At 40.6% G+C, this 144,179-nt stretch overlaps 7 protein-coding genes across 9 annotated transcripts; 4 read left to right on the top strand and 3 right to left on the bottom strand.

The window, feature by feature from the left end:
- Nucleotides 1–17,643: 17,643 nt before the first annotated feature.
- Nucleotides 17,644–23,384, top strand: LOC307266284 (visual system homeobox 2-like; the record flags this gene model as incomplete). Its single annotated transcript, XM_080048261.1, has 5 exons — nt 17,644–18,076; nt 18,602–18,692; nt 19,274–19,397; nt 21,229–21,409; nt 23,041–23,384. 5 exons carry the CDS (start codon nt 17,644–17,646, stop codon nt 23,382–23,384), a joined length of 1,173 nt encoding a protein of 390 aa, XP_079904387.1.
- Nucleotides 23,385–24,647: 1,263 nt separating this feature from the next.
- acss1 (acyl-CoA synthetase short chain family member 1) lies at nt 24,648–44,922 on the top strand. Its single transcript, XM_080047883.1, has 14 exons — nt 24,648–25,053; nt 26,320–26,416; nt 26,577–26,776; nt 27,549–27,724; nt 28,190–28,342; nt 28,623–28,770; nt 29,766–29,903; nt 31,031–31,123; nt 40,862–40,974; nt 41,600–41,726; nt 41,844–41,971; nt 42,455–42,518; nt 42,678–42,799; nt 42,893–44,922. The coding sequence occupies exons 1-14, from the start codon at nt 24,750–24,752 to the stop codon at nt 43,052–43,054; spliced, it is 2,025 nt and encodes a 674-aa protein (XP_079904009.1). The 5' UTR covers nt 24,648–24,749; the 3' UTR covers nt 43,055–44,922.
- Nucleotides 43,184–54,647, bottom strand: abcd4 (ATP-binding cassette, sub-family D (ALD), member 4). The gene is made up of 19 exons (XM_080047885.1): nt 54,332–54,647; nt 53,436–53,554; nt 52,991–53,118; nt 50,974–51,113; nt 50,740–50,856; nt 50,438–50,563; nt 50,013–50,063; nt 49,630–49,724; nt 49,405–49,526; nt 48,629–48,720; nt 48,423–48,512; nt 47,883–48,088; nt 46,774–46,865; nt 46,561–46,597; nt 46,176–46,225; nt 45,992–46,044; nt 45,772–45,848; nt 45,496–45,611; nt 43,184–45,043 (listed from the first exon to the last, which is right to left on the bottom strand). The coding sequence occupies exons 1-19, from the start codon at nt 54,370–54,372 to the stop codon at nt 44,939–44,941; spliced, it is 1,857 nt and encodes a 618-aa protein (XP_079904011.1). The 5' UTR covers nt 54,373–54,647; the 3' UTR covers nt 43,184–44,938.
- Nucleotides 54,648–56,052: 1,405 nt separating this feature from the next.
- LOC307265608 (sphingosine-1-phosphate phosphatase 1-like) lies at nt 56,053–64,069 on the bottom strand. Its single transcript, XM_080047380.1, has 3 exons — nt 63,114–64,069; nt 58,551–58,640; nt 56,053–58,015 (listed from the first exon to the last, which is right to left on the bottom strand). Exons 1-3 carry the CDS (start codon nt 63,768–63,770, stop codon nt 57,464–57,466), a joined length of 1,299 nt encoding a protein of 432 aa, XP_079903506.1. The 5' UTR covers nt 63,771–64,069; the 3' UTR covers nt 56,053–57,463.
- A 2,703-nt stretch (nt 64,070–66,772) lies between these two features.
- LOC307266283 (voltage-gated delayed rectifier potassium channel KCNH5-like) lies at nt 66,773–88,688 on the top strand (the record flags this gene model as incomplete). Its single annotated transcript, XM_080048260.1, has 11 exons — nt 66,773–66,845; nt 69,099–69,222; nt 69,886–69,992; nt 70,121–70,249; nt 70,940–71,058; nt 71,216–71,608; nt 72,653–73,082; nt 78,871–79,070; nt 79,737–79,989; nt 81,020–81,216; nt 87,537–88,688. The coding sequence occupies 11 exons, from the start codon at nt 66,773–66,775 to the stop codon at nt 88,686–88,688; spliced, it is 3,177 nt and encodes a 1,058-aa protein (XP_079904386.1).
- A 1,938-nt stretch (nt 88,689–90,626) lies between these two features.
- On the top strand, nt 90,627–94,250 carry l3hypdh (trans-L-3-hydroxyproline dehydratase). Its single transcript, XM_080047709.1, has 6 exons — nt 90,627–90,766; nt 91,781–92,265; nt 92,778–92,947; nt 93,435–93,557; nt 93,781–93,918; nt 94,051–94,250. Exons 2-6 carry the CDS (start codon nt 91,788–91,790, stop codon nt 94,174–94,176), a joined length of 1,035 nt encoding a protein of 344 aa, XP_079903835.1. The 5' UTR covers nt 90,627–90,766; nt 91,781–91,787; the 3' UTR covers nt 94,177–94,250.
- Nucleotides 94,251–95,122: 872 nt separating this feature from the next.
- On the bottom strand, nt 95,123–143,145 carry daam1b (dishevelled associated activator of morphogenesis 1b). 3 transcript variants are annotated; one of them, XM_080047871.1, is made up of 26 exons: nt 143,009–143,145; nt 118,669–118,979; nt 116,247–116,336; nt 111,652–111,723; nt 111,012–111,106; nt 109,521–109,854; nt 108,871–108,981; nt 108,615–108,718; nt 108,185–108,251; nt 107,935–108,052; nt 106,584–106,722; nt 106,300–106,358; nt 105,987–106,174; nt 104,748–105,056; nt 104,547–104,654; nt 103,652–103,681; nt 103,207–103,304; nt 103,028–103,112; nt 101,696–101,802; nt 100,948–101,036; nt 100,512–100,680; nt 100,182–100,289; nt 100,025–100,085; nt 99,398–99,532; nt 97,672–97,842; nt 95,123–97,187 (listed from the first exon to the last, which is right to left on the bottom strand). In XM_080047871.1, exons 2-26 carry the CDS (start codon nt 118,861–118,863, stop codon nt 96,975–96,977), a joined length of 3,255 nt encoding a protein of 1,084 aa, XP_079903997.1. In that variant the 5' UTR covers nt 118,864–118,979; nt 143,009–143,145; the 3' UTR covers nt 95,123–96,974. The 3 variants fall into 3 exon arrangements, with proteins under 3 accessions (XP_079903997.1, XP_079903998.1, XP_079903999.1); XM_080047872.1 differs by lacking the exon at nt 143,009–143,145 and adding an exon at nt 130,172–130,553; XM_080047873.1 differs by lacking the exon at nt 103,652–103,681.
- Nucleotides 143,146–144,179: the final 1,034 nt, after the last annotated feature.

Here is a 144,179-nt window from a genome sequence, read left to right as displayed (position 1 = left end):
TATTACAGGTGCTTGGAAGAGGGCCGGTATCAAAAGTTTAATGGGGCCCTTGGGGAAGACACCGCTTTTCAGAAAATATGTTGGTATTATGCATTAATCAGAGAAGAATGATCAAAACAAGCTCATTCTATGTAAACCTACAACTAGAATCATGTTTGGTTCCTCTTAGATCAAAGATTGTCCGTCTAAGCACATTTGTGAAGAAACCACAAGCCATTCATTTTCCATTCAATTACATTTCAAATGTGCTTTAAACTACCGAGGATAATCAAGCCAATGCTGCTCTTGTTGTCTCCTTAAAATAGAAAAAAAAATATATTTAGTGCACAGAAAACAGAAGCTTAATAAAAGAAGTCCTCCAAGGCATGATGAACCACTCAACACTAGCTGTTTCATTCACGAGGAGATTTCACACACAGCCAGATATATAGTACACACAAGAACAAAATACTTCCAACATGTCATGTCATTAGTCACTGTTATACCCGGCTCCTCAGTACTTCTCAGTCAGTCACATGAGTCACACTTGCCCCCCTTCCTTTTAATCACCCAATAAACAGCAAATAGTGTCTGTCTCAGCATATAAAGCCTATATTGTACCTGCCCACAAACACTAGTTTAACTCCTGGATTATCAGTGTAGTTTCATGTCTTTGTGTGCTTCTGCCTGCTTGCCTCATTCCTTTTGGGCCTTTTGCCATCACCAAGTGCCTTAATGTATGTACGTGTGTCATTTCGATGTGACAGAAAGACACATTGATGTCAGTGTCTTTGGCTCATCAGCATCCCCATCGCATTCAGTGGCAGCTTCATCTCATGTGTGGGTGTGTCTGTGCGAGGTCTCACTTGTCATTTTTCGACTCGTCCCTGTGCGTATGGAGGAGGAGGAGGGAGAGGATAAATCTGATTCTCCTTTTTTCATCACGCTGACTTCATTCTTCACGGCCCTTTGATGAGACAGGGGAGCAAACCTGGGTGGAGTCTGGAGATTTACGGTCCGACCCAAGTGTGCAGGCCATTAAAAAACCCAGCGCCCCGCTAATGAACAGTGGGTGCAATCACACAGGGAGAAGTACAGTATAGGCCTATGTGTAGAGCCCATCGATCCAGTGTCATCCTTAGGGACGTGTAAGCTGTACTCTGACCCTGTCGCATCAACGGACAACAAGATTCATCTTTATTTTCTAATCAGCAACTCGTGTTGGATTAGGCTACGCACACAGTGATGTATATCTGACCCTCAGACAACATGTAATGTGTTGTGGTTCGAGTTTAATAGGCAGTCAGTCGCAGTATTAACCAAATTCATTGTTAAAAGACTTCTGAGTAGCAATTTGGGGCCTGCCTGCAAACTATAGCAACAAAAAGTATTCCTGATTGGTGTGAATGAATGCATAGTGCTACCACCTCCCCCCAATATTTACACACACACACACACACACACACACACACACACACACACACACACACACACACACACACACACACACAGCATCATTATTCCTTTCATGCTCTCTTCCCAGCCATATATTGATGTGCAGCCGGCAGCCCCAGCTGTTGCCCGCTGATGCAGAGCTGCAGACAGTGTTGTCATCAGAGTCGGTGGCGTCTCATGGGAGAGCAGAGATGAGTGCTGTAATTAGCGGGGAACGAGGCCAGCGGCAAGCCAAGGGGTTTCCCGCGGGGCCCTTGGAGGCCTCGGGGGACCTGAAGACGCGTGGCTAACCTGTGGGGCACTACCTGTGGCGTTGCATAGCCTATATTGAGTGCTGATGACTTTATCCACCTAAAGCATAAAATCGCATGTTTTTATCCTACACACAGGGAAGAGGTGAATGTGGATTTGCTCTTGAATTCTCTAAGCCACACTCAGTATCAGAGCAGGGGGAGGTAACATTTATAAACGATGTTGGAACTTATAAACAGAAATGACTTAGTCATAACTTATGTCAAGCTCTTATATTGAGTAAGGTTGAACACATGGTATGAAAATGCCCTTATGTGAGCAAAGAAGAACAAACTATGAAGTACAAAATGCATTTCCTGCAGAAAATGCATGTGACTGTTGAAAGCTGAAATAAATGGCAAAGCATCCAACACTGAATTCAAGACAGCATTACTTTGTTTGCTTTGGGGCAGCTTTTAGGACGGAGAATACAATCAAATGACAGTGAAAGCGAAATTTTCCAAATTGAAAAGTTGGTACAATGAAATTATCTTTTACACTTCAAATACCACCTTAGACAAATGAGGTCTTTTTATGGCAGTTAAAATTGAAAAATAAGTCGATTTATCATATTTATTTCACTTAAAGCAAATGTCTTTTGGGTTTTGTACTATCCAAAAAAATGAAAGAAACATATGATGAATCAACAGTTAAAGACCCCTGTTTGATATGCTTCTCTTTTCTTGGGGATATAAATTTTTATATTTTTCATTATCCTGAATCCTGAAGATTTTTTGACTATCAGATAAAGCTCACTAAATATGTTGTCTTGTCTTGAACTGTTAGCATGTGCCATAATAAAGGTTTTGTGTTTGTGTGTGTGTGTGTGTGTGTGTGTGTGTGTGTGTGTGTGTGTGTGTGTGTGTGTGTGTGTGTGTGTGTGTGTGTGTGTGTGTGTGCGCGTGTGTGTGTGTGTCTGCGTACACTGGTGTGTGCAGGTGTATGACGGCTGCTTATGCTCCATCTGCGTCTGCTGCTGATGAGTAAAGCCATGAAATAGATCCAGCTGGAGATGTGCTGGGGAGACTGAGGCCTCCTGGGAAATCATCCACACCTCCACCACCACCAGCCCCGTGTCAACTTCTCTAGCGCCCCCAGAGAGCTATCAATAAGTAGGTAATTGAATTTTGAGCACAAACACTGCCATCAAATGAGCGTCGAGTCGACGTGTGTGTGTGTGTGTGTGTGTGTGTGTGTGTGTGTGTGTGTGTGTGTGTGTGTGTGTGTGTGTGTGTGTGTGTGTGTGTGTGTGTGTGTGTGTGTGTGTGTGTGTGTGTGTGAGATGGGGGATGTTTAGCTGTTTGAACATGGTGGTGCTGTCATCCAGCCCTCTGGGAGTTTGCACAGGAAGGATGAATGTTTAATCCATTAAATAACAATTACAGCCTGTAATGGTCCAGAGTGGCTGCTGGAGAGAGGCGACATGGCTGAACTGCCCACGTGCCTGGAAATGAGTTTGCTTCTTTAGGACACAAAGCATCCCAAGATCACAGCATTGAAAAGGGTAACACTTTACAAGGTACACAAAATTGTAGTACCTACTACATAGTTATGCATTACCTACTACATAGGTTTTTTTTTGTTTCTAGTTTTTTTTAGTTACTGCTACATCGACATATTTTTCGTTTTAGTGACTGCTACATAGTTATGCATTACCTACTACATAATTTTAAATTTTATATTTTTAGTGACTACTACATAGTTATGCATTACCTACTACATATTTTTTTTTTGTTTTTTACTAAATACAACATGTTTTTTGTTGTGTTTTTAAAGTAGCTACTTTAAAAAAAAAAAAAAAAAAATGCATAACTATGTAGTTGTTACTAAAACATTTTTTTTAAACCTATGCAGTGGTTACTAATTTTTTTTTAAACATATGTAGGGGAGAGTGGCCTAAGTTGTGCCACTTTTTACTCAAAGTGATTTTAAAGTGAGGCCTTGACAGTTATGTCTCCAACTCAAATATTTCAGGCTGTTGTGCATCCCTGGCAATAAAAACTTTGGATCTGAAATAAACTGTTGAAGAAATATAGCTTTTGGAAAAAGACTTGTCTTGTGGCACAACTTGCCCCCGGTGTGGTGTAATTTGTGCCGTTGGAGAGAATACCATGAGGTAAATTGTGCCATTGATATATATCTCATAGACTGTAATGCAAGACAAATCCATTGGACAATCACTTATTTAAGGTTTATTTAAAGTAAATAAAGTAAATATTTTACAACGATTGAAGGACAATTTTCTTAAACAAGGCCCAGCAGATCTAATGGTTTTACCTGCAAAGCTCACAATGACAAAGTCACCATCATCATCTTTCTGGCCATCTATCAGTGGTGTCGTTAAGTGGAATGGAGATGTCACTTCTTTCTTAGCTACTGTAGACAATCACTTTCTTTTGGTGACCAGCGTATACGGCCATGCCAATGGCACAACTCTCAGAAATGTACTTTGCACTAGCTGCTCCGCCCTTGTAGAACCAACTGCCACCTGGCATATACGATTCCCCCTCCATTTCTGCCTTTAAATCAAGGTTCAAAACCCATTTGTACACCCTGGTTTTTCCTCCCCATTAACTATCTTCTGCACTACTATCTTTGTTTGTATGTGGATGTCTGGGCTTTATGTCTTTTATCTGGGTTATTGTTATTTTACCTTCATTTTTTACCTACTGAATGCACTTTCAGCACTTTGGACAGTGCAAATTGTTATAAATGTGCTTTTATAAATACATTTTACTTACTTACTTACATATAACTCACCCCAGACCCTCTGGCGCAAATCACCCCAACCCCAGAATTTTGGATAATAAGCATGTTGGAGCCATTATGCTGATGCAGCAGTTTAGGGCTGACATCATGCTAACTACATAGACACAAAGTGTAGAATACTAAAGCTCTAAAACATGTGTCAAATGTTTTCTAACGTGTCTATAATTGTTCATATATAATTGACACAATAATCAAAAACCCTTGATCATGGAAATTTTACTTTGAAAGGCAAAACACAGTTTTTTGAGCTTAATTGTGCTTATATCTTATTCCATGTTTCTCCATTCTTTACAGGATGAGTTAAATGGATGGCTCTTCTTAGATATGTGGTCACATTTCCAATTTCTTCCATGGTTTTCTAGAAACAAGGTGTGGCACAACTTCCCCACTGGCACAATTTAGGCCACTCTCCCCTAGTAGGTAATGCATAACTGTTGTAGTTACTAAAAATATATATATATATATATATATAGGGGAGAGTGGCCTAAGTTGTGCAACTTTTCACTCAAAGTGACTTTAAAGTAAGGCCTTGACAGTAAAGTCTCCAACTCAAATATGTACATATATTTCAGGGTGTTGTGCATCCCTGGCAATAAAAACTTTGGATCTGGAATAAACTGTAGAAGAAATATAGCTTTCGGAAAAAAAGTTGTTTTGTTGCACAACTTGCCCCCGGTGTGGTGTAAGTTGTGCGGTTGGAGAGAATACCATGGGGTGAATTGTGCCATTGATATATATCTCATAAACTGTAATGCAAGACAAATCCATTAGACAATCACTTATTTAAAGGGGTAGTTCAGGATTTTAGACATAGGGCCTTATTCCCAAGTTAGCCTTGGTGTTCTTTATCAGTGGAGACAGTTTTCAACACATTTAATTCAGTCCTTCTAGTTGCAGAGTGCGCTCGTGCTAAGCTATCGCACGGCATTGGGGGGATACTAACCTGCTACTAAAACAGTCTTACCCACTCCACAGTACACCTGAGGTTAATCAATTATAACGCCAGACCATCGATGTAAATGTCTGTGTTGATAGAATAATTTTAGAAATAAAACCAACCAATATATATATATATATATATATATATGCAGTAGGCAATGCATAACTATGTAGTAGTTTCTAAAACAAAAAGATGTATGTAGTAATGGATAACTGTAGTTACTAAAACATTTAAAAAAAACCTATGTAGTAGATAATACATAACTATGTATAGTTACTCAAATAAAATAAAATAAACCCATATAGTAGGTGATGCATAAATATGAAGTAGTTACTAAAATATATATATATATATGTAGGTAATGCATAACTATGTAGTAGTTACTCAAAGAAAATTCCTGAGGACCCCCTCAAAAACGAGATGCTGCATCTCAAGGGGCTTATCCTCCAATACAATTATAAAATTAAAATGGACCCATTGTTCTGTTTAAAATAAGGAGTTAAAACAATTAACCAGCTTCGTGGTTGTAGCTTTATGGTAGTAAACAATGGGCGATGCTTTATTTCTTGGGGCCTGTAATTTGATCATCATTTCCTTGGAAGTTCCCTGGAAATAATTATGCAATCCTCTATTTAAAGGAAAAGTGAAGAACAGTTCATTGGGGTGAATTTATTGAGCAGTTGAAAGTTGAGAAAAGTCCTTACCATAATACATTCAATTAACAAAATATGAATATTTGGATTAGATTTATGACATCAGAATTAAGACAATCCTGGCTATGGCTCAGCAGCCATTTACTGTATAGATAAAGACATGATAGATTTTACTTTTAATTTTTTTATATTAATTGATTCATAACTGTTCTGGTTTTGAAGTGCTTTATTAGTCGTGATGCAACCTACTATGTGTGAGGTATGCTTATGATGACCTGACTTAAATCAGAAGTGGTACCAATACTTTACTCAGTCATCTGAAAAAAACGGGGGAAATAACACTTAAGCTCATCAGAGGTATAAAAAAAAGATTAAAAAAGGCTTTCATCTTGAGAATCAAAAGTGAACAGATGTTTGGAGAGATTACATTTTCACTCTGACTGTAAATTAAGTATGTGGTCTACATTGCAAAATCCTTTGCAGGAGTAGTAGGAGGAGGAAAGACAGGAACACAAAGGGTATTAATTCCAGAGAAATTATGAATTAAAAAATAATAACATAAGGAAAAATGAATAAAAAATACCAGTCAAGGTCATTTTTTAAGGTCACAGCAAATTGCAAACGTTTTGTCGATTCAGCAAATGACAATTGAAAGCTTACATGAAAAATCCACAGAGCGCCTATCTGATTCAGAGATGAACCTAAGAGATATTTGTGGGATTAGAAGATTAGCAACATTTAAAAGCATAAATGGATAGCTAAGTGCTCGTGTCAGAGCGTGTTCTTATCACTGTGCACGTGCGTCTTTGCAAATGCGACACTGGGCTAAAAATAGCAATAGAGAAAGTGACATTATGCATGTTTACTTGTTTTGCACGTACTGTAAAAGCTATTATGGTGCTCTAGATTCAGGAAAATAAATTTGCACTGCCCGATCACTGTAGCATAATGTATGCTACTTCACCCTCCCTCACACCCTACGAACACACACACACACGGCTCCCTGAACATTGTGTGTCAGTGCAATCGTTAAATTGCACTCGTGATCCAAAACGAGTTTGCTAGCCATGGTTTTCTCATGGTGCTCACACAATGGTCCGTATACGGGAGCTGCCCTGTGGCATTGCTTAATTAGGCGAAGAGTTGATTCATTTGCACTAATTGACAGCTAATTAAAGGAGTGAGGGCACATCGAAGTGACGTTCCTCCGAGCAGAGAGGCCTTCACTGCAGGGGATGTTAGAGAGAGCAGATTATGACATATTGAGTCTTCTGGGTCCCACCTGCCAGTAGAAGTGGCCTCAAACATATGGACCAGTCTGTGTGTGTTTGTGGTGGGTGTGTGAGTGTGTGTGTGTGTGTGTGTGTGTGTGTGTGTGTGTGTGTGTGTGTGTGTGTGTGTGTGTGTGTGTGTGTGTGTGTGTGTGTGTGTTTGTGTGTGTGTGTGTGTGTGTGTGTTTGGTTAAACTGTGTTGAAATGCAGCCTGTTGAGTCCAGCTGCTTTTTGTTCAAAGTTTTCTTAAGCTCCAAGAAAAAAAAGAAAGTGAATATGATGATGACATTTTAAACATTTTTCAGAAACTGATCACTGACCCAGACACTATAACTTCAGATGTTTTTTAATCGAAGAGCTACACTGGATGAATTATTAAGTCCTTTCAATTATTGATAAGCTTCGTTTATACATTCTATAGAAAATAAATGTGGAAAAAGATTAAGAAAAGTACTGGATTACTTAATTCCATAAAATTAGATAGTTTTTTCACATGTTTAAATATATTGGTTTCAATGTTTTTAAAGAGAAAAAACTCAATGTAATTTGCAAACTAGCTGATCAGTGGTAGCAGTTTTCTTCAGTTAAAATTATTTTAAATAATAAAAATATCCCTCCATTTCAACAAAAACATGCAAACAATCCCATTGCAGCCTAGGATAACAAGTACATTATTATCTTTGAAAATTTGCTTTCAGTTTTTCAGCAATATAAAGTTCATTACATATACAAAAAGAAAGACTGACAGGGTAAATCTTTCAAGGTTACATTCAATTTTATTTTCTGGCATCCATCAAACCCTAAGCTGTGGCTGGCGCACAAAAAAAAAGTGTCTGCCTGCCTGCGTCTTTTTCCCCCACAAGCTGGCAGCGCTCCAGCTTTGGGACGCTGCTGTCACAGGATGTTAAAAACAAGTTGTCTGTGAGTTTGGGGACCAAACAGTGAAGGTCAACTCCAATTTCTTTCTTTCTACAAGACGAGGACAGCCCTCTCTGCAGGAGACCAAGAATACACAGTCTTCATGTCTGCTGTTGCTGCCTATGTGAATAAAAAAGGGACAATTAGGGGCTTATTAGTGGCTTGGGGAGCCCACTTCACTACTCTGCCCCAGCTCTGAGCCGCTGCCATAGCTCAAAACAGTCAGGGGCATTGTCTCACCTAATTACGCTGAAACCAGAGGCCCCTGTTCGTGTTGCCACCGCCATGCCTGTCCGATTCCCTTCGCTTGCCTAACTGTTAGTCCCTGTCCACTGTGGAAGTGTGCTAATTAGACAAGAAATTGGTGCAAGTAATTATGTCAATTCTTGTTACAATGAGGTGTATTATATTGTCAAGAAAGTTTAGGTGTTGGGGAGGTGGGGCGGAGGGGGGAGGGTGGGGGGAGTCTCTCTCCCACGTTTCCCAAAGTATTTTCCTCATTACGCCAACAACACATCTGCACACGGAACAGGGGAATGTGGCACACTCGGCAAGTCAGAGTCCACAAGGAACTTCAGAGCACAAACAGATGCACTCATACAGAAATGGAGACTATAGAACGGCAATGGCATGAAGTTATTGCCCTAATTAATGCTTTGTGCCCACAGAGCAAACTGTTGAATCACCAGTGGCACATTGTTAGGATTGTGAGAGCCTTTTGTCTCCTCACCGTAATAGGATGTTTTGATCAACGGCTGTTTGGTGACCAAGCTATGGGAAACGGCAATTAGCTAGATTAGAAGAGCCATTTCTGGAGCCTTTGAACAAAGTGAAAGATGGCTCAGACAGACGGAGCCAGTTGAGAAACTGATCACTGACCCAGACACTATAACTTCAGATGTTTTTTAATCGAAGAGCTACACTGGATGAATTATTAAGTCCTTTCAATTATTGATAAGCTTCGTTTATACATTCTATAGAAAATAAATGTGGAAAAAGATTAAGAAAAGTACTGGATTACTTAATTCCATAAAATTAGATAGTTTTTTCACATGTTTAAATATATTGGTTTCAATGTTTTTAAAGAGAAAAAACTCAATGTATGTAGTTCATTATTTCCTCATTCTTTTTCAGAGTTGTTAATATAAGCCTTTAAGCATTTAAAGCTATGGTGCATAACTTCTTTTGCCCCCATGAGTAAATACAACAACAATTTCAGGAAGGCCACGCCAGTTTGTCAACTACTGAAATAAATAGAGAGTTTTGTGGAACTGGTAGGCTTAACCAACTTTGTGTCATTACACTCCCACATGGTCCATAATCATGGCTATTGGGGTGTGGTTGCTTGTTTAAAAGATAATTAAACAGGTTTCTCCGATAAGCACAAAAGCTGCAGGTCTCTGGCTGCAATACCAAAATCAAGAGTGCATGACAAATAGTCACTTATTTATTTTATTTTATTACCTGAAATAACATACTCATAAACCACAAAGAAAAAAGTATCTCAACTGTTTAACTTATATTACTTAGTAGACATAAGAGCTTTACACAGCAACAAACAACATCTAACTGAACTTGGCAGTGCAGAGAAAAGCAGATTAAAATGATTTTGGATCAGTACAATTATAATATATACAGTAGCCGTAACTGTAGGTTTCAATAGCACTCTGGACAGAAATATTTGTTTATTTTCAGAATTCACTTCCTGGTAGACTTTAAAAAAATTAGAACACAATATTTTCAGAGTTCTAATTTATTCGCCCAGGTTTCCTTGTGACATCACATAGTTCTAAACTGCAGAGACAACAGCTAGCAGACACACACTGATCTGGTTAAGTGAAAGTATTCAGTTTTTCTTTTTTGTTTGTGAAACTTAGTGAAAACTTTAGTTAAACTCATGGATTCAAATATCTTCCGTCGATTGTTGGGGAGAGCGAAGAGATCTGATCATGAAGATAATGTAAGTGCAGCAAACTGTTGTGTTCTCTACACTTTTTTTTAGATGCATACAGAATATCAACAGCTCTGAAACCTTCACTGGAATAAATACTAAAATAATATAATATTGATTCTAAACAACAATAACGAAGTTTCATCATAATTAATACACAATAAAAAACTTCACTTTCCATATAACTGTAACTATAGATCATGTAGAACATTATTTGTTAATTTTGCAGTCTTTATATCTGCTAACAAGCATTTGAACTTGGGGCTTTTGTAATATGAGGTGGATGTGTTCTATGAAATGTGAAGCTAATTCAGTGTTTAGCACTTTCAGTTTAACAACTCAATAAGTTCACTTTTTAAAAATTAAATTTTTGGATCACAGACTACTCCTGGTGCCACCAGCAGCCAGTCCAGGATCCTGGACTTACAGAGGGTCGAGACGGAGGCTCTGCTTCAACAAACAGAGAGGCTATTGGCTGCATACAAAGCTTCCACTGATGCTGTTCTGGATAGACTGGGAATCCCCGTCCAACAGCCGTCCCGTCCTTCACCTCAACCCCCAACGCCAACTGGTCCCAGACGAGGGACAGAATCTTCTGTCCCAGGACAAAGGATCAGACAAGTTTCAGGTTTACCTCCTTTGAATGTGGAGGTGGTCAACAACGGCTGGACATCCAGGACAACTCCTCAGACACCCATTACTCAACCTCTGTCAGCTCCACGACCCAGGAGAAGAGTGTCTCGCATCCCAATATTGCCAATGGACTTCATTGGAACAGGTCAGATCTTCTATAGACAAACTGATGAGTCGTAATGAAAAAATTACTCTTCTCTCAAACTTAATTTTTCCTCATAAGTCCTGACCAGGTCAAAGTTCTGATATGTTAAAAGGTGAGGATGTGAACAGTAAACTGGTAGACATATGACTGATGAATACATGGATTTTAATCTGAACAGTCAAACAAGAAGCCGATGGATACGGTCTTCTGACGGCAAGAGGTAAGGTGGATGCAATCCGGGAAACAGTGGGGAGATGTTACCCAAACTCCATTTTCCTTCTACCTCAACCCCCGGTGGCACCTAAAAGAATGCCCATGGTCCATCTACATCAACCTCTGGTGGCACCCAGAAGAATGGTTCATCTTCCTCAACCTCCAACGGCACCTATAAGAAAGCCTCTGACTGTGACACCTGTCACTCCAGTGCCTCCTCCACAACCTGCCCCACCTCAGAAGAGAGAGAGTCGTCGGGGGACGACCCTGCGCCCGGCAGCCACTGTCAGCAGAGGCAAGAAGACAGCAGGCACACGCAAAGTCCGGACAGCTGGCAACAAGAAGCATGAGGAGCTGGAGCCGATGTCTAACCCAGTGGAGGGTCTGTCTCTCTCCTTCAAGCTGATCAGCTCAGAAGATTGGTAAGAACCCAACACCAAACAACAACTTTCAGTTTGCACAATCATGAAACCTTTTAGTTAAGATAAGCAAAAACTTAGTTTAACAGTAGTTTAATGTTGTTTAAACGGTACAACTTTAGCAGCCACAGTTTATCTGAATGTCTATCAGGAACCTGTACAGTACAATCCAATAATTGTGTAACCTCAATACAGGGATAAGAAGATCAAAGGACTGCAAACTCTCCGAGCTCTGGTACAGCACCATCCAGACGCACTGATGGACAAACTTCATGACGTGTGTCAGGCTGTGATTGAAGAGGTACTAGAGACTAACACATCCATCTTTTTCAATCTGTGACAGGAGTATATGTATATGACCACTGACTTTTGATTTTTCGTTCTTACAATCTAGGTTAAAAACCTGCGCTCCTCAGTGGCCTGTGCAGCCATGGACACTGTCACGTGTCTCTACGTCCACCTGAAGAAAGACATGGACTCACAGGCAGAGAAGACAGGCCGTGCTCTGCTGATGAAGATCGCACAGGCAAATGCAAACGCCTTTGTTCAGCAGGAGGCCAACCAGGCCTTGGAGGCTCTGGTGCAGAACTGCAGCCCAGGTCGAGTCCTGAATGCTCTGCTGAATACAGGGCAGAGGTAAGACCACAGTGGAGGATCAGAATCTATCATGAGTAGTAGATGCTGAATTAAGAAAAAATGTGATGAAACAAGTTGAATGAATTTGTTTGTTCATGTCATTCCTCAGCCACATGTGCGTTGCAGTGAGGGCCAGCACAGCTAAGCAGCTCCGCCTGCTGGCTGACAGACTGGGAGCGGACGAAATCCTGACAGCAGGGGAGACCTTCACCAAGCGCTTCCTTATTGCCGTCAGCAAATTGTCTGCAGACGCTGCGGCCGAAGTCAGGTAAGTTATCAAGCTGTGCATTTAGTTTACAAGGTTCAGAACTGTATAATCCGATGGCTTCTGGTTTGTGTCTCCACAGAGAAATTCTCTTTGTTTAATTGTGAATTTACACTCCGAGTTGCTACATAAGATGTGTATCTCTCCCCAGGCTACATGGACAAGCCATCCTTCAGGAACTGGCCATCCACAAGAGTTTCATGAAGCTGTGGCAGAAGATTGTGGCAGAGAAAGATCGACTTCCCCTGGAGAAGATCCTGAAGAACGTGAAAGCGGCGTAGAAGAGGATTAAATCCAAGGTGTACAGGGCGGCACAGTGGTGCTGTGGTTGGCACTGTGGCCTCATAGGAAGTGATCCTGTTTGGAGTTTGCATGTTCTCCCAGTGTCTGAATGGTATCCTCCCAGTGCTCCGGTTACCTCCAACACTCCAAGGAAATTCTGCTTAGGTTAATTAGGGTCCGAGCAGCAAGGCTACAAGACCCTATTGTCTAAATTATTATTCCTCTCTTTATTCTTCCCATGTGTGAAAACTCACCAAATTTTGCACAAGTCCAGTCCTGTGCCAGACCTAATCAGTCTGATTTGTATGCCAATATTCCTGATGGTGGCGATGCAGCTGATACCATCCGAAATTCTAAACTTTCCTAACAAACCTTTGCAAAGTGCGTAAAACTGTAGCCCCAATAAAGCTGAAACTTCTCCCCGCTTTGATCTGGCAGCAATTTTGAATTCCATAATTTGCAGTATTTGTATACAAACAAACACTGCAAATACTTGCAAACTAAATATCTGATGGCCATGGAAAATGTCATATCATATTGAGGTCAAAGTGGATATAGTGTGAAAATGTCAGAATTTATCTCAAAAAGTGAATTTAAATGTTTGTTTGTTTTTTATTGTATCTTCATCTCAGCAATAGCATCCATTGGAAAGCAGAGTATCTTTATGTATCAGTTTTTCAAATATGGAGCAATCAATCTTTGTGAAAATAAATAAAGGTGGACAAAGTACAGAATTTCTAGCGATTTTTTTGTTGGGAATTTTCAAATTCTGCATTTTGATGCAGTCCTGTCCATTGTCAACATGATGAGCATGAAAGTCTCTGGCATCTCTGCTGACAGATTATTTGTAATTTTATTTTGCTCCTTTCACTCTTCTTCATCTTCTGCTTCTTCCTTTTCCTCCTCAAAATGCTCGGCCTTGACTATTACTGCATAGGAGCATTAATTGTAGACTTGAAATTGGCTGACAGTAAATTTTACTCTCTCCATTATCTTTAGCAGGAAATACTGGTATAGATAATGGAAGGATGAATTTGCAATACAGTTGATTTATTCTTAATCAAGATTCAAAATTGGATATTTATATATTTTAGCTGACAGGAGTATGCTTTAGAAACCTCACATTATACAAAATAGAAACATCACATAAAGACACTGGTACACACACACTCAGAGACGTAAAACGAGTGGCATAAAATGCCATACAGTTGAAATAAACATATTTAAATAATCTCCATGCATACATAGATAATATTAGTGATTGAGTCACAATTTTCATTGTCAGAGACAATCAATATTACTGCGAATCTTATACACCATTTTAAATTTGACTAAACATTCAAATGAGATTTTGTATTTGAAATATTGTATCATACATATCAATAGTTTTTTTTTATCAATAAGATTTTTTTTTAAATGTAGGAAAATAAAAAAGTTTGTGTGTTAAATGTAACAATCCTTCAACAGGTCTGTACCACTCACAATTACATTAATCTATAGTTTATATTAGGTCATCTTCAAAGAATGTAAAAATTAAGTAATTAATCTGCATCTAAAAAAGAGATCAATATAATAGCTGACATTAAGTGATCTACATTTCCTTGACACTTAAAGGTGAAGTAAGCGGTTTAGTTATGTTAATATAAGTGTTAAATCACTCTTTATTCATACAGTGTTCACTTTCATAATGTGCGTATTTCATAAAACCGATTTCTCAGTCAGCTGCTCTGCATGTAATCGGCTAATAAACTTTTCCCGGGATCCCGAAATTAATATCCAATCACGAGAGAGAAACCCACAAATCGACACCCATCTCACTCATGGTCTCACTGCCGGTGCACGCCAGAGCTATGGATGAATGTTTATGCGCCTACAATGGCGGAGCAGGTAAAAATCCTTCCCAATGTCTGTTTGGATGTTTTTTATCATGTTTTTATCACACTTATGGATCTGAGATGATGCTAGATAACTCGCTGCTTGAAGACCGCAGTGCATTAATGTGGTGACGAGCGAGGTGACTGCTAACTGCAGTAACTGACAGGAAGTTAGCTAAAAGAACCATTCCGCTTACAGCACCTTCAATTCCTTGACACCTATTCTTAATTTAAAATTTTCTTTATAGAAATTATAACTTGCTCTATGTCACATTGTTGCAGCATGGTCAAACATGAAACTAATTTAAACAGTGTAAAAAAAGATTGATACCAGAGGTTTAAAATGGCTTGAATAACTAAATGTTACATCTATAAAGTGCAGATTATCAACTTAACAGTTGTTAAAAGTATGTATTGTTTTAACACATTTTATAGCTCTAAAATGTAGGGATAAGAAGATATAAAAAAAAATGTTTTGCGAAATGTGAGGATTTTGCATTTTTCTGGACACTGTTGATGGGCAATGAGAGATGATCTGAGGTGGTTTGTAATGCAAAAACGTGTCTCTTGCATCCTGATAAGTAGAAGGATGTGATTCGTGTGTGTGTGTGTGTGTGTGTGTGTGTGTGTGTGTGTGTGTGTGTGTGTGTGTGTGTGTGTGTGTGTGTGTGTGTGTGTGTGTGTGTGTGTGTGTGTGTGTGTGTGTGTGTGTGTGTGTGTGTGTGTGTGTGTGTGTAATGCAGGCCTAGACACCTCATTAGCGTAGCCATTGGTATGGTATTGATCTCTACATTCACCTCTAATGAAAGAGCTTCTCATGAGATGCTGAAGGTATTCTTCACTCTTCCTTCCGGTCCATCACAATGCATCAAATAATTTACTTTTATTATGTGAATTTCCATAACGGTGAAGATCTGATTTTAATCAAGCATTGGGCAAATTAAGGCTAAGTCATGGGTCTATACTCTATTTCCCGTGGTAGAAAGTAGGTGGTTAAAATTGTAGGCGCGCGGTAGTGTCAAAGCTACAGGGAGCCCTTTAATTGACCTGACCGGGATGAAGCCTCAGATTACCGGCTCCAATAAATCTGATGTGGGTTTGACCGCCGCTCGCTGACAGGCTGACGCGCGTCTGCCACACAGCGCTGTATTTATTTATTTATTCATCACCACATGTCCCATTGATGAAGACCTTATCTCCCCTCTCCATCGTGCGCGTCCACTCATCTCCATAAAAGTCTCCTCCGAGTAATTATCAGCCCAGATGTCCGAAAGTGTGCCGCAAATTATCTCCGAGTGTTTGAAACGCCGCAATAATTGAATAATAGCTGATTAGAAAGGATTAGGTTTTGAAGGAGAAAGAAACGAGAGTAGATTTCTCACTCCATTTCACAATCGGGTGCGGTTTTGAATTGGAGCTGCTGAGGTTTTTACACCGTGATGCATGAGCGCGAGGAGACGCTGCAGATGATTTCCCCTGACATCAACCCTGAATGTCTCCGCTCTTACTTTGCAACAAAAAAAAAAAAAGAAAAAAAAAGAAAACGGATTTATGTGCTGATACATTGACTTTTCACAGCCTTTTGTGGTTAAAATCAGACCTCAAACAACAACAGCAACAACAAAAAGAAAGATGCTTGAGGATGTAAATAAATCTCTTGGTGTATTGTGCACTCGCATTTGTTGCTCTGTTTGTCTGCTATTTAATTGCCACCCCGTTGTGCCCTAAATACCCTGAACTGGGATATTGTGTTCTTTATCATGTGACCCCTCAAAGAATAAAACACGCTTAATAACCAATCAACAGATGCACAGTCTGCCACCAGAGACAAAACGTTTAGTGAGCAAACCTAATTAGAATATGCAAATCACATGGTGGGTTTTATGGGACGTTAGAGGCTCGAGCATGCTAACGGATCAATCAGTTTGCTGTGCTCCTAATTACAAGATGAAATTATTAATTAACTGATAGAGCAATTGGTCAATGTGTGTTTATTAATGCATCTTTTAATTTGATCCCTTTTTTCTTGCTCGTGTTTTATGTTTTGTTTTTTATGAATGAATTCATGATTAGGTTTTTATTGACCTATTTATTGCAAAATACTAAATAGGCTATGGAAAGCAGGGTGAAGAAAAAAATGTGGATTTTACAGTTACTGAGCTGCAATGAGGTTTAATCAGATTATTCATATTTTCAATAGCATATGCACTTTGTCTTGTTTATTTTTAAATTAACGATTGAGCTCAAATAATAGCCTAATAATGACGCCTTTAAGGATACCTATTCATATTACAAATACAACCTAAACACAAATACAGTCAGCAACTTTTTTGGTTTTAAGTATTTCTGGCGTGGATTTTTTTTTTAAAGATGTTACTCGACTTGGGGGATTCATCTGGATTCATTTGATCTGTGAAGAACCGGATCAGATGATAAGCAACAGAAACATGAAGAGTAACTGTGAAAGTATGAGTTTCAACAAAACACTCTCTCTCCTCCTTTCTCATAGTGCAGCGACAAAACAGACCATTTTAAATTTGGTTCTTTTGTGCGCTGAACTGACATAAATAAGGCGATGATCCAATTATGTAGGAATTATTAGTGGCCTATCGCCACCACCTATGATTCCATGATTTATTGGCTAAATTTCGTAGCCTACAGACATCCACATCTTCAACAATTTCCTGGCAAAAAAGAAAATATTCCAGTTATACTGTCACATTGAATTACCAGAAAGTCTGCTTTAATGAAGCTTCACGGAGCTGATGCAAACTTCAGTGTGGGGCCTCTCCCCTCCTGTGATTGGCTGCCGCCTGTTGCCTGTTGGATAAAAAGCGCAGCAGAGAGTCGGCCGGGGAGATAAAGACGCTGCATCACAGCGCTGATTGCATCAGGGACATTGTTTTTTTTGTGGAGGGAGTAGAAACAAAAAGTGGACCCTCGTCGACATGACAGGGAAGGAGGGAGTTGTGCTTTCAGACACTGAGAATACACAGAAATCAGCCTCACACACCAGCGTTAACCACGGGGGGTCCCAGCAGCAGCCGCCTCCGGTGTGGAAGATGGCCCCCACGGTGCACCGGCGCACCGGCTTCGGGATCCAGGAGCTGCTCGGCCTCAACAAGGAGCCGCCGGCGGCACCGAGGCGGCCGCTGGAGGCTCTACCGCACAGGGCGCACGTCCTGGCCGCCAGGTCGGCCCTCGGACACGGGGGTTTCGGGGTCGGAATGGGTTTCCTTGGACCGGAGGGAATACACTCGTTTTACAGCAAGCCGGCCTTTCTGGAGGTGCTGCAAGAGGCGCATAATGTGCACCTGCAGCCGCTGCACAGGCCGACGCACATGGACACGCAGATGGATACACAGCACTCCGCCAGCTCCGGTGAGTGTTTCACACCAACCACTGCAGGGCCGTGAGACACAGGGAGAGGAGAAGAATAGTTTTATGTTTCATGTGTCGAAGCCGTCGCGGCCTGTAGCTGAAGAAGAGTCAAATTCACATTAGAATTAAAAGGATGTCGGAATGTTTTTTTTATATATATTTCAAAATGCATCTTTATAAAAGATCTGGTGTAAAGAGTTTAAAGTGCTGAGGTCTTTATTTATTTACACTAAATTCAGTGTATTTTATTAGTAGGCCTAAGCTGTTTTAGAATTTTCTACCGAATACTGAATGAGAATCCTTTACATTTAAAATACCAGGATTATTCTTTTCTACCAATGTGTGTATATTATCCAATTATTATTATTATTATTATTATTATTATTATTATTATTATTATTATTATTATTATTATTATTATTATTATTATTATTATTATTATTATTATTATTATTATTATTATTATTATTATTATTATTATTATTATTATTATTATTAATGTATCACTGATGTGTCTCCTCACAGATTCGGATGACATGAGTCTCTCCTCCGGTGAACAAAAGTTCTCAAAATCCTCAATGAGTCAGAGCAAGAAAAGAAAGAAAAGACGACACAGGTAAAAACTCAACAAATAGAAGGACTATCGAACGATGTTTGTTTTTTTGTTATTTGTATGTGAAGTGCCGGTTGATATAGACAGATGGCCTTATTAGGCCTTTTTTGCAGTGAAATCAATGTGTGCTATTTTCGTTTGGTGTCATCGATGATAAAACCACAACCAAAAAGGAAAATAATTATTCATTTTCAGTAATACAACTTGTTTTGTGCGTGTGATATGGTTTTATATTTAATACACTATTGACCTTAAATTCATCAGAACTATTCTACATAAAATCATCACTCTCTGTGCTGCCTTTTAAAGGCACACGGTTGATCAATTTTTCGTTGGAACATTAATGAATAGCCTGTGTGAGGAATTTTTTGTTGTTGTATTAATTGGGTTTTTATTTATTTTATCTACATTTCTCCTAAATGTTCGTTTGGACGTTTGGTTTGAATGTATTTCAGTTGTAGACACATTCTTTAAATTACACTAAACTGAACAAATCTAAAAGTATTAAATTAGTGTATGAAAAAAAGAATCCAAATTATAAATGGGTATTAATTTTCACACGTTCTCTTTTGTTTTATTTGCAGAACCATTTTCACTTCTAACCAGCTGGAGGAGCTGGAGAAAGCTTTTAATGAAGCTCACTATCCAGACGTGTATGCCCGAGAAATGCTCTCCATGAAGACTGAGCTGCCAGAAGACAGAATACAGGTGTGTACTGTTATAATCTGTGGAGGATGCAGAAATGACCTGTTATGATATTAAATATATAGATGCCTTCATTTTGTTATTGCTTCGACAGGGGGAATAAGAATTTTTTCACATTTAGATTTATTTCAAATGAGTGTATTCAGTCAAATAGTTCAGATATTTCCTGCAATGGAAAGTTCTTTAACTTAAACAGAAGACACAATTGACTTGCAATCACAGTACCAGAAATGTTGGCTATATGGTGAAGCAGGTGGATATTTAAACAAAGAAATAGATATATTCATACAGGTAGAGCCAGCTGCTACATCATCATTTTGGATGACAATGGATTATGCTTTCACATTAGCAGCCAATTCACCCTCTCAGTGTAATTAGTTAATTGAGGGGAACTTTGCACCTCTTTCCCCTGCGAGAGGGACGGGCCGCAGCCCTGAAATGAAACGATAACTACATAGAAATTAATTAGCGCAGGTCAGCGGCTGAGTGAGAGGCTCTGCCTGGCTGCTGTGAGCATTTTAATTTCCCGTGATATTTGAAGGCCTGTCTCCCTTCGATCGGGCCTGGAAATTAACTTATTTTTCAATCAGCCTCTCCGCCCCCAGGGTCACCTCTCTCAGGAAGCACTCACACACACACACACACACACACACACACACACACACACACACACACACACACACACACACACACACACACACACACACACACACACACACACACACACTCACCGTCGGCGTCAAAAAGCATGATTGCTCATCCGAGGCCCATCTTTTTATGAGATGGAGGTTATCATCAGATCTACCTGAATAGATTTCCAGTCTCGGCTTTCGTTTTTTAATTCCAGGCCGGCGAAGCGCGCGTGCGCGCACACGCGCACACACACACACACACACACACACACACACACGATCTCATCCTGCCTCTTCTGCCATGTTAGAAGGCTCATTTCTTCACTGTTTTCCTCATCCATATTCACAAGCTCGCTGAGGTCTGGCTAGGTGGAAATCAATTTAGGCACTTGAGAAGCCAGAAGGAGAATAATGCACGGGCTCTCTCTCTCTCTCTCTCTCACACACACACACACACACACACACACACACACACACACACACACACACACACACACACACACACACTAAGGACAGAGGATAACATATTGTATAAAGGGAGAAATGGGAGAATTTAAAAAATAATAATTTAACAATGAATTGTTTGTACAGGTGGTACAAAATCAATTTAATGCCACACAATTACATTCTGACTCCATAATGAACCTCTATAGGTATGTGCATAAACAAACACTCAAGACCAGTAGAAATGTGCTCCTGGAATCAATCTTGATCATAAAGGGTTTTTTTTTTTTTTTGGTCCTCCAGCAGATGTTATCGTTCCACTTAAAATTGTAATTATTACCCACAAAATAAAAAAGGTTCTTGCTTTGATACAGCACAAAGAGACAAAGGAAGAGTCAACAAAGCTAGCAGTCCTCCTGGGTGGTTTTAAAATGTGTTAAAAATGTCCTTCAGAATTGTTTTTATGAAAATACTCTGCTTTGACATTATACAGTAATATTTTTTTCCACTCTTCTCAGCAGAAGAGAATGAAAAACGGCCTTCTGGTGTCAAACTCCTGCATAATTTGACACAGTGAACTCAAACATTCCAGTAAAGTTGCAATAAGCAAAACAGATATTTAACTAAGAAGGGGACCTAAAAATAATTTGGCTTAGGTTCAGTCAAAATTATAAATAATAAATCATCATTATTGACAATAGTGACATGATTTTCTGTAATGCAAAGTGAACCTATAACTCAGACCTTCATCTCTCCAGGTGTGGTTCCAGAACCGCAGGGCCAAGTGGAGGAAGAGGGAGAAGTGTTGGGGTCGCAGCAGCGTGATGGCTGAGTACGGCCTGTATGGAGCCATGGTCCGTCACTCCATCCCACTGCCAGAGTCCATCCTCAAGTCAGCCAAGGAGGGCGTCACAGACTCTTATGCTCCCTGGTTACTAGGTAAGGAGTATGTTTGTGACATTGGGGAAAGCATGGCTTTTTTTCACACATGACATTTTTGACAGGTCAAAGTATAGGAAAAACACAGGTGTATACACCTTAACTAATGATGGCTGAATGCTTTTTAGCCGCTTGAGTTCAGGGTCCTATTCATCAACTTTTATTATTAGACTCAAGGTCCATTTAAAAAACATACAATACAAGAAATAGACAACACACACATAAATAAAAATAAAAACATACTTGTCGCATACTGTCAAAAGTGTCACACTGCTTTGACTTACAGCAAAGCTTTAATGGAACAGAGCCATCATAAATGTTTTTAGTCAACATGCAACATGTCTGCTGTGAAAAAGGCCTGGATTTCCACAAATGTTTGACCTTTTACCTGGATCTCTCTGAGCAAAATCCCAGATTGAGCTGGCATCCCCCTCAGCCAACTCTGCAAAAACTTTGTATTATACGTTAGCCTGCAAGTGAAACGTCACAACCTGATAATTGTTTGGGGCAGAAGTGCTGTAAGAACTGCTCCTAACGGTTCTGTTACAAGTAACCCTTTTACTAATACATCAATGTATTCTTAAAGTACCAAAAGCAAGAGCATTCATTATGCATTATGGCTCATTTGAGAATAATGTGTATTCAATTATAATTATTTATGCATATTTTATTTGCTGGGTAGTTTGTGAATTACCCGCATGTGGATTAATTAAGGTTAATTTCAACCTACTATAACAAATCCTTTGTTGATTATATTTTGTATTATTAACCCAAATCTGCAAAGACACTCATAACTAAAGTAAAGAGTAAAAGGAGTAAAAAGTATAATATTTGACAGTGAAATGTAAGAGGCAGTAGGTAGGATATGATAATGCAGAAAATGGAAATACTTCAGTATCACCTCTTGATTTTACAGTATAATGAGCTTAGTGTTTAACTAAAACAACACACTAATTGATATTTATACAGATACAATATCGTCAGTTTGGCTGACAGGGTTGGGCACTTAATCAAAAGCTGCCTCATCCAGACAGTCTTCTGTCTGACACAGATAAAGTGGGTTCAGTCACCGTTAGCCCATATTTTAGTTGCAAACTGAGAGCTTGCTCTGTATCTCCAAATAAAACCTTGCTTGTTATGCACATTTTTCTAAATGACTTGTGTCATTGTGTTTGGAAAGGCCGCTGAGATGTATGTTGACAACAGGAAGTTGGGAGCTAACCCTGACTCATGTCAGGAGCCAATAAAAGTGTCAGCGTGTCAATAAAAGGCAGCAGTCGATACGGTGATAATCCCACTTAATCAGGACAGATTAGGCCGAACTCCTCTCTCGCATCGTGTCAATTGATTTGTTTAAATCAAATAGGTGACTCTTGAATAAGAGGTCCTCTCTATCAATCTATTTTTCCCCTTCGCTTTGTATTCACTTTCACACTTTATTTCAATGTCAAACACCTCAGTACATACCAAATGTCACACTCAATGAGCAGGGAATCGGTGCTCTTTCTAAGTGAGAAATTGGCTCAATACATCAAACCTCACCAGTAAACACTCAAGACAAGACACTGGCACAGAAAAAGATATACTTAAACAGTATCTTATAATAATGTCCTGTTGTTCCTCCCCTTCAGGTATGCACAAGAAGTCTGTGGAAACCCCGCACACATCTCCTGGTAAACCCAGCAGCCTCTCACCTCCTCCACCACCACCAGCGGTACCAGCACCACAGGAGAACCCAGAGGACACAGTCATGGAGGAAGAGAAGGAGAAACGGATGAAAGACACTAGCTCACTCATTTCCAAAGAGGAACTGAGGGAGAACAGTATCGCTGCGCTGCGAGCCAAGGCGCAGGAGCACAGTGCCAAGATGCTCGGGACAGTTCCAGACAGAGCAAACGGAAACGAAACGCACAAAGAGAAGGCCGAGGACAAGGTGACGGAGCAGGAGGCAGCAAAGATGGAGAAGAGCGACTGAAAAGAGCTGTAGGATATATATGGACTGCTGGCGGAAAGCAGAGTGGAGTTTGTGAGATGGAGCTTGTGAGATGTTTCACAGAGGCAGAAGTCTCCTCTCATTGGTTGAGTTGAACCTCTGTGCATGTGGAGCCACCAACAGGTTTTGTTAGACAAACGTGCAGATCAAATATTAGAATCATGAAGGTAAATACATGAGGAATGATTTTACCTTTCTGGTAACTTCTGGTCCTTTGGCTCCCAACGATTGAGAATTTGTTTTGTTCCTCGCCGCTTTTAGAAAAATATCTGTACAGCTATCTCCCATCTGAACACCATGTACCTTTTCATGTGACCTCCTGTAGAAAAAGACTCAAAGGAGGCTTATAAGCCCTGAAATGTTTCCCCTCACATTCACTGCAGATGTTTTGATACAAAGCTGCATTAAAAATATATATATATATTTATTTTCTTCATAATAGATTGTTAACATGGCAGCTACGTTATGTGTGTGGATAGAGATGGTTTGGGAGGCGAGCTTCCTTCCTTCCTTTTTTTTTAAATATGAAACCTCTTAAACAAGACATGATGGACCTCGCCCCATCTACTACAGAAGAGATGACTGGGGATTTACCTCAGGTTACAAGCCTGTATCTTTTTTTTTTCAACTGTTGCAACATTTGTGATGTACATAGTGAAAATAATGTCCAATAGCTAACACTGAACCATTATGTACAGCTAACCTTCATTATCTGTGTTTGTCTCTGTATAAATGTGACCGTAGACTAATTAAAAAATAATATTTAAGGAAAAGGAGTTTTATTGGTTGTTACTTCTCATGGAAATGTGAGCTGCTTCACTGTGCAAAATTCACTGTTTCAGACCAGTAGTAGGCCATATAGGCCTACTTGAGAGCATGATTTAGTATCAAAACCATTTTTTTAGACGATCCTGTGCACAGAACTTTAAGTTTTTTAAATGTTGTATAGCCTATTCATTAATTGTGGATCTTTTGAGGTACCAGGAGTAGCTCTAGTTTAATTGAAAACAAATATATGTTAAGGTCTGAAAATATGCATTTAAACAAGAAGATGCTGCCTGTTGCTCAAAGAGAAGCATTCCTTTTCTTTTGCAACTCGTTGTTGAAATCCAGCCTGTCCTTGAATGTCCTTATAGCCTTCTTTCTCAAGAGTCGGCTCATAGTGCTACCGCCCTTTAACGCACCACTCCTCCAGCAGCCCTTCCTCGAGGGAAGTTTACAAGTTTTTTTCCCTGCACTCAACTTGAACTGCGTAACTCCCAACATTGCTTAAACGCTGGATTTCCTGAGACGGAAATGATTTGCAAACTTGGTTTCGCTTAGAGCAGAAAAACTTTCACTGTCACGATGTGGCTTCCTGGCGGGTGCACGGCCAAGTGCTTCGTTTCTTTCTTCAACCGTCGACTTTTGAGATCTTCCTCTTACCGCGGGAGATGCGACATAGCGGCGTTCATGCCGGAGGCTGCGGGCTTTGAAGCGGTGAAGGACCGCGCAGCACTGCAGGAATTCTCCGTATCAAACAGCGAGAGCTTCTGGGCCGCTGTGGCGCGCCAGAGGCTGAGCTGGATCAGACCCTTCCACACTGTCCAGGACTGTGACCTGAGCCAGGGCAAGATTAAGTGGTTTGAGGGAGGAAAGCTGAATGTGTCTGGTGAGATTATGTTCGCTTTTAATTAGAAAACGAGCAGTAGGCCTAATTGGATTTATGGAAATAGATCTGGTGTTTACTGATTCATTCAGTCAAGTGATCGGGAGCAGTAGTCTTGTCTGTGGATTTGTTTTGTTCCTTGACAGCAGAGCCGGCCCAAGCCTTCAGGGGGCCCTAAGAGAAATATGATTAGGGGGCCTCTCTCCAATGTTAGCGCTGCTGAAACTATAGATCTTTGTTCAATATCATTCACACACCCAGTGTTTTCCGCTAGTGCCTCACTGTGCGGCTGTGCGAAAATATTAGACAGCCAAGATTCAGACCCTCCTAGGGGGGTCCGGGGGTATGCCCCCCGGGAGATTTGTTTAACCTTTTTAAAGTGAAATGCATGAATCTGGTGCACTTTGAGAGGAAAATTAAGAGGCTAAATCTGAGAAATTTTGTGTGAACAAATAATTTGGAGACACTGGGTCAGATGAATTAGAAGCTATTGAAGAAGGACACATGGATTTTCCATAAAAATATTAATATAAAATAAAATATTATGGGTTGGGCTTGGAGCTCTTTTTCTTTTACGGGACATATTTCTCTGTAATATAGTGAATGCATTTAAATGCAGTGTGAGGAACGAAGCAGAAGAACTCTGTTGTCCAGCTACTGTATCTTTTTTTCCACAGACAAGGCTGACATAGGCTATAGACTATACACAGTGCATGGGCAACTGAGGGCAGCCCCATTTCCAATTGTTTTTAAATAAACTCAATACACACTGTGCATGGATGTGAACGTGACATGATCAGATAATTTCGGATTTCCTCCCAGATGAACTGATTACATTTTTAGGCTATTAATTATCTAGACCAAAACATTTTATTAATTTTTTTTGTATGATAACTCACATTTGCATAGTATGATGTTAATATCAAACACACAAACTAAAAAAAAAAATATATATTTTTTTTAGGGGGCCCCCCAGGCAGTCGGGGGCCCTAAGCGGCCGCTTAGTTCGCTTATGCCTCGGGCCGGCTCTGCTTGACAGTCATGTTTTTCATGATGCCTTTCGAGGATCACTTCTAAAACAAAACACCTCCAAAGACAGCGAAGGCATCATCATCATTACGCCAAATGGCCCATTTCAACATGTAGAATACCTTGAACGCACCATGCAAATGCAGTGATGATTAATGCAGACCATGTGATTTAAAAATAAAAATAAAATGTTTTATCTGTGTGTGTTTTTGTTGTTGTTGCCTATTCTGGCCTATGCAGTAAACTGCCTGGACCGCCATGTACACACTTGTCCAGAGAGGGTGGCCCTGATCTGGGAGAGAGACGAACCGGGGTCAGAGGTCAAGGTCACCTACAGGTTAGCATCGTTGGCTTAAGAGTTTTTGTGTGTGTGTGTGTGTGTGTGTGTGTGTGTGTGTGTGTGTGTGTGTGTGTGTGTGTGTGTGTGTGTGTGTGTGTGTGTGTGTGAGTTCCTCCTTTTGTCAGATGAAGTAAAGTACATTGATAATTCTTTACAGGGAGTTACTGGAGATGACTTGTCGCCTAGGCAACCTGTTAAGGCGGCGTGGCGTGAAGAAGGGGGACTGTGTTACCATCTACATGCCTCCCTGCCCGCTGGCGGTGGCGTCCATGTTGGCCTGTGCCCGCATCGGTGCAGCACACAATGTGGTGTTTGCAGGGTTCAGTGCTGAGGCCCTAGCAGGCCGAATCAGAGACGGTGAGACTGCGTGACACATTTCCACTATAGTCTACATATAAAAGCTGCACTGTCACATCAATACTTTTTACATTTTGATTTATTCAATGGATTGACAGAAGAACTCACAAAGAGGTTTCAGCCGACTCGGCTTTACGGATAATTTTATCATAATTTTTCGGCTGATTGTTTATGTTCTAAAGCTTCCACCTTTACTGGTTGGTTTAATCTCACTGTTGTTGTCAACATTAACCCAGTCTACAGCACCAAATGAAAGACAAACAAAAGTTAACGTCTACAGCTGGTGGATAGCCTATTGCAGCTTTAAGCAGCCAAGGAGCCCAATATTTTATAAAGATTTCAAAAAGGGAGCTAAAAGGAGCGTGATTATTGAATTTATTCTCATCAGATGGACAGAAACACAACTAGCAAGAATTGGTGATAACTTGCTACTATTTTAGCCATTACAACTTAATAGTTTAAAGTTGTAATGTTAAAGGTTGGTTATAAGTCAATGTTGTGGCTTCGACTTTGACTACAAGGCCCCCAGGTGACCAAAAATCAATTGATGCTGCTTTAAAAAGAGTTTAAACATGCACGTCATGGAAAACACAAACCAATCCTAACAAAGATATATTCAATTGCTGTCGGTCACAATTAACAGCCACAGTGTCACACAGAAGGGTAAGGTGGCAGCAAGAATGCAGTTAATTCCCCCAACAAAAAATAACTGGAAAATCAAACCCCACCTCAGCAGTCTGACTTCATACAGTATATACTATGCCATTTCCAGCGCAGTCCAGCACCGTCATCACTGTGAACCAGGGCGTCCGAGGGGGGAAGGTCACAGAGCTCAAGAAGACGGTGGATGCTGCCGTTCAGAGCTGCCCCGAGGTGCGGCAGGTGTTTGTTGCTATGAGAACAGAGAATCCTGTCGCCATGACAGCCATAGATGTCGCCATGGAGGAGGTGAGAGAGCAGAAAGCCAATCAGAACTTGATTGAAATATGAATGTGTAATTTATTTATTTATTTATTTATTATTCTTTCGGACAATTCCACACAATACACAATTTTCTCTTGCAAATATTCATACATCATACTTTGTGTTGTCCGAAGGGAGACGGAAGAAGCCAAAGGCGGAAGAAGCCAAAGGCTTGTCAAGTCCTGCCCCCTTCCTCAGTCGCTTTACTGAGGAAGCGTGCATGTGATATACCGTATCTTAATTCGTAGAGGCCGTTTACAATGTTAGTTTCTCTTATTGCATATAAGACAAATAGATTTGATTTGTTGCACCCTACCCTTCTCTGCCATTCAACAAGAAATAATGTATCAACAAGAAACAACCATAAAAAGTTATATTGGGGTTCAATTACTTTGCTGTGGTTACTAGATTTTTAAACAAGTAATCTTTCAAACATACGATACTGTGCAGGAGATGCTGAAGGAGGATGTGCTGTGTGAGCCGGCTGCCATGGACAGTGAGGACGTCCTCTTCCTGCTTTATACGTCAGGCAGCACGGGAAAGCCCAAAGGACTGGTCCACACTCAGGCTGGATACCTGCTGTATGCCGCACTCACACACAGGGTAAACATCTAACATGACATTGTCATTGATCTCTTACTTTTTGTTGTGTATAGTAACTTTATGTCAGTGAAGCACGAGCAATACGTGATAAATAATCCCAGGTCTGACCATCTGTAAAGGGAATCTGGTGCTCTAATTTTAGGATCGTAATTAAGTGAGTTGAAGGTATATTAATGACCAGATTTACAGCTTAAATGGGGGATTGAAGAGGAGAACAGGAAACAAAATACTGTATTTTTAAAAATGTTATTGTCCAATCAATCTTCCCTCTCATCAACAGTATGTCTTCAGCTACCATGATGGAGATGTGTTTGGCTGCGTGGCGGACATTGGTTGGATAACGGGACACAGTTACACTGTGTACGGGCCCCTTGCTAATGGAGGAACAACTGTCCTGTTTGAAAGCACTCCCATTTACCCTGACCCAGGTATGAACGTCCGCAAGTGAATCAATTTATAAGATTGATTTACAAATTCATAATAAATGAATCACCAAAACATAAACATAAAAAAAGCTTTTTTTGATGGTCCTTCAATTTGTCATATATTCACCTCTGGGTGTTTAAGCTCTAATGGCATTATTACAATGACATTTGTATGTATTTTGAAAATAAAATTAGATTTGCAATACTTTCGGAGAGAGTTCTGCGTGCTTCTGTCATTGTCTATGAATAACTGTTTACAGTTCAACTTGGCCTTATCCTCCACACTAAAATTAGAACTTCTGTATACTGTACATAGGAGTCAGGTGGACACAAACAGTCAGTGCGTTTCCATTGCACAACTAGATTGGATTAAGACATATACCGAACTAGACACTCGAACGGACCGTGTCACTTGTCTGACTATACATGGCCTTTCAGGAATCGGATAAATGTCCGATGCATGGCTGTCTCCACTATGCTAGGTGGCGCTGTAGCCCTTTCAACAAGTGGTTATAGAGCAACGTCCGGTTCCCTTCCGGGAATAACCCTACTATTTTTTACGTCGTCTCCTTCCACTTCCTTGTGAAATCCTCCACAGGGATTCTCGAGCAAGCGCAGAACAAGAACTCCGATATGCGATATCCGATCCCTGTATACATGCAGAGAGAATGCCGACTATAAACGAGTTATCTAGGTGTTCTTATCCGAATTCGCTTGTCCGTTATTGTGCGAAGTAGATCGGATAAAGGTGTTTACATGCTTTTCACAAGTCCTGTTGAAGTCTTATTTGTTTATTTACCCGATTATGAGTCTGCATGTAAACGCACTGAGCGTTACTCTCAAGGAGGAACTGTTAACCACAACACTGGAAATGACTTAAGTTTTCAGGCTAAAGCTTCAGTCTAAGCTCCAACTTCTGATTTGACGTATTCAGTATCATGTCAGTCATGGTGGTGTGTTTATTTGGACTGTGCTAACCTTAAGTGTTTTGTTCACAGGAAGGTACTGGGAAATGGTTCAGAGACTTAAGATCAACCAGTTTTACGGAGCTCCCACTGCTATCCGTCTGCTGCTCAAGTACGGAGACGAGTGGGTGCACAAGTACGACCGTTCCACCCTCAAAACTCTCGGCTCTGGTACGCCAAACACGATGCTTATATAGTGTCGGGGAAATTCTATGTTTCCGACATTCTGTAATAGAAGACTCAACTCACAGAGAATTTAAGAATTGAATTACATTATACAATAAGACAAACAACAGAGTGCATAGTGTAAAGATTCAAACCTACACGGTCAGCCCCCGATGGGACTGACCATATCTTTTGGTCAGACAGAGTATTTAAGGCCCCCTTCTCAGGGGTGTCAACTAACAGATGGTTAATAGAGTAAACAGGTCTCAACAACTGTTTTTTCAGCTTATTCTCAGAGGAAAAGCACATGTGTTAAACTGATGTGATAAGCATATGAAAAACCTGATCAAAACTATAGTTACAAATAAATGTGCCCTCACATATAGGTACTATAATGTGCACAAGAGCTGCACCTTTAAAGGACAGTTATGTTTTTTATTTTTTGCAATCTGGTTCTCAAATAACCTCCCAGTTCAGTTACAGCCTACCAAATCACCCATTCATAAAAGCTGATGTAACTGGTATTTAAGTGCAGCGGATTGCTGACAAATGGCTGTGATGTCATTATGTCAGCTCACTATCACAGTTGTGGTCTGACTTTGCAGTGACTGTGGCTTTAAAACAACTGCACTCTGACGGCTGACAGTGCTTCTGTTGTGTACCAGAGTTTTAACAGACAAATTCCTTTGCTCTAAACACACATACACGTGTTACATATTTTCGGATTTTGAAAGTCAAACCTGGCTGGTATGGAACATGCCTTAGTGATTTATAGTGCCCACAGCAAAGTGCACACACACACACACACACACACACACACACACACACACACACACACACACACACACACACACACACACACACACACACACACACACACACACTTGTCCCTGTGAAACATGAGCCGTATGGTTTAAAACAAAAAGCTGAACGTTAAGAATGCAAATCCTCCTTCTGACCAACAAATGTGTCTTTCTTTACAGAAACACACTTTCTTGTTGACCCGTTTTGTCTACATCAAATCATGATTTTTCTTTGTGAAACATTTCAAAGATGCATAGAACTGAAAGAATTACACAATATAAAATGTGTGACTGCATTACATGATTCAAGCTTTTCTTGTCTGTGTGCAGTGGGTGAGCCCATCAACACTGAAGCTTGGGAGTGGTACAACAGAGTGGTTGGGGAGGAACGCTGCCCTGTGGTGGACACCTGGTGGCAAACAGGTAAGCATGAATTCATTGAAATGTGAAATATATTAGCCAGGGAGTCTACCGCCATGCAGGTAAAGCATTTAGTCTGTGCTCAATGTCATGGCAATTCATCAAATAGTTATGGAGATATTTCAGTCTGGACCAAAGCGGTGGACCAACATTGCCGTCACTAGAGCTACATATGAACAACATGGCTAAAAGCAAATTGACAGAAAAATGGTTCACCAATTTGAGCAACCATATCAGCCTACTGTTTAAAGTACAGAAGCTGAGATCAGCCATGCTTGTCATTAATTTTATCTTTTGATAACGGTTTGTGTAGCACATTATCTCTAGAAGACAAAAGGCCGCTTCTAGATCACAAGTTAATTCAACTTAAAATTTAATTTCTCATGATAACAAGATCATTATAGGGAACTCAAATAATATTATAAGTAATGAGAAGAAACAACCTTTTCTCAAGATCACAAGCCGTTCTGGGCTACCATATAAAAAGCCAATATTCAAACCACAGTGTTAGTTCAACAATTGGTTAGACTAAACGTAAGTCTTGCTTTATTTGATTAATTTATGTTAAAACAGGATAATGATTGTTTTGGCTTTATGCTGAGCAAGCATTTTCTCACCTTTATCAAACGCTGTGTTGCATGTTTTAGATTGTGCTGCCAACTTAACCAAATCTTTATTATTTTGCCCAGGCTGAACTTGTGAGTCTTACAGAAGCATTTTATTGCTCGTTATCACGGTCACAGTCCGCCCACAAAGTGAAGTTCAGTTTCACAGACTCTCCTCAAACAAAGCCACGTCTGCTGGCTCTGAAACAACCCCTCAGTCTGTCTTAAAGGGGAGAGCTCCCAACAGTAACAGTGTTACATAACATCATAGTGGGGGTCCCGAGTGCATGGACATAGACACGTATAGTACACACTATCACATACACACATGCATAAAACAGACCAATGTTTCTTTCCTCCCCCTTCTGGACTCCTCATTGTAACCAGATGTTTTTCCTTATAGAGTAGAACACATCATTTGGGGGGGAGCAGCAACAGGAAACAGAGGCTTGAACTAAGTCTGAACTTAGTCAACCTTTTGTTCTTAATGTTGAATAATAGCAGTCAATATTGAGACCGAACATCATGCCGGTGGGAATAGTTTCCTCAGTTTCTTTTTTGTGAAAACTCCTCACAAGCCAGTTGAAGTTTGGATACGTGTTAACTGCAGAAAGCTGATAACAATTGTAACTTACAAACTAGCCACGTCACTGCATGGTTTGCAGTCATCTGGAGAGACTCTCACGTCTCTCTCTCTCTCTCTCTCTCTCTCTCTCTCTCTCTCTCTCTCTCTCTCTCTCTCTCTCTCTCTCTCTCTCTCTCTCTCTCTCTCTCGTAGAGTGCAGGTTATTCCCTGACCTTCTCTCAAACACTCACACAATGTGAATGTGTTCTCCATATTATCTTCAAGACAAAACCAAATATATGTGTTTCTCCAGAGCAAGAACTACAAATTTGAATGATTTTAATATTTTTACAAATAATGGATTTTTAATTGAAAGAGTCACAGAGTACAAATATCTTGGCATCTGGTTAGATGATAAACTCACTTTTAATTTTCATATAAAAAATCTTGTTCGTCGACTACGACAAAAAATTGGCTATTTTTATAGGAACAAAACCACCTTCCCTTTATTTAGTAGGAAAAGGATTATTGAAGCAGTTTTCATGTCTGTCCTTGATTACGGTGATGTGGTTTACCGGCATGCATCACATTCATGTCTTAAACTCCTGGACTCTGTTTTTCACTCTGCTTTAAGGTTCATCACAGGAGATGCTTATGACACACACCATTGTCTTTTATATGAAAAGGTTGGGTGGTCCTCCCTTAAAGAGAGACGTGACGCACATTGGCATATTTTAATTTACAAAGCCTTGACCGGGAAGCTTCCTCGTTACTTAACTGAATTGCTGCAAATCTCAGATGGGCTTTATCAGACCCGCTCCACTGACATGCTTATGCTTTATGTCCCACAAGCCCGGTCTGAGCTAGGAAAGACAGCTTTTAGCTTCAGTGCCCCTGACTCCTGGAACAACTTACAGCAACAAATTAAACTAAATAACTTCATATCCTTTAACCAATTTAAACAAACTATTTTAAATCTGCCAAACTCTACCTGTAACTGTTTTAATTAGGCTATATTGTACTCTCACCCATTTAATTTTAATTGCTACCACTTAATTTCACCACTGTGTAAATGTTTCAATTGTTTTTCTCTTCACCTGTTGTTGTGTATTTGATGTATTTGCGTTGAATATTGTTAATGTATTGTTGTTTTTCCTTTGAATTTGTTTGAACTCGACGTCATTGAAAATGAGGGTCACCCCTCAATTGGTCTCTCGAGGATAAATAAAAGTTAAATGAAAAATGAAATATTGAGCACAGAGAAATAGAAACGTGTTTCTAAAAAGTAATTACGTAGTCATCTTGATGGTGGTACTAAATAGTGTAGGCTATATTCTGCTTTGTCAATTGTGACAGAATACATCAGTGACAATATAATTACAGTAACAGACAATAAATTGTCCTTCAAAGGTTACCTCTGATGGGGCGCCCTTAGCTCAGTTGGTAGGGCGTCCCCCCCCCGGGCCGGGCCCAGCAGCAGACCCGGGTTCGACTCCCGCCCGCGGTCGTTCTCTGCATGTCACTCCCCTCTCTGCCCCATTTCACCTCTGTCTCTCTGCACTATCAATAAAAAAAAGCTTAAATAAAAAAAGTTACCTCTGATATCACTGCAAAATAAGCACTATTCCTCTACTAAAGTAGCTTATGATGGGACATAACCCACTTATTTGAAATCAGCTGATTTTGCTAATAAAATTCTATTTTGCGGATGAACTAATACGTTTCATCCTCACTCCACATCAGATTGAGTAATGACCAAATGGAGCAAAGCTGCTTTAATTACCATACAAATGGCATAAAACTATAATTAATTGGTGATGACTACAGGACACAGATATGACCCAAATACCCTACTTGAGCAAAAAAAAAGGATTATATTATAATGTTATTTTCCTGGACCAGTGTTTCCAATTAAGACTAAGTGGCATTATTCATAAATGCCATTTGGTTGATCTGGGAGCAAGTAGCCTGTTTAGAGAGAAAATTAGATTTTGATCCGCTGTTGGCATACGGCCTGCGTGTTGGATCATGAAGGAATACAGAGAGGTTACAGGATGCAGAAGGACAGGAGGAGGAAAAGCTTTGTAGCATCAAACGGCAAAAAAAAGGAAGAAAATATTATTGGTATATTTTTAGCATCTATATGTTCAAAATCATTACTTTAAAGCAATAGTTTAAATTGAGCCAATTTACTTCCTTGCCATGTGTTAGATGTGATGTGTTTACCCTGTCCAATGGTAACTCAATTTCAGCTAGGAGCTAGGCTAGCTGTTTCCAGTATTTATGCTTTGCTTTATTAAAATAAGCGGCTGGTGGCTGTACATTCTCACATCAGTACAGTACATCCAATGTGTTACTATTCCAATACCCATTTTTAAAAATGTTGTAGACAGGAAGAGCATTCCTGAAAAGTGTTAATGATTCAGGGTTTGTCCTGAAGTCTCACCGTTACAGTTGATTTAAACAGGATACCAGCTGCTAATGCTATTGTGGTATCATCTGTTGTGTCCTACTTTATAGCAGGTCCCCTCAGCTGTCTCTGGCACTGTTGCCTCCAACACTACCAGGCGGATTAGCATACCAGGCTTCCCAAGGTCTAGGCAAACCTAATTGCATTTAATATAATTAGTAAACTTTACTTAGTATCGCTTTAATTCCACAATCAGCATCTGTAGATGCAGATTGTGATGATGAGAAGGGTTTAAACTAGATGAACTGTTACTCGGCTTTGTCATTTATATTCTTCTGTTCACTCCTGTCCCTCTAATTTTTATTTTGACTTTTCCACTCTGCTTCAGAGCACCCTCAGTGCCTTAAAATAGTGATTTATAGATATGTTTTAAGTTACAGTTAATTCTGTGTCACAACCTTTAAGGCCTTGATCTGCTGCTGCTGATCAATCGGTTGTCCTCAGTATTTTGCATCCATACAGACATTAAATTCAACAGTGGAATTGTCTAAAGAAACATCACTCTGTGTTTAAATTATAAGTCTGATAATAATCTTTCAATCAATCAGTCAATCAATCAGCTTTATTGAACACTAAAAGTCCATTTAAAATACATAAAACAAACAAACAATTTAAAAAAGGCAATAAAAAAAAAATCTTGTTCTGAGGTGTGTACAGTCGTGGCCAAAAGTTTTGAGAATGTCACAAATATTTATTTTCACAAAGTCTGCTACTTCAGTTTTTATAATGGCAATTTGCATATACTCCAGAATGTAATGAAGAGTGATCAGCTGAACTGCAATTAATTGCAAAGTCCCTCTTTGCCTTGAAAATTAATTTTATCAAGAACTTCAAGGAGAAAGGTTCAATTGTTGCCAAACAGGCTCCAGGGCGCCTAAGAAAGTCCAGCAAGCGCCAGGACCGTCTCCTAAAGTTGATTCAGCTGCCGGATCAGGCCACCACCAATGCAGAGCTAGTTCAGGAATGGCAGCAGGCAGGTGAGAGTGCATCTGCACGCACAGTGAGGCGAAGACTTTTGGAGGAAGGCCTGGTGTCAAGAAGGGCAGCAAAGAAGCCACTTCTCTCCAGAAAAAACATCGGGACAGACTGATACTCTGCAAAAGGTACAGGGATTGGACTGCTGAGGACTGGGGTTAAGACATTTTCTCTGATGAATCCCTTTTCCCATTGTTTGGGGCATCTGGAAAAAAGCTTGTTCGGAGAAGACGAGGTGAGTGCTACCATCAGTCCTGTCTCGTGCCAACAGTAAAGCATCCTGAGACCATTCATGTGTGGGGTTGCTTCTCAGTCAAGGGAGTGGGCTCTCTTCACAATCTTGCCTAAAAACACAGCCATGAATAAAGAATGGACCAGAACGTCCTCCGAGAGCAACTTCTCCCAACCATCCAAGAGCAGTTTGGAGATGAACAATGCCTTTTCCAGCATGATGGAGCACCTTGCCATAAAGCAAAAGTAATAACTAAATGGCTCGGGGAACAGAACATAAAGATTTTGGGTCCATGGCCAGGAAACTCCCCAGATCTTAATCCCATTGAGAACTTGTGGTCAATCCTCAAGAGGCGGGTGGACAAACAAGAACCCACAAATTCTGACAAACTCAAAGCATTGATTATGCAAGAATGGACTGCCATCAATCAGGATTTGGTCCAGAAGTTGATTAACAGCATGCCAGGGAGAATTGCAGAGGTCTTGAAAAAGAAGGGTCAACACTGCAAATATTGACTTGTTGCATGAACTCAGTGTAATTGTCATTAAAGCTTTTGATACTTGTGAAATGTTTGTAATTATATTTCAGTATACCATAGATACATCTGACAAAAACACCTAAAAACCCTGAAGCAGCAGACCCTGTGAAAATGTAATATTTGTGTCATTCTCAAAACTTTTGGCCACTACCTGTTCTTTAAGCATTTTATTTTGAATATTGTGCATGTGGCTTTTCTAAAATGCCATTTCAGCTCTGCTGATTCTGTGGGAAAAACATGTGTAAACATTCCTGTGTGAATATTCATGTATGCCAGAAGTTATAAATGTCTAAACCCTTAGTCCATTGCTCTCCAGTGACTGCCCTCATCCTCCGGGGGCTTATCTTCTGACTCCAGTGTGAAGGGTTTTCACTGCGTCGGAAACGATCTCTGGACCTTGAACGAATGCGTGACGGAGTCACCAGTCTTCTGTGATATGCTGACTGAGAATTATATTCTGCGCCAGAACTCTCCCTCTGCCTTTCCACTTTATTTTGTGAATCCTTCCCCAGCTCCTCTATTGGCTTCTGGACGGCCTGAGGACTCCTCCTCATGAGGAATCGATTCTCTGGGATGGTTGGTATTTCTTCAGGACGTACAGTAGTTGAAACCAACTTTTCTTGTTCTTTATCTGCGGTTATTTCGGATTTGGGCATTTTCTTGCCCTCACAGGTCGTTTCATTGAAGTCATGCATGTATTGGTTGTTCACCAGTTCGGTCCGATCGTAAGCGGAGACCCTATTCACAGCCGCCACAGTGAGTCCAGATCTTGGGTCAGCTCTTTCACTGTCTTGCACAGGACCGTTAACCACCCAGCCAAGCACAGTTTTTGTTGCATAAGGGCCTCCTCCATGGCTGTTGACAATCTTTCAGGGTTCTAATAACTCGGGGGCGTTGCTACCAATCAACAAGTCAACGTTGGCACCTATTTGAGGGACTTCAATGGCTGAAAGGTAAGTCCACTTTGCCAGATCTTCTGGTTTGATGATGTTATCGGTTGTAACAGGCATTTTCCTTTGAGTGAGTACATCAGGTAGTTGGTAGTAGCACTCCCCATTAAACCCGGACACTTCAAGACCAGTGAGCATAAACGTTGGAACGACCTTCTCCTGTCCCATGGTGCGTAGTAGAAGGTGTTGACGTCTGCCTCCAACATTCAGCTCATGCATCAAACTTTCCGAACAGAAAGTGGCAGAACTGCCAGGATCCAAGAATGCAGGTATGCACCACTCTGTCTCCCTTGCTGGATTTAACTTGGACGGGCAGTATGGATAAGGCGCACTCGTCTTTTCCGGCCCCTGTATGTCCACAAGTTCCTTGAGACACCTGTTCCCCATTGGATGGCGGCCCCTGTGCCTGTTCCAAGCCTGAGCTTTCTGTCTCCCTCTTGATATGAAGCACAGTGGGGTGGTTACGACCACAACTGTTGCAGGTAAGGCGCATTTCACAATCCCTGCTCATGTGTCCAGGACACAGGCAGGCAAAGCAGATTCCTTTCTCCTTTAGGAAGGAGATCTTGTCGCGATGGTTCTTCCTGCTTAGTTGTGGACACTCATCCAATGGGTGTTTGCGAGAGCAGCACACACAGGTGCTGGGATCCCTTGCCTCACTCACAGTTGGTTTCCTTGGAGCATTTGCATCCACTCCTGGTTCATCTACATAGTCCGCCTGTTCTACTGTGGTAGCGAAGCTATTCCCTCTCCTGTCATTCCTTTGCAGCGACTTGTTCGCGCTCTTCAGGTCAGGTTTCTGAAATGCAGAGTCCTGAATATCGCCAAAGACAGGATCAGACTGTATCCTGACTTCACGCTCGGTAAAGGTGACGAAATCAGTGAACCGTGCCCTGCGTTTGTACTTGTCCAACACATTGTGTGCATCGGCCCTCCATCTTTCCCTTAGTTTGAATGGCAGTTTTGACATCAGTGTCCTCATGGTAGTTGGTGTATCCATTTCGTGCATGTATTGAAGCTCCCCCATCACGTTACAACAACCACACAAGAACAAGGAGTATGCCTGCAGCGCCTTAACGTCCTCTGTTTTGACTGCAGGCCATTCAATTGCTTTCTGTGTGTATGCAGCACCAACCTTGTATTCGTTACCAAAGTGTTCATGTAGCAGCTGTTTTGCCAGTGCATAACCAGGTTCAGGAACCAGATGCTGACAGCTGCGTATGAGTTCCCTTGGCTGACCTATGGTGAACTGCTCCAAGAAGTACAAGCAATCAGCTTTGCTGGCTTTAGCTTCCACACCTTGCTCAAAGGCTCGAATGAAGGGTTTGTACTAGTCAAGTGGGTTTCCATTAAACACCGGAATGTCTCTAGGTGGTAAAGACAGTGACTGTTGTTGTTGAACGAGAGCTGCCGTTATCTCATTCTGTCGTTGCATAATGTCGTAGATGCTTCCAAATGATTCCTCAGTTTGCGGTTGATGAGGTTGTGTGAAACAAACTCCCTTGGATCAAACTCCCTTGGATCAAAGGGAGCATAGTGGGCATGCGTTGTTTCCAGCACCATAGGCGCAGGTTGATAGCATGTGTTCACATTGGTCTCATGGTTTGGATGGGATTTGCTTTCCTTTTCCCTTAGGACGTGCAGGTAAGTGATCCATCCATGTTGGCATTTTCTCCTGTGCATGCCTTAGTGCTGCAGTGGGTTCATATTCCTGTGCCATGGGGTTGTGAGTTTTCCTTTTTAGGTGGGAATACATGCCATCCTGGCTTTGAGCCACACTTCTGCTCTCTGAAGCTTGGAGAACTGCTATTTCAGCATTGGAAGCAGTTATTTCTGCTGCTAGCTTCAGTTGTTGCCTTTTTCTCCTTAGCTTGTCTTCTTGCTCCTCAAGCAGATGCGTTTCTTTCAGTGCTGAAGCACGTACAACTAGTGCAGCGTTCTCTGCCTCTGCTTTAATGCGTGCAGATGCTATGGAGCTAGTGCTTCTCCTGCTGCCAGAGCTGTGATTGCTGTTATGCTCACTAGCGACATTTGACATACTGTCTTCAGGTAAGACATCTTCATCATCCTCATTTTCATTTATGTGATATTTGGATCCAACCTGATGACCCCTTTTTGTCATCATTTTTATTTTCACCTTTGAAATTTTGCGTCAACCAAAGTTGGACTCTGTCAGTGAAATCATTGTTTGCGATCATTTTTGCTTTGAACCATGTTTCTTGTTTATCAAGCTCATCACCATGCAGCAAACCCACAAATGACTTATGCAAAGATTTAGCTTCATTACACAGAGCAGAAAATTTGGCAAAAGTGCATTTTACCTCAGACCCACAATCATGATCTGGCAATAATTCCTCCATAACCTTTCTTAAGTTACTTGCTTTGTTTAATGTAGACATTCTCTCATTTTGTAGCTTTTCTATTTTTGCACAAAATGCCTTTTGAGTAATTTTTACCCGTTTTGGTCTGCCTGTGTCATTTTTACCAGTTTCATCACCGTCATTGAACGCCCCATTGTCATTCGCGTCATCAGCGGTAGCCTCGTCAGGCAAGTTCACAACATTGTCGGCAGTAGCGGCTTCCCATTAGCCACTAGGCTGCATGTCGTTTGGTGTCTGACGCGTGCCTATAGCCTCTAGTTAAAAGTTTGGTTAACGTACGTAATGTCCACTCGTTCCAGTAATTCATAATGCATAGTTTATTTACATATAATTAAAGTACGACTTGAACATTTAGACAATACACTGTTGACCTGTTGGTTGGCTCCCTTAGCACGGTCGAAAACTATTTGCCTTCCGGCATGCAGGCACCTGGCTAGTTTGAGTGTGCTTGATTAATAGCCTTGCATCCTGTTCAGCCCCGCCAGCAGGCGGTCGAATTGGGCATAGCCAGACAATACAAACAAACAAGGAAAGGGGTAAATGGCTCTACAATTATATTGGTCTTATCAGAAAAATCCCACAAAAAGACCTTAACCAATAATAAACAATTATTGCCCGTGTAGCCAAAGGTGTCATCAATTATCCACCATGTTTCTTAATAATTACATAAACTAATTATTTCGAGTCGATTCCCACATAAAGTGTCCAGCTGCTGTAAACACTCACTAGACTAGAGCATCAGATGTGTAGCCATCTGCAGCTGAAAATAGTCAACAACAAATTAACTATTTATTTTTGTTTGAGTAATAATTGCTAAAAACTGATTTAGAAGAATAATTTTGATTTTTTTTTGGTGCCATTGAAAATATATAAAAAAGAGATCAGTGAGCTGTTTTTAAAGATGCATGTCTCTCAAAGGAAGCAGTGTGCTCAGGGCTAAGCGCCACAGGATTAGTTGACAATAAGAAAAATATATAGAGTAACACCAGATTTATAATCAGCCTTGTTTTGCTCTGTGTTCTCAGAGACAGGTGGCATCTGCATCACCCCAAGGCCATCAGAGCCAGACGCAGAGATTGTCCCAGGAATGGCTATGAGACCTTTCTTTGGCATTAAGCCTGTGCTAATGGACACAGAGGTATGGTGCTCATCCCGTGTGTGTGTGTGTGTGTGTGTGTGTGTGTGTGGCGTGTGTATGGCATGTGTGTAGAGTGCCGTCCCTGTTAATGGTGGATGGCTGGGAACGGCCCAGAGGGTGGGTCGGATTAGGATTATAATATAGTCACCAGCTGTGTCACTTTTGATACCCACCCTGTTCCCATCCGTTGGCCCCACTCTCTTCGTGCCAAACTCGCTATTAAAAAATCTGTCAGACTACTGTGTGGCTATTGCAGTAGCTCTGGCTTTTTGAAATGCACAGATTGTGCAGACAGTTGGACTGGTGTCTCTGGGCTGATCTCTATTCCTCCCACTCAACATAAACAGACACACAAACACCCACATGCAGCATGTCGAGCTTCAGTATTCCTTTAACTGTCTGTTTTCTGTATTTTCCTAAAATTAATACTCTATATGTTTTGTACCAATCTTATCAAGTTGTTAAATCAATCACTAATTTCACTGACCATAAAGTGGTGGAAATAACATGCACCGAGTTATATTTCTCATAGCTTATATTTGTGCTCTTTAAGTCTGTTTTTGTACTTGGTACAATCAATGGCATTGACATTGATTTATTCATTATTAAAATCTCATCTTTTCAGGGAAAAGTGCAGACTTCTAACGACACATCTGGAGCTCTGTGTATAGCTCAGCCTTGGCCTGGTATGGCCCGAACCATTCACAACAACCACCAGAGATTCATCGAGACCTACTGTCAGCCTTATCCTGGTACAGTACCATGTGTTCTGGAACAAACTGTTCTGTCAAAAAACATAACTTTTTTAAAATCTTGTTGAAATTCCACTGTTCTCAGTCTCTAAACCCCCTTTATCTTTGTGCCAATAGGTTACTTTTTTACTGGTGATGGCGCCTATCGTTCCAAGGAGGGGTATTACCAAATCACTGGCCGTCTTGATGATGTCATCAACGTGAGCGGTCACAGGCTTGGCACAGCAGAGATAGAGGATGTGGTGGTAAGGTCAAATCAAAGATTTAACTAATGGTTTCCATTCATCAACGTTCACATTACATCATACCGTACCATAGTAGATCATACCAACTTGAGCCTATAAGCATGCTGTAAGAGCATTAATATCTTAGTAGTAGACTGTAGTTTTCCAGGTATCCTGTTATGAACTAAAGGGTGAAAGTCTGCATAACATGGCAATCAATTAAGTATTTGTCAACCTATTTTACTCAGGACCAAAATGTGACTGACAACATTGGCAAAACTATGTTTTCAGCTTTGAAATAGAAAAACTAAACATCAATCAATAAAGACTGCCATCTTTGAACAGGGTTAAAGTCATTTAAGTTTCTTAAAAAGTTCCTTTTTAGGTCCTTAACCAATGTTTAACCGAAGAAACATTTATAGTTTTTGTCAGTTTTTTCCAAAACTCAATCAGTTAAATGTTCTGTATGTGTTGGACCTATCCTGATTGGGATTTCTGTAACAGAATCAATGCTCTGAAGTGGCTGAGTCCGCTGTCATAGGATACTCACATGACATCAAAGGAGAAGGTGAGCAAGTTGTCTTTTTTCGTTCTAATTCAGTCAAAAAGATAAAAAAGTGTGTCCACTACCTTTATGTAGTTCAGAGGGATGGAGAAAGATCTTGTTCTAACATTAGCTGGGAATGTTCATCATAGTTAAGACAGTTTTCTTTTTCTGTGTCATCAGGTGTGTATGCCTTTGTGGTGCTAAAATCAGAGGCAAAAATTGAAGAGGCCGATCTGTCCCGGCAGCTAAATAACATGGTTTCTGAAAAGATCGCTAAGTATGCCTGTCCAGACCACGTCCAGGTAATTATGTCTCACTGACTATAAAAAAAGAAAAGAAAGGGAAGCACCATATCTTCCTAAAGTCACTCTTGTCATCTTTGGTCTATCTCACAGCTGGTCCAGCGTCTGCCGAAGACACGCTCCGGTAAGATAATGCGCCGAGTGCTGAGGAAAGTAGTGGAGCAGGACTTGAACGGCTTGGGTGACCTCAGCACGCTGGACGATCCCGCCGCAGTTCAAGAGATCATCCAAGGCCACCGTGAGCGTAGTAAATAAACAACAACCACGATGATGTGTTTGTTGTAAACATTCTTGTCTAAAATAGGACACGGATAGCGATGCTTGCAAGTAACTCTACATTTCATTTTAGCCAGACTTCTTCCATTGCATCAGAAACACTCCAAATATTGTTGGTTTTTTATTGTACATGACATTTTTATGAAATCAGATCAAATTATTTTTAGTATTGTATGTATCAACAAGATTACTCTGCTCTTGATAGAAAGAGCTGAACACATTGTTTGGTTTTATGATCAAATTAGAACTAATATTCCCACATATGTGAATGTAAACATAATACAATAATCAAATCTCACATAAAAGGCACAGAACTTTTACAGAATCTAAAATGTCCCTTTTCTCTCCTGATTTGTCGTTGTGATATGTGAATTTACTCATGACGTAGACGTACAATGACGTAGCCATCAAAACCATTTCTTTGGTAAATTCTTATCGTCCAGAACATTTTAGTAGAGCTCTGCCTACTGACCCACAATCGTCCTCCAAACCAGCACCTTGCTTCACCTCGTATTTAACCAAGCCAGCTGGTGACAAATGTTATCCTCTTAAATGCCTGTGGTAATGAATACGTATATACAGGTGAAACCCGAAAAATGAGAATATCGTGCAAAAATTCATTTATTTCAGTAATTCAACCTAAATGGTGAAACTAATATATTATATAGACTCATTACATTCAAAGTGAGATATTTCAAGACTATTTGTTATAATTGTGATTATTATGGCTTACAGCCATTGAAAACCCCAAATTCAAAATCTCAGAAAATTAGAATATTACATAAAATCAATAAAAAAAGGATTTTAAATAAAGAAATGTCGGCCTTCTAGAAAGTATAATCATGCATATGTACTAAGTACTTGGTTTGGGCCCCTTTTGCACGAATTATTGCCTAAATGGCATGGATGCGTGGCATGGATGCTATCAACCTGTGGCACTGCTGAGGTGTTATGGAAGACCAGGTTGCTTTGATAGTGGCCTTTAGCTCGTCTGTAGTGTTGGGTCTGGTGTGTCTCATCCAAAGTCACCACAGCCATCTACCAGAAGATTTTAGAGCACTTCATGCTTCTGTCTGTTGACAAGCTTTATGGTGATGACAATTTCCATTTCCAGCTAGACTTGGCACCTGCCCACAGTGCCATAAACCACTGGTAATTGACCATGGTATTACTTTGCATGAATGGCCAGACAACTCTCCTGACCTGAACTCCATAGAGAAACTATGGACTATTGTCCAGAGGAAGATGATACACACCAGACCCAACAATACAGAGGAGCTGAAGGACACTATCAAAGCAACCTGGGCTTCCATAACACCTCAGCAGTGCCAGTGCCACAGACTGATAGCATCCATGCCACGCCGCATTGAGGCAAGAATTCATGCAAAAGGGGCCCAAACCAAGTACTTAGTACATATGCATGATTATACTTTTTAGAGGGCCGACATTTCTGTATTTACATTTATTTAATTTTTTATTTTATGATATATTCTAATTTTCTGAGATTTTGAATTTGGGGTTTTTATAAACGGTAAGCCATAATAATCACAATTATAACAAATAAAGACTTCACATATCTCACTTTACATATAATGAGTCTGTATAAGATATTGTTTTCACCTTTAAAGTTGAATTACTGAAATAAATGAACTTTTGCACGATATTCTAATTTTTCGAGTTTCACCTGTAAATTCAAACTGGATGTGCATAGTTGACCACCTCTGCTGGAAGGACTGGGGGTTTTAAAGTACCTTGGTTGCTGAGTGTTAGCAACTGAGGAATTCAGGAGTGTTTTCTGTTTTTTGGACTCCCACGCCGATTCTTCCCCAGCATGTCCAGGAATCAAAAGAGATGACTCTGCAGTCATGTGGCTTCCTCCCTGAGACTGAGGCTCCCAGGGCTTCCTCCCTTTAACTTGGTCACCTCCCACTGGCCCCCTCCACACAGTTTCAACTGGACGTCATGGTACTGTCAGAAGAAAACACAAAGACAAAGTTAATGTCCTTGGTAGATTGAGACCGATTTGAGAACAAGCATGAGCATGAGGAAGTTAGCACTAGAAAGTAAGGAGATTGACTTATTGCAACCTAATAATATGATAATGATAACTTGAGATGAAAAATTATTTAAATTTTATTCTTTTAAGAGAATCTCAAGAACAAAATGAAAAATGCTTTTGCGGATTGAGTAATGTAGGATCCAATTGGATCATTTGCTGGCATTTAGCAGAATTGGGCATTTATTATCTTTCATTCAAATGTAATTTAAAACAAAATTACATCTAAAAATCCAATACAGTTATTTATTTCACAAACTCCAACAGTAATTTGGGCTCAGATTTCATATTATTAAAATTCTTACTATGTTATAACATCGACTTAATTTCAAGCTGGCTGATACATGTAATGTGTTCAGTCTACCTTCTCCAGGCTGCTACGGTGTCCCAGACTGACCAAAGTCATGCCGAGCTGTTTACAGGTTCGGTACAGCTGTGCTTCTGCCTCCTCTGTCAAAGCACTGGTGGCCTCATCCAACACTACAAAACGAAACATAAACAATGAAAAATAGAATGAACACTCGTTTAAGACACCTGGGTTTGCCTCTAACACAGAGGAAAGGATGAAAACAGGCAAATATTTCACATCTGAACATGTTACATTTAGGTGTTAGATGTCAGAAAGCCTGTACAACATTACCTGCATATTTGGGCTGCAGGTAGAAGAGCCGAGCAAAGCACAGACGCTGCATTTCACCGGGAGACAGAACATCGTACCTGCCGAGAGACACTGGTTCAGAATCTGCATCCTTGCAAAGCACATTTGTAGTAAAGTGTTACAGTGTAGTAACACATACTACACACATTTACTGTTTCATTTAGTCTTCTTTTTAATGTTTTCTTTATTGAATTTATCTTACCAGTTCCAGTCCACCTTTTCATCCAGCCCACCTGTACGCTTCAGGAGACTAGACTGGAGCACAGATAGAAAATTGGATTCAGGAAGTGTGTTCAGAATTCAATGTGTAATGAGTAATTCAATGAAATTATAAAACATTCAAATATTTTAGTACAGAGGAATATCATGTCAATAAAGTCACCCACCACTCCAGCAAGTTCCAGAAACTGCATAATTCTGTCATCGTCCACCGACCCTGAAAACAATCATCATGAACATCACTAACTCAGACTACCACTTTCTATAAGGCAACAGCAGCACAAAGTGACGAGGGATATGAAACTAATATACAGTAAATGTTATAACTACAGTATATAAATGTATCTTCTTACAACAATTATCTAATGAAGCAAATTTATTATTTTGTTATTCATACAGAATTACATTAGCTGCTAGTGCTACTAATCACCACTTTAATCAAGTGACTTGACATGTTTACTTTTTATGTGCTTCTTTTTTTTCCAGAACTAATTGTGATTACATGAATGAACATATGTGAATTTTGACTGCTAACAGTTTAACATGGGATACCTGCTGCAGGGTAAATATCCTTCAGTGGGTAGATCACCTGTTTGAGAAGAGAATTCAGTTAATCCTCATTCAACTATTTTTTTAGATTTTGGTAGATTCATAATTTTGGTAAACTTGAAACAAATATAGCATCCATACACGTATTTTTATTATATATAAAGTGATACCCTCTAGAAATAATAAATAAAATACAAAAGAAGTGGAGACAGCGACCTGTTCTCGCAGCGTGCCGTCTGTGAGGTAAGGTTTCTGTGGCAGGAAGAGGGTCCCTCTGGGCCCGAAACATGTCGTCATCTGGACAAAACCTGAGGAGACAGACGGTGTCGGTAAGTCATTTTGTAAAATCCTTTGACTTACGTGCAATATAAAAAGAAAAGGTGGGGGCGCCCTTAGCCCAGTTGGTAGGGCGTCCCCCCAATGGGCCTCGGCCAGCAGCGGACCTGGGTTCGATTCCAGCCCGCGGTCGTTCTCTGCATGTCACTCCCCTCTCTGCCCCATTTCAACTCTGTCTCTACACTATCAATAAAGCATAAAAATGCCAAAAAACATAGTAAAAAAAGAAAAAGAAAAGGTAAGTAAAAAAAAAAGTGTGCTTCCCCTCTGTCCTTCTCTTACGAAAAGCCATACAGGAAACATCATGTACAGTCAAAGTCATGTACAGATCTCTCAGCTCCTGACTTGACACAACACAGATCCTGGATCTGGACATCAACTGGTCAGGAGCCACAACACCCTTTCTTGCATCCTTTCCTGTCATGTCTTCACTCACATTACAAATGGATTACAATTAAAGGTGAAGTAAGCGGTTTATTTATGTTAATATAAGTGTAAAATCGCTCTTTATTCATGCAGTGATCACTTGCATAATGTGCGCGTTTCATAAAGCCGATTTCTCAGTCAGTTGCTTTGCATGTAATCGGCAAATAAACTTATTGTAGTATCCCGAAATTTTTATCCAATCAGAAGAGAGAACGCTACAAACCGACACTCGTCTCACTCATATATAGTGTATACACTCCATGGTCTCACTGCCGGTGCATGCCAGAGCAACAGATGGGTGAATGTGTATGCGCTTACAATGGCGGAGCAGGTACAAATCCTTCCCAATGTCTGTTTTGATGGTTTTTATCATGTTTTATCACACTTATGGATCTGAGATGATGCTAGATAACTCGCTGCATGAAAACCGCAGTGCATTAATGTGGTGACGTAGGGACGAGCGAGGGGACTGCTAACTGCAGTAACTGACAGGAAGTTAGCTAAAAGAACCATTCCGCTTACAGCAACTTTAATCAAACTTCAGCCTGGGTCTGCTGTCTCACCACTGTGTGCCTCCCAGAGTCGGTTGAGGACTCTCAGTAGTGACGTCTTGCCGGTGCCTGTGTTGCCCACAACAAGTAGATGGGATCCCTGGCTGATTTTCAGACTCAGGTCCTCCACCAGCAGCTCATCTGAGAATGGAGATTTGTATGAAAGATGGTCCAGGACGAAGGCAGTGTCTGCTGGTCCCGCGTGGACATTAAAGTCACTGTGTGGAGAAATTAATAAGAATGTGTAAAGGCTGAAAAGAGGCTTTGTTTTAAGTACTTAATATTTATAATGTAATCTTCTTTGCTCTTCATCAGTGAATATCTTCTCACATACTCTGTCCGCTGGAAAAAAATATCCAGTGTTAATACACAGCCTAGGATCTGTAAACTGGCATTTTGCTAGCTACAGTGGGCCCCCTTTGTTTATATACCCTTTGTTAGATATATTTACTCCACCTTTAAGTTTATCCGTGTGTGCATTCTCTTAACCTACTGCTTTTATCTGACTGTATTTTTTGTAGGAGAGATTCAGGAAAAAGTGCTCACACACACCTGTCAAAGTCGTAGCTTTCCCCTGATGCTGGGTCATAGTCACACTGCTTGCGTAGGATATCATCCATCACCTCCCTCAGCTCCCCAATCCTGATCACATACACACACACACATGGATAAAAAAGAAAAGAAAGCTGAATGGCATGCACAAATGTGCTGTCATAATCCGTCTTTCAGAAGGAGCATTTAAGTATGCAGTGTGATACCTGTGGGTGTAGCCGGCCACGTCTGACAGAGTGGTTGACAGGTCTATTAGCTGGCTGAAGCCATTTATCAAGTAGATGCAGACAAAGGCGTTCTGAATATGAACAAGGAGAAGGAGAAAGCACGGCTGAGAGTGAATAAGATTATCCAAAGAGGACTGTTGAACACTAAACAAAAGGCAGTAACCACAAAGCACACAGGACAACAGCCCGAAAAAACAATTTAATAGTGAAACTTTAATATGTATTTTTTTTTAGACCTTTGGAAGTGAGATCTCTATTCAACAAAAAGCATTTGAACTCAGCATGAATAATAATAAAAAAACAGTTTTATCAGAAGAAAAGGCTTTTGCTGCCACCTAGTGGTTAATATAGCAACACATTCACATTATCCACCTTATCTAAAGGCAAATCTCTTCATGGTTTTTTATTATACATTTAAAATTGTTTAAAATATAGTACTTCTTCACTCACATCTACCTTTCTTTTATGTGAATTTGTGCTTATGTACATTTTGGTTTTTACTCTGAAAAATATGAAACTGTAAACAGCTTTGTCATGTCAGTGCTACATTAAAACTTGCCCTTTGGGGACGAATAAAGATTGACCGATTAAAAGTTGATTGAAACTGGAAGCAACATTCACACTACACAATTTATGCAAATACAAAGAAGTATTTTATTTATATACCTCTCCAGATAGATAACATACAGGAGTCATATTTTCATATGACATGGAATAAGGTAAAATATATATATATATTTGTAAAGGCTGCCTACCTTACTGATGAGAGCACTGAGCTCACCAGGAGAGAGGCCATCATAGATACCGGTGAAGATGGGAATGGCGATTATAATGTAGCTGAGGAATCCTCCAAGGTAGTCGAAGGTGTTCACCCCGACTGAGAGGGGAAAGGTCAGATGTTAACTCTGCCAGGTTAATCAATGCAATCGATGAAAGACATGAGTCCACGAGTCAGGGGTGTGTGTGTTGGATGTTCTTACTATAAAGCCAGAGCTCTTTGTTTATTAGACTCTTTTGAATTTGCAACAGAGCCTGCAGTCTTCGGTCAGTCCTCATGTGTTCCACTTTACCGGCTCTAAAAAAAACACAGAGAAGAAAACACATTTGTTTCCAGCCTGCTTTTATCCCTGATCGGTGTGATGTGGTGTGTCAGAGTCAATCGGATGGTGGCAGATACTGTATGTGTTTTAACATCACAGGAAAGTACACCAAGTACAATTTATATGTAACTTATATAGTTATGAATGTTCAAATTCTAGGGATAAGTCTGTATTCTTATTTTTTCACATGATTTGTTCAGAAGACAGTGAAATATGTGAGAAAAGGTCGACCTTGCTATATGAATAATGTGTTTGTGACTCACCTGTAGAAAGCTGCAGACTCTGCATTGACACGTATCTGCATGTGTTTGAATCTGGAGTTTCAAAAACATGGTTTTCACTTTCAAGCAACACAATTTATTATTGAGAACAACTTGTATTCAACTGTTCCCCTTTTCAGGTTAACACATCAAAATTGCATACTTTTAACTTGTGACAGATCAAATTACATTCCTCTTTCAGACCTGACGCATATCCTGTGTTATTTCCTAAGAGGATAAATGTACTGGGCCAAAGTCTACAGAGGAATCATGACAAAGGACTGACTTCCTTGACAATAAAGACTCAAAGGATTTGCGTCAAATAAAGCTGGAAAAAACAACCGCTCTGTTCAGGTTTAGGGAACACATTTAAGTACTTCCTGCTCTGTCTGTCTGTCAGAGTGTGTAGCCTTGCACAGTAAACTTACCTAAAGTCTCCCTCCAGTTTTTCCTGCTCAAACAGTGTGGACACAATCGGCCCCATGAGGATTTTATTGGCAATGGTCCCAATCACAAAGTAGCCAAAGATACACACAGGACCGATCCAGCCGGTGCTGAGTATGACACAAAGGCAGTTCAGAGTGCTTTACATTTAGTATGTATTAAATGCGACTTGACAATGTACATCATTGATGATGCATTATCTTCAACTTCAGAGTATTTGTTAACGTAGCATGAGCCGGATATATTACAGGGCATCACATATTGCAATGGCACTATGCAAACTCACCTGTAAAAGCAGTGGTAGGTGTAGTAAGCCAGCGTGAATGGTGATACAATCAATCGACTGGCCATGGTGCTCATCTGCTTACACAACCTCTCTGCATCCTGACTGATACGCTGGTCTCTAAAAGAAAAAAAAACAAAGGGAAAAAATATGTATATATTCCACCATGATGATAAATTGCCTTTTCGTCTATATTCCTTAAATTATGCTAGAAGGAGGGAAACCAACGGAGCTTACGGGTTGTCCATGTCGTCTCTGAGTACATTTAGTGTATAATAGACGCGGCCCTGGAAGTAGGCGGTATGGAGGCTCTCGGTTAGCGTCTGCCTCCAGCTAATGTACATCCGATTACAAATGTACTGGTCAAGACTTTTCAACTGGGAGAGGGAGAGAGGAATGCAAATAGAGAAAGAGTGAAGGCTATTAAGAGTGAAATAACAATAAATGGAAACAACAAACACAATAACAATAAATGGACATAATGTCTATGAGACGAACAAGAGCAAAAACAAACAGTTAAAGTAATATATTTATTTACGCAGAATGAACTCGTCGTGTTCTGCGTGTTTGCAGTATCTCTGGTTCAAAATGTAAGTATCAAGATCAAGTGTGTGTGTGTGTGTGTGTGTGTGTGTGTGTGTGTGTGTGTGTGTGTGTGTGTGTGTGTGTGTGTGTGTGTGTGTGTGTGTGTGTGTGTGTGTGTGTGTGTGTGTGTGTGTGTGTGTGTGTGTGTGTGTGTGTGTGTGTGTGTGTGTGTGTGTGTGTGTGTGTGTGTGTGTGTGTAGGCTCTAAATAGAACAGGGCAGGTTGTCCTGACCTCGTAAAGTTGCTACACTCTATCAATAAAACATGTCATGCAATAAAACAAAGAAGGAAACCATGCGCTTGATTTTTTCTAAATAGTCTTATCTAAGTAAACCGATGATCAAAGCAGATAATGGACAGTTTTTGGAACATAATGTGTCCCAATGATAACAGTAACATTGTATTTTGATCACATATAATAAATAGCTGCCTTAATGGTGGTAAGACTGTAACTGTGGCAAAGGTATAATAATCAACAAGTTACCTTTCTGAATATGATGTAAACAGCTGCAACACTATGCAATTTAAAAACAACAAGCATCTATGGTAAATTGAGATATGAATACACTTTTGGATTATTATAACTAAAATGTATTAGTTTATCTGTGTGACATGAAGGTTAAGTAGAAAGCGGTTGAGGGAGCAGAATCCTGGACAACACCCTCTCATTCGCACCCCATATTCAAAACATCACCCGGACTGCATTCTTCCACCTCCGCAACATCGCCAGACTCCGCCCATCACTGACCCAATCCAGCACTGAAATCCTGGTTCACTCATTTGTCACATCACGTATAGACTACTGCAACGCCCTCCTCACCGGACTCCCCACCAAACTCATCAACAGACTGCAGATCATTCAGAACTCAGCCGCCCGGATCATCACCCGCACCAAATCATCTGACCACATCACCCCTGTCCTCATCCAACTTCACTGGCTCCCAGTACCCTACCGCATCCAATACAAAACCCTACTCCACACATACAAAGCTCTCCACAACCTAGCCCCCAATTACCTCTGCGACCTCCTCCAAGAATACACTCCCTCCCGCTCCCTCCGCTCATCCTCTGCTGGACTACTATCCATCCCCACATCACGCCTCAGCACAATGGGTGCCCGGTCATTCAGCTGTTCAGCACCCAGGCTCTGGAACTCCCTCCCCCCACACATAAAACAGTCAGACACCATTACAACCTTCAAGTCACAACTCAAAACTCACCTGTTCAAACTCGCACGCAACATATAACTGGTCCCTGTCTTGTTTGATTGTTTGTTTTGTTTTGTTGTTTTGTTTTTTCCACAATCACAAGTCTTGTTTTTAATGATTTTATGATGATTTTATGCTTTGTAAGGTGACCTAGGGTGCCTTGAAAGGCGCCTATAAATTAAATGTAGTATTATTATTATTATTATTATTATTATTATTAATCTAAAAGTATTGATACTTTAATCAAGTCTGACTGCACACCAATCTGGGCAGTGCACAGAGGAAACTGATAAAAGAGACGTATAGCTGAGTTTGCACATGTATGAAGTGTAGAACCTACTGATAGACCAAATTCCACGTCCAGTAAAATAGTAAGAATGACCTTCAGAGTGTTGAACTCTTTAGGTAGGTAAGAGGTAGGTCACGTTCTGCTGACTCCCCCCACCGCTCCTTCAACTTACTGTAGAGTTGATCAAGATGAGCACCATAGCTCTGCCCAGCAGGCTCCTGAAGCCCGAGTAATCTTTGTCTGCCAGCACATTGTAGAAGTGACTGGGGAGGATACCCACTTGGTAAATGATCAGCTGTTCTGATGGCACAAAAAAAGGGATGTGTTCAAACTGTAGGGAAACAAGACAACGCTTTGAACTACATGTCAGCAGGAACAACATACAGTAGTATGCAGCTAAGCGTTATACGACAATTCAAATTCCACAAAAAGCATTGTCCATCAGGCACTGTGATGTGTCTCCCCATAAGGCTTCCCGAGATAATAAACATTTTTTTTCAACATCATATCAATAGATATAATTTTTTTACAGCTTGATCTGATTGTGACACTACTGTATACATTTCCCCTTTTGCTTTTCCTCTTGCACAAATAGCTTGAGCAACTCCTGCAGTTACCTGTCAGAGTGACACCTAGCAGCGTGGCAAACATCAGTGCGCTTTGACTGGTCCATGACGGGAACAGAACCTTCTGGATGCCGCAGAACCTCTGGACAAACTTCCAGTCCACTTCTAGTCTGAGGATATGAAACATAGCAAAATAAATACTATCGTATTTGAAAATGGCAACGTTTTGAATGTTATGAATAGGGATGGGATGAAATTGGATTTCATCGTGATGTTTTGGTTATTGTAAATTTCCATTATCAGGATTCATCATGAACATTATCCTCAAGTGACTTGTAAAAGTTGTCATACTAACTGTCATCACTAACATACAGTCCTATTCCTTATTTTTTTGTATTGCCTCAAGGCAGCGCTGCATCTTTACAGTATTTTTTTTTTAAGATTTTTTTAAGAAAAAAATTATGTGTTGCCAATAATATTTCAATAATTATTGGGATAATATCGGGACACAATAATTTTGGCAAGGATAGTCTTATCATCCCCTAACTAGTGATGAACTCTAAATAATAATAATAATAATAATAATAATAATAATAATAATAATAATAATAATAATAATAATAATAATAATAATACATTAAATTTATTGGCGCCTTTCAAGGCACCCAAGGTCACCTTACAGAGCATAAAATCATATCTTCATCTTGTGTTCACAAGCATGAAGACGGGGATCTTGTAATACCATGATGAAATTCGGGCATTTTGTTATAAGTCATTGTAACCAGTTCTCCTTATTCTGCAATACCAACATTTAAAAGCATAAGCCTACTATTTTAGTTGGGCTATTAAAAGATTTGCTGTTAAGGTCAGTCACTGACACTAGCCTATACCTCCTCCCCACAAATAAAAAATACATCAGTTATCTGAAAGTTTAGCTTCAGTCTTACCTTTTTGTCCCTTTTCCATTGGAATTTTCCGTCCGAGACATCAGCTCTGGCGGAAGGGGACTAATATTTCCTCCAGATGAAACCTTGCATACGTTTTTCGTACTTGATTTAAGCGAATAGTAAAAAGCAGGTGAAGCTAACTTCACACAACGTCTCAACCAGCCAAAGAGAAAAAGGGTAAACAGCTACGACAGTTAGCGAAGGGAAATTGTTCTGAATAATAAAATAATCTGTTGGTTTCACGGCTGCTTCAATTAGTTTAAAAGTCTCCTCACAATGCCATTGTCAAAACGTACAACTACCTTATCTCCTTAAAGTCAGGTGAATGTTTTGGTTCGTAAACAAATGAATGTCCGGACGTCCGGTTTGATGCAACCCGGTTTTTCAGAATAAAGTGTTACACATACAGTCTGTATCATAGCGTCTGTATCATATATCTTTATTATGTCTATGGTCTGTATTATATGGTTCTGCAGCATATTAGCTCATTAACTTTAATGTAATCTCCATTCTTGTTGAAAGTATTAAAATAATGTTTTGTCTGTTATAAACATTTTACATTTTACATATTTTTATGAGGATTATGTATGTACTCATGCACCATACAACTCAGGAATTACTGTTACCAAATATCAATCATGTATAATACAAAGACTTTTTATTATATTCCTGTGCCCTGTAGCAACCATTTCTATGGTAATAGGAGCAGCAGCTGGAGCACAGTGTTAAAAAAACAAAAAGAAATGGACATGGGCTCACAGAGTGGGTACTTGTATTAGAAGTGGCTCAGCTAAGAGGACTGGGACATAGCCTGCTTAAAAGGCTTGAAATCAATGCTTGAATAATACATAATATAATAATAATACCCTATTATAAAACATCTATGACAGAAAAAATTTCCATTTCCATTATTGGAAAAAAGAATTTAATCAGTCACACTTGGATACATTTTTGAGGAGCATTAGAGCTTGAAAAGCTGACCTTAATCAGTTAACTAACAGATATTAGCTGATATACCTGAATGTACAGTAGGCTACAAGAGTAAAATACTGGAGGGTCAACAGACAAGGGAGAGTTGGGGCCATGTGATGACCTCTGAGATTTTTTTAAACCTTCATCACTCACAGTTCAATTGATTACAACAGCACAGAGACGACCAGTGATTAGGCTTGATTTAATCGTAGGTGACAAACCAGATTAAAACCTAATACTTAATGGGCCGGTTTCACAGACATGGATTAAGCCTAGTTCTGGACTGAATTGTACTTTCAATGGACAATCTCCATTCAAAATTCCATTTAGTCCAAGACTAGGCTTAATCCATGTCTGTGAAACCGGCCCAATATAAATTACTACATACATAGGTTAATACCCTATGTGTTAATAAGGTGCAGGTAAAATAAATAATGCCCTTCCCTCACTATTGACTTGAAAACCAAAATGCAGTTATCCTGGATTTGTCCAGTTCTTCACAATATGCAACTTTCCATTACAGTAAAATAATCAATAAATGTACTAATTATGATAAATTAAATAAAGATCTGTAAATGCATTTAACCTCACCTTTAAGTGCGTTAAGTAAATTACTTATTTTTTACATCTTGTTAATAGGCTTAATTTCTAACACTTTATTTATGCAAAAGAGGTATTAAGATAAATAAATTCATAACTTTTTTCCTTTTTTTGGAATATTTTATTCTCCTTGTTTCCATATTTTTTCCATATGATACAGTCTTTGCATAACAGAAAAAAAACAATGAATGAGTGGTATATATATCATTAGACCTAAAAATATTCCATGAGTACTTATGATACAAGTATAAATGCTCAGGCATTAACAAACTGCCACAATTATTAGAGAAACCATTATTTGGAACTTAGGTTACACAGCAAATAAGAAACAATAAAACCATATAGACAACTCCTCCGGTCAGTGTTTTTAAAACCCATAGATAAAGAGCAGCAGAAATGTCTCCTACACGTACATCTGGAAATCAAGTATGAATAATAAAGATTTAGATTTATTTTTCCAAAGCAAAAATTCAGCTGAAGTTTGTTAATATGGCAAAATACTGTATAAAAAATATCTGTTATTTTACTTGACTGCTTTCAAACAATTATTCGGAGAGTACTTTAGTTACGTTTGGACCAAAATGACAGTTTCAGAAAACAAGCACAAAAATGTAAAAAAGAAAAAAAAAAGAGATGAGATGAGATGAGATAATGCTGACAATGGTAATGTAGAACAACTTTAAGTGAACAGTCCAGCTTTAAATAGAGATATTGAAAAAACCCCGACACTTGGCTTAAATACTTGCGGTAGGTTATTGCTTCCAGTCTGATTGGATTTAAGTGCGGCAACAAATGAGAAGTGAAGGGATATCACAAATTACTGGTTCATGGTTTGGTTTTTCTTAGAGCATGGAGTTCTCAAATAACATATTACTAGAGTATAGTATGGCTGAAATGATGGTAATGTACAATAGATTCATCATTAATGAATGCAAGCATCATTACAGTACATCTGACAGATGTTAACACATCAATTTGTTGACCACAGGTGGATGATAAAAGGAAAAAGCAGGTGATGATTTATATTATTGTCAACAAATCCCAAGAAAAGAAAAAAAATTTAGTTTTATTTCGTCTCTCAATAATTTCCAAGTTCCAACCACCTCTATTCCGTGGCTTTTTGCCCCAAGACCATTGTTCCAAATGGAGATGTCAATCTAAAAAAAATAAAAACGTTGAGGAACATAAACTTTAAAGAAAAAAGGCAGAATTAATACCTTAAAACGGGTGGGCACTGTTTTTTCATAATAATACTCGAACAAGAGGAAATACTGTATTTGTTGGGGACTAAATTCAGCCGCGGATTGATACATATTTGGTGCAGCGCAACTTCTTGATGTTCTTTAGTATTTTTAGGACAATGATGGGGATATTTGGCACAGAGGAATATCGACAATATGAAAAACATAAACTACCACCATTTTTATCCTTTAAATCAGTGTATGTCGTTCTGAAACACAGACTTTATCTTGTGTCGAAACAAGTTGCATGTTTCCGAATGCGGTTTGCCTTCACCGCTTAGGCGCACATGTCAGCAGTAAATGACGCAGTTTTTCACACTCAGGCGAGGCTGAAGAGCCTAAAGAGGAGAGGCACCACACAGACACAACTAAAACCAACAACAGTGTAGACAATGTAACGGTACGGCAGCTCTACTTTCTTGTGCTGCCTCGCCTCTCTTAAATCATCTGAAGGCAGACCGAACAGTCGACATAAGAACGGGATAGTCACTGCTTTCATAACCATTCTGGTGGCGAGGAGGACGGCCACTCCGATGAAGAAGCGCAGCAGGGAGAGGACTACTAAGCTCGTGGTGATGGGTGGCAGAGTCAGAGGGAGCGCTGATAGCGGGGGATCGGGTAGCAGACCCAGCTGATAGTTCACATGTGAAGCCAGAGCCGCTCCCGCCCCGGTGGCCAGCGCCTGGGCCGTGTCGCCCCGAGACGTGCTCCAAGAATCCAGAGAGAACGCCACCAGTCCCAGGCTCACGTGGGACACCATGATCACCAGCGGAGCAAAGTGGTCCTTCATGTAGAAGCTGTCGATGTGGCCCAGAATTGGCTGGAAGACGGCCAGGATAAGAAGGGTGTACAGGAAGCCAGTGATTACCTCCTGCAACACAGGGACATACACTATTAAAAACAATACGCTATGAAAGCCAATAATAATAGTTACTTACACTTACTTGATATACCTGGAGTCTTATAAATCCCATTTAAGATATAAAAAAAAAGTGATGACAGCATACTTTTAACATCGGTTTCTATATAACTAATACATTTTAAAAACACTGCCGCTTTCTGTCCTGTAGGTGGTGCTCTCAAACAAAACTCACCAAGACTGTTAAGATATAGCTTTTGCACAGAATCATAAAACCTTCTCCACATAAACTAATCTAATCTTCTCTTCTTGCTTTGATATGCGTTTTAATATATAATGTTACAGAACAAAAGGTCAAGGACAACAGGCATATTAGCGATGTCCACAGTTTTCTAGCCTATTGTTTTGTATGGTACACTTTGGAGCAAGCCGAGTTATCGTTCTAGCGTAAAGTGTCCAGGTAGAACAGCATCACCTCATATTCTTGAGTTTATTCCTATGTCAGTGGGGGATTATTGGTTGCATGCATATTATTTAATAAACGTACCAGAATAGAATGCATCCCCATGTAGACTCTGCTAACACAGACCAGGACACTCCAGCTGAGAGCCACAGACAAACCAAAGAGGAAGGGGTACTGGGCGGGAGAGAGAGAGAGAGACATAAAGACATAAAGACATGGTATTAGAATATCAACAAAGATAATATAGGTGACTGAAAATGAGCCTTCAAGGAATACAACATTTCAGATATTTTTTATTAATGAAGGAGCTTTTTCAGTGGGCTAGTGGACGTATTTTGCAGGACAACATTTTTCTTCATCCCACTGACTATAACCAGAATATACACCACTGTCTGTGTCCCTACTATTGTCCCTACCATTGCAATTTTTATTTCTCCATCTGTCAGGCAGAACTGTCAGAGGAACAGCGTTGCTTAAATGCTAACCTCAACATGGCACCATGCTCACAAGGAAAATGCTAACTATGCTGGTGTTTAGCAGTTGTAATGTTGATCATGTTCACTATCATAGTTTATCATCTTACCATGCTAGCAACTGCTCAATAGAACTAAACACAAAAGGCAGCAGAGGCTGATGGAAAAATTGGAAAGATATTGGACAGGTTAAATTCTTTACCTAGGGATGGCACTAGATGAAAAATCAGAGGTCACCAAACTTATTCCTGAGGACGACCAGATTTAATGGTTAACCCTTCCAACAGATATTTCACAAAACCACAAATGTCAACTTAGAGGGAAAAGTCAAGGAATCAGAGATTTCTGCACTCAATTCCATAACAATTTATTCAATAGTTGTTGCGATATTTCAGTCTGGAGTGGACCAGAGGATGTCTTACATCACTATTTACACTATAACCTATCAACACTTTGAACCTAGGCCTTGCACTGAAAGCTGTTTATGGTCTGCATCTTATCTTTTAAACCGTTTGCAACATCTTTCTCTGAAATGTTTCAGGTCCTCAACCTTTAAAATCAGCAAACTTGTTGACACCAAACAAAGGTCAGAGGGCTCACACATCTGTATTCAGTTCAAAACTGAAAAAATAAAATAAAATAAAAAGCATTTGAGCTCCTTAGCTCTGCCTGCCAGTCGGGGCAGGTCTCTCTTTCAACAGGTATACTGTATATATTTTCAGGAACATAGACAAAAATGTAGGGGCATTCTTTCTTTCTTCTCATTTTTTTAGCATTAAAAATGAAATTTGCACAAAATGCAGGGGGAGCTGTTTTAACTATGAGATAACTAAAGAGCTTGGAAATACAGGGTGTACATTGGGTCTCAGAAAGGGCCAAAATTCACTGTGTGTCACCCATGCATCACTTTACACAGAGCGCAGAGCCTGCCAATTCATGTGAGGCACTGCAATTAGGGCTGTGGTTTGATGGCACCTTATCCAATTTGAGTATCCAGTATGGGATCCGCTTACTGAATCTGATCCCATTGAGGAACCTGCTTATCCAATTCTAATCCATTCAAAGCCCTGAGTGAATGCACTAAGGTTTGGCTTCTGAAGAAATAAAAGTTATAAATAATAAGATGCAGCTTAAACAAATTTAGGGTGGCGTCCGAGGTGAGGAGACAGACACCGTTTTTTGGAGTGGCAGCCTAGTTAATGTCCATTTTATTATTTAAAAATGTTTTGTGCTTTAGACGCTCTGTTTGCCTAGAAGCAGATGTGAAATGTTGATTAAATATGTATGTACTGGCACATTGAAATATAACGGTAGCAAACTGACTTGGGCACATTCCTTCCTTTGTGTGTCTACCTCTTCCCCAACACACCCTGTCGTTCTTTCTTTTCTCTGTGTCTTCCGCTCCGTGTAACTTCCTCTTCTGTCTGCGCATCTAGCCACGCAAAATAATGTTCTATGTCAACAACTGTTTTCATGTGTGTCGTTTTGGATTCTCTAAAAGTATGGGGGTTATAGCAGACATTGGTGTTTATGACTGGTAATATCTCATAGGGAAGGGCCAAAATACATTTGAGGCAATATTGGAAACAGTACACCAGACCGTACCGTTTATTTTTCCCAATAGTTAAATGCCCTATCGTAACCTATCGTGCTCACAATTCATTCAGAAAAAAATCGTTTAAGAGATAAATGGTTATAAATATATATCTGTAAAGTCCAGTAGATTGGGTTGTACTGTGCCTTTGGGTGGGGCTCTTATTTATTATCAAAAAAACCTTTAGATAAGTACAAACTGTAGTTGTGTCTTGTGTAATGAATTAGACATTAAGAACAGCCAGTGGCGTGCACAGGTAGACCTGAAGTGGTGCTGAAGCACCTGCCCTTTTCCCCTGGCCCAATCAAGTGCCCTTTTGAAAAAAAAAAGAAAATAAAAAATCTGATTTTTTATTGTTACAAGACTTGCAGTAATCTTGTATTTACCTTAATAGGATATTATTAGTACGGAGACCAGGGGCCTAACGAAGACTTCAAAGAGAGAATTCGGGATAAGGGATTATTTTAAAAAATCCGAAGCTGACTGTTTTTTTTTCAAACATGTACATTTTTTCTTTCTGCTTTTTGGTAATTATGTGTCTCCAAATTATTCCAGAAAATAGAACTAAATAGCCCACATTGACAGGTGATTTAGCCTTAGCTTTCTTCTCAAAGTGCACCAGATTGATGAATTTTACTTTAAAAGGTTAACATTTTTCTTCCGGGTTGCTCCCCCGGACCTTCCCTTCAAGGGAGAAAAATGTTAACCTTTTAAAGTAAAATTCATCAAAAAAAGATCCCAAACACAGTCTCCCAAATCCCTTTGAGAAACACTCTATGTGTGGCCGGGTATTAAAAGTCATTAGGCCAGGGGGGGATTTTGTACAAGTACCCTTAAAATGATTTGCTCATTCATCGATAGAATATATTATGCCCTTTTATTTGCACTGAGCACCTGCCTCCCAAAATGTCTGTGCACGCCACTGAGAACAGCATTCTCTTTGTCATGTTAGTCTCTGCTGCTGTATGTTGTTTATCTCGCATGACAAAGGTGCTGGAATGTGAACTGTACTATCAGTAGGTGAACAAGTTTCATTGCTTTGAGCTCCGTGACCTGGCTGATAGCGCACACTACATTACACACTTTTCTGTCTTCACCCTAACTGTAGTGAGGTAACTATCCTGTTGTTGGAAACCCCATTGTGTTTCTTCTGGAGACACTCGAGTCACACAGGAACATGTGTGTTCTTTCCACCCTGAGTGTCTTTCTGGCGAATTGCATTGCTGTCCATTGATATACCGAGATCAAAATGTTTTCTGTAACTTTAATTTGATTGGCTTTTTTTCTCTCTCTTTGACAATGTAGAACAGCAAGTCTCTTTAGAAAGACACCTGGCTGCACTTATAACTTTATCTCAACAGTTCACTTAAAGAGAGCAATGTGTGTGTTGTCTCTTCATGCAAACAAGGAGCATCAGTGATTTAAAGGCAGTCCTTCCTCCTTTATCCAATTGGCCAGACTGACCCACTGACCCTGCCTTGCTGTGTACAGGGCTGTGAAGGAAACATTTCATGTTCCAATTCCAAAGTTTGACAATTTTACAAACTGTTGCTCTTGGGCCCCCTGAAATATCTAGGACTTTGGTGCGCCTCCCCTGTGTATCACAACATATTCATATCTAGACTAGGCTAGACTCCCTGAATTTTAATGCAAGGTGAAGATGTAGCAGGGTTTTGCATAGTAATCCGTAATAACCAAATTACTGAGTTCCAGTGTTCCACACTGTGTATATTACCTCTGAGCTGAATAAACACTAAGGGGTCCCTGCCTGGTGCTACAAATGAGCTGTACTAGTCTCTATTGAACTCCCTTTTCGTCCCTCTCTTTGTGCACACTGTATCCTGTCACGTTTAAGTTCCCCTTAGGTCAGCTGGAATACTGTCATGGGGTTCAGAGAGTTGGTTCCTTTATTTAACTTACACAAACATGCACCATGTAAGCATAATACCAACTGGAAAAATAAAAGAACTTCTAAAACAACATTTTGACAGAAAGCCGTAAAACACAGGACATTGTGGGTCATAAAACACCTTTGGGGGAAAGAAGCTGAAGTTCCCTTTCACATATGAGGCCATGTATTGTACGTGGTTATGGTTGAGGCAATCTATCACTAACATATTTGATAGGAGAGAAGAAGAACAATATCCCGAGGGAAATGCTGTAGTTTGTGTTGTGCTTCAATATTACCCAAGATTACCAGGGTCTGCGACAAAAGATTATTTTCATTAGAAATTAATCCGTTTACTGCTTTCTTGATTACTCGTTTGGTCCCTACAATAAAATGCCATAAAAATGTTAAGTGTGTGTGTGTGTGTGTGTGTGTGTGTGTGTGTGTGTGTGTGTGTGTGTGTGTGTGTGTGTGTGTGTGTGTGTGTGTGTGTGTGTGTGTGTGTGTGTGTGTGTGTGTGTGTGTGTGTGTGTGTGTGTGTGTGTGTGAGTGAGTGAGTGAGTGAGTGAGTGAGTGAGTGGGAGAGTGAGTGAGTGAATGATTCAGTGAGTGGGTCAGTGAATGAGTGGGTGAGTGGGTGGGTGAGTGAGTGGGTGGGTCAGTGGGGGAATGAGTGGGTGTTGTTGCCTCACCTGCCACCGGCCGTAGGTCAGCATGAAGAGACAGAAGGGTATGGCTGTCCCCGTCATGGCGTGTGTGGACGGCATGCTGTACTCGGAGTTGTAGAACACCTCCACCTTGACCACGGGAGGGGAGGCCGGCCGGGACCAGCGGACCATGTCCTTGGTGGACTGTCCCACGAACAGGTTCCAGGCCCAGACCACGATGAGTCTGCGGCTGACCAGGGCGTCGATGTTCCAGAAGAGGAAGGGGAAGAAGGCGATGAAGAACATCTCGTTGCCCAGCTCCGTCCCAAACGTGAACAGGTAGAAGAGGAACTTATTGTGGATCAGGAACTCTTGACCCACGTCTCCGGTCAGGGAGTTCCTCCGGAGGGGTTTGGCCCTGGTGGTGGTAGCTGCTGATGCACCGTCAGGCCTGGCGGTACCGTCACTCTGCAACCCGTTAACCCGCGGGGCGTCCCCGGCTGACCCATTCCCCACATTAACCTCCTGTCCCTGGCTCCTCTTCCTCAGCCCGGGACCCTCTGCCTCTACACTCTCCGCTTTGGTCGCCTTGTCCGGAAATGTCCCTTTAACGCCGCATATCTTTTGAAACCTCGCTACATGGCACGGGTCCTGGAGGTGTTTACACATCCGTACAAAAGTCTTAACAAACTCGTTCGCCATTACTTAACAGTAGTTAGTTTAAAAACGAGGTAAAAGCGTAGTGCATGTTCTTGGAGGAGGCTCAGAGAGAAGCGGAACTCGGCGGCCGCTGCATTTCCTCCGAGCGGATTAAATAAAAAGAGGGATCTAGCTGACAGCTGAGCGCAGACGCGACTGACTACGACCTAGTATCACAGACCTTGTACACCGGCGTGGAGGTTTTGGATGGCAGCATCCAAAGTCCGTCACAGTTAACCATTACTTCACTCTAAAACCTATTTCTCACTGCGTCAGCCCGTTATCCCTGTTTTCATGTTGCTCTTCTTCTTTTCCCTAGGTTGTCCCAAAGCTAGTTGGTTTATGTTCAACATTTCCAAGTGCTCCCCCTTCTGGAGTGATGAGGAATTACAAGTGTCAAAAAAAATGTACAAGCACTATATATATATATATATATATTGTTGCTCTGTCTAGTGTTTTTTACAAGCACTATACATATATATATATATATATATATATATATATATATATATATATATATAGTGCTTGTAAAAAAAAATATATATAGTGCTTGTAAATTTTTTTTTTGACATTTGTAATTCCTCATCGCTCCAGAAGGGGGAGCACTTGGAAATGTATATTACTCAAGGTAGCAGTAAGGATTTTCACATGTAAAAAAAAATACGATATTTGGGGAAAAAAATATTTACGTGTAATTTCTTATAGCCTCATTCAGTGCTTGTTTCGTACTTGCCACATAGGCTATGGCTAAGTGTGGTGGAATTCAAAGTAGGCCTCGAAGTGCCACAGGGCTCAATACTGGGCCCTTTATTATTTTTGATCTATATAAACGATTTAGCCATGTCTTGCAAACATCTTTTTCCTGTATTATTTGCTGATGACACTAATCTCATAGCAACTCATAATGACTTTAATTATTTGATTGACTGTGTGAATGATGAATTATGCTCCATTGCCAAATGGTTTCTAATGAATAAATTAACACTTAATGTGAAGAAATGTAACTTTGTGATCTTTTGCAACATAAACAAGTCTTACCCCAAAGAACAAGCAAAAGTACTTATTAACTGATCAAAAATTATGCAAGTAAAGGCTACCAAATTTTGGGGAATTCTAGTTGACGAAAGACTTAACTGGTCAAATCACATAGACCTGGTTTGCAAAAGGTCCACGAAGTTGATGGGCTTATTAAGGAAAGTTTGTCCTTTAATTCATCCTTCTGCCCATTTAACTTTATACTATAGCTTTTTGTTTCCTTTCCTGAAATACTGTAATCTGGTCTGGGCAGCTTCATATCCCAACCATCTCAAAAAATTATGTATTATTCAGAAGCGATTTTTAAGATTCATCTCACATTCAAACAGATATGCTCCGTCAGCACCACTTTTTATACATTTTTATATTTTTCCAATTCACAAATTGAATATCTATCACATATGTTTATTCATTCACAAGTTTATTTACAGAAACCAAGATCTCCCGGAAAGCTTTCAGACTTTGTTTACTTATTAATTTAACATACATTCACATCGCACTAGACAGAGCAACAATAACAACTTATCTTTACCCTTTTCCCGTACATCACATCATCAATTTAGTATATATTATAGAGGCCCGGCTTTATGGAATGTTTTACCTCCCCTTTTAAGATCCATATCATCCCACTCACTCTTTAAAAAGCAGTTTAAAAAACATATTATCTTTTTGTGAATCTTCTAATCACCTCCTGTCCTCTCCATTGTTTTTTTTCTTTTTCTTTCTTATTTTTTCATTATCTTTGACATGTATTTATCACATTTTTTTCCATCTATTTTTGATTATTTTGAGTATTTATGTACCTTGTCTCCTTAATTTCTAGAGTTTATTTGTTAGCCTGAATATGATTTCATTGTGATTATTGATAGGGGTGGAACTCTGTACAAGCCCATTGGGCTTCGTTCCCTCCTTGCACCATTAATTGTTAATGTGTGCTAAATAAATAAACTAAACTAAACTAAGTGTTTATCTCTGAAATGTAGGCCCATAGGAGTGTATGTTTGAAATAGAAATAATGGAAAAGGTCAACTTATAGGGCCTATCGACATCTCAAACAACTTGTAGCCTACAGATCTTGTGTAGGCTAAATGTCTTGAATTACTTATGATTTTGCTTATGTCCTCTGTTCTCCTTATAGCCTAGCCTACAAGTGACTGCATTGATCTGTAATAGTTCTACCCAAATTATACACATATTAACAAATATCCTTAACATCTTTGCAATATTTTCCTGTCACATTTTGAAAAACTTTGACCAAATGGGGCATTATTGTTTGTTATTGATATTGAAGAGGGGTCAAATTACATAGGCCTATACATTATAGGCCTACATATACATACAGCTTCAAATCAATTGCCATATGAAAAGCAAAAAGAATATTCAGGATCATACATGCATTTAACCAAAAACCAGTCAAGTCCATAAAGGTCTAAGAAATCAGAGACAATAATAGCAGCACATCGCCGGAAAACCAGTTTCCTTCAACATAAAAGTTGGCTGTTACGTCTTATTTTATTTGATAGTACAGGCTGATATTGGCTCTTTTGTAGGCTACAAGATGTAAAATAAGTTAATACATGTGTGGGTGACTCCTTTATTCATATCGTGCAATTCAAGGCCATGGCTTCTTGAGTGTTGTTTTCCAATGCGACTGCAAATGTGCTTTTAAAAAAAGAGACATGTTTGGAGAGAATAATGAGCTTTCACCTCAGATTACACAGTCATTTACTATCAATAAATTACTGTGAATTTGTGCTTTAGCCTTCACTCCATACATTCTATGTTTACACTTGAAAGAGCGCCACGTTCGGCATTGAGGCTTTTATTTTTCAAACCTCTGCCCGGAGGTTCCTTGTTTTAACTGTGGTTATCTTGACTCATGTGGTCCGTCCACGCTCTGTCTGAACGAGCGGACTGTTGAGGGGGGTAGTTTACATCGGCACGACCACCGAGCAGCGCTGAGTGTCATAATGCATGGGGGCAAGAGAGGACTCGTGGCTCCGCAGAATACTTTTCTGGAAAATATCGTCCGGAGGTCCAGCGGTGAGTTTTACTCTGAAAGGGAAAAAAACATTTAATGGATCTTGAGCTGGCTGCTGATTTGTCAATAAACGCACCACATAGGGCTGAACGGGATGCTAAAGTAAACCTATAATGTTATTTATGTGTAAAATAATGGGAAGAAGCATCAACTAACACTTTCTTATACTTTCCACTTTTTCCCCCATCTGCATAACAATGCAATGCATGCTTAGGCTACTGATGAATTATGCAACACGTATTATGTCAAAAATTCCATGTAGCCTAGTCTATATAAGATTAAAATAGCCTATTATCATGATATTTATGAAATCATGTAGGCCTATAGGTTTTCCTTATACCATAGGCTACCAATTACCATTAATTGTAGAAATATTGGTCTTCATCAAGGGAACATGCTGAGTCCATTTCATGTATAGGCTATTATTGCTCATTATATGAGATTGAATGCCTTCTCTTAGTAATAAAATCTTAATTTTTCATGAGCTCCTCTGGTTGAATGATGATGAAGAATATCGGGCTGTGTTTTAGGAAAGAGAACCTTTTCCTGTTGCTGATTTTTTATTTTTTATTTTTAAGTTTATAAATGGAAAACTAAGAACAATATCAATATAAGAGTAGATGTGGTAGATGAGGCTGGTCCGACACAGGCTATATATGAATATTTGACCTGAAGTACCAATGACAAGCTGCCTTTTTTAAGTGACAATTGTCCGCAGATTTTACTTTATTCTTAATTTTCCTCTAGGGGATGTATTATGTGATTTGTGTTTAATATTGTGATTGTGTTTTTTTTTTTTTTGAAGATATTTTTTGGGCATTTTTATGCTTAATTGATAGTGCAGAGAGACAGAGGTGAAATGGGGCAGAGAGGGGAGTGACATGCAGAGAACGACCGCGGGCGGGAATCGAACCCGGGTCTGCTGCTGGGCCCGGCCCGGGAGGGGGATGCCTTACCAACTGAGCTAAAGGCGCCCCCTATATTGTGATTGTGTTTAATTGAATATGGTATTGTTTTGTATTGTTTTTCTTTAGTATTTATTATTTATATTTGTAAGGGTAATGCTGCAGTTCAAAATCTTTTTTGGATTGGTCTGCATGGCGAGCAGTAGCTTCCCTGTGAGAGTGAGACAGAATGTGTGTTTGACTCTGACAGTTTTCATTAGGATTGAAGATCAAGTGTCAGACAAACTGTAGTAAATAAATATAATGAATGTGATCTCAGCATCAATGAAATCTCTGAAAAGTTATTTCTCACATCATTTAGGCAAGTGTTTTAGATTGTGACTCTAAACTGAAAGTCAAGCATTTTTTGTTGAAATGCAGCAACGAGCCTGCAGAGCGAATGCATTCATTACAACATAAACTCATCTGACACTCAAGATAAACCTGCGTTAGGTTTGACCGCTTCAGTGGTGACTGAAAATGTCCCCAGTCATTTCTCTCAAGACTGCAGCATCCTCCAAACTGTTGTGAAGACCGAGAACTTTGCAGCTCCTCATCAATATTTCATTAACATTAAGGGTGGAGCATGAACATTTGATCAACAACTATTTCTGCCCAGTGACTCGACTGATTACCAGTGTTTACTGCTGCTTTAAATATGAATGATCTTAATTCCATTGTATATGGTTATTAAATTAATGTTAGTTTTGGGAGAGTTTGCTGAATAGTGATTTAAATAAATGCACTGATTATAACTGGTTTACATACAGTGGTGCCTAAATGTCTGAGACCACACCGGAAATCTCCAATATTTTTGTCAATCTGGAAATAATCCGAAAATTTGAGGATTAAAAAAACATTTTAAAACACAGTTTGTTATAAAAAGTAAAATTAAGAAGACATTTATACAGTACTTCTAGGTCTGCAATTGAATTTAAGCAAATGTGTGGTATTGAATAACGTCCCTACTAAAAGAAACACTTCTTAAAAGAAGTAATAAGGGCAAATGCTTGAGGTGGACTAAGAAATAGTAGTACCAGTGAATGACTAGGAAAAACATCATCTTTACTGATCAATTCAAGTTAAAGATGCATGGCAGTCACAAAAGGGTGTGTGTATGGAGAAATCATGGAGGTGGGAATATTAAAGGCTATGGGGTTTTGCTGCTCTCGAGTTGGACACCTGCACAAATGCTAAATAAAAGTAACTTAGTTGTCTCAGACTTTTCTATCCCTCTGTATGTGCTGTCCCTAATTCATGACTTTGAATAAGAAATTGTAAAGTGACTGTATTGTTTCTGTTTGGTTGCAGAAACCAGCTTCTTGTTGGGAAATGCACAGATCGTGGACTGGCCCGTCGTTTACAGCAACGATGGATTCTGCAAGCTGTCCGGATACCACCGGTCTGAAGTCATGCACCGGAGCAGCACATGCAAGTAAGGAATGACTTTTTTTTCTGTTAACACAAAGAAGATGCAGTGGATGTTGGTCTAATGGTGCTGGTGTTTTGCATCAGGACTCAGAATGTGTTTGATTCTGTGGCTCACTTCTTTCATGCCGATGCTTGAAGACAGTCCCAGACTAACAGCTTACTTCAAAAGGGAATGTTGCACCGATTGGAGTTTGCTGATGCCTCTTCTCTTTTTACATTGACATCCTATATAACCTTTTTTTTCTTGGAGAACATTGATTTTATTGATTATTTGTTTATTTGACAGGGACTTTGCACATCAGTTAACACTAAAGAAAATCTATTGTCTCTGTCCAGATGTTAAAAGGGCACTCAAATACCCGATCTGCTTCTTCATCTGCATACAGAATATAAAATAAATATTTATTTGAACAGTTAAAGCATTAAGAAATATAGAAAGAAACTAGCTAAAAACAGACGAATGGAGGACCTGAAATAGAATACAACTTGATTTTGCAGTCATCTATAGAAAATGTGACCAGTGTTCTTCACAATAAAACTACAATAGATACCTATAAATCCCTTTATTTGTGTCTTCAACCCTTTGCCTTTTTCCGGCCCTAACAACCAGCTAACAACAACCCCATCCCTTTTTGCTTCTTGGTTTTCTTGCTCGCTTATTCTACAGTTTCATGTATGGTGACCTGACTGATAAGAAGACTAGAGACAAAATCAAAAAGACCTTCGACAACTATGAGTCAAACTTCTTTGAGGTGCTGCTCTATAGCAAGAATAGTGAGTATCGCTATCTCAGCCTTGCGCTCTAAGCAAAGTAATCAAATACATGATTTTTTACAACAACACTTGTCCCATTTTTTTCAATTGAGCTCTCTCACATCTGTCACTTGAAATGTCTCCCGCAGGAGCCCCAATATGGCTTTACATGCAGGTGGCACCAATCAGAAACGAGAATGAAAAGGTGGTGCTTTTCCTCTGCACTTTCAGAGACATCACACTTTTCAAACAGCCGATCGAAGATGAGTCGACTAAAGGTGAGAGCGTTCGTATTCCTATGATGGAGACCAGATGGTTTCAACCTGACTGCATTCAGTATTTCAGCATAGTCGTAATGGTGGAGAAGATCATTGTCGTCTCTCAATCCACACACTAAAAGGGGTAGAACTTCATAGCCAGTTCAAATAAGTGTCACGTGAATGTCTCATTGACATCCAGCCCATGGAAGCATGCAAAGTGCATCACAGCAGGAAGTCTCCAGCACACACAAACTGCTGTTGACTTCAATTTTTGTTTTCCCGGAATTCAACACACAACTATCCAGGTGTTGTGTATGCGGGTCAGTGAACACTGGTCTCTGTGGGTCTAAACAGTGCCATGTGCCCAGGGGACTAAGAGCGCCACTACGACTTTTTCATTCATCCAGTGGTAACAAAGGACACATGGGGATGGAAAATGTATGAAAGTACAGATTTCTTCTCGGAGGGAATTAAAGAATATCAGCACAATATTTTCCAGCTGACATTGCATCAAGCAAACTCTGACTGGTTTGACGTAGCAAATTTAACCACCATCACGGTCTTATTTTTTCTTTCTTTTTTATAGAGAGAGGAGCATAGCTATGTTTTTATTACAAAGTGGGAAACTGAATTAAAATTTCAACTTTGTAGTGATTTCGTCATGAAAACATACTAAGATACAGACAAATGTCTTTTTTTCCCTCTCAGTCGGATGGACAAAGTTATCCAGACTGACACGGGTACTGACCAACAATCGCAACGTGGTGCAGCAGATAGAACCTCTGGGCAAGCCCGAAGTCACCCGCAAGCCATCCAGACTGGCTGAGGTGAGCAGTGTCCAGGTCATAAAGATTGTCATAAATGCTATGTTTCTACTTCAAACTACAAAGAAAATGACTTATAGATAGATGAACCTGTAAAAGAGTGATAAAATAAGTGGAATGTTGCACTCATGATGGTATATGTTCCCTCTCAATAAAAAAGGCTCTCCAGCTAGGATCTGACATTCTCCCAGAGTACAAACAAGAAGCCCCCAAGACCCCTCCACACATCATCCTCCACTACTGTACCTTTAAGACCACCTGGGACTGGGTCATCCTCATCCTCACCTTCTACACGGCCATCATGGTGCCCTACAACGTCTCCTTCAAGACCAAGCAGAACAACCTGGTGTGGCTGGTGCTGGACAGTGTGGTGGATGTCATCTTCCTCATTGACATTGTGCTCAATTTTCACACCACCTTCGTGGGTCCCTCCGGCGAGGTTGTTTCGGACGCAAGGTCGATAAGGATGAATTACATGAAGACGTGGTTCGTCATCGACCTGCTGTCCTGTCTGCCCTACGATGTCATCAACGGCTTTGAGAGTGTCGATGAGGTGGGTGAATTTTAAAACCTGCGGGATGGTTTTTTTGAAAATTGCTTAACTGGCTCAGACATTGGTACTTATACTTAACACTGCATCTACATATCAAAACATTTCTCATTGCCTGTGTCTATGAAGGATGTCATCATGTCTGCTTCTCCAGTGAGTCATATCCGCGAGTCTTCACACTTCCACAGGAATTCCACACGGACAGAAGACTCTGTGCTCTCAGTAAGGAAAATCAATGTTTTAAAGCCGCTCCTATCAATATTTATTAGAATAACAATGGATCATATGACTACATGTAATGTTAAAGTGACAAACCCTCAAAGAAGTATCACCCGTCCCTCGTCAGTTCCTCTCAAGTCCTAAAATCTTGTAGCTCATCGTTTTATTTTGACGACACGTAACGTTACTGTTTTGGTTAAATCGCATGGATCTCATCAGTGTTGTTTAAAGCAGCAGGCAGCTGTTTTCCACTTGGTAAACCCACTGTATGGGATCTGTCCAGCTACACATAGCAGCATTAACCTGCTAAAGAGCCAGATAGTACTCTCAGGAGTTGATGGAGACCAAAACTAAGCTCGAATGGAGTGACACTTGTGACACCCAAAACTCGAATCCAAATGATGCTAATTTTGTTCTGAAACTGCTGGTATGTGTAAGTCGGCAACTGTTTGCTAACAGGTTTGCCGTGTCAACTACAGAAAGTCCTTATATGTCAACATCGTGTTGACATATAAAGGAAAAACCCTAATAAGTTCCTGAAAACCCTTTAAACAATAAATGCAGTAGGGCTAAAAACAACCTGTGTTCATTTGAATTATCAATCAATCTGTTGCTCTTTTTGAACAAACACTTGTCTGTCATGTCGGGACACACTGTTAAACTTTCATCACAATTTCTCAAATCGTAATATTCAAATTGCTTGTTAATAAGTCTGGCCAAGATTTTCAGTTTTATAACAAAAAACCAGAAAATACAATACCAATCGTTTCACCACGACAATGCATGATGAATGACTCACATTCTCTTCCCCCCTGTTGCTGGTTGTAGGGCCTCAGCAGCCTCTTCAGCTCCCTGAAGGTGATCCGCCTGCTGCGTCTGGGCCGAGTGGCCAGGAAGCTGGACCACTACCTGGAGTACGGAGCAGCCGTGCTGGTTCTGCTGGTGTGTGTCTTCGGCCTGGTGGCCCACTGGCTGGCCTGCATCTGGTACAGCATCGGGGACTACGAGGTCATCGACGAGACCACCAACACCATCAAGACAGACAGCTGGCTCTACCAGCTGGCCCTAAGTATTGGGACTCCGTATCGTTACAACACCAGTGGGACAGGACAGTGGGAAGGGGGTCCCAACAAGGACACACTCTACATCTCTTCTCTCTACTTCACCATGACCAGTCTCACCACCATCGGATTCGGCAACATCGCCCCAGCAACAGACGGCGAGAAGATTTTCTCCGTGGCTATGATGATGGTGGGCTGTAAGTACATGAAGCATTGTGTTAACTTTTTACATTCCAAACATTTCATTAAAGCTCAAGTAGCATTTCAGGTCTTCTCATTTCAGGCATTTGAAGCTAATATTTTTTAATATTTTTCTAAATCACCACATTAGAAAACAACAGCTAAAACATCTGATATTACATAACAAAGAGTAAATGTAAAAGAAACAGTTGAAAAAGCCCAGATGTATCAAATGCCAGTGGTCAGTTTGTCAAGAGAGATTCAAGGGAAGCATTTCAGAAACAGCCTAAATCAGAGGGACCGCTGTTTTTCTTCTTCAGTGGACACACAGTCAACCTTATCTGTCCAAACAAAATGTTAGCCGTTCAACTCTTGTGCCACTGGCGTTACAGTACGTAAGCATAATGGGCGGAAACACTTCATAATATAACAAAGGGCCATTATCTTACATTAGTAAGAGTGACATGAGCTACCAGTTTATGTCAGCAGCTCAAAAGTGATATCTTACAGTAGAGCACAAGCTGTAAAATGTAATTTGGTGGTAGGATGGCCTAGAGGAAAGAGGGGACCATTAGTAACCATGAAGTCACTGGTTCGATCCCCGGCACCGGACAGGAGGGTGTTATTTGTAAAACTACTGGTGGCTGGTATTACATCTAAGGTGCCCACCATCTCTAACATTGTATCGTTGAGCAAGGCACTTAACCCCAAAACTGCTCCAGGGGCGCTGTACTATGGTTGACCCTAAGCTACTATGAACCCCTCCGAAGTGGAACACTTGAGAGGTGATATGCGAAAATACAAATTTCATTGTGCCCTGTGCAGGGCTGTACAGTGCGACAGTTTTGATCGCATTTGCTACTGAAATTGATCACGTGCGACGATGAATAAAAGTCCACTCGCACTAGTGCGACAGGTTGCTAATGAGCAGATGCTGTCTCTTTGAGACACAGAGGAGCGATGCACAACACTGCTTAGAGGGCTCTACATTAACATTCTCCAAATGCGGGTGAATGTAGTCTTAGGCGAGTAAGTTATTGAGTCTACCCTCCACTTTGGCTGGTTAAAGATGTGGCGATTCGAGCGTCTAATAAACTTCACAAACGGTAATAACCGGAAGGAGACGGCTCTTAACGCAGTTAAGTTAGCGCGTGTGCACATTTCATGTGCGCCTTCACATTAAAAGTCTGTTGCTAGCCAAAAATTAGTTGACTTTTATTTTGAAGCCGGTAAGAACAGGAAGTTAGCGCTTCACAGCCCTGCAGTGCGCTAGCTTGAAAGGCAAAGATCCTTCAGCTGCTGAGAAAAGTCAACAGTAGTCTATTTTCAAAGTTTGAAATAAGCCACTGAAGAACTAGGCTACTCCCAACACATTTACAACAACCTATTTAATTTATCCTAAATTGTACCAATATGTATACTTATTTATTTAATAGGCTATGTTTAATGTTTTAAAGTTTGGTTGTAATTAACAGAAGGACATTTTCTAAAAAAATATATTATTATTAATATAATAATGATATGCTGTGTATATACAAAAAATATATAGATAGATATTATTTTTATAGTTTTATGGGAAGAAATTATTCTGAATCAGCAAAAAATTGGAATTGGCAGGTTAGGTTATTTTGTCTAAATTGCAATCAGTGCAACCCTATTCATTTTTCTACAATTATTACTGCACACACTAGGATATAGGCTAATATTAATTGAGAATCTCAAATGAGACCAAGATGACAGGCTCAAAGGTAATTACAGCGAAATGCAAGGGTTAAGGTTATGCAAGTGTTCAATCATACTTTGTGTGGTACCAAATTTATTTTTGTGCTACTGATTTTTTTTGCTTGCTAGCACCAGTGCTACTACCTAAAAAAATAAGCGTACAGCCCTGGCCCTGTGTACAATTGAATAAATTGACTTACTTAGGGGAGAACGGGGTAAGTAGGCACACGTTTTACTCTAGTGAGAATTGCTCATCACCTAAACATCTTTCAATAGTCATTCCTACATTAAATTGAAGCTTTATAAGTTGGCTTTAAATGTGTACCCATCACTTTTTCTATCTTATTGTAATAAAGAAGAAATCAATCATCAGAGACACCCTCACACATTGTGACAACCAACCCCATCAAGGGGTCGGTGTTCACACACTATGGGGTTGTTTGTCACAATGTTATCTTAATGGGAATAATCTTAAAAAGAAGGCAAGAAAGCAGAACTAAATTTGAAAGTTTAATTGCATTGTCAAGTTGACAAATAGGCCTACATAACTTACTGTAGCCTTGGCAGCTGGTCTAGTTTGGGATGCACTGGGTTGTTTTGATTTTGTTGCCCTTTTTTCTTTTGCATGCTAGCTGCCTTTTCCTGCTCTATTCTTTCCTTCTATGGGGTGTCAGTGGGGATACAGCTTGACAATTTATTTCGTTATTGGGTTCCTTTTCTGGCTGCAGCCTTTGGATAACATGTGACAACCAACCCCCCAAAAAATGTGAGGACCAACCCCAATTTGAATTTCTTGCTAGCATCAAGGCCAACAACCATCTGAAAACTAATCAGCTTGCTAACCACACTCTAAACTATAGTTTACCCTTCACACTTCTTATGGGTAACAAGTGTTTTGTTATAAACCCATTGTGTAAAAGCCTAGAAGAAAAATACTGAGGAGCTAAATATTTTCAATTTGACATGAAAAACACAAACAGTCCTCTCACCTCAAATTCAGCAGTCTAACTCCAAGGAAGACTATGTAGGTGACCTCTGATCCCAATTCTGGATATTTACATACCAAAATTTCACAGACAGGCTTCTGTTTCCAAGATATACTGATTGTGACAACCAACCCGTGTGACATATAACCCCGTTCTCCCCTACTTAGTAGATATAACCAACATTCCATCTTCTCCTCACTCTACAGCAAACAATACCCACGTCATTCCATGTCGTTTTTCCCTCCATTCATCCATTCATAACATGCCAGTACAATCTTGTAGCCGAAACAATCTGGATGCTTTTACTGGCATGCTAGACACGCAATTGTGGTCCACAGCCCGGCTGACAGCTGCCAGTAAAGCAACATATGGTGATTCAGGAGAATCTGCACAGACACAAATTAAAATTCAAACCCATTGAGATCAACACATCACTGGTTCTTACGGATGATTTTATCTCGACTTGATGTTTTTTACATACTTATGACAAGAAATGCAATGCAAGAACACAAAAGGAATATAAATAGCATTGCAGACACAAATGAATACATACGTTTATAAAGTGGTTGATGAAGTACCCATCATCCTTTTCTGAAGTAAAAGTAGAAATATCACGGTGTAGAAACACTCAGTTACAAGTAAATGGCATGTATTCAAAATTTTACTTGAGTAAAAGTTCAAAGTATTAGCAATAAAAAAATACTTTAAGTTAGAAAAGTATCTAAAATAAAATAATGTATGTACATTTTAATTACTTTTTGTGTGCTATGTACTGATATTATATCATACTTTATTTATTCATAATAGTTTGTATTAATAGTACGGATCTGCAAAGTAATTAGTAAGTAAATTCATAAAATAAATGTGGTGGGGTAGAAGTTTAAATTAACAATAAATGGAATAACTCAGTTAAAGTAAAATCCTCTCGAAGTTGTACTTAAGTACAATACTTGAGTAAATATACTTCAAGTGACATATAAAAAGTGAACGAAAAGTATGAATGCAAGAGTACATAACGCACTAACAAACGAGTGCAGTGGCTCAACATTACTCTGTCGGGACATCGGGGTGGGTTCTACCTTCCTCCTTTTAGATTGACTTGCAGCTCCAGCTGGGATCACCTCATGAAGTATGATAATAATAGTATAATGTGTTAAGATCAGTAAAGGAGTGTCACCTTAAGGTCATCTAGTATTAAGGGCTGAGGCAGAATTCATGGATGTACACTTCTACTTTATCAGTGGCAAAATTATCAATATGACAGCTATGTTCCAGATTTAACCAAATGGTTAGTTAAAAATTTGTATTTTTAATCTTATTTTAAAACATTGATAGAGTTTTGACATGAATGATTATTTATAGTTGGCAGCATTCAGTAAATCACCGACTCACTTGATTCACATTTAGCTGCAGCCTCGGTGCTTGAACCACTGCAGTTTAGGACTCGGCTTTGTCGATAATAAAAAGTGACATGTTCAGCGCCCATCACCGCCTGCTCTACGAGGGTCTGTCTGAAGATTGGCCATCACTACCCTCAATCACGAAATCATTCACTCAAACTGAAATTATGCAGGGCCCCTTCCCTGCTTCAGATAATGTGTGTAAACTCATGGAATAAATGTTGTCCTCTAAGGCTATACCACTGATAACATAACACATAAATAATAAATTTCAGTTGAGCTGCAGTTTGGAAAACTTTCAAATAAGATAAAATAATAAATTAGATCAACATTCAAGTTCATTATTTGGAATCTTGTGTAAAATAAACTCAAATGTTGTGCAGTTTTAAATACCTTTGCATGTTGCATAACACTCAAGGCTGATAAACCTTAAAAGTAAAACTTAACATTAAAAAAACCTGTAATTTAGGGAGTGGTGAACTTTGTCTACCTCAAATGTTCCTTTCGCTAAAATAAGTCTAATTGCCTCAAAAAATGCTCTGATTCTGTGGAAGTTCTTTAAATATTACTTTATTATTTCTGTCATGTTTCATCATTTCCTTTTATTGCTTTTTTTTCTTTACTTGTTCTAAATAAACACATTTTCAGTTCAAAACGTCAGCCTCATCTTGAATACTTTGAACCTCTTCATAAAAATAGAAACATCTATTTTTACTCAGCCGTTTGTGTCGTTTTCATCACCCAGTGCCGTTACAGTAATAGCCCCATCTTCAGCGCTACTGCCTCCACTTTCAGCCGTTTGCTTCCAGCGCCTTGGTCACGACCACGCCAGTGCCTTGGTGCGCTGACCTTTGGCCCGGTCCCCATGTAAACAGCATGTAGAGTGGTGCAATGTAAACAGTGAGGGAGACACAAAGTGACAGCCACGCTTTAAGGTCTGTACTCCCGAAAGCAAACACCGTGCTCTCTGGTGGCGTTTCAATCACGAAGATCATTCAGTCACACCGGAGTGTCACGTTCAATTACGGACGATAAATCCCCTGCTACAGATACGGTAATTATGGGAGGGAGAGAAACGGGGAGAGCAAAGGAAGAGTTTTTTGCCTGCAGGCCAGAGGGTTGTAAAAGGACAATGAGCCATCACGTTAGATATGTATCCTAACCTCTGGGATTCTGCTGTGGCGACTGGAGACGACACTTTCCTCTTGAGTGGGTAAAAACCTCACGATAAGAGATACTGACTGACTCTTTGAGGTCACTGCAGAGCTCCAGCACAGCACTCCTACCACAGACATGAGAATTATGAACTACAGTACAGTACCAAGGCTCAATCCACTACCACACACATTGTGTTTGTGTTGTGTGATAACTCTTTAGAGAACCATATTGTCCACCGCATCCTATTATGCTGATTGGATTGTGGAATACATGCACATCAAAGTCAATTGTTGAACATAGTCATAATATTTGTGCTTAAATGAGCAGCAGTTTTGGCAAAATGAAGGCCATCCGCTATAATTATTGACCTTTTGCCAGTAGTATTTCATCCAGTGTTACAGTATAGGGTGAACGACATTCGGTACAGTTGTTCACACATTTCCTGTCATTCATTCCCTTTCACTCTATAACAAATCTCCCTCACTGTTTGTAAAAGCTTCTTCTTGTTTTTTTTTTTGCTCAATATTTGTTGTTTTTAGCGCTGCTGTACGCGACCATCTTTGGAAATGTCACCACCATTTTCCAGCAGATGTACACCAACACCAATCGCTACCATGAGATGCTCAACAATGTGCGCGACTTCCTCAAACTTTACCAGGTTCCCAAAGGTCTGAGCGAGAGGGTCATGGACTTTATCGTCTCCACCTGGGCCATGTCCAAGGGCATCGACACAGACAAGGTGGGACTATGGATCCAAAGCAAACTGTTTGCTATTTAGCTGGGATTTTGGAAGTGTTTAGAATTTTGTACAGAAATATCCCTCTCTGTTTTTCCCCCCAGCTCTCCTAATCCTCAAAATCGCCTACAAACAGTTCACTGAAAAACTATCACTGATTTATAAGCATTGCAACTTTTTTCCTTTGATGTAATGTTGTTTTCATGTAGTATTCCACAGCAATGACAAGTATGGAAACATGAATATCACTCAATGTTTACTGTGACTACAAACTACTACTCCAGTGTCACATTAAGAGGCCTTCATGAAAGACAAGAACTCAAATGAAAAATACTCACTTTTGGCAGACCACTAATGATAAACACATATGATTAAGTTAAAGGTGCTATGAGGAACTTTTAAATATGTCTTAAACCGTCTAATTGTTCCTTAGATGATCATAAATGACATGTAAAAGCAAATGAGACCATCAGTGCAAAGAATGCTATTTTTATATAGTTTTTCTTAATGCCTTTGTCATGGGTCCCTCGCCCTGGAACTATAGCTGGCATAGTAAACACACTACCGCTTTTGTCCAAAGGGGGCACAAGAATGAACAAAAATTGAAAGTTCCTCAGAGCACCTTTTGAGTTAAGTTAACTTGTTCTGCTTCCTCTCCATCTCTCTTAGGTTCTCTCGATTTGTCCCAAAGACATGCGGGCGGACATCTGCGTCCACCTCAACAGGCAGGTGTTCAACGACCATGCTGCGTTTCGTCTGGCCAGCGACGGCTGTCTGCGCTCGCTGGCCGTGGAGTTTCAGACTACGCACTGTGCACCCGGAGACCTCATCTTCCACATCGGGGAGAGCGTGGACACCCTCTGCTTCGTCGTGTCTGGTTCTCTCGAAGTCATCCAGGATGATGAGGTCATCGCAATACTAGGTAATCCAACCATCTGAATACTGTAGAGTAGGGGAGAACGGGGTAAGTAGGCACACTTTTTACTCTACTGAGAATTGCTCATCACCTAAACATCTTTCGATAGTCATTCCTACATTACATTGAAGCTTAAAGTGTTGGCTTGAAATGTGTACCCCTCACTTTTTCTATCTTATTGTAATAAAGAAGAAATTAATCATCAAAGACACCCTCACACATTGTGACAACCAACCCCCCCAAAAATGTGACGACCAACCCCAACTTGAATTTGTTGCTAGCATCAAGGCCAACAACCATCTGACAACTAATTAGCTTGCTAACCACAATCTAAACTATAGCTTACCCTTCACACTATTTATGGGTAACAAGTGTTTTGTTATAAACCCATTCTGTAAAAGCCTAGAAGAAAAATACTGAGGAGCTAAATATTTTCAATTTGACATGAAAAACACAAACAGTCCTCTCACCTCAAATTCAGCAGTCTAACTCCAAGGAAGACTATGTAGGTGACCTCTGATCCCAATTCTGGACATTTACATACCAAAATTTCACAGACAGCGCCTCCTGGTTCCGAGATATAACGATTGTGACAACCAACCCGTGTGACAAATTACCCCGTTCTCCCCTATTTTATAGGGGTGTAAAAGTAAACATTTGTTAGCAGTCAGCGACTCAGCAAGTGTTTCAAATCACACGAAACATACAAATATAATGTTTACAAATATTTAAAAATATATAGTATATAAAAAGAATTACTGCTGCAACTTCTGTACATCCTGCATATTCACGGCAATTCAGGCCATAATTGTGTATCGCGGTTCACCTTTGGAACAACCTGTAGTGCCTGTATTGTGACGGTTCGGTACAAATAAGATTATTGTTACACCCCTGGTATTTTATCCTGCTTTACGTTTTCTCTCTTTCACTGAAGACTCTTTGATAGATATCCCCTCGACATTTTATGTGTCAAATGCCCAAAAAATTCAACAGTTCTAACGTGATAAACTAAGCCATGATGCCTATTTCCATCCAGGTAAAGGGGACGTGTTTGGAGACGCGTTCTGGAAAGAGAGCACGCTGGCTCGGGCCTGTGCAAACGTGCGAGCTTTGACTTACTGCGACCTGCACGTCATCAAGAGTGAAGCTCTGATGAGGGTGCTGGAGTTTTACACCGCGTTCGCCAACACCTTTTCCCGCAACCTCATCCTCACCTGCAATCTACGGAAGCGGGTAAGCTAACGGCTAACACTATCCACTCCTTGTGGCACATAGCTGTCGATATCAGCAGGGTCCTCAGTGCATGTAAAATGTATGGGGTCATCCCAATGCTCTCACGACTCAATGTTCTCAGATTTATATGGCACCAAATGGAATGTTTTATCAATGCCATAATTGTTTTTTCGGTTTAAATACAGTTTTAAAGTAAACAACACTGTCTTGATATCCATGATACATTCATAATGTGTTAACTTTACATAATTGATTAATCTCTATGCCACTTGGTTGCGGTATGCAGAAGGGAAATAATCCACTAGATATCGCTGAGTATTTTTAGTCCACCTCCTACTAGGAAATTAGCAACAACTATTTCAATCCGGGCCTGTGGACTAGTTTTTTCCTCTGCCATATTATCCTATTAAGCTTGGGAACATTGATATGTTCCCAAAAGTATTCTACTCTTGAGATACCAGATATGTCAGGCTGACGTTTGGGTAAAACTGGAAAGTTTTTTTTGATGCCATAAAAAACATGAATATTTATTTCAGTGCAGATGTCATAAAGCGTCAATCAAGAGTTGGAACAAGCTGAGACTGCACATACAGTATATGATGCTGTCAGATTGGGTGCAATAATGACCAAGTAGACTGCAAAGGGGATGAAAAAAATGTAAACTGCAAACCCAAGCACCTGCTCGACTCGAGGGGACAATGCGTGAAAATAATGTATTTAAATAATTCTGCATAGTTTGCAGCAATGAAGTTCCAATTTCAGAAGCTTATCATGCAGATTTGTATTTTACTGTGAAAAAAGGAAGAAAAAAAAGGAATAGAAACCAGCTATTCTCTTGAGTCCAAACCAAGACGGTAATTAATATTTGATAGAGCTTCTGCAAATGAGTCCCATTAAGGCAATGAGATGTATCGCTTTCCAGTCTTGATTCCAAGCTGCTCATACATGGCTGCGATATCATCCTATGGGACCAACACTACATCAATTCTTAATGAAGAATATCCCAGTAAATCAATCTAGGCACATGTGGTTTGTTTTGCTCTTTGTTCAGCGACTGACTTATATACTTAAATACTTCTGGGATAGAGTAGATCTTGGCAAATAAAATATGCACTTTAATGATGGAAGCAAAGAGGCTCAAATTGACTTTAATTTAATCTGTGAGTCTATAAAAAGCAACTCACTCTGGGATACCAGTCGCGCTGTCACAGTGTTTTTACCGAAACATGCCGGTTTATAGGGGATACCGGGGCTAGTAGCAGGGCTGTACAGTGCGACAGATTTGATCGCATTTGCTACTGAAATTGATCACGTGCGATGATGAATACTAGTCCACTCGCACGAGTGCTAATGAGCAGATGCTGTCTGTTTGAGACACAGAGGAGCGCTGCACAACACTGCTTAGAGGGCTCTACATTAACACTCTCCAAATTTGGGTAAATGTAATAATAATAATAATAATAATACATTTTATTTATATAGCGCTCTTCTCTCACTCAGAGCGCTTGATTCTTAGGCGAGTAAGTTATTGAGTCCACCCTCCACTTTGGCTGGTGAAAGATGTGTGCTGGGGACCTGTGCTTGTGCGGCGATTCTAGCGTCTAATACACTTCACCAACGGTAATAACCGGAAGGAGACGGCACGCAGTTAAGTTAGCGCGTGTGCAAACAGAACATTTCCTGTGCTCCTTCACATTAAAAGCCTGTTACTAGCCAAACGTGAGTTGACTTTTGAAGCCGCTTTACAGCCCTGCAGTGCGCTAGCTTGAAAATCAACTGCTTCAGCTGCAGAGAGCAGTCAACAACAGTAGTCTATGTAAACAAAGTTTGAAATAACTGATAAGCCACTGAAGAACTACTCCCAACACATTCACAACAACCTATTTAACTTATCCTAAATTGTACCAATATGTATACTTATTTATTTAATAGGCTATATGTTTTAAAGTTAGGTTTTAATTAACAGAAGGACATTTACCAAAAAAATGATTGTTATGAATATAATAATGATATGTATATACAAAACATATATAGATATTAATTTTATGGGGAGAAATCATTCTGAATCAGCAAAAAATTGCAATTGGCAGGTTAGATTATTTTGTCTGAATTACAATCAGTACACCCCTATTAATTTTTCTACAATTATTACTGCACAAACTAGGATATGACATTAATTGAGAATTTCAAATGAGACCAAGATGACAGGCTAAAAGGTAATTAGAGCGAAATGCATGGGTTAAGGTTATGCAAGTTTTCGATCATACTTTGTGTGCTACTAAATTTATTTTTGTGCTACTGATTCTTTTTGCTTGCTAGCACCAGTGCTACCACCTAAAAAAATAAGCGTACAGCCCTGCTAGTAGGCACACTTTTTACTCTAGTGAGAATCGCTCATCACCTGAACATCTTTCAATAGTCATGCCTACATTAAATTGAAGCTTAAAGCCACTACGAGTAACATGGCACGTTGGCGTCCCCTTTAGACAAAAGCAGTAGTATTTTTACGACGCCAGCTGTCGTGAAGCTGTTTTCTAGCTCGTGCTAACAACTGTCTCAAACAAGGCTCCCGCTCCCCTTCCCTCACCTGGAGGGATAGGCTTCTCAAATCACGTTGTTGCGCCACACTGAAATCTGCGACCAATATGGATATGTGACCATAGAGCATGCACGCGTGAACCGAAAATCGGACTGGGTGTGCGACCAGACCAAAAGCAGTAATAAAAACTATATAAAAACGTTTTTCTTTGCACTGACGGTCTCATTTGCTGTTAAAGGTAATTTATGATTATGTGAGGAAACATGAGGCTGTTTAAAAGATATTTAAATGTTACTCGGAGCTGCTTTAAGGTGTTGGCTTGAAATGTGTACCCCTCACTTTTTCAAATGTATTGTAATAAAGAATAAATTAATCATCAAAGACACCCTTACACATTGTGACAACCAACCCCATCAAGGGGTTGGTTGTCACACACTATGGGGTTGTTTGTCACAATGTTATCTTAATGGGAATAATCTTAAAAAGAAGGCAAGAAAGCAGAACTACATTTGAAAGTTTAATTGCATTGTCAAGTTGACAAATAGGCCTACATAACTTACTGTTTCTTCTTCTCCAGCTGGGGTGGAGTGCACTGGGGTGCAGTTGCCTTGGCAGCTAGTCTAGTTTAGGATGCACTAGGTTGTTTTGATTTTGTTGCCCTTTTTTCTTTTGCATTCTAGCTGCCTTTTCCTGCTCTATTCTTTCCTTCTCTGGGGTGTCAGTGAGGACACAGCTTGACAATTTATTTAGTTATTGGGTTCCTTTTCTGGCTGCAGCCTTTGTGACAACCAACCCCCCAAGAAATGTGACGACCAACCCCAACTTGAATTTCTTGCTAGCATCAAGGCCAAAAACCATCTGACAACTAATTAGCTTGCTAACAACAATCTAAACTATAGCTTACCCTTCACACTCTTTTAGGGTAACATGTTTTTTGTTATAAACCCATTGTGTAAAAGCCCAGAAGAAAAATATTGAGGAGCTAAATATTTTCAATTTGACATGAAAAACACAAACAGTCCTCTCACCTCAAATACAGCAGTCTAACTCCAAGGAAGACTATGTAGGTGACCTCTGATCCCAATTCTGGATATTTACATACCAAGATTTCACAGACAGCGCCTTCTGGTTCTGAGATATAACAATTGTGACAACCAACCCGTGTGACATATAACCCCGTTCTCCCCTACAACAGGTCTCCAGTTTGTAATCACACTTTTCACTTGCTCATTGTTCTTTCTAGTTTACTAGGGCTCCATTAATAGATGTCTTATGTAACCATTTCTACTCAAATCAAGCAGCTCTAAATCACAACAATTTCAGGGCATGTTGTGGCCCCGTGTTGAAAGATTTATGGCCTGTACTTAAAATGTGTTCAATGAAAATAAAGCCATCTATTATTCATTTGAGCATCTTTAGTGCCCTGTTCGTGCCGTCATAGGTTTAAGATTTGACCTTCTTTGCCGTTGTATTCAGTTAACTTGCATGTGCGTGAAAGGGCATTTCAACAGCACATATAGAGGCACGTTTATAATCAGTGCCTAAATGCAAGTTTTTTTCTGTATATATTTGTGTTGTAATTTGTCATATTGTAACATTTTGAACCTTTTCCTTTTGGTTTCACTTTGTGGCTTAGTTGATCAATGGAATGCCACTTTTTAACTGTTAGTATGTCCCAGAGCTTTTGGGGCTGAAAGGATCTAGTTTTAAACCAAAGAAACAAGCATAGCTTTCTCTCACACTGTGGCATTGAACATTTTAACACACATTTTAGGTTGTCAGTTAGAGATAAACCCAGGGATGAGTTAAAAACCTTAGTATAGGGGAGAATGGGGGAATCTGAGGCATCGGGTAATGTGAGCCACCCCCTGTATCTAGGCAACGGAAAACATTTATGGTGATGTGAGATATGTTTTCAAGCCCCTCTCATTTCCCCTTGACCCTGAAAGAGAGGACCTCATGGTGCTGTGGTAAGCATGTTTTTTTCACCAAAATAGGTATTTTGCAAATTTTCTTGCTGTCAACTTAATCAACTGTTGTGCCAAAGCAAATGTATTCACGTAGAAAAACTTTTATCATACGTGTTGATGAACTACCAACATATAAAAACCATGTGATGATATTAGCTAAAGATTAGCCTGAAATGCTAAGAGAGGTAGTTTTTTCTCAAATTGTGGTGGTGGGGGAAAGTGAGCCAAATGCTGTGGAGGAAAGTGAGACACTGTCTCACTTTCCCCCACCATGAGGCACAAGTTAAGTTTAGTCTTAAACACATTTTAATGTAATATTACATAACATATGTTTTATTTTAATGTCATACACATTGTAGAAAAGCCATCATGCCAAGGAAATACACCAGGAAGACGACCTGGGGCAACCACACGGAAAGAACACCTTCTCATATTTCCCTGTAACCTTCAGGGCTGGAATGTAGAGTAGGCCTAGTTGTAGAGTATGACAGGCTGATGTTATAATCCAGTTGGGTCTTCTCCTGTGTTCTGAGTCCCAGGCTGTTCTTGCTGGTTCTGATTTTCCTATGCTTTGACCCCCAGACACAAGTTGGCTCTAAGGGTCCTGTGTTCTGACCCCCAGATTGTGTTCTAATCTAACTGTTTCTATCTTTCATTTGAATCTTATTAAAACCTTTTGAATTATAATGTGTTGTATTTGATTTTGTTCAGAGTTACTCTCAAGTGTTTAGAAAATTTGCTTTGCTTAATTGACCAAACCCCATCATTCTTTTACTATTCCGACATTAGTTCTGGAATGTGTGGCTAGCTTTCAGGATTCTAACTGTTACAATATGTGTTGTTATGGTAGTTTCAGAGTGGAAAAAGTAAGTGGTTCACTTTACCCCCTTGATTTTTCTGGTCTGTCTCAGTCTACCCCACAGCTGGGGTAAAGTGAGCCACATGACAAGTTTTTTTAAAACAATCATATTTTCACTGTCCTTTGTCTTGAAAAAAATCTGCTAATGCCAATTTCTAGGAAACATCCTGAATTAATGGGAAATGTGTAAATTTGAGTGATAAATCATTTTAGCTCGCTTTTAGGGGAGCAAATGTAAAAAGTGGCTCAGATTACCCCGTTCTCCCCTACTGTTCAAAGACATCCAGCAGCACCATTCAAAACTGTTCACAAACACCAGAGCTTGTGTGGATAGTTACAGTCACAACTTCTTCAACGGCAGACAATAAAAAGTTTTTGCCGGTTGGAAAAGAAAGACAGAAGTGGAGAAGTTGCTGCTATTGTCTCATGAATAGCTTCGGAAGCCTCTCAGGGAACTCAACGATGCTCCATTATTGCTCCATTAACAGATTCCCTTGTGCATTGGCGCGTTCAAGTCTTTAATATTTCAACACACACAGCAGGTGGAGATGGTTATCCCTTGATTCAAAGTTGCATTATGTATGTTCATTCCTGCATAGCTCGTCTGTTTTTCATTTGAATTTGACCTCGGCGCAAAAACATTGGTACTCAGATACCAATAGATACTGAAAATTAGTATCGGATTAAGGTTCTCATTTTCAAAAGTATCGATACCAACGGTGCTGTCTTTGTCTCTTCTTCACAGCACACAGCTTCTACCCAGAAATAGTGGCGGCCTACCCTACCAACTCTATTTTATCAGCAACAAAAATATGTCACAGGGGTAGCTAAGGACTTACACATTTTTTGTATTGTTCTAACCTTTATTCTTTTTTAAATTCATGCCTCTTAAAGTATAAGTAAGTGATTAATAGTCAACTTCCTCATGATTCTCCCTCTCTTTTTGTCCCAGGTCATCTTCCGGAAAATTGCGGACGTGAATAAGGAGAAGGAGCACCAGAGGAACCAGGTGACTCTCTCCATTCCAGACGACCACCCGGTGCGCAAGCTGTTCCAACGCTTCAGACAGCAGAGGGACGATCCCGCGCCCGGAGACTCCAACGCCTACTTTGACCAAATCTACGTGCAGGTGGAACCACAGCACCACCACCACCATCGCTCCGAGCCCAACCCTTACATCCAGTGTCAGTCCCAATCTCCTCAGTTGGAGGAGGGCAGCCCCACTCTACAGAGTAAGACACCATGCACAGGAGGAGGGAGTGCCAGCTGCGGTATGCTTGCACCTCCACAAGCTTTTGTCCATATTGAGAAGTCAGCGGAGCAAAGCGGCACACAGGAGGCCGGGGAGTCAGTTTTGGGGCCTCAAGCTGAGGGTCTACTGTCCTGTCCCGTACGGAGCAGCAGCAGTGGTGGTGCAAGTCGTGGAGAGGGTGGAGCTGCTGTGGGCCCTGTCAAAGTGTCTCGAGGCTGGGCAAAGTTTAAAAACCCCACGTCAGCAGCCGCACAACCACCACAACCACCACCGCCTTCTGTTGTGGAGCCAGAAAAGCAACCGCAGCAGAAGGTAGAGGAGTGGCCCAAAGGATCCCAGTCCTCAGAGCAGCTAGACACCGCTGACAAGAAGCAGGAGGGAGGAGAGACTGGGTGCGCGGAGGGAGGCAACGGCAACGGGGAAGAAACAAGCGCCCTGCACAAGACCGACTCCTGTGACAGCGGCATCACAAAGAGCGACCTGCGCATAGACAGGGCCGGAGACTCCAGGAGCTCCTACGAGAGGAGCCCCATGGAGAGGAGCCCCATGTTCGAGCACAGCCTGGGGGTGGACTCCCTCAGACAGCCCTTCGTCCACCAGGCCTCGGAACAAGCGCTCCTCCAGGCCGCGCTGCACGAGGCCAAGCTGGAGCTGAAGGGAGACATTCAGAAACTGAGTGGCCGCCTGTCGGTGCTGGAGGCTCAGGTCGGAGAGGTTCTCCGGCTGCTGTCCATAAAGAGGAGACTCTCGCTGCCACCCACGTCTTCCCCCAAGGCCAGGGTCAGAGGGCAAGACTCGGACAGCGCCTCCTCCAGGCCCTCCACACCAAAGGCAGACGATGGGCCTTTTTGAATTCACTGACTTTTGAAAACCTCAACAATGTGGATCTGTTTAAAACAATAATAATAATTATAATAATAATAATAATAATGGTTTATAGAAGCACCGGTTTGCATGTCCTGCAGGACTCTGGCCAAAGACCTTTCATGCATTAAACACTCCACTGCATGCAGAAATCCCTTTCATGTCACCTTCGCAAAATAAAACTCCCAGGTGTATAGGCCTACTATATTTAGAAAAGGAACAGTGGAATTTAATTGATTGAAATGTTTTAATAAAAATAATAATAATTACAGGCATTAGAGCTCTGAAGAAGGCTTCTTAGCCTGATAGGACAATCAGTGACAATATGGCACTACCATCATATTTCCACTGTTTTGAAGCTGTCACTTGAATGATCTTTCTCGTTTTCCCCCTGGATGTTAAAAAGTTTATGGCAGAAAAACTGCTGTTTAGGCAAAAAGGTTGGCCTGCCAAAATGTTCATAATTATTTAAACACCTTGAACTTGTTGTTGTCTTAGAGCAGCTCGGGCTTGCACATTTTTACTTTAAATAAAGATTCTTGTTTAGACGGAGACGCTCAGTGGAGGGATGTGTTGACGACTGCCATTAGAGTAGTTCCTTGTCAGGTAATAACATGTGCCTTACAATAATAAAGCCTCGTTCAGAATTGTTTCGATGAGATAATCAGCTCTTTATGGTTTGCAAGCATATGTTTAATAAAAGTGGTGTTGACCCTTCCCCCTGTTTTTCACAGGATAATAGATAATGACACACGCAGCCCACAGAGGATAATGAAAATGTTTGAATACATCACAGCACTATGCATTTCTAGTATGGGCTGTTTAGAAAGTCTTTAAATTGTGTTTGAGCTTACAATTACAATGCATGTAAAGTAGGAAAAGGAATGCAAAAATGGCGGTTATTGTTATTTATCATTATGTCAGTTTACCTGTGACAGATTTATTTTTTCTGTAAAATAGGATGTGAATATTTCAAAAGGTAATCACTACAGGCGTACTGTTTTTTCCTTCAGGTCACTTTGCCTCTTGCTCAGGTATAGTACGGGAACTTCGGTCTTTATTTCAGACAGAGTGATTTTACCTTTGCCTACTTGTAAGATGAGAAAGTAAAGCTATCGGGTTTTTAGATGGCAGAAGGTTTTAAATGGTGGGTATTAACTACTCGCTGCTATGCAAACCTCAGCGGACATTAATGTTTGTTTATTCTGTCTGTGTGAAATGATATCCATGATGTATAGCCTAAATGAACAAACAGCACACTTTTAGTTCTGGATGTTATTTTTCTTATTTTCCTGTGTGACTGCGAATCACCTCAGTGTGAACTGTAAGGACGCAAGCATGTTGACTCAGTTGACTCTGTTTTTATATTAGAGACAAAGAAATGACCTTGCATGCATCCAGGGAACCTGTCAACAGTGAATGAATAATGAAAACCGATGCCTGCTCACCGCCTGTTGTTTAGTCTCCTCTGTTGTGCAACACAAACACAAAAGCATTGAAAACACACCAACCCGGTATAAATGTTAACATGTTGTATTTTGTTTTATAGTTTATTTTTTTAATTAATTGACAAAAGCACGGAGGGACAACAAAGCGCTGACTGTTTCATTTAACTTTTATTTTACTTTTATTTATCCTCGAAAGACCAATTGAGGGGTGACCCTCATTAACAATGACGTTGAGTTTTCCCCTGACATCCTTAGTTAAGATATGGACATAGTAGATACAAAATAATTTCTAGTCCCTTTTCCCACTTTTTAAAGCAACCTCAGAATTCTGGAAACAATGGTTTATGCTCCAAAATAAAGGTGATTTTTAATATAACTGAAAGAAAATATAATCCATACATGGAGTATTGACAGTTGTATGCATGTAGCCCTCCAGGACACTGGGGGCGCTAATGTCTCATTTTAGAGTTCTAACATATATAAAGGGAAAACATATATAAAAGAAAAACGCGTGGACCGCACATAAGTAGAAATAACTGGACTTTAGCACGCTTTAGCACTGTTCAAGTGTAAGTCAGAAGTCATAAGCAGGGGACTACGATCCGTTCTGAACTGAAGGTAAAGACCGCTGGCCTTTTACAGCATTATCCGCATACTGTTATACTTTTGGTCATTAAACTTTAGCCTACTTTGCATTCAATGCATTCAACTCATCTGGTAGACCTGACTTCAGAATAAAAAGTAAAGATTTTCACAAAGTCACCGCTTTGCACCAAACTTTTCTGCTGACAAAGTCCAGAAAGGTGACATATTTTTATCCTGTGAGCGCGAGAAAATGTACTAGGCTATAAATTCATAAGCATTTGTTCTGACTTCACTCTCAGCCCATATAATATATAGAGAACTCAGCTGATCTAGTTACATTTTTACCCTAGGTAGGAATGTGACTTGGATTTAAAAATTAAAAAAAGATAATAAACCTGTGTGCAGGAGATAGACACAAATTAATTTGAACATTTTAAGGATTTCAGTTGCTTCCCAATAATAATAATAATACACGTTATTTCTATAGCACCTCTCATACAGTAAATGCAGCTCAAAGTGCGTGTTACGTAGTTTGATGTTATGAAAACAACAGCGACACAACATGTCCTATAGTACAGGTAAAGAACAGCATACACTCCAAATGAGGGAAATCTGAGTTAACCCCTGTTATGTTTTTTTCTTTTTTGCAATATAGGTAGCCTTTAAAGGGCCCCTGACTCCTGAGTGACTCTAAAATATGTTTAGATGTGATAAAACAAAAAAAACAAGCGACAAGAGATGTGTGATATTAAAGGTTCTACAAGGAACTTTTAAATATTTCTTAAACAGTCTAATTTTTCCTATGTTGATCATGAATTACATGTAACATGTCATGGGTCCCTCACCCTGGAACTATAGCTGGCATAGTAAAAACACTTTCGCTTTTGTCCAAAGGGGGTGCAAGAATTAACAAAAACTGAAAGTTCCTCAGACCACCTTATAGATTTCCCTCAGATATGTAAATGGGGTGGATAAAATAATAGAAACACACGTGATGTCGAAATGACCATTCCGTTTATCTATTTTCTATTAATTTCTATAAATCAGTGCCGAAATGGAAATGCAGCTCCCACCTCACGAGGGGGCCGAGCTCTCGGTGGTGGACATGCACACGGGCGGAGAGCCTTTACGGATCATCCTTGGCGGCTACCCAGAGGTGAAAGGGGACAGCGTGCTAGCCAAACGGCGCTATGTGCGGGAACACCTGGACCACCTCAGGAAGGTGCTGATGTACGAGCCGCGCGGACACTATGACATGTACGGAGCCCTTATCGTGGACAGCGAGCTGCCCGAGGCCGACCTGGGCGTGCTGTTCATGCACAACGAGGGCTACAGCACCATGTGTGGACACGCTGTCATCGCGCTGGGACGCTTCGCTGTGGACTACAAACTAGTGAAAGAACCGCAGTCCCCAGAAACCCAAGTGAACATCCACTGTCCCTGCGGTCTGGTCAAGGCCTTCGTGGAGTATTCCGCCGGCAAAACAGGAGGCGTGAGGTTTCTCAGCGTGCCGGCGTTTGCATTTGATACAGGTTAGAGGCACACCACTGTTATAACTAGGGCTGGGTATCGTTCAAAACGTTTAGATATCTATATCGATACTGATACCGATACCTTGACTTCGATACCGGTTCCTGGACAATACTCTTTCTAAGATACACCTTTTATGAAATCCATTTTAACAAGGTTATCTTAGTCATTATGGTGGACAAAACACAAGTTTTATTTTGCAGCTCCATGGCAATATTACAAAATATCAATATACAACTTTAAATACACTGAAATCAAAGTAACTTTCTTCAGATTAGAACAAGTGCCCTGCAGCTCCACCATTACTTTTAGATATTGGCACATCAAGCATGCTGCTTACTTATACACTGATGTTGAATGACAAGACATTCTTCGATTCTCAATTGTATTGAGGCATTCCGGTCGGTGGCAAAAAAGTATTGAACTTCGATACCTAGCCATACTTATAACGTTTTGTTTTAATTTTTTTATTTTGAATCCTGCAGGTCTAATCACATAGCTTTTTTCCCCCCAGATGTGAAGGTAGTGGTGGAGGGCTTTGGTGACGTGACGGTTGACATCAGCTATGGAGGAGCCTACTACGCCTTTGTGGACGCCCAGAGGTTTGGCCTGGATGTGACCAAGTCCAGGACTCGAGATCTGGTGGACGCAGCCACAGCGGTGACCAACGCTGTCAAATCTCAGGTCAGAAGTGGGTGTTGTGACAAGATTAGTGTGTGTGTTAAATTACTACACACACAGCATTCTGACTTCAGAAGTCATGACAATCCCAATAAATAATGAATCCTCTAATGGTTGAAATACCAGACATATTTTGGATTTTTAGATGGAGAAGGTGGAATAAAAAGTTTGATTCTCTCTGTTTAAAAAACAGTGTTTTTTCTATTTAGGCTGACAACTTACATGGGAAAACTTGAACTGCAACTTTTATTCTACTTAAAAAAAAAAGTAATTAATGTTTTTTTTTTTTTTTACATTGATCCAATTTGCTGATTCTTTGTAAATAATAATCATGAATATAACATACATGACACATTTTCAAAACGTGAAACATTAAGCCAGACAACAAGTATCAGGGACAAGACTATGCAAAAGTGTTGTCCACACAGTGTACATTTGGACCATATTGTGTACCTTGATTTCACAGCTTCTTTGTCTCATTCTCTTCCAGGTGAAGTTGCACCATCCAACCAGTGAAGATCTGGCCTTCCTCTATGGCACAATCCTCACAGATGGCAAAGATGATTATTCCTCCGAGCCCACCGCCAACATGTGTGTGTTTGCAGAAGCTCAGGTATGTCACTGATAGTGGAGGAGACAGAGGCCACCTTGTCATTTGACTCGTTAAAGAGAGCGATCTGAAACTGAAAACAAACATATTTAATCTAAACTTTGAATATACAAAAAAAGGGAAGGGAAGGAAAACATTAAAGATAAAAGATGAAACAGGCACTGACATCCTGGTATTAAGTATTATCTCAGTCCGGCTTTTTAACCGGTTTTAAACGTGTTCTCAGGTGGACCGAAGCCCGACCGGTTCTGGCGTTACAGCCCGAGTGGCTCTCCAGTATCACAGAGGTCTCATCCAGCTGAACCAGACCAGGACCTTTCAGAGCGGGGCCACTGGATCCACCTTCACAGGGAGAGCTGTCGAGGTAGCACAGTTCATCTATTATTATTATTATTATTATTATTATTATTATTATCTTCAACATGTCACACAAAAAAATTCAATATAACTTTGGTTTACGGAGATGTGTGATTCTGGTTTGTGTTTTTATGTTCAGGAGACCAAGTGTGGAGACTTCAAAGCTGTAGTGGTGGAAGTCGCCGGCAGAGCTTTTTATACCGGAGTGTCACGCTTTGTGCAGGAGCCGCAGGACGAGCTAACATGTGGTTTTCTCCTGAAGTGAGCGTCAATTACAGGTTTTCTTTTAACAACATGTTCGCACACATTTTTTTTTTAAAGAATCTCTAAGCCTTACGAGAGGAGTATTGCATCTGTAATAAACGTATGTAAATGTTGAAGAGATGGTATCAACATGTTCTGTTTTTTGTTGTTGTTGCAAGAGTTAATTATGACCTGATTTATCTTGATTGTGAGTCAAATGATTCAGAAAGTTTCAGATAAGGACTCGTGGCCTTGTCCTCAACTGATACATTAACTAGAAAAGTAAATAGTTCAGTAAATAATTGGCTCGAGTGTGAATATTTGTAGATTGTAACATCAGCTTTGTGGGGGGATTTGTAATAACCCTTGTGTAGTCTTATCATTCTTTATACTCACCTTGTCCTAAAGGGTAAAAATGACCCTTTCTCTATGAGAATGCTCTCTCTACCTCCCGAAAACTGAAATTTAAGTCTACTTTGCATTAGGGCTGCAACTAACGATTATTTTGATAATCGATTAATCTGTCGATTATTTTCTCGATTAATCGATTATATAAGAAATTATTAAATAAATGGTGAAAAATTTAGATACATTTTCCAAAGCCCATGTTGACGTCCTCAAATGTATTGTTTTGTCAAAAACACAGATATTTCAGTTTATTGTCATAATAGGATTAAAGAAACCAGAAAATATTCACATTTGAGAAGCTGAAATCAGAGGATTTGGACATTTTTTATTCAAAAATTACTCGAAACGATTATCAAAATAGTTGGCGATTATTTTAATAATCGATTAATCGTTGCAGCTCTACTTTGCATAAAGTATACAACTTGTCCTTCGTGACAAAGTTTGTGCATATCTGTGTTTTTCCTCTCCCTGTGCAGAAAGACTGCATTTAATCAGTGGACTCCACTCGTTTTTATCATTATAACACACCTGTCATAATGTTTTTATTTAGTCTAAAGTAGACGTTTATTATTACACCTTTATAGCCTCTGACTGCATTTGTAAATAATGCTTTCAAGAAAAGCTTATTTATTTTGTCTGTGAACTTGGGTCATGTTTGAGATTGTGGCAGGGAGATGCTGCACCTGCACAAAACAGTCAAAGACATTCAGGAGTTCAATCATTACACACATATTCTCTATCTCTCATTCTGTCTGTCCGTCTGTGTATTCTTTTAAATTATAACTACCGGATCAAAAAACAGTTTTTTTGAAATATGGCAATAGTATTGTCAGGTATTGTGTTCAGTAGCAAGTACTGACCACTAGATGGAGCCACAAGCCTGGTCGTTGTCAGGGTCTGCAAAGTGAAAAACTTCAGAAACCCAAACAGATTCTTCCATCCTTTCTTCTTTATGCTCTTGTTTTTGTCTGCAGAACTTATTCAAGTTATATAACTTTTCAATCTTAGGTTAATGCTGCATAAAACAATATTTATGTGATTATGCTTTGAAACTAAATGCAGAAACCCTTTTAACCGTTTTCTCCCATTTATTATCATCAGGTAATTGAACAATGGAAAGCAATATTTAAATTATAAAAGTTCAATGGAGGTGTTCAACACTGGATGGATTCACACGGCCGAGGGGACAAATTAAATTCCAAAAAGGTTTAACTTCCACATGGGATGTCTTCTACAGGAATGAAAACATCATATGTGGATCACACACATATCAAAGCTTTTACTTTTTCTTTTTTTTGCAGTGTAAATCCAGCCAGTGAACACAGAAAACAGAATTCATCTACTTAATGTAAACTCAAAGGAGGGCACTCCCTTAAGATGGAAACAACAGATGTATTGCATCGAATGGGTCTTGTTTTAATGGCATTTAGCATAGTCATTATGAATTTTTTATGTGCATGTGTACCAAGCACACAACCTTATATATAGATATATGTAATCTATGACATGAGGGTCCACACGTGTTGAGCATTTTGCAGATTAGGCCCAGGCCTTTTTTGCGAGTACCCACTCAACATTTAAAATCAACAGAGTTAAGGCCAGCTCTTAACGGGAAAAAAAGTTCAAATAAAACATACAGTCATCAGATATATATATATATATATAAATGCTGCACGTTAATAATGATGAATAGAAAAAGCCGCGTCCCGTCACTTGCAGTCCAAACCACGTCTGTCTAACGAAAGCTGTGTCTCAGTCCTGTGATGGTTCTGACTGCAAGAGAACGGCAATGTCAACAGGGAGTCCACAATCAGTCTTTCTCCAAAAAAGGATTTCTCTATGACAAATCAGGCATGTGAAAGCATCCCCGCGCAATCCTGAAAACCAGTCCGTACAAAATGGCCCCCCTTGTGTTTTTTATTAATGGAATCATCTTTCCATTTGGGTCAAGCCTCAAGCCCTGGAGGAGTCTCTGCTATCTGCAAATTGTTTCGCTCTATGCATCGATTCTGACGTACAAAAAACTGCACAGAACAGGTTTCCTATCGAATGAACCGTGAGCATCTCTTTACACCTGCAGGAGAGAAAAAATATCCTCCAGTACCACAACATCTGGAAACATTTCATTTGGACTGAACTGATCCCTCCAGTGGGGGAATTATCTGACTTTGGTCTTTAATAACAGCTGTTGGCTTCTGCTTGGTTTAAACATCAAAATGTCAAAGAGGATAAAAAGGTTTTGAACACGTGCTGCGCCGTGAAGCCGAGCTGGGGGGGAATGAATGGAGGAGGGTCTGGAGGAATGTGCATGTCAGTTTGACCCAGAGGAGAAACTAATGATGAGCAGGGTGGTGGGTGGGTGGTGGGCGAGCCAAACAAGGATGATGACCTTGCCCCCCTCCCCCCTTGGGCTTAGAAGTTGAGCTTAGTGGCCGGTCGCTCTCTGCTGGAGTCCGTGCTCTGGTTGTTGATGCGCTTGCGGTTGCGCTTCATCTTGGACAAGTCTTTGTCGAACACCTCCCCCGAGCGCAGCGCCGACACCAGGTCGTCAAACTCGCCGCCGTCCTCCTCGCCGTTGGCCTTGGCTTTGCGGTTCTTTCGCTCCTTCTCCCTCTGCTCTTTCAGCTGGTGACAAAGGGAATTAAACAGATGTACTGTTAAACAATTGTTTATCGTTTTGTTATTATCTTTTTATTAGAAAATTCACAATACACTGACAGTACCAATTGTTATTCAATTATTAACACAAGAGCTGCACAAAGCCAACAGTATTGGATTTGTAAATTAAAAAACATATTGTACTAAAAGCAGTGTCTCTTACTCAGCCTTATGTCAATTTCCTTTTAGTTTGATGATAGTGTTTATCGTTTTGATTTTGTTGAACGAGAAGATTGATACCAAGATAGATACAGTTGGTTCTCTAAACTTCTGTGTATTTAATTCTCTTCCAAAAAGACACAAAGTCTAACCTTAACTTTGAATTATTTCATCTATTTTCCTAATTATTACAGATTATACTCCATAATTACACTATGCTATACTGTACGTGTATTATAATCGCTCGGGTTCTTTTTGTGGAGGATTTTAAAAACAGGGACTGATAATGTACCTGGGCTTCCATTTTGGCCCTGCGCTCCTCCTCCTCTTTGCGTTTGCGCATGTTCTCGTTCTCCTGCTGAGCCTCGGCGAACGACTGAAGGAACTGGTCAAAGATGCCAAAGAATTCATCTGGCTGCATCTTACTGGCATCCTCACCAAAGTGCTTCACTGCCCTCAGGAACTGCAGACACACACACAGACACACAAAAAGACAGACAAACACACACACAAACACACACACACAAACACACAAACACACACACACACACACACACACACACACACACACACACACACACACACACACACACACACACACACACACACACACACACACACACACACACACACACACACACACACACACACACACACACACACACACACACACACACACACACACACACAGTTAGATTTACAGCAGGACACAGTGCTACCATGTTTTACTGTCTTTGACTGTTTTACAGGAGTCTCATTAGAATCTCAGCTCTTTGAAATAGGAGCAGGGTACCCGTCACCCGGTGGCTTTGAAGCCAGCGTTAACCCAGATCTGACCGGCTACTGATTACAGCTGAGGCCGGAGACTGGAGCCAGAGCCCAAATTAATGCAACGTGTTTGTAGAGTATTTTTCACAGTACGTTAAAAAGGAGAACATCCAGATGTGACATCACGCTGAGAACACATACACCGTCTGAGAGGTGTGCGTGTGTGTGTGAGAGTGTGAGAGAGTGTGTTTTAGCGACAGCCCTGTCTGCGACACGCAAACTCTGTCAGCAAAAAATCTTTCAACTTATTTATCATCAGTCAAATTGTTCATTCATGTCTCTCTTTTTTTTGATAGTGGTTGCATTCAAATGCTTTTAACTTCCTCACAACAGGAATCAATTGGACACATGAAAAAGAAAATGCCTAAAAAGTCACTTTTTTTTCTTCCTCTTCACAGCAACTTTCTTTTTCTACTTCTTGGTTTTCTGCAACCACTTTTTTTTTTCTTTTCTTTTTATCCGCACACAGACCAGATGCAAGGAGCTGTTTATGGGGTCAACATGTTCTCGGTTTCCAGAATCATGACTACAGAGGACCACTGTAAATACTCTCAGATATTTAACTGTGGGACGCAGTAAATGATTCACAGAAACTAATGGTTGCCATGTGACCAGCTGAGCACTCGGGTCAACGCAGCAAACACACTACGGTGCAAAAAAAAACATGCTCAAGATAAGGAACTCTTCCCACCTTGCACCAATAAATGTGGACTGATGCATGCATTTATCTTAGCAGGGTTTTGAGCGCTCCCTTAATAAGTGAATAATATACTTTATTTTATAATGGTCAGCGATTGGGCTAAGTGGTCATTCTGTTTGGGTTTAAGCCTCTGAATTTCTTCTTCTCAGCCTAAAAAGTAATTTTGATAAAAAACTGTTGACAAAATGTTAGGTCAAAATCAATATCCAACGCTCCCGTTTCTGGTTTTCTGTATTGACTCGCTGGTTGCCATGTGTGCAACAACAACGAGCGGACTGACCAATAAAGCATCAGTGGAGCGGCGGGCAGGAAGTCCAAACACTTCCCTCCTGCTGTTAGCTTTCCTTTCGAATGTGACTGATGTGTAGAAGAACAGCTGTGCGGGGAGGAAATGGGATGCAGGGCTTTTTCTGTGTCTGCTATAGCGACGGCAGTGCTGTGTCCGGTGGGCGTATATCATAAACACACCCTGGGCTGTGTGTGGACTTACCAGCTCCTTGGCCTCGGTGAGAGAATCCTCCACGTCTGAGAAGCCGAAGCTGGCCACGGTGATGAACTGACTCACCACCGACACAAACTTGTCGCCGGGCTGTTGCCGGGGCTCCTTCTTCTGGAAGTCCAGCTCCTACAAACCATTCAGAAGAACGAGGAAAACATGAAAAGGAGAGCTAGACTTAAAGGTGCACTATGCAGTTTCAGGAGAGAGGGATTTGTTTACATTTGCAGAGCCAGCAGAGGGTTTATAAAACATATGGACTCTACATGTGATTCTTAGTATTGAATTATTCTACCACCATAAATGAAAAGAAAATTATTGTATGGCACCTGGAACCAAATTTAAGACTTGAATACGTTTGTAAACTAAACAGCGGGGCCTGCTGCTGTCTACGACTCCAGTGAAACTATCTTCCTGGGGAGCTTTCTCACTTCAAACAATGTTCCAGGGATCACATTTTTTGAAGAAAGTTTGGTTTATTCAGTTATGAAAATATACATTACAGAATGTTCATTTCTCTGACACACCAAAAGTTACATAGTGCACCTTTAACCTGTGCTAAACATTGTACCAAGGTACCAACACATAGCATGTGTATTCTCTTGAATCATTGTGACTCACCGTCTCCACACTTTTTAAGCCGCTGCGCATGTTGCCGATATCTTTTTCCAGCTCAGTCATGCTGCGCGGAAAGATAAAAATGGATGGTTTAAGGGGACGAATGTTTGAGCAAAGAGGAAAAGCAGTAGGATGAGTCAGGGGAGCAGATTCTTCCTACTTGACTTTGGCCGCGTCTGAGATACTCTGCAGATCCTCCTGGAACTTCAGGACTTTGGGGTATTTCTTCTCCAGGATAGTGATCAGGTAGTGCAGGAGAGTGATGTTTCTGCAAGGAGCAAGAGAAAACGGACACACTGAGGTGAATGTGTCAAATGTGCAATATATTGCTTTTATTATGTAGCTTCAGGTATGAAAAAAAAACACATGGAGTTTCATCTGTATCGCCCTCCCTGTTCCAGATGTGACTTTTATAGACTTCATGCCGTTTTTTTTCTTTTTGTTGTTACTGCCAGCAGGTTTCATTGTTACAGTTGAAAAATGTTCTTACTTGTCGATACTGGATTTGGTATCAGCGATCTTGTTGAGTGAAGACACCTTGAAGCCGTACGCGTTCCCCCTCTGACCCTTGTTCATGAAGTTTCCAAAGGCCAGCACCACCTCCAGCAGCTGCTTCAGGTTTTTGCTGTGTAGAATCTCCTTAGACGCCTTGGTCAGGGCTGAGACACCACAACATACATTAAATAATGATTATCCTTGAAAAAAAATAGGCGCTAGAATGATTTATTTTCAGACTTTATTATCTGGCACTTCACTGACTTTGTAAATATAAAAAAGGAAAAAATGCAAAATGTTTGAATTTTTTAAGGCTGACAGGAAAAACGAGAGGGATGCTTCAAAGAAAATACTTTCCTCACTATAAATAGACCTCTTTCCATGGTAAAAAAAAATATGAATTATTAACAAATATAATATACTTCTCTCACCTTCAACTTTGGGTTTGATCTCCGCTATCCTCTCTGCAAACTTCTTTTTGAAGTACAGAGACTGCAGCCTCTGCTGGTAGTGGTTTATTCTGAGCCGGAGATGGAAAAAGCGTGTCAGTGGAGAACCAAAATAGCCAAATAATAAATTATAAACAGGGAAATCCGCAAATTTAGACTAAACCCTCAAACATGGAACTTTGGGATTTAGCAAAATAAAGCAAGCCGCCCGTGTGCTTACTAAATGGCACATAGACATTTTTACTTGTGGTATTGGAGCTTATTTTTGGCAGTTTCCTCAATTTCAGCTTAGAAACCACAGAGTCTGGAGCTAATGAATGCCACAGCGACATGTGTCCTCCGGTCCATCCTGTACTGACTGAACACAAGTGACTGGCCAAAAAAAGTAACTTATTAAAAAAATGCATTTAATAGACACGTAGGAGTCTTTTGTTTGGTTTGTGAGTTGTGACACATTTCCTTTGTTCCTATTATCTTACAGGACTTTGTTTACAAGATGGCAGGACAAATGCTGTTATTACATCACTCATTTATCCACCGACACTATTAAGTGATAAAGTTTCACACAAGCAGGCACTGTTCCCAGCTCAATAGAAATCCATGTTTCATTTCATTTATCTCACTAAGAGCAAACAATGGCTATTGTGTGTCAGCATATCTGATTTGCATAGTGCCCACGCTTCCGGTCTGAAGGTAGTATTACCTGTTTAGTACAGAATTTAAAAGCTACCTGCTCATCTCGTAGAGGAAGCGGTCGGGTTTTGCCATTCGGTCCAGCTCGTGTTTGTGCTCCTCCAGAAGATCCACATCGCTCTTCTCCGGGACAAACTTCAGCAGCTGATGGGACAGGAGAAAAACGAGTTACTTTACACATTTTAAAACTTTATTATATGAACGTCTGCATTGGTTAAAGACAACGGGAGGTTGTGTAATGCTGCCTCTCCATGAAATTCTGCTACTGCATGTTACTGTTCCTTTACAGTGCAAAAATCAAGGCCGCCCCCCCCCCCCCCCCCCCCCCCAAATATACTGTTTTCAGATTTACAGTCGGTCACCTAGCCCAATTTAATTTTAATTTTGTTTAAACAAGTGCTGGCATGCAGAACTTCACTCTTCACTCGCACATTTCCATTCAAGTCACTGTGTTTATGTGTACACAAGGGACCAGGTTTTAAGTTTCCATGTACTGCAGTGACCTGGTTACCATAAATCATATTTATCCCCAACTCCCTTATTTTAGAGGCCTGGCGTGCTTTCAACTTTAGGAGTGATACAATACATATGCCGTCAACTGCTTTTTGTTGTGTGTGTGTGTGTGTGTGTCTTTTGGCGAAACGACGGCACTGTGACAGCTCAAATTATGTTGAATTTGACAAATAATCTTCAGTTATAGACACCAACTTATTTAGACTTCTAATGGCCACCTTGAGTAAGCTTCCAACCTACATTTGGATTCCCTTTCGCCATTCGCCAGGAGGAAATGTACCCGTGGAGAGGTAGGTAACAAGTTGATATATTAAACCACATTTATCATTTACACTACTACTACACTACTACTCTAACCTGCTCTATCTAATCACAATAACTTCATGAGACTGATGTCAATTAATTTCCCTTTTTAAGGGTGGTGCCCCGTTTAAGAAGTTAATTTTCTTATATTTTCCTGAGAGAGTATATCTTTTTTTAAGGTAATTTTTTGGCATTTTCAAGCTTTATTAGATAGTACAGACAGAGTTGAAATGGGGAGACAGAGAGAGAGGGGGGATGACCTGCAGTAAAGGTCCATGGGTCGGATTCGAACCCGCGACCACTGCAACGAAGGCCGGAGCCAATATGGTACGCGCTCTATCCACTACGCCACCGGAGCGCCCGCGAAAGAGAGTTTAAAGACCCTCTACTTCCTCTTAATGCATTTCATGCAATCTTCAGGCATTTTAAAATAGTAACCCTAACCTGAAGATGTAGGCACTCATCAGAATAAGAAAAAGCAGTAATGTGATTGCAGCCCATTAACAAACAGCGTACACTGCACTAAAGGCAACAGAGTAGCGTGATGACGTACCTGCTCCAGCATGTCTTTGGGAAGGTCCTCCTGTTCGTCCATGGTTAGAATGGCTCTCTTCATCTCCTCGTTTGAAAGCTTCAGCCTGCAGCGTATTGACATACGACTCGGTTAAAAAACAGATCTTAATAACCTGTGAAATGTGTGGGTGAAGCAGTGCGAAGCTGACATGAACCCACCGGGAGAGGAGGATGTTGCAGTTTTGAGCTCGACGGCCATCGATGACCGACAGCTCCTTGGACTTTTTCGAGCTCAGCGTGTCATCCTCTGCCTCTTTCTGCAAGCGAAAGTCACGGAAACAGGTTAGACAGCAGCGAGTTATTTTTTAACAGACAGACAGACAGACAGACACACAACGATGAAAGATGACACACAAGCCCTATATATATCCCAAACGAGACAAGACAAATACATTACAAAGGCTTTGAAACCTGTCACACATTCATGCAAATATAACACGTAAATAAAGGCAATGGTTTTATTTTCTGTAGGACACGCATTCATTAAGAAGATCTACCTTAAAGTAGGACGAGACATAACGTATAAACATAGAAATTCTAAGTGATTGAATCCAAGAGGAGGGACAATAATTCCAGATATCGACTGTACTGTAAGTGCACTCACCTGTTTGCTGTTATTGATCATAAAGAAGTCCTAAAATGCAGGCAAGAAGCAGGGAAGATGTAGGCACTCATTAGAATAAGTGAAAGCAGTTACGTGATTGCAGCCCATTAAAAAAACAAACAGCAAAATCAATCAGAGCTTGTTCTTGACGACGGATCCATCAGTAATGAAGTGAGTGGCAGTGAGACATGAGTGGTTGTTTGGTTGATCAGTGCGTGCTTACAGTTCACATGCTGTGCACATAGGTTTGCATATCCATAGGCCTACACTGAGGACCCATACTTAGTGAATGTTTTTGTAGCATTCGTGAGTAAACGGAGACATTTCCAACTAATCAATTTTCACATTATGTCATGCGTGTTGGACATGCACCGGGGTCATGTTTGAGCACTGGTTCTGTTGAGCTGGAACTAAAAGCACCTGTTGACATATTGCATTTCTGAAAATACATGCTCATTCCCTTGTTACTATGACTATGAGGAAATAGTAACTTAATTAAATGGAAACTAAAAGCCAGAAGAAGTAAATAGCTGATTCTGAGCTGCTCACTCATGCGTTTTTCTCGTGGCGGCGAAATGATCAAAACCACAGGCCTAAATAGCAAAAACTGCATTCCAGTTGAATGTAAGACAATGTGTAAGACGATTTAATCATTTGATAAATTCCCCCAAATCTATGTGGCAACTCCCTTCTACTTTTTTTTCTAGGCATACTTTTGTGTTTTTTTTGTAAATTATCTGACCTTTCCCCCTCTTTGCTTGAGAAATCAAAAGTTGCAAAACAGAACAAATTTTTTGAAAATGCAAGCCAGCTGAGCCAGTCAGCCTCCCAACCCCTGACACCAAACGGTGACTTTCTGTGAAGCGTGGAGATGAACTGTGTCGTCCCCTATTACCTGCTGTCTCTGATAGGCTGAGAAGGTCTTTTCGATGTCTTCCAGATCCAGGATTTTGAAAACCTTGCAATCGTCCACCTCCATCCACACTGTGCCGTCCAGTTTATTCTGAGCAGAAAAAAAGACATTTATATCTCAGAATTTTACTGCCAAAGCATCAATATAATAAAGCGTTTTTTTTGGCATCTCCATTGTTCTCACCTCAGCTAACTTGGACCAGTTGAAGGACTTGAGCGCATTGGATGGCTGGGGAATGTTCTTCTTTATCAGGGACGGTCCCAATGGTGCTCCGGGCGGGGGAGGAATGCCTCCCATGGGGGCCCATCCTGGAGGTGGTGGGGGTCCGCCTGGTGGAGGGGGAGGGGGAGGCGGAGGAGGCATCATGCCCCCGGGAGGCGGTGGGGGAGGTGGGGCCAAGCCTCCAAAAGCTGGCATGTGCAGAGGAGGCATGGGACCGCCGGGGGGGCCGGGGGCCAGGGGAGGGCCTCCAGGGACTACAGCTGCCTGTCTCTGCAAGGAGGAGGAGAAGAAGAGTTCAGGTGTCGTAGAGTTTATTTTATCACAGATAACGCTGGACAGGAAAATGCTTATCCAGAGGGGGTCAAATGATGATTAAAGGATTATGAGAAAAAAACATACAACTAGTTTTTGCTTTTGGTTCTCATGAAAATACTGCATAATTCATTTCCCCTCCTGATGCTTGTAAACATCCTTCAAATGAAAAAATCTTAAAAAAAAAAAAAAAAAAAAATCACTCATTGGGTGAACTGCTAACAGCTTATGTTCACACCAAGGCCAAAAAGGGAAGGAACCACTGGCTCCAGATGAGTGTCTTTGTGGCAACATGTTGTTTATCGCATTATATTTGTATGTATCTTATACGTTGTTTAAAACTTGTGTTCAATTCCTCCTACTTCAAATAGGTAAGTCTTTCCTAATATGTACTTTTGGTGTCAAAATCTCATACTCAAAACATGTTTCACTATCACAATGATCGATGGTGACAGTGATTGATATTGATTTCGTCCTGTGTTTGTGTATGTTGCATCGTACTGTATGTATTTGTGTTGACTACTGTCTGCAAAACAGATTGCCCCATGGGGAAATTAAAGGTTTTACTCTACTCTACAATAAGGGTTACCTGTGACAAAGTGTTACTATTTCAGGGAAGCCGCAAACCTTAAATAAAAATGATTATGCAGCATGATAGAAATATTAAATTATTTCTATTTTGCATTTCCACATTTTATCCGGGGCATTTGAGCATCTGAGGGGTTTGCTCCTGACAGTGGGATGATTGTAAAAGCTGTTTAGTCTCTTCTGTGAACTCAGTGATTGCTCTGGACCACCAAAGGTTGTCAATATCAAACAGTATATCCAATCAGGGTTAACTTTAAGCTCATTATGAAGTGAGCCAGTGAGCGTAAAGTAACGACGTACAGTGCTGAGTTCGTGCAGTTGGGTGGTGAGTTCGGCCACTTGCTGTTTGACACTCTTGTGCTCGGTGCTCTCCTTCTCCAGCTTCTCCTTCATCTTGTTGAGCGTCTGCATCATGTCTTCTTTCTCCTGCGTCTTGGCGTCACACTCGCGCTCCTTCTTGTCGAACTTCTGTTGCAACTCGTGGTGCTCTGTGATGGGGGAAGGTGCATTTATCACATTGCGTTAACTTAAAAACAGGATTTTAAACGGCGACCATCTTTAAACACACAATCTATTTTTCAATTTTAGGAAAGGTAGTTACGGTCCGACAAACCTTTTCTCATTTTCTCCGCCTGCTCTTTCCACTGTTTGACCTCATTCTCATTGACCAGCCTGCGGAGAAGATCACACACACATTATCAACCAACGAAAAAAAAAAAAAAAAAGGCAGAAGCAATTTTTTTGAGCTAATGCTGTTGAGCATATGGCCATTTTACCTTCCCAGCAAACACATCACTCTTCCACATCTGTCAGATGTCTGGCCGAGTAATGTGTTCCATGTACTCGTTCATTCATTCATGTGTGACGGTGTGTTTGTGTGAAATGGGGAGGACTCACATCCGCACAACGTTTTTCACGTTAAAATTCTCCAGTGGTGTGACGTCGGGGTCGTGGCCTTTGTCATTCTGCAGGACCATCTGCTGGACGATACGATCCAACAGCAGCCAGTACTGCACCGTGTTGCCGCTCCTCTTGTCTGAGGAGAGAGAGAGTTTTTTTTAATACTTTATTTATAGATTTTTTTTTTATGAACACACACACACACACATAAAAAACACTGAAAAAAGGAATACAAAAATAAAAGATAAAATAAAATAATCAACCAACTCTACTATACTATACAGGTTTCTATGGCAAAATGGCAAACTGAAAAATTAAATCTGATACCAAATTTTATCCATATATAAAGTACTGGAGAATTCTGTATTTAATTTGACCTTTTGTATCTGAGAAAAGTACTGATTTTAAGTAGAATCCACGGTGAAGTTTTTCCAAAATGATACTGATGAGACCAAAGGGAGGCACTCAGGTTACAACAACAAGGGGAGACATGTTTCTGTTACTAATTGGTGAGACTTCATCCATCACGGAGGATGACATGTTTACTGCTGCCTTGTTATTTAGTCTGACAACCTTGACACACACACACACACACACACACACACACACACACACACACACACACACACACACACACACACACACACACACACACACACACACACACACACACACACACACACACACACACACACACACACACACACACACACACACTTTTGGAAGGCTTCCTGTTATTACTGCTCACCAAAGTATTTGAAAAATGTTAAGTGCATCACATCATATGCAATTAATGTTATTTTGATTCCTTCCGTAAATAAAATAATGTCTGGAGTGAAGTATTGCTTTGGTAAAAATGTATTAAAAATAAAATAAAATATGAAAACTGAAGGGATGTTTCATTGGAATTTAAATGAAAGAATGTGAGCAAGAGGATAGTCTGCTAAAGCCGTTTGATGGCTCTTTTTTTTTAAGTCAATTGACGTGGGAAAGCAAGTTAACACTAATCAGACCAACAAAAAAAAGAAATATTAGCCTCTCTGGCTTTGAGTAAGTAGAGTGTTCAGTTTGGCTGGGAATGCGCTTATCCAATTTCTGGGACTGACTAATCAGCACTAAGTCAACATTCTTATCTCTTTTGGCCCCAAACCAGAAGGTACAGATGTACTGTGTGTTTTGTGGGAGTACGACTACCGGTACTACTTTTTTTTGGGAGCCAGATTATTATTGTTGTCGCTTTTAATTACACTTTATAGGACAAAATGTTTTGATTTCAGAATGACAGTATTGATCCAAATGTGATCTAGAGTTTGGGGCCCATTGAAGACTAATGTAAAGAAAGACTCACGTGGCATGAGGAGACAGTGATGCAGGACAGACATAAAGTGCGGGTATGCGTCAGTGTGGTTCATCTTCTTGCGGATGAGATCAAAAACTTGAGTGGCACTTTTGGTGTCTATGTGTGCCTGGAAGAGAAGACGTTAAGAGCAACAACAGCCCATTGTGAATTCTTCCTGCAGTGTTTTTTTTACAGTCATAAACAATGCAAGAAAAATAAGGAAATAATAATGACAAGGGGTTTTTATTTTTTTCCTTACCGACTCAAAGCGTTTTGACAAAGCCAGCTCATCCTCATTCCGCAGCATCTCAAAGTAGTCTAAATGCCTGAGAAGAAAAGACTGGATTAGAGGAGCAACCTGCAAATGGGATGCCTTTTAATATCTAAAGAATTAATACTACTACTACTAACAATCATAATAATAACAATAAAATACAGCTCAATACATCAACTCTGTCTCAAAACACCTGAGCTGTTTAGAGGGCGCTGTTGTGTTGTCTGGGTAAGAATCACGTCTTTTTTTTTAATTAACTATTAATAGGATTTGTCGATTTGTGTATAGACTGAAGCTTTTTTTTTTTTTTTTTTTTTAATCTACCCAAACTAGCAGGAGCAGGTGAATTCCTTCAAAGCCTCTGTTACTTTAACGACTGAGACACACCTTTTTTTTTATCCCTGCTGAATCTTACCTGTCTAAAGTGGAGTTTTCGTGAGAACGTAGCTTATCGATCACAGGTTGGATCCCCAACATGAGAAACTCATATCGTAGGTGGATACGGAATTCCAAACTTGTCTATATTTGAAAAAGAAATTATGAATTAGAAGGGGAAAATAGAATGCAACCAATGTTTTTTTTAAAGAGTCTCTTGAATGAGTTGCCAAGGGACGATGATGACCTTCAGTGTGAGAGGAGGCATATAAAAGTGTCTAGAGTGTGTAATTCACCTCTCCGGTGCCTTGGCTCAGCACAGCGTTAATAAAGGACATGATGGCTGTTTTCAGGTTGACCTCGTCTCTGTACCGCCCCGTACTCCGGTCCAGGTCGTTTATAAGAGTCTGAGGGGATGACAGGTCATTACACGCGTTAAAACATCTTCACACGGCGGCAGTTTTTAAATGATGTCTATATCTATCTGCAAAAGATTTAAAGTGTGCACTGTGCAGTTTCAGGGGGAGGGGGCATGTGTTTACATTTTCAGAGCCTGCAGTTAGTTCAAAAAACGTATTTACTCTACATGTAATCCTTAGTATTGAATAATTACACTTTTAAATCAAAACAAAATTATTTTAAGGCAACCGGAATCAAATGTACAGACTAAAATATGCTTGTACTGTATACAAAACTGTGGGCCCTGCTGCTGTAATGAACAACAACAGTGAACCAGTGACTTTTTCTGGTCGCTTGTCTAACTTAAAACAGTATTCCAAGCCAAGGATCCAGTTTTCCTGTAAGAAAAGCTTGTTTATTCAGTTATGAGAATATACTGTACCTTAGAGGATTTTTCCACTTATCTGACAAATCCAAAGTTGCATAGTGCACCTTTAAAGGCCCCAGCGTTGCACTGTCTTTCTCTTTGCTTAGTTTCCAAACCCACCTGAAATCTCGTCCTCTCGCAGGCGAAGCGTTGGTAGTGCAGCATGGCCTCCAGGATCTTCTTGTGTCCGCCGGGCACCAGACACACAGCGCCCATAATCTCCAGCACGGCCACCTTGGTCTTGATGTTCTCTGTGGCCAGGCTCTGGGCGATGATGTTGATGCTCTCGCAGTGGGAGAGCACGTGGGCGCGGCCCTGAGAGTTGTTCATCAGCGCCTTGATGCAGCCGATCAGCGACGTGTGGATCTGCGACTCCGTGGTCTCGTAGTCCATGCTCTTCAGGAAGTTCAGGATGCATGTCAGGCCATCCAGGTCGATGAAACGGGTCACAAACCTGAGAGAGGGGAGAGCAAGGTTTAGTGGACAGACACATTTTTTCATTTATAGATTTTTTTTTAATGAACATTACATTAAAAAAGGAATACAAAATAAAATATAGAATTAAAATAAACAACAAACATGGCATACTCAACTTTACAGGTTTTTATTGCAAATGTCAAAATGAAAATAAAAGTTATTTGAGATGTCAAGTAGGTCCCTTCAGAACTGAGATATAGTCAAGGAAAGGTTGCCAATTTGTTTAAACTTCTTTGCTTTCCCTGAAATCTCACATTGAATTTTCTCCATACAGAAAGTACTGGAGAACTCTATGAGCCAGATTTAAAAGAAGGGGGGCTATCTCTTTGTTGTGGACCGACAACTTGATGTTAGTGCTTTGAAGGAGACTAGTTTTAAGGTGAAATATAATTATAATGCAAAACAATTCCTGGAGTTAATTGCAGTAGGCAAAAATAGCACAAAAGTAGAGTCGGCTATCCTGGAGAATGCTTGTCAAAATCAGTCAATATCTCCTCATGATCTGCTACTTGTACGTACTGTTTGTTCACTACCTGTCCGCACTGGGGAAAAAATCCAGTGTTAATAAACAGCCTAGGCTCTGTAAACGGGCATGTTTCTAGCTATGGTGCCCCCCCCTTTGTTTACATATTTGTCTAGATACCAGTTTACAAAGCCTAGGCTGTGTGTTAACACTGGATTTTTTCCCCAGTGCGGACAGGTAGTGGATCATGGGGATATATTCAATGATTTTGACAAAAGGTAATCTTGTCAACAAGCATTCTCCAGAATCGCTGACTCCACCTTTAATGTGCATATCAGCTTAGATTCCGTTGTATAACTGAATTGTTTTCAGTTAATGTAATAAGTAACTAAGGGCTTTTGCTTTTTGAAAGTGCAGTGTAAAGCTCAGGCTCCCAAAACGGAATGCAAATGTCTCCCTTGTGTCCTTGAATGTACATTTCCGTCAATAAGAAATCTCTTCGCCAACACTGCATTGACCTTTATGGGTGTTCTATTCTTAAAGGGCTCATTTACATATTGTGGCGAAGAACTGAGAAGAGTGACGGACAAGGTGAGCGGAGGTGAAATGATAAGAGCTGTAATGATACATGGCATTTAATGTAAAGGATGGGCTGGTAAGTGTTGGTCCACCTCATAGGTTGTGTCCTCAGAGCCGTCTTCAAGCTCTCTATGGTTTTGTTCCTCTCTTCCTCGTCTTCTTTCTCCAGAGCGAGGAGCGTCGTTCTCTGTTCAACAAGAGATTTAAACATCATTATGATTAGAGTCTGAAGTCTGAGTAACAATTCAAAAGGCAATAAAACGGTCTGTCTCGATTTCCAAAGCACATTATTCACATGGAAAATGAATTCCCAGAGGGCACTAGATTTAGTTGAAAAGCAACTAAAAAAATGCTGATTTTTTTGTTTTTATTACGAAGCTCAGTGTGACAACATAATCGCTAAATTGCAAATAGCCAAAAGTTGAGGTTTGTGGGTTTTTATTTGAAGAGACAATATGTGACAGACAACATGTGCACAACCCTAGTATTATATCATTTAAAGACAGTGTTTCATTGGCTCACTACTAGCTTTATTTGGTTGATAGTTGTCGGGTTTAGTTTCATTTATATAGCCCAGAAGGTACAACTCTTTTTCAGAGGCTTTGATAATAAGAACGACAGAGAATGTGTCCTTCTTCCAGGACTTTTTTGTGACCATTTTATACCCCCCACCCCCTCCCCCCCAAAAAAATATATATATATTTATTTATTTTATAACATGTCATTACTTACAGCTGCCATTGAATTGAGCTGATCGATGTAGTATTCTGGCCAACTAGTTGCACTTTTGTTTTCTTCTTGTTCCTGAAAACAGAGAATGACAGAGAATGAAACACTGTGCAGTCATCAGGTACAGTTTGTTGTGTGTGTTATAAAAGGAATGTCACGTAATGATACTGGGAAAAAAAGGACATGAGATAAGTTAATTAGAAAACCATGTGTTTGGGGTGATGAGGTTTAAGTGGAAGCGATTGGGATTACTACACAGGAACATGGTCTCAAAGGAAGAATTTCAGAATGTCACATGATGGGACAAACAAGTTATTTTTGTATTATGTCACATGTCTGAAGACATCAAAGGGAAACTACAAGCCCGATGGACTGGGCCAATCGGCTTTGAAAGACAATGATACAGAGCAAACACTGTCAAACACCAGACGCAAAAAGGGAACAGAAAAGTCCAGTCGCATGGATAGCCAAAAGCCAAAAGTGGAGCAGGAACTCAAAGTAGGGCAACACACACATCCAGCCCATTTTATCAGCCAGTGACTTCACTGAGATTGGGGAGGCGGTGAGAGGTGCAGGAAAGAGAGGACAGCTGCCCGGGGAAAATCTCGAGATTAGCAAATGAAAGTTTAAACTGTGGATTGAGGACATCGCTTGGCTTTTCCTGAGATTAATCTCTGGACAGGCACGTTTGTAATACAAGGAGGAGGAAAAAAAAGAAAGCAAAAAAAAACTGCAAGAAATTTCTTACATTATTTCATTTTCTAACTCAAGGAAAAACACGGAGTAGAAAAACGACTTGACCGTGAACTTGGCTCATACATGAAAAGGTCCCCCCAAGCTTTCATTTAAGGCCTCGCTCCATTAAGCACAAGTGAGCTGTGGCCATCAGAAACTAATTGGCCGTCAGTTAATAAAGCGGCCTGCCTAGACTTGGCCAGCCTCAGCAGAAACTGCGCGGCCTTGGCGAGGTCTACAGTGACAGGAGGGTCTGATCCTTTGCTGTTCCACTCTCGGGGCCGGTGCCAGCTTGGACAGGGCTAGTTGCTGGAAGAAGTTCAGTCCATTAGCGCAGCAGCATGACTCTGAGGTGGGGCCACTTCCCTTTGCATCTTAAAAGAGTTCATCTTTTTTCCACTCGGAAGCCAGCGCTCTTCAAACACCGACATGTTTGCAAGTTTATTTAAGGCCAATGATGAGAGAGGAGAGGTTGTTTTTTTCCTCACACATGGGAAAGTAAAGATCAAAGACACATTAGGAAACGTGAATCAATCTCAGTTATTCACAAGTAAAAGTGGACACTGTTTGAAAGAGAGGTTAAGCTACAGCCCTGTCCTCTCAGTTTATATTTGGATGTAATAGGTCATTTAAAGTGAATTTCTCCTCACAGTCTGCTGCCTGTCCATACTGTGTGAGCGCGCTGAAAATAAATCAAGTGTTGATACACAGCTTAGGCTCTGGAAACGGCTATAATGATAACTATGGTGGGCCCCCTTTGTTTTACATACCAGTTTACAGAGCCTAGGCTGTGTATATTAACACTGGATTTTTTTTCAGGTGCACACACAGTACTACAGAAAGGTAGCCGATTGTGAGGAGATATTCACTGATTTTGAAGGAGAGAGAGGTTGTCAACAACATTGCAAGCATTCTCCAGAATCGCTGACTCCTCCACCTTCAACTTCAAAATCTCTGCTAACAACCTGGATCAGTAAATCTGCTTCTTTGGCACACGATGTAGCCTAGAAGAGAGAGCTGACAAAGAGGAGGAAGAAGATTGACTCTTTGTAGCAGCATGATTTCATTGGCTCAGGTGCCTGGCCAAACCAAACAGCTCAAGCTGCAATGCCTTTGATTTGACTGATCTCAAACAAAAAAACGAGCGGCCCCTCATCACTCGTGGACTCGGAGCGCCCTGATAATGACCCCACCTTTCCTCCTTATCATCTCATCACACCTCACACACACAAAAGCTGCACCTGTGGGAGTGAAGCCTTCCTGTTTGCCTTGGACAAGCCACTACTTCCTCTGCCTCTTTTTGCCTTTCTGAGCTCAGAATGTTGAGTTTGTATCTGCCTAAGGTCAGGGGCCCAGAGCTGGCTGCTGCCGAGTCAGCAGTATTGATGCCTTTCTGTCTCTCCTTCCTCCCCCCCTTTCTGCAGGTCAATGCTGCATATAAAGATGTTTTGCTCCACCTTCACACCAACACTGAAACAGCCCCTGCATGGTCTCTAGAAAGCTGAGCAGCATTTTTTGGGGGGGTCTACTCTCAAACAGCTGACAATGCTACTTTTGGGCCCCGGGACTGCTCCTAATGAGGCCACTAATTGGGACAGAGTAGAATCGGGAGCATACATTGTGTTGTTTTCTTTTTTCGCTTTCTTCTCTCCATCGCTGGCCTTGTTGCTGCTGGCTGGTGTACGCCATGTGCAGCCACAGTAAGCCATGATAGCAATCGACACTTATACAAATTTGTTTTCGGCTGAAATGTTTTCCGCATTAAAATGAGCTGTGATTATAAATACACGTTATTGACAAACACAAAAATCTCTGAAAGGAATAGATTAGTTTCACCTTCTTGAAAGTCAGATTAGAAGATCAATACCACTCATGTCTGTATGGTAACTATGAAGCAACAGCTACAGCAGTTAGCTTAGCATAAAGACCGGTAGCAGGGTGAAACGGCTAGCTTGGCGCAGTACAAAGATAGCAATATTCTTCAATCTACTATGAATTCCTGGTCATAGTGCTAGTCTTGATATGAGAATATTATCAATCTTCTTCATCTAAATAGCAAGTGTGCAAACATTCATCCCATAATAGTAAACTATTTGTTTTGTATAATAATCTAACAAAATTAGGTAGATTTTTTTGGAAGGTCCAAAATATTTGAAGACATCCAACATCAACAAAAGCTAAGTAAGAATATATGGTTTATTAAGAGCCTGTATGGAGCCATGTGTGGTGCCATGACCAGAAAGAGGACCAAAAAAGAATAAGGATGAAAAGCACAGAATATTCCATTGAAGGAATTTTTACTTTTCCCAAACTACATAAAAAAAAATCAACATCCCTTATATCAGTTTTTTTTAACTTTGGTGTTTTGCACCTGCACCTTTATGGCATGCTTTTCTGCAGCTGTGTTCTGTGAAGACCTGTACTGTACACACCGACATGGTTGCTATCCATTCATCATAATAAAACCAAACACTCCTCACCTCCAGTTTGTAACCGGATGTAGGAAAAGATGAACCATATTTCCTGTCTGCATATTAGTCAGCGCAGGATATCCTACGGAGTCATTACCTATGGCCTTGAGAAACATGGCTGAGAAGGCACACTTAGCGGTATCCGGAGAGAGTTCTTATCTAAACTGAAACGAACACAGAGAGGAATTTATATACGGGGAAAGGAGGAAAAGCTGACGGTCCGTTTTATCATGAAGACGAGACGTAATGTAATATGACACTGTCACAGAGTGGCGGTGTATGTTATGGCTACACCAGGGCTTTGATGAGACAGGTGTGTTATCCAAAAAGGAGAAACCGCATGATTAAAAAGAAAAAAATTAAAGAAAAATGCTCCCTTTCAAGGAAATGTGCCAAGCTGTTATGTGTTTGAATCAGGGAGGACAATGAAACAATGAGACAAGGAGCTTATGGGTCTGCAGTCACAAGAGAGAGCGCACTGCTTTTGAATTCTACAGTCTTGCAATACATTTTAAAACTGTATCATTCCTGACACTACCGTCTCCGTTATTGCATTATCTAAAGGGAACAGGCTCGATTTAGCCTGTCTTTCACCCCCTCCGCACATCCATATTCTTATATCCACCTTAGGTAACATCCACTTAAGTGAGTTATCCACGGCAGTGAAGACATGATATAAAGCGGTGGTGAGGAGAGTGACTGGAACTAAGGTGGGGAGGCACATAGCAGTCTTTGGGAATACATTTTCTTTGTAAGAACCCTTTTGGTGGTCTGCTTAGTCAGCACAATGGCTGCTAATGGCTTTCTATAATTTACATTGGCTGCTAAAGAAAATGCACTGTTTGCAACTAAAATGTTTCTCTACGACTTGCTGAACAGAGCCTTTGAAGCTCGCTATCTATCTCTTGAGCATGTCATCCCAATGTGACTCTCTCCTCTTATTTACTATCAGCACATTAATCTACTCAATCCAATACAAAGGCACAAAATGCCCCCGAAATAATAATAACATAAAGCCAAGAATAAGAGTGTCAGTGCACCAAAGACGCAAAGGGATATCCCTGCCTACACACTAAAGGATGACATACATACAATGTTATGTCCTGGATCTTAATGCGTGTTTTCATCTCGCAGGCAGTTTGTATAAACCCGACGTCAAAGATGAGGAAAACAATCATCTGCATTCCTTGAGATACAGTGTGCAGACAACATGCTCGTGCTAGAGCCTGTACAGCTCCAGGTATCAACAAATCAATGAAGGAGGAGATTACACAAACTTGGCAGCATGAACATTTGCAATTATTATTTAGCAAAAAAGCATCCAGGTGGCAGCTCTAGCTTGTGTGGGCTGATGCGGAATTAAACATGAGGCACGAGCATGAGTTCTTTTACCTTCTTTTTGCTGCAGTAGATTTGCCATTTCTTCTCTGCGGGCAAGGCGAACATGGCCTCCCTGTGTTTCTCTGTGAGGTCAAGCTCATCCTAAAGAAGTAGGGAGGAGATAGCAGAAATGTTTGTCAGGAGGGTTGAAAGGAAGAGATACATTATCAACTTTTACATGTCTTTTTACAATCCTTCTTTGTGAAGGACTATATGGAGAAGATAACAATCAATGGTTAGAATGAGAGCATTACTCTCAAATCTTAGCTCAGAAAAAGAGCTGCGATAGCTATCAAACCACCACTGCTGCAAATTTGAGAAACAGTCACATAAATCAATTGTGTTTTTCACCCCAAAATAAAAACATGTGGCGGGAGGAGAAGTTGCATCAGAGCTCTGCTTTCAGTTTGAGATGGGTTAGGGCAAAACCCTCTTAATGATCACTAGGGTAACATCACCAGGTACTCTCATAATAATTAAATCAGAGTGCAGACCCAAATCAGATGTCTCTCTGACTCTGGATGTGTTAGGGGATAAAAGTTAAAGGCGCGGTCGGCCTGCTCGACATGTGGTAACAAACATCTGGAGACAACATGCGTCAGGACGTACAACACATATTTCACAGAGACACACAAAGGGTGGTGCTTTGGGAGTGTTTGACTAAACACCAGAGGGCATTTGAAAAGTTCTGAGTAAGTGTTTTAATTTAAGCTTTAATACGTCAAGAGCATTGAAAGCGAAGTTTAAGTCGGTGTTAGCTATTTTATGTAACAGCATTTACAGGGCAGCTGGGGACACGGTTTAATGTGCATTTGTGTTGAAAAACCATGTGGTTTTTTCGACTCTCTTTCATGTCTGAATCCACATTGGCCGAATCCTAAAGCAATGATGCCTAAATTAGCCTCTAGCGAAAAAGGCGGTGAAAGTCACGAAAAGGTGGTGAAAGTCACAAGAAAGCAATTTAGCTCTTAGAGAATACAGTAGGTAGTGTCGTGGGAACAGGTTTATTATGTCTTGGTTGCTATGGGGGATCCACAAAGGGGGATTAAGTTAATGTGGTTCAGCAAACGGATTGATCGCTAAATGTTTTAGGACAACCGTTCATCGAGCTGTCTTTGTGGGATGTTCTTTGCTGAAGCCATCAAACCCTGTGAATCAATATGTGCAATCACCAGATGTCCTCAAATGGTTGTGTGGACTATTGATTGATCTCGCGAATTAGGTCCACACACTTACCAGTAAAGAACTGAATGGGAAAAGGGGGGCCACCAATTGAATGGTATGTTTTATTGATAATTCTTTAGAATATCACGATCAGCTACATGTTTCTTGCTGCAGCAGATTTGTTGATGATGGTCTTTTTGACTGCTAGTGAGAGTGGTATTTTTCTCTCATTCTTTTGACTTACAAGTTTTTGGAAAACTCTTTAAAATTTAACACAAGTTCAAAGGTCAAGTTTAATTGATCGTAACAGAGCAGATGGCCCCAACTTATTCCACAACTTGAGTCTTTCTTCCAGCAAGGCCTTTTCCCCATTATACACGCACAGGGTGGCTCTCACGGGCTAAAAGGAAAAGCACGTGGCTGTTTACTTTTGGTGAGCAGAGCAACTGAAGGTCTTGGTATCGTCACACTCAACTCACTCAATTATGTCTTCATAAAGGGCGTTAGACAAAAACAAGCAATTAGCAGATGGAGGAGGCCAGAGACATTAGGAGCTCCTGAATGAGGTCTATTGATGTGCAAAAATGCCATGCTTAGATTACTGTGGCAACCATAGGAGAGACTAAATGGGCCAGGAGAGAGAGAAGAGAGAGCGACTAATATGAAGTGACAATAAGACAAAAGAAGAAATGTAGTCTGGCCCCGTTACTCGCAAGGTGGTGTACACTGGGAGGAAGTAGCAGTTTGTTTGTGAATGTCTTAAAATGACAATTTGAACAATGAAGATTATATGAAGATATATATTTAACAGACATGTTCTGAGTTTGAAATGCCTGGTATGCATCATATTAGCAAGAATATTTGAATTCTGTTGTAAGTAAGGGAAAAAAGTAGAGTAGTTTCTGACAAACGTTACCCATACAGTAGTAAAAAGCACATTTCCTTGGGAGTGTTTTCAGCAGCGGTGGCATACACATTTGGTGCTCCAGTGAGTCTTACGATAGGAGGACGTGGGATTATCCAAGTCCCCAAGTGCAATTGTGAGACTCATTTATGTTTTGTAATAGTTTTTCGGACATCACTGAAGACTTAAGGCATTGAAAACAAGGTTAAAAGAGGTTCTTGATACCCAGGCAAAATGTCTTAGGATCAACTTGTTGTTAGTTTTGGTCTATCTATAAGAAAAATATCAAATATCACCAAATTTAAAAAGATATCTACTGAAAATTCCATGCTTCTTTTGAACAAGACAAGCAGAACAATGTCTTACCACCAACTCAGAGAACATGCCGTCCAGCTCATCATATCCTGGCATGGGCAGTGAAGGTTCCATGGCCTGTAGGGCAAAGTCCTCGCGCAGCTTGTATGTGATCTCCGGGTGATCGCTGCTGTTAAAACAGCAGAAGATGAAGGAGAGGCTGCCGCCACCGCCACGGCCACCGCCGGCACGTTTCCGAGGAGCCATGGCTTTGCTTAGACGCCTGGCCTGGTGGGGTAGGGAGGTAGGGGAGGGAGGGAGGCTCCTTCAGGGCCTCGTTACAGCCTCCTCCACCTCAAGAGTGCGGCCTCCGTCAGAGAGTACTGCGGACACAGAGAAGGGACACCAATGAGATGAGTTGTTCAACACAAAAACGAGTCTAGTCAAACACAGCTAAGACAGATAGATTGATACATACTTTATTGATCCCCAAGGAAATTCAAACATCCTTTAGCAAACATACTGTATGTAATAAAAAAAACTGAAGAAAACAACCCCTCTATTGGTCCATAAATTGTAAGACAGTGCCATTTGAATGGTAGTGAACACACAAGATTATTCATTCTGTTCTCTGAGATGAAATCCAAAGCCCCACAGAGCAACACTGCCTTGGTCATGTTGACGTGAGTGGAACTGTTACTTATTAGCAGCTGGACGACACAAAACGTATCAACACACTATTTGTTTGGCACACTTTTCAACCCGACCCTCTGCTCCCGATAATGGCTAATGGCATAGGTTCTTAATTTGTTAAGGGAAAGTATAATGCAGTGTATCAATGAGGGGGAAGCACAGAAAGATTCAATTATATGGTTTGCACAATAAGGCCCCCTTGAGAGAGTGTGACGTTTGAAATGAAGACCATCATTTTCCAGGATTAGTGTGTAATCGAGCCTTTTCATCTCCCCTTCCTTCCGATTCAGCGTCGGCTTTTTCTCTAAAGACCTAACGAGCGATAATTAGAGGGGTGTGTTGACAAAATGACCACACCGAGAGTGACCATGTCCTCGCGGGTTACAGACCAAAAACAGGGCCTTCTTGTAAAACCCCTAAGACGAGTCATTATGAGATGCGTCAGTTAGTCAAATGACAGGTTGCAACATTCAGGATCCACGTCAAACTCAAGCACACACACCCACACTGCTTCAATCGTTCTGATAATCATCACAAGACGTTTTCCTCCCCGGCCCGTTGGACTTAGTAGACACTAGACACATGCTTACACATTTGGTTTGGTCTGAAGAAGCAGCTGCAATTTTAACAGTGATGTGGTGGGATATGTGTGCAATTCTTTAGGACTATATTGGCCAATCTGCCCTGCCTCTACATCACAGATAAAGATACATAGAGATCAGCTGGCATAGATGGACAGCATTGAGGATGAGGGTTGAGCACATTACAGGGAGTTTTTCTCCTGCCAGTTGAAGATCCAACGTGCTTGAGAACATCACAGTTTTAAATAGATCTCCAAATGATTCATTAGAACATTTGTGTTGGTTTTAACCAGGCTATAGCGTTGGGGCTTTGGGATGGCAACTGTCGGGGGTGTTCCAGCACTTTGCTCTGGATTAAAATATCTTAGCAAATATTGGATGGATCACCAAGGGGCATTTTTCAGACATGTTGATGTCAGATGATGGCTTTGGCCATCATCTGACAACGTCAAGTGCCATCATGAGTTTAACATTTATATAGTTTTGATTCAAATGTCTCTACTCTCGGATCGATTGACACAAAGGTTTTGTTCACACGTTCATGTTCCCCTGAGGACAATTTCTAATGGCTTTTTAAAAACTCAGAATGTCCCTTAAAGCACCAAAACAGTACAGCGTCACAAAGCTGACAAGACAACATAACTCTCATGAACATAAACAGGTTTGACTGCAACCAGCTACTTATTTGTACAAATAAACAGAATATGAGAGGAGACAGCTACAGTGTGCTCTCCGACCCCACTGGCTTGACTCCAAGCAGGAATAATGGAATAAAGTGCCATAGACTTGTTGTCCTGCTGTCTGGCAAATAAAGACGTGGTGTCCAGATATCCACGAGGTCATTGTTGTCAGCATGTCACAGACACAGCTCTTCAGTCTCCCTCCCTGCTGTGCCCAGTGTGATGCCAAGTATCACAACCACAGCAGCTGTGCTGACCTAAAAGAATTTCTACAAGTCTTTTCTTGGTGACCGGCCGTCCGCTGAATATCACCAAGTTGACTTGACCTTTACCAATGTTTTTTCAATAGGTCAGAGGCTTTGCCCAGAAAAAGAATGCATGTACAAGGCAAGCAGTAACATACTGTGGTCTACCTAAATAAAGCCTGATGCCATCACCGCTCCATTTCAGTCACTTTTTTTTGGTTACATCTCTCCTTCCTCTAACCAGCAGATGTACTTTTTCACATTTGGAACAGTCGCCAGAGTTGTCAGCAACTTTTCCAAACCACCAGAAAAAATATTTCAAACTGCCTAAAATGTTTTTTTAATCTATGCTTTAAATACCTCTCATTCAATATGCTGATGCTACCAAAAACAACATAAGCAATTCCCAAAAGGGAGTGAAGCACAAACATATGCTACCATTTAGCAATAATATTGTATTCCAAGGTAATCAGTGTTGATAGAGATGTGTTGCAATAACAACATAAAGACATTAATACAAATTATCACTGCTTTCTCTTTGCGGCAAACAATAGGGGAGAACGGGGTAAGTAGGCACACTTTTTACTCCAGTGAGAATTGCTCATCACCTAAACATCTTTCAATAATCATTCCTACATTAAATTGAAGCTTTAGGTGTTGCCTTGAAATGTGTACCCCTCACTTTTTCTATCTTATTGTAATAAAGAAGAAATTAATCATCAAAGACACCCTTACACATTGTGACAACCAACCCCATCAAGGGGTCGGTTGTCAAACACTATGGGGTTGTTTGTCACAATGTTATCTTAATGGGAATAATATTAAAAAGAAGGCAAGAAAGTAAAACTAAATTTGAAAGTTTAATTGCATTGTCAAGTTGACAAATAGGCCTACATAACTTACTGTAGCCTTGGTAGCTGGTCTAGTTTGGGATGCACTGGGTTTGTTTTGATTTTGTTGCCCTTTTTTCTTTTGCATGCTAGCTGCCTTTTCCTGCTCTATTCTTTCCTTCTCTGGGGTGTCAGTAAGGATACAGCTTGACAATTTATTTCGTTATTGGGTTCCTTTTCTGGCTGCATCCTTTGGATAACATGTGACAACCAACCCCCCAAAAAATGTGACGACCAAGCCCAACTTGAATTTCTTGCTCGCATCAAGACCAACAACCATCTGAAAACTAATTAGCTTGCTAACCACAATCTAAACTATAGTTTACCCTTCACACTTTGTTTGGGTAACAAGTGTTTTGTTATAAACCCATTGTGTAAAAGCCTAGAATAAAAATACTGAGGAGCTAAATATTTTCAATTTGACATGAAAAACACAAACAGTCGTCACTCCTCAAATTCAGCAGTCTAACTCCAAGGAAGACTATGTAGGTGACCTCTGATCCCAATTCTGGATATTTACATACCAAAATTTCACAGATAGCGCCTTCTGGTTCCGAGATATAACGATTGTGACAACCTACCCGTGTGACAAATGACCCCGTTCTCCCCTAATAACTGGTCAATAATAACAGACACATTTATCCCACCACTACAATACTACCTTTAAAAAATGACAGCAGATATATCCATATATACAAAGTGCAGTGAATGAAATGCTTACAGTGTTTTGCAGAGGTCAAATGGCCACACGTGGGATAAAGTACACAGCAGCTCACTCTTACTAACACACAGAATAGTGTATTTATTTTGACACATCCTTGACTTTTTCAAATAGACTGACCAGAGGCCTCTACAGCATCTGCTTGGCTTCACGCTCGCCGTCTATTCTAACATGAAGGGAAGAAGCCATTTCAAAGCCCCCTCGTTGACCATATTAGTCCACAAAATTGCCCATCTTTTCCATTAGCTAAAGCGTGCTGTAAACTTTGTATAAACTCTTGAGCCAGAGTGGGCCTGCGCTGGTCCCCATCCAGCTACGTGAACCTGTGGATGTCGGGGGAGGACACAAGTAGGCAGAGCACAAGGCCAAAGAGGTGGGGGAGGCCTTAAAGGTTGGAACCTGCAAAATGTCATTGTTAAGACAGTGTTTTTGTGCTGTAATTGTTAACCTGCGAGCCCTCCAAAATAATGCCCGCAAGCTTTTCTGTCAGACGGTCAAGGTTTAGCATAACAGAGACCTGTTAGAACAAGAGGACATTCCTCTCATAGCCAGGGTGTGTCAAGTTGTGACCCCGAGCACCACCACCCCATACAACAACAACTCCCACTATCACCTGCTCTCAAACTGAGAAGGTACACAGATGACTTCAAATCCCAAGTCAAGCATGCACAACACAAATCGACCCTTAGCTGTCCAGGCAGTAAAAGTAGTAGTTAAGACATGTTGTGAAATGTTAGCAGAGTTACTAAGTTGATGATAACACACTTTCCAGACAATCAAGAAGAATTATGTTTATGTAAAAAAAAAAAAAAAAAAAAAAAAAAAGTCTTGGCCTGCACTGGAGAAACATCGTGACATTTGTAGGCTGCTGTTTACAGTTTGAGGCAAATTCTTTTGCACTCCTTCATTCATAACACATCCAATAATTAAACCCGGCGGCTCCCACCCATACACTCAGAACAAAAACACTCCTCTCTTTGTCTGTAGGAGATTTCTATCCTCGGACAGCCTTGTTTTCTTCGTAACCATGTGCTTTGGCGGGTGACTTGGCGTGATTCCAGACTGTAAAAAGGGAGTCCAGTGTTTGTCTGAAGTGAGCCTGTGTGCGTGGTTGCCTGCCCAAGACCCTATACATTAAAACCTGCAAGAAGTGTCAGGTAGTGGTACGCCGCCTGGAGAAAAGGCAGAGCATCTTAAGCTAAACACAGAGAGACGCTCACGTTACTCAACATGTGCAAAGTGGAATGACGAACAGAGAGGAGGAATTCAAAAGGTGATCTGATGCTTCTCATCCAGCTGTCTTCTTCTTACAACCCATCTTCATTTACCCTTTCCCTGGTTTCGTTCTATCCATAGTCTTTATCTCTACAGCCTTTCCTACTGTTCAAAGCTCAAACTTAGGTTGAAGATCTATATTTTTTGCTGAGTGGCATCAGCATTGACGGTACACGGTGTGTAGTGGAAATAATGTGGGTTTGAGTTCTCTGTTGCTACTTGGGTCGCTCGTACAAAAGCCAATCTAACATTGCCCTGCTTTGCAACAGTACTCCTACACGGTCCATAAACTTAATTGCCCGAAATTGACTGTCTTAGTGGTCCTACTGAGTGAAATTTGTTGCGTTGTTATCCAAGGACTTAGAAAGAGATAAGGACAAAATACTAATGCATATTTAGATTTTTTTTGTGTGCAAAAGTGTGAAATCAAACTACTCTACTACTACTACTAATACAACAAACAGTTGCAGCCAGATCCTAATTAAACACATCATTTAATAGCCATTATGTAGACTGTCAAAAAAAGTTATCTTATTAAAAGGTGGATTTGTGGACCATTTATACATACTAACAAGTCCACTTAAAGCTGATGCTAATAAGCCAAAGTGTGCGTCAATTGGAGCTGGAATTCAACCTTGGAGAGAGAACACCGTGGACAGTAGTGCATTGAAAACAGATGTGTAAAATACCGTCTTTTGTACCAGCTGGCATCTCTCAGCAGTTTGTGGCCCTGAGGTGTATTTTTAATTTTTAATACCTTCAGCTGCCGAAATCGTTGGCAGCTCTAATGCATGGTTGGGACAAGACGCAGCAGAACAGCTCACCTATGTTTTGTAATTGAGTACAAAGGCAACGATGGAATGAGACTATGAGTATTTTAGCAGTAACCTGGATCAATAAATGAAAATCATCCCTCAACAGGGTTGCTTCACTCCTGGACTCAAGTGCTTTAATTAGCAATAATACATTTTATGACATGTCCTTGAACACCACACAGGCTTTCTTCATGCTCCGCAAAAATAGTTCCGTCTGCGCCTGACCTCTGAGTTTTCTGTGGAGCGAGAAAATGAAAATTAAATGTTTCACTGAAAATAGAATCAGTACTGTGTGCTGCTATTGTTATTATTCTTAAATGATGATGACACTCCTCTAGCCTGAGACACGTAACCCAAAAAATGTCATGTGTTGTTTCTGGTTTGGCTGTTATAATTAAGTAAAATAAATAGATATAAAATATGTGACTGCTGTTAACAGACTGCTTGGGTTGTACAGAGTATGGCTGTAGCTGGGTTATAGGCGGAGCAGAAAAGCATTGGCTGCTGCACGGAAGTTTAATCTTCTTTTCTGATTTAGGATTTGAGACGGATCAGACTTGCAATTCGGTGATCATCTGTAGGACTTTGTGGGTAGTGGCATTCCAAACTACATGGCACTCCACTACATTGCATTACAGTGTTACCCACATGGGGGTGGGGGGGGGTGAAAACTACGGAGCATAAAAGTGTACTTATATTAAAAGAAAGACCCTGGAGAGACAGTTGGCGGTTTGGGGTTTGCATTGTGCTTCACTCAAAGAGGTTTATGGACTTTCGGAAACCCCCCACAATTGTTGTGCACTACATTGGTCATTTATTTTGGATCAATTTGGACAGCTGCAAACAAAAGGCCCGGGAGTCCCACAGTGAAGGCTTTTGGTAGTGCTTGCTTTCATCAAAATACACAGCCCGAGCTGGGAGCTGCCCCGCTGAAAAATCAATCAGCAACTCAGTATTTGGACACAGAGTGTTTGTTTAAACTGTGAAACTCAAAACTGTTGGCTGTGACTCGACCACAAGATGCTCACTAGTACAAAACAATCTCCATTTCTCATTGCTGCTGCTGATGATCATGTATTATTGCTAAGCCTTTTTTTCCAGGGGCCGAAAAACTCAATTCTCATGTTATTGCACCCATGTTGTTTTTTAAACCAAGTAGCTGTTTGGCAGTTATTTTCGTGTTAAACTGGTGTTTCCCCCATTGTGTAATTTTCTCTGGTTTAGCTACGGTACAAACGGCACAGTGTTGCCCGATTGTCTTGCACAGCTGGATAGCGTACATAACGCTCGTTCTGCCAATTACTTAATGGCGCCCCAAGTACTCAAATGAGTAAAAACACACTCAGACTTGGACTCGCATCAAACTATAACTGGGTCATGGTAGAAATGCTGAGTGGCAGGTTGAGAGGAGATTAAAATCCATCACTCCACAGTCAGACAGCAGAGTGGTCCAAACTGTCTTCGATGTGAAACCAGCAGTGTTGCAGGTTCAGCTCCGATGCCTGTGTGTGTCCTCACATGCATTTACTTTAAAGGATTGTGTGTCAACATGACAAAGGCATTGCCTCTGGAGCATTAATGTCACATGGCTGAGGGAGCAGCACCAAAGTGGCTCTCAGATTACAAGATTAACATATACGGGACTGAGAGAGAACGCAGAGGAAAGAATAAAAGCAGTGAGACAGACAAAGGAAGCATTTCTTCCGCCAGCTGATACAGTATAGGACTTTGTGGATTGCAGCAAGGTTACTGTAACCATGTGACATGTTTTTGCATATGCTGGAATGCAATGTGATTATTTTGGTCTGGTAGATTTTCCAGTTGTATATGATAACAGACATCCTTGTGCTGATACCTTGCTAAAGCAATACCATTATGTAGGTAAATAAAGTAGGAATAATGTGCTCAAAAGAGAACTACAGAAACTTCTCCATCAAGTCTAAAGTTATTTTCACAGTCTTTGCTAGTGGAAAAACCAACTATTTAAAGCATTCATTATAAGTTTAAACTTCTAGTTCCATATTGTCAAATACAAAGGAACTGTACTGTGTTCAAACAATAAACATTTCAATTATGTCTGTATATGTGTTTGAAATGAGCCCGGTATCACAATTCAATTGCAATGTTCAACTTAACATTTAAAAAGGTACAAAATAAAGCTATACGCTGTACACTGTTGTCACTTTTTACACACAGACACGCTGCAGATTATGTGGTTACTGAGAGCAGGGCGCTCTATTAGCAACGTCAAACACAGGTAATCTAATTGTTTTCCACATCATACCTCATTACACAGACTCTTGGTCATTGCATGTCTAATTTGGAGATGTTGTCGCAGTCGAGGTTAATAATCAGGTCAGAAATAACCTTTAAAGATTGACTATCTAGAACACACTGAACCGCTCCACGCCTTAAAAAAGTAATTCAGTTGGGATTCCCTTTTCCCCCTTCTTAAATAATAGCAGCACAAAGCCAAAAGATGCATTTAGGATTTGGGAGTGAGCGGCTCAAATGTAGGGAGGACAGAGACTAAAAAGCAGGTTAAAGGCTGCTGCTCTTTATGCAGGCAAGGTTGTCAAACTGGTTCTGCAGACAGACTCTTCAACCCCCCACTCATAACATGCTAGCATTCTTCCTCGGGTCAACCCTTCAAGTGGAGGGGCAAAGTGGGGAACTACTCAAACATGGGACAATATCCTTGCCAGGGTTTTAGCCCATGTCATCTGGGTTGGTGTGTTGGCTTTGTTCCAAAACAGTGAAAAAAAGAACAGTTTAGTAAAAAATAAATAAATAAATAGCCCATCAGCATCATTAGCTTTTATTAAGTCACTTTAAATAAACAAAAAAAAATCTGAAAAAAAAGGCTTTGTTGAACACATAGCACAGATGTTGACTTTGCAAACAGCTGATCTATTTGCAAACAGCTTACCTATTTCACAACAGCAGCTTAACGTTCAGGATTTGTATTTGTCAAGGAGGTTCAAGTTTGGGTTATATATTACAAAGTTTATTTGCAATTCTGATTTGGATTCACAACATTTTGGATGTTCTACATGTGCAGCTCCTCACAAGGATATACTTAATGTATTTAATTTTATTTACAAGAGCATATTATTCTGTTAGCAGCAGATGGTTGGGAAATTTGGTTAACCGTCATTAAGAATGGAGTATCAATAAACTTCTATTAATTATGAGAGAATGGTCTTCAACAGCTTGTCAGTTAGACAATTCCTGCTACATTCATCTTGTTATAAACACAACAGCATACTTTGGTAACCAGGGTGAGGAATTTCCACTAAGAGTAGCACGTCTCCACCAGGGGTACCGATATACTCCACCTGCACCTGACGGGAGTTGTGTGGAAAGATTTGAGTAAATAACAATTTGATAAAAAAAAATAAAAAAGTATCATAATTTTGAGTCAACAAGGCTACTTGGACACCAGAACACCCAGTGTTGCGAATGAGAGTGAGGGAAAACTAGTTAGCATTAGCAAGCAAGCAGAGAAGTTAAAACTAGCTAAAGTAATAATAATTATAAATAATTACATTCATTTATGTATAGCTTTGAGAAATGAGTAATTAGCCTATAAAAAATATAGTTTTTTAGCTAGAAGTCATAAGTAAATAGCTGAAAAAGGTTAGCCAAAAGTCACAAGTGTTAGCTGAAATAGTTAGGAAAACCCCATGGATGAATAGCTGAAGCAGTTAAAAGTCATGAGTTTTTACCTGAAATGGTTGGCTAAATGTTGTGCATAGCTGGAATAGTTAGCTAACACCGTGGATACATGGTAACAGTAAGCTTAAAGTGAAAGTAGAAGTACGAAAGTAACTTGACCAAATCAACCTGAACATTGACAGTTAATTCATAAAAACAATGTCCATTGACATCCTTTTTAAAAAGTAATTAATTTGAACACATTTGAAACATGGCAAGTGGTGTTAGCAAAGGGGTACTTTAGCTCTTCTTAGAGGGCCCTGTAAGTAAATCTGGAGGGTCAATGGCCAGTAGAGGATCAATAAGCCCTTGCCAGTCACCAGAATATGAACATAATCAGTACAATCATTGAATTAGTGTCATCTAGGAAACATCTGTGCTTCTATCAACATTAAAGATTATACTATTAGAAGATCAGCATCACTGTCAATTAGCAGGGAATGAAAAAAGGCTGGAAAATTACAGAAACCGCTGAGTATCAAGAAAGAACAATGAAGAATAAACATTTGGTGAGTTCCAATACAAACTGTGAACCTTTTTTTTTTAAATCACAAATGCACCAACAGCTGTCAATGTGATCTCAGCAAACACAGTGTGTGCGCCACAGCTGTGCACAGTCAAATAAAGCCACAGACATGTTTCTCAGTTGAAATACAGATAACCTCTCAGATCACTATTAAACGGGCGTGGAGGGCGTCGTGGTATCTTCTAGAAGAGCCTGAGCTGCAGCATGGCCTTTAAAAATCCCTACCTCTTCCTCAGTTGCTATGGCAACCGGAGCAGTGGGTGACCGGCGCAAGCTGGGTGGGTTGAGTGATTTAATCTAAGCCCCTTCCACCGCACATTACCCGTTCTTTTTAATCCTGCTCGGGATGTTTATGGGGAGGAGAAAATAGGATTGTCTCCTTAATGCAGCGGAGGAAACAACAAATAACAAAAACCATTAAGGATTACAGAGCAAATCTATCTTGGCATCAGTTGGAGGCACTATGAAATCCTGTTGCGTTACAAAGACTCGCCGTCAGCCCTTTCCAATACATCCGATCAGACTGTATAGTATTCACATGTGATGTAGCATATACATTAGCCTCCTGAGAGAAGCTGAGGAAGTGAGAGTGGAATATGAGAAGGATGGGCAGCGACAGGAAACGACAGCAGACCCCTGGCTGCTCAAGGTGACTTTCCTTTTCATTGACTTGATTATCTGCACTCCGCCCCCATCATGGAAAAAAAAGTATGCCATCCTCGCTTTCACACACACACACACATACACACACACACACACACACACACACACACACACACACACACACACACACACACACACACACACACACACACACACACACACACACACACACACACACGCACACACACACACACACACTTGACACTGATAACGGGGCTGCATTCACCAAACCACAGGGAGAAGCTGGTGGGAGGTAGCAGCCTGTAGCCTCCATCTGTGTGCATCTGAGTGTGTGTGTGTGTGTGTGTGTGTGTGTGTGAGTGTACAAGCACATATTTCTTCCCACAACCTCACCCCATCTACAGACCAGCCTTGTCATTATGGGACATTCCCCGCGCACACAGGACAACTCTCCCACCACGAAATCAGCCCCGGGGCCCGGTTGGATCGTCCTCCCCTCCCCCGGTTACTACAGCAACACCATTTTTCTGCACAGACACCTCCCAATTAGACAGACGTGACACAATCACCTACGTCTCAGTGAGAGGAATCCAGCCTGTATCCTGGGGAGTGATAAAGCAAAACCGGTGGTTGCAGCTCCCCCTCATGCACACACACACTGACTGATAGCCTCAGACTATCTACCGGTCACATGCAGTCATTCAGTCACACACACTAACATCCACACACATTCCAACCAGCAGATAGCCGGCTCCTGCACTCATTTGATTACAGTGAAGAATAGGCAGATTCATCGAGCTTGTCTTACCCTGTGTCCAGGAGCTAGCTCGTCTGTGTTGTGCTGTGAGCATTCCCTTTATATCCTCAACTCACTGCAGTGCTATCCTCCTGCTTTCTACACTGTCGACAGAACCAAGGATGCTCGCACACGACACGCAGTGGAGCATTTCCTTCGCAAAGGTGTGTAATCCACGCAGGTTCAAAGTCGTCTGCTCGGGTAAGGAACGCCTAATGTAGCACCTTGAATCCCTGAGGCTGTCAAGAGTCAGAGAAAATACCACATCGATGATTTGCTATGATGGCATGGGTACAAACAAGGGATTACAGCTGCTGTTTGAGATCTTTCAAACAGCCAGCTGGCCGGCGAGAACTTCTCCTCGGCGTATCCAATCCCTCCCCGTGCCTCCTGCTCTCAGTCTTTCTCTGCAGAATGCTGTGGGGGCCGAGGGGACAGGCACAGATGTTACTGGCTTCAGGCCACACCCCTTTTCAACACTCCCATTCCTAATAGGATGCAGCCGAGCTGTGGCCACCGCCCAGCTCCCCCCCCCCCCACGCTGCCTTTGGACAACTTGTTTAGTGTTTGTTTGGAAAGAGCTTGTTTGGAGAGCTGCAGGAGTGAAACAATGCTGAGGTGTCAAACGTGTGTGCTGTAAATGACGGTCATGACAGGAGTGTGCGATGGCTACTGAAGAAATTAGGTAATGTCAAAAACATAAATCAAGCTCCTCCTTCCCATCCTCCACTTCAAACCCCTCCTGTGTATTATAAAACAAGTTCACCCAATCCAGCCTGAGCAACTTGAAACACTGACTGCACATACTCCATCCACACAGTCTGGCAATGATGAGACAACTCACAAAATATCCACAGGATTTTAATCTAAACAATCCCAGATACTCCCACATGATTTACAGCGCGCTCCTACGTCTCAGCTAATTACTTACTCACAACTTCCAGCATCCATAAAAGATTGCTGAATTGTGACATAGTGATATGCTTTTGGATTGAATAAACACCAGTCCTGGAAATGTATAAGGAATTTGGGTTATCTGTGGAGGACGCTCATCGGGAGAAAAAAAACATTTGACTTGAAACAAAGGGCCGCGTCGTCACAGCAATTTGGCCTTTCGCTGCAAGATTTCACATGAGACAACCAGTAATATAATAATACAAAAACTATTTCAGTCAGGCCCGGCCCCTTATTTCAATGCAAATAACTTAAGTGCATAAGTCTTGATAGAAAACACCATTGCACAACCACTTCTATAACTCAGTGGTTCATCTTAATATCAACCGACTGTTCTCGCTCTCTCTTAAATTCACAATGAAAGTAACAGCTGTATACTCAAATACAATCCAAACCATAAAGATTTAAGATGATGGCATCAATGTTCAGGAGTTGCATTCTTCCATATCATGAAGGTTACAGCTGTTATTTCAATGTGTCGGACACACCATTTACTCAACTATTTAGGCAAATACTGTATAATTATCAAGGCCAAAATTAATCCCTACTTGAAGAAGTCTATATATTGTTCAAATATTGTGGAGACATACATAAAAATAGTGGTGTTGATTCATCTTGGGGAAATTCTTGAGGCAATAGCATCCAAACCAATTACAAGTCTGTCTATCCCTGTTAATACAGGTGGTGAGAAAATTAGACATGTCCTCATAAGAGAGAACAGAAGTCCTCTGCCCGATTCAGGCCCTCCAGGGTTCTGTACAGGATTTAACAAAATAAGTGTCATCCCTATCTGTCATTAACTTCCTGTTCTACAGACGTGAGTAAAGCGTTACCGACGGGTGTCAAGGTAACAACGCGTCATAGTGCTTCTCTCGTACACTTTGTCATTCAACACAGCTTTGTCCCTTCAGCACAACCAGGAAATGTGGCACAGACATAGTGGAGTATCACATGCTCTGTAACCGAGACAGTGACTGAAACTATGGATTGGAACTGCTTGCCAAGAAAAGTCTAGGCTCGGACACACACAACTCTGCCAAAAGGAAATCACAAATCAACCCTAAAGGATCAATTCAAACCTGTTTTCCCTAACAGCTGTGAGTGAGCACTGAGCAGGATTCAGTATACAAATATCCTGCCCTGCTTCGCCCCTTAAACATAAAGCAGCACAAACCAAACAACTTACTTAACATGAATAAGCTGTTTGGGGGTCAATGTGGTCACTTGACAGGATTTTTGGCTGTTTCAAACTTCATAGTTCCCAAACAGCTGTCGTTGGCTGTCATCTGAATTAGTTGAGTTGCCTGGAGCTTTTGAAGATTTCTGGACCACTTCCAACAAACGCGTCATGCTAGCTGTTCTAATACAATCTCTTCGTGCATTGCGACCTTCTGCTTAGCTCGGTCCAAAATCTGAGTCTGCTCTGTGGTCGGAATCCAAGAACACTGGGCTTATGTGAAACAGTTTATCTCTACAGGCCTGGTGTTACAGACATCAGTGGCGAGCCGCGCCGGTGCGGTCATGAATGGATAACAGTGGAAGCTGTACTGGTCCTGGGTAGCTGCCTCTAAAAAGAATGTCCTGCAGCTGGAATAACAGACAGGTCCTGTTCCCACGGAGAGGCTTCTGTTCTGGTGGGACGTATCCATCCGTGTCAATAAAAAGCCCAGGACTGATGTTTTGGTGACCTCAAGGGCAGCCAGGTAAATACAACACAGGAAATGTCATTGGGGACACTGTGCATGGGGACAGTGGCATTGGGAGTTGTGTTGTTTGGGCCAAGTAGGTGAACAAAGTCTCTCTGTCAAGTTGAGGAGAGCGATGCTGTTAGGACTGTATTAAAAAGCGAAAGTGATTTTTAAAACACGGCCACAGAAGCTAAAGTTGGATAACTGTGATCTTTTTATTCTGGTTTTCAACAGAAATATGCTTTGGTAGCCTACTGCCTTCAAGGATTTATTGTCATGTGTGTTGACCTATAGCAAGCAGCCCAGCAATAAAAAACATAACTTATAGGGCACATAGCAACAAGGCATAACAAAAAATAAACAATCAAAATCACTTAAGAGATGATTGATAGAAGAATGATAAATACTTTCCAAACTTTGAATATTTGACAGACCAAGAGGAAGTTAAAGGCTGAAAGCTACCGACACTTGGAAATCAGTTCAGAGTACATCAACAGTGATACCAGGCAGGAAACATGGAGATCTGATTGGCTGCAGATTGTAGATGACCGTGAAAAAGTTCAGCTGTGATTACAAGCTTGTTGACCGAGTCCTCTTTGGTTGAATAGGAAGTCAGAGGACTTTGGTCAAATATTAATCGTGCTCTGTCTAGTAGTGAGATCCATGAGGTCATTCAAAAGAGTAGTGGGAAAGACATTGAGGTTATCCAGAATTCAAGCAGCTCAATGTGCCGAGATTGTGAAAATGAACAGAAAGTTCTGCTGCAGGCTAATGATAACTAGCGGAACCATGACTGACAGCCCTTTAATAAAATCAGAAGAAAAAAAAATCTCAGACTGCTGTGAAGGAATGTATGAAGGGGGAACGTTATATTATGGCTCGTATCATGTGGTGGGAGGAAACAGGGTTTACGCCGTACATATGTCTCATTCAGGGTGGGACTATATACATAAATTCCAACCCATGCTGCCCTTCCCTTCTAAGAGACCCTAACTATCACAGATTAAATGCCAGGTTGAAAAAAAAGGGTCCTTCTGGTCTTTACCCACCTTCGGGAGCTTGTAATTACCACTTGGAATAGAAAGATCCATCCAAAAAGAAGGGCCACTTTCTTCATCCACTAATCTCTACGACGCCCGGTCCAAGTAAAGATACTTACACTTTACAGTTAAGAGGAATTAAAGAAGAAAAAGAAAAACAGCAGAACATACAGTATAGGATATACTGTATGTGGGAAAAGTATATCTTGTGGTCGGGAGATAATAACATTAATATAATGGTAGGAACAGACCTTTTCAATTTACATGGCATAGCTGGCAGACCCACATGATGTTTTCTATTATCTCACATAAGCAGGGAGCTTTTATTTTCCTGTAGTAGTCTAATAAAACATGATACAGCACTAGAGTTTACCGATGTTTAACAGTTGTAGTGGCCTCCCTTATCATAACAGTGAGTTGTTTCATGAATATCTGTTCATAAATATCTATTAAAAGTCCAATTATTGAGAGTGAAAGTTCAGTCATGGCCTCAACAATCTTTAACTCAAGGTCCACCAACTAGCTTTTTCTGGAGCCTTCAACCATTTCTCACGGCCTTCTTCCGTCGATGCAGTATGCTCAGATGAGCAAAATAGCACTGAAAAAAGATACGAAGTAGACCTTGAAACATACTTGCTATATTTTAAAGTATTCTCACGCTCAATCATCTAATCAAATCAAGGCTATTTTTTCAACTGTTGATCAACCCTCAAACAAATCTCACATTTAGAGTTGATATGAATGACACTCACATTTTAAAGGTGGAGTCAGTGATCCTTGACAAAGCTTGTTGTTGAAATCACTTTGTCAAAATCAGTGAAAACCTCATCACAACCCGCTACGTAGCCTACTGTGTGCGTGCTGAGGAAAAATAAGACCATGTTGCTAGTTATGGGTGGGCCCTGAGTTCACCTAGCCTTTGTTTACATACTAGTTTACAGAGCCTCGGCTGTGTATCAACACCAGATCTTCTTTTCAGCGCACACACAAAACAGACAGTGGATCTTGAGGAGATATTCACTGATTTTGACTAAAAGTTATTTTGACAACAAGCGTTCTCCAGAATCGCTGACTCCACCTTTAAATTGTATGCTTCCTATTCACAAGAAAATATGGATAATTTAGGGCAACAAAGATTTTAAAATGAATCTTCTTGGGAGCAGTGGAAGGCAAGGCACTGCTGCAAAAATATGACAAAGTGAAAAGCTGCAGCTGCAGTGAACGTGCTTGTCACGGATTGACAGAATTTGAGGGTTAAAAGGCTGCAGCTTAACTTGTTGATCCCTCCAGATGTAGGCCAAGCTCACTGCACTGGAATCAGTGGTTGCGGTTTTCGGGCAGAGAGATAAGAAAGGGGAGGAGGCAAAGTGCATCAAGGGTAAGAGTAGAGACAGCATACAAACAAACAAATCAAATAGAGTAAAGTTAATCCAACATAATCCCATCAGTATCCAGTCTCCTCTAAAGGGTGAAGACAGTTTCAAAGTATTGTTCGCCTATTAGCTAATGTTACACACTTTATGCTGGGAGAATTAGCTCACCACTCTTAATCTATGTGAAAGAATCTGAGAAGAACCCGGCTTCATCTTTGTCCGCGTCAACACGGATGTGAGACTGGCTTATGGCCAGCGTGACGCATGACTGACTGACACACAGACAGGCACGCACAGAGAGGCAAAGTCTAAAGTGGAACCGAGCCGGCATAGAGCGCACAGCGATATTGCCAAGGCTGGATGGAAGAGTTACAAGCAGTTTATCTCAGAGTGTGTCATAATCTCAGCAGAGAAAAAACAACATGAGACCCAACAAGCCAAAGCAAAAAATATTATAAGCTAAAACATGAGCTGAATCTGCTGGGAATGCTAAACCAAGAACTAGGCAGCGCGATGAAAGAAAGAAACTAAAACACAAAATAGCAGAAACCGGATGTTTTTGGGGACGTTAACAAGGACACCTGCTGTTTAACAGGATCGACCTGACAAACTCTGCCCTGTGGCAACAAAGCTATCATATTATGCACACAAAAACAGCAGCGTGTTCAGGGTTGGGGTCCACTTGGAAAAAATATGCACTGTACAGACACTGTATTTTAAGGGTTAGATAGAGCAATCACAGATGAACCAGTTGTTCTAGTGGATTACTCAAAATCATAACACAGGTAGAAGTATGACAAGTTACATAATTGTGAGAGAAGAAAGAAATATGGACGTGGACAATGGTCGTCCACTAAAAGCTGTAACACAATCACTCCTCGGGAACATCTCGCTGTTGACGCAGCTGGTTTCGTCTGACTGCGTGGCTGTTTTGACGGCTTTTCGACAGTAATGTTATCGCGCAGATATGTTATACTGTGGGAACCTGCTCCTTGTAACAGCAGCATTTAAGAAAACCTTGCCCAAGTAAACCAAGACATCTTGTGTTCCTGGAAAGAAGGTGGTGGTTACTGTGGCTATCTTTTTAGACAAACAGAACCCATTTGAAGAGAAACAAATAAAAGCTAAATGTGCATTTCTAGACGGTTCATCACAGTTCTACAAATGTATTAAGACTGTGCATGACAGACATTACCAGAGAAGCCAAATCAGAGAGGGCAAATAACATGAAAAAAAATCACTAATTACTTCTCAGTTTAGGAGGTAAACAAACAACGGAGACAAAGGGAGAGGCTGACAAACAACAGCAGGCTCTATTTCCATATTACGGAGAGGATTGTCTTGAGTTAAGCCAGTCGATTTTGCAACGAAAGTTAACTCCATCCATGGTCAGGTCAATTTGGGCCACTTCTTAATCCTGGCCTCTAGTGCCTTTGTGACATTTTCAAAATCATTAAAACTTGAACTCATTTGTGAATGAAAGACAGATAAGAGATATATAGCCTAAACATATTTTCCTGTCTTGGCTCCTTAGCTCTGACAACTTGTCAGAACTTGAGCATGCTTTCTGGAGGGCGGGGCCGCAGCATTTCAACAGCAGGATAAAGCACATGCCGGGCTGTGGCACATGCAGTCTGCTGCCGAATCTGATATCTGTCGGCTGTTGTTGCACATGCTCTGGTTTGTGTCTGAGGAGGAAACATGTTGCCATTTGACCTATTCCGATCCCAGGAATTATTTCAAATGGACGTGCGTCAAATTCTAAAAATCCACACATCCACATTTCTCAAATGGTCTGCTGAGTATTTTTAAAGCATTAATATGTTGCCTTGGGGCTTAGAAGAAACTGTGGTTTGTTAGGGTGTTGTTGAGCTTTGTCTGGCACTGACCTCAAAACAAGCATTATGTTTTCATAGTGCTAAACCTCTAAAATCACATGCAGAAGTCTGCGCTTGCAGGAATTCCCGCATACTTTTAGATGAACCCTGTTTGTTAACATGCCCTGATAAGATATGACATTGTCATTTAGGGAAGAGCTCTGAACACTATAGCATTTAACGGTTGAACTGTCTCGGTGAGCCTGGCTCTGAGATGCAAAACACACGTCAGCTTTCAGTGATTGAGCTGGTATTACCATAACTGCAAGTAGCAACCTGAATTGATGAGTGAACAAAATTTGCTGTCGAGACAAAATGCTGTCCTCCGAAAAGCTTGAGCTATATCAAATATCAAATAAACAGACCCACTAGAAATGCAAACTCGTACACACACTTCAAAATTCTTATTTGATTTGGAAATATACATTAATAATGCGACCTAGTGGACAATGGGGATAGAGGCGAGCAAGGATTGAAACATGAATCCCACTTGGCCCATAAACCCCCTCCCATCCTCCCAAAGCAGCATTGCGGTTATGGGACTCCCCCACGCACACGCACACACAAACACACGGAGGACAGGACCCACATGCTCCCTTTGTTTGAACCGCAGCATGGCTACACGCTTTCCACATCTTGAGGCTGAGGCACACAAGTGATTAATTTCGATGATCATTGTCATGATAATCTGAGGTTTGCCTCAATTCTCTGAGTCTGGCGAGAGAACAGTCACTTTTTAACTTTGTTAAACGCCAAGTGAACGCCACTCCACGAGCAGGAAAAAGCACAGCGAGGCTATTAATTAAAAAAACTACACAAGCTGAAATAAATTAAGTAATTAAAAGACATCGAGTCAGAACACAAAACCAAGCAAGTGTGTGTAAATATAGCCTCTGTCATGTGACATACAGCCTGAGACAATTATGTTACTCCAAATAACAGGCCCAACTAGGAAAGACTACTTCCCAAAACTGTAATGTTTATTGGAGTGCATTGTGCTGGGAGCAATACGGGACTGAAATTCTCAAGTGGACAGCTCGGCATCTGCAAAGACACTGATGAATCTGTCCCCTGCTTAAGTATATTTAGAGGAGATATCAGTCATTCTGTAACTTGGTATTTCATATTGTCTTTGGGAAATATAGAGTATAGAACAGATAAAGTATGTTTACTGTCAACAGGACAACACTGGTAATATAAAGAATACAATAATGACGGCAGTTCTAAAGATGTCCTGCCTCTATCACAGCTAAAAGAAAACCATGCAGTGAGAATAAGAGCGACTGCATAAAAAAAACTAATGGTAAATATCCGAAATTCACAATATCTACGTGATGAAAAACCTCACACTTAAAAGGTCATACTTCCTTTATGGTGTCAGCTTACCTGGTTTTCTTGTCGATTATTTCTATAATGCCATTTTACATGCCGGTTATAAGGTTTTTACCTATTTCAACAGTCCCAGAAAGGAAACCATCTCAGGCAGGCATTGGAAGTAGCACAGCTCATAGCATTGTCTCCAAGGTACAACCGCAACAAGTTCAGATCGGCCTAAAATATAATTTCATAGGTCACCCAGTTTCTAGTTATAGAACCACAAGACTGCAGATCAAGGCTGGTTTCTCTGGAGGGAGCTAGGTGGAGATGAGCCTTTGCTGCATCACAATTAGTTGGGATGTAAGATGAAAGAAAAGCACCTCATAATTTCACTAGTTTAAGTGGATGGAGGGCAGGCTAACGTACCAACAGTGACACACCAGTTCACATCATCTAGTAGATGTGATGCATTTTTCATTGCTAATAATAAAAGGGGGAAGGAATGAATGACTTGCCATGAAGGATCCATTACTCACCAAAAGGCCTTGAGGCTGTCAACCTAAATCCCATTAGTTAAACATCTGCCACCACTGAGTGGTCCAGTTGCAAACAGGGTGCGCTGCCCTTTCACCTCCGAACAATCAGAAAGGTCAAGAATCAGTGGTCAGAGGAGAGGACGAGCAGTGTGTAACCGTAAATACATCCACCAACATAAATGTTTGGGATGTATTTTTGTGTCTTTTACGGACAAGGAAGTTAGACAGGAATGGACTTATATGTTTAAATATATGTTTTAATAGCTTCAAGTATTTAATTGAATGGCAGACTATGGTTCACTTGTAGTTTAATACATCGCAGTAAACCCAGGACTCTTCTGTTTTGTTTTTCCTCTACAATAAATTAAGTGTGTCAGGTCTCCATCAAGGTCAAAGTTGGGGGGGGGGGGGGGGGTCAGATGAGTCTTTGGTTCATCATATGCAACATTTCAGAAATTAAAGTTGTAACAACAAGCAGGGGTTTTCCAGCTCAGCCCACAAAGCAACTATCCTCAAAATGTGAGGTTGGGTCTTCTTGGGTGTGGCCAACGAAGGCTGCTGCCTAAAAGCCCAGCTGTCCCGACAGCGAGTGCAAAGCCGATCCAGACTGGGGGCAGGGTGTGGCATGGCAGGGGTGCCATGGTGACAGAGCAGGCCTCGATAGAAAAAAAGGGATGCTAAATGAAAGCCATTGTCTGGCCCAAGTGAAGCACACTGTGCAAAGAATGGCACATTCAAACAGTCATACAGGCCTATTGTTGTGGCGGTCCAGCTGAGTGCTGCAGGTCCACAGTTTATCCCACAGCATCCACTACACATCATACGGAGCAGCATGAAACTCAGACACCAGCCGGACCAGCAAGGGACAACATTGACCTGGAGGAACCTTTCCCCTTAAACAATTCATCATTGTAAACATCACTAGACTGAAAATGGCTACTGTATCTCTGATAGATTTGGTGTGGCATCATCTACCGTGGATCTAGAGCAGATCACAAAAACACAAACATAAAAGATTTTTTTATTTATTTTTATTTTTTATCATATTGCAATATTAATCGAAAAATAGTTACATTTATGTAAAGTCTGTTGATAAACTGTTTGTCCAACATAACACACATGCACTGCCACAATGGACTATTAGTAAACCCAGCAGATCATAGTCGAAAAAAAATTAGCTGTACCACACACAGCATGAGTCCATATGTAATCGAGTCAATTAACCATATGGTATGTGTATACACACTTGATCTGCTGCATTCTCAGAATTTATAACCACTCTTTAACTGACAGTGCCTAGTTCTACCTACATATTTAAGTGAGGGTGCAGCAACTAAACAATGCTTAACAGTAGTAAGTGTAGTCTTTTAACACCTATGCAATGCATGTGAACTAGTTAAACAGGTTCTTTCCACAGTGCATGATTTACAGTATTGACATCATTTAGATACCTAATAAGGTAAGCTGATATGACTACTGACATCCTAAACAAAGGGTGTACCATTAGACTTTATATAAAAGAGGGGTGCACCTTTTTATTATTCTCACTGCAGCCATCACAGCACCTGCCTCTGTATTTTAGTGCCACCACGACATGCTGACATATGGCCATCTTAGGGGCTCAGCTGTGTCACGGCCACTCCTAAATGACATCCACCATTGAAAAAATAATTAGTTTATACCTCCCCCCCTGTTGTTGGTGCCATCGTTTACTCTTTCACTCTGTAGTGCTTAATGTGAGCCAACCCCCCCCCCCCTACAGACACACACTACCAGTCCTGTGAAATTTAACACTCAGTTCATTAACCCAGTCCCCCAAGAGAGTGTCAGGAGTGTCTGTCTGTGCGTGCTGACAGACAGAAGAGCACCAGGTAATACACTGCCACTGTTTATGGACATTGATGCTTTTATGTGGAGCAAGAACTGAACAAAAGACATTGCCAATGTTCATCTATTCGGGGTGATGACTTCTCTATCACTCTTCCTAATAGATAAGCCAATGCACTCAATGTGAGCTGCAGTTTCTTTGCCATTCAAGTGTATAGATTAGTCTAATTGAATTCCCTTTCTGGAAGATCATTAAGGACAGTTTTTTTTTTCAATTCTCTTTCCGACAGCAGCAGTGTATTTGTGTCTATGACAACGGGAGGATGACGAGAGTCAACAAACGACCAATGCCAAAAACAACAACGCGGTAGTTGCTGTAGCCGAAAGCTGAGCTTGTGCAGAGGAAGTTATGCCATAAAAGTGACTGACAGACATGCTAACAGCAACTAATATGCTGTACAAACACAACACACTCACTACCATAAACGCCTAGAGCAGAAAAAAAAGAATGCATGTAAAGCCTCTTGAGGATATTTCATTTTCGAGATTCAACTATATAATTTCAACATGCCTGTGTGTCTAAATAGGAGAACAGTGTTTTCATAAATAGCTGCATTAAAATGGGTTTATAGTTTAATTGGACTTTCCAGCTCACCAAATGCAAATCTGCCTACAATTAGCCAATAATATCAGCCTGGCATACTGGTCAAGGTGGAACAGACCACTTGAGAAATGATGCCGTAACGACAACAGTGAATTAACTGCACCTATTCAGACAAACAGGGCAAGCCATTTGAATGTCAGGGCCTGTCAGTGTCTACCTGTAACCAGCCAACTCCCTGTCTGAGCATTAACGCTGTGGACAAAATAACAGCGTGGAAGGCTACATCTTGCACGCCTTCTCCCGTGTTTACAGTGAAAACATGTCTACAGATCACACCACAGCAGTAAGCCCTCTCACAAGGCAGCGGCCCATTACAAGCAAGTACAGGCCCCTCAATGATTTAGAGGTTTTTAATTCTCGGGGAATGCAAGCCCTTTCTGATAAGTGCCTAACTGGGTATAAGCCTTACCACTACAATGACTATGCTGCTGTAATCTCTGTGTCCTGCTCTCCGACTGACCTGTAACCTTGTAAATCTCACAAGTGACTCATTCCACTTCACAGCAAAGCGACGCAAGTGAAAATGAACTCAGAACCGGTGAAGTGTCATATGATATGTCTGAAAGGGTTTTTTTTTTTTTTAAATCAGGGGTTATGTGACATACCAGTTTACAGAGCATGGGCTGTGAATTAACACCAGATTTTTTCAGACAGCAGATTGTGAGGAGATATTTAAGGATTTTGACAAAAAGGGATTTTGAGAATAAGCACTCTCCAGAATCGCTGACTCCACCTTTAATCTGTGAAGACTTGTAAAAGGTTATCAAGCTTGGTGGACCTGCTGTGTGCCTACACAGATTACAACCTAACTGATAAATCAGATGGGCAGATATACATCAGATCAGACAATATTAGCTTACTGCATTTATATCAGCATGGGTGTATAGTCTACCCAGAAGTAACAAAAGAGACTGCAAAACTGAAATGCCAAAGTGTCTGAATTATTATTTTTTTTCATAATTGATATTGACATAATTGGTATGGATCTTAAAAATGATGTTACCTTAGTTAGGCCGATATATATCTCGGAGAAGTAGGCTAAATGATAAGAACTATAGGCTACTTTAGGCCAACACACGTCTGATAGGCTATTAGGGCCAGTGAATGCAATGATGACTTTTTATCTCCTCACTTTGCAGGGAGAACCCGAGGATCCTTTCAGGACAGGAACCCCGGAGGACCCTAGAGTTGACAGCCGCATTTCGTTTGCGTCTTAGGGTTAGCAAACGTGAAAGCCGTTGGAAGGGTGTCAGCTTCCCCCACAGACAGGGCTACACAACCAAAACTACTTGCAAAAGAGATGCAAATGTCACCGGACTCCTTTGTGTTGGTTCATGTCTGGGCAAAGGTGTAGGTCACTCTCTTGAATATGGTCAGGAAATTCAACAAAAGACGTAGCCAAAGTAAACTCGCCACAGCTAACATTACCGATAGCTGTTGTATTGACTAGTGCTGGCCACACCGGTACGGAGATCACCGACAACAACGCAACCAAACGGCCCGGTGTGGCTCCTCACGCGGGTTTAGTTTCAGCATTCATGGTAAAAGTTTTGTTCTAACGGCGGCGTCTTACCTTGTCCCGTTGAACATTGTTCTTATTAACCGTGTCCACGAGTTCATCTGGTAGGCAGAAAAGTCAAGCAACAGAAGAAAAACAGAGTCCAGACGGCACGGAGATGATTCAACAGACTGGTTGGTCCGGGCTGGTCGTGATGTCATCGGTTCACTATAGCAGTTTCTGCGCATGCGCAACAATTGTGACGATCCAGTGTTTCATGGAGGTTCGAGTGTGTAGGAAGAAAGGGATGCTCTTCATAGAAATAACAGATAGCTTTGTCAAATTTAAAGTGTTTGTGGGCAGAGCTGACTATAAAATAGCACTATAAATAAGCATAAAATAAATATGTTTTGGGTAAGTACACTAAAATGTTCAAATAATATGCTTACATTTTAGTATATTTTTAGAAGCATAATTTAGCATATATTTAATACACTAGTAATCAAAGTATACTTTTGACTAGTGCAAGAAAGGGTACTTCAAGTAAGTACTTTAGAAATACCAATGTACTTCAAACATACTATTTGAACTTCCAGTACATTTTTTATGCAATTAAAGGCCTACTTCACCGGTTTGAATATGAAGGTGTATTGAATTCTGAGATCCTATGTAGTATAAATGTGCGAAAAAAATTGAAATCGGTTCATCCTAGCCTGAGAAAAGGCCTTCTCGTGACTTCTGTGATGTCACGAGAAGGCCAGAAAGAGAAATATAGGGTTAAAAAAAAAAAACTTACTTTGTAAATATTACTGTGATGTCTTTTACTGTGACATCACAGTAATATTTACAAGTACGTTTTTTTAACCCTATATTTCTCTTTCTGTGATGTCACGAGAAGGAGAAATATAGGGTTAAAAAAAACACTCTTTCTGCCTTTTCTCAGGCTAGGATGAACCGATTTTTTTTTTTTTTGCACATTTATACTACATAGGATCTCAGAATTCAATTCACCTTCATATTCAAACCGGTGAAGTAGGCCTTTAAGTATACTTCTTTTCTACCTGGGTTTGCATGCTTCTCAGCTGTTCATCTTTGAATGTGGATGGTTAAGCTTTTGTAAATCCCCACATTAGAGCAGTTGGTGCAACCGGCCCTGAAAGGATCAGTCAATTAGTTCATTAGTCCATCCACAGAAAATTTAAGGAGAACTGTTTCGACAACAGTAATCATTTATCTTTCAAGAAAT

Source organism: Ammodytes marinus (assembly GCF_949987685.1).
Source record: "Ammodytes marinus genome assembly, chromosome: 19".
NCBI lineage: Eukaryota > Metazoa > Chordata > Actinopteri > Uranoscopiformes > Ammodytidae > Ammodytes > Ammodytes marinus.
Note: the sequence above shows the minus strand (reverse complement) of the source record. Positions and strands in the feature narration are given on the sequence as shown.

What these genes read in the sequence shown, in the direction of transcription:
- daam1b (XM_080047871.1), bottom strand. Translation starts at nt 118,863, where the DNA reads ATGGCTCCTCGGAAACGTGCCGGCGGTGGCCGTGGCGGTGGCGGCAGC. An exon ending in GCATGTTCTCTGAGTTGGTG is followed by an intron (nt 116,337 to 118,668) that starts GTAAGACATTGT and finishes CTACTTCTTTAG; the next exon opens with GATGAGCTTGACCTCACAGA. An exon ending in TCTACTGCAGCAAAAAGAAG is followed by an intron (nt 111,724 to 116,246) that starts GTAAAAGAACTC and finishes CTCTGTTTTCAG; the next exon opens with GAACAAGAAGAAAACAAAAG.
- LOC307265608 (XM_080047380.1), bottom strand. Translation starts at nt 63,770, where the DNA reads ATGGCGAACGAGTTTGTTAAGACTTTTGTACGGATGTGTAAACACCTC. An exon ending in TGACCTACGGCCGGTGGCAG is followed by an intron (nt 58,641 to 63,113) that starts GTGAGGCAACAA and finishes TCTCCCGCCCAG; the next exon opens with TACCCCTTCCTCTTTGGTTT. An exon ending in TGGGGATGCATTCTATTCTG is followed by an intron (nt 58,016 to 58,550) that starts GTACGTTTATTA and finishes CCTGTGTTGCAG; the next exon opens with GAGGTAATCACTGGCTTCCT.
- acss1 (XM_080047883.1), top strand. Translation starts at nt 24,750, where the DNA reads ATGTGGCTTCCTGGCGGGTGCACGGCCAAGTGCTTCGTTTCTTTCTTC. An exon ending in AGCAGGCCGAATCAGAGACG is followed by an intron (nt 26,777 to 27,548) that starts GTGAGACTGCGT and finishes TGCCATTTCCAG; the next exon opens with CGCAGTCCAGCACCGTCATC. An exon ending in GGACACCTGGTGGCAAACAG is followed by an intron (nt 31,124 to 40,861) that starts GTAAGCATGAAT and finishes CTGTGTTCTCAG; the next exon opens with AGACAGGTGGCATCTGCATC.
- l3hypdh (XM_080047709.1), top strand. Translation starts at nt 91,788, where the DNA reads ATGGAAATGCAGCTCCCACCTCACGAGGGGGCCGAGCTCTCGGTGGTG. An exon ending in GGCGTTTGCATTTGATACAG is followed by an intron (nt 92,266 to 92,777) that starts GTTAGAGGCACA and finishes TTTTCCCCCCAG; the next exon opens with ATGTGAAGGTAGTGGTGGAG. An exon ending in TCACAGGGAGAGCTGTCGAG is followed by an intron (nt 93,919 to 94,050) that starts GTAGCACAGTTC and finishes TTTTATGTTCAG; the next exon opens with GAGACCAAGTGTGGAGACTT.
- abcd4 (XM_080047885.1), bottom strand. Translation starts at nt 54,372, where the DNA reads ATGTCTCGGACGGAAAATTCCAATGGAAAAGGGACAAAAAG. An exon ending in AGAGACGACATGGACAACCC is followed by an intron (nt 50,857 to 50,973) that starts GTAAGCTCCGTT and finishes TTTTTCTTTTAG; the next exon opens with AGACCAGCGTATCAGTCAGG. An exon ending in TTCTGGAACTTGCTGGAGTG is followed by an intron (nt 46,045 to 46,175) that starts GTGGGTGACTTT and finishes TCTGTGCTCCAG; the next exon opens with TCTAGTCTCCTGAAGCGTAC.